We start from the raw sequence: 140956 nt of genomic DNA, 5'->3' as shown, positions 1-140956 counted from the left end.
TCTCTCTCCCACACACAGATCGATCACAACCTCCCAAAACAACACACACCAGATCACGCTTCACGCCACGCCAACCCAACAGATCACGGCCGCCGCGGCGCGCGAACTCACCCGCTCGCTCCGCGACGCCTAGAGAGAGAGAGAAAGAAACAACCAAACACACACACAAACACAGACAGAGAGCTCGCTCGCTCGCTAGAGAGAGAACGAGGGGGTGGGTGGGGTTTTCAGGGTGGGAAGGTTCGCTGACAAGAGCTACAAAACAAGGCGAGCGTGCACTAGTATTATTGAGCTCTGATGGCGATACCACCACTCCTCCTCCTCCTCCTCCTCGCCAAGTAGGGAGAGAGAGAGAGAGAGAGAGAGAGGTAGCTAAGCTACTACTAGCTCGGTAGCGCGCGCCACCACCGCCACACACACGAGATGAACAGGGAGAGGGGAAGACGAAGAGGAGGAAGAGGGCCGGCGCAACGTAGACCTTAAACCTAGTTATATAGCGGCGCCGGGCCGTTCTAGCTCCTCGACTCCTCGTCCTCGTCGTCGTCGTCGTCGTCGTCAAGCTCGAGCTAGCTACACCCGGGCCGCTTCCTTGTGCGTGCTAGCTAGCTTGTCCTGACGACATATGCAAGTGTGGTGGTGGTCCCTGTGGCTCGACCGGGCTCGGGGCCGGTTTCGATCAACTGTTTTAGTTTGTAGCCGGTGATGTGCTACTGATATTATTTTTGTGGTGCGTATGTACGTGGCGTCAAACCGTGTTAATTTATAAAATGTTTGATTTTTTTCTTATAATGTTTGATTATTTGTCTTATTAAAAAAATTATGAAAATATCATTTATTTTGCTTGTGACTTACTTTATTTTCAAAAGAACTTTAAGCACGACTTGTTATTTTTTATATTTGTACTAAATTTTTGAATAAGACGAATGGTAAAAGTTGCAACCAAAAAAGTCAAACATTTTATATTATGAAACGGAGGTAGTACACTTTAGTCTCCACCATCAAAAAATAACGTTATCTTTCAATATCTAGTCTATCTCAAAATAAACTTTATCTTTCAAACAATATTTACATCTTTTAATATTTAAATTAGGACTAGATAAATTAAGGACAAAAGCATTGGAATTTGATAAAGTGGGGAACATATTAGTTTCTTTTTTGTGTTTGTATATATTGGTACATATCAGATGGGGAAAATGTTACTGTGGGATGAATGTTGCACTCTTGTATGGCCGTGTGTTAAGCTGGAGTTTTCTTGTTCTAATAAAGATTTAAGACCGCTTACATATATAGCAGGTAAAGTTTGACATGTAACTACCAAATTTGTAACAAAGTTTGTGGTCTGGGGGATCCCTTAAGATAGCATCATAGTCCAAAACATCTCTTGTTTGTGATGCAAGGGACTCATTTTTGTATTTGTATGAAGTGCAGTTTGTTTCAATGTTAAGCATTGAGTAGGTCTATATTAATTGTATTGATTTCCGTTGTACCTCGAGGTATTTTTTGTTGGATCGGAACAAATCTCTAGAAATTAACTAAGATCATAGGAAAACATTCCTTTTCAGTTACGTACCTCAGTGATCAAATTTTGAATACAAATTTTACGGTTCATGCGAAAGTAGCTGAAGAACCCTAATATTAGAAAATATGATATCTTATACCTTCTCAGGGAGAGTAAAAAGTCCAATTTTGAATTACTTAGGTTATTCTTCCAAGCACTGGATTGGCTAGCAATGTATGGATTTATGTGTATTGAAATCATTGCCCTATAAATACTTATATTGTGGTATACATTCTGAATCATATGAATGGTGATTATATTGTGGAACGATCCAACCTGAAATTCACTCTTATGAAGATTTAAACCCAAAATCTTGGGGTGCTACTTAAGTCACTACAACCACTATGTTACATACCCATTTGCCTAATGTAAAATTCTCTAACAGCATATCCTTAGTTTGGTAAAAATGCAACTTATACATATAAACTTTATACTGCAGTTTTAGTTGGCACACATGGATCAAGGTTAATTAGGCTTTACGTGTGGTTTATATAGAGCAGTGATGATCTTGTAGAATTGTGCCCCCAAAAAATCATTTTTTCACCATAGATTGTACGTGGAAGTAATAAAAAAAACCAGAGAGGAAATTATATATACGCTCTCTCCCACACAGAGATTGGCATTAATTTTGATGTATAATTCTTAACTGCATACACTAATTAAGGTGCCTTCTCATCCCATCTAGTATTTGTTAGTTTATCAAACGTATTCAAAATTTAAATTTTAAAATCTAATATATATTGCAGCAGATTTAGGATATTTTTAGTATCTGTTTTTAAATCGCCAATAACATAATTGTGTATACAAGTTTATTCTTTCCTGGTTATCAACCGTAACTCAAACTTTCAGAGCACATGAGCTCACGGTTTCTAAACTGAATAATATTGGAGCTAGCTCCTACACCACACTGTTAATTTCTTTCATCAACGTAAAACTCGATTACAAAACAGCGCATCTATTGAATCTTAGATGTATGTGCGCAAATTAATGACGTTGTCAGATCGGTGTACAGTTAATCCATGGTACGTAGGACCCGGACACTCCTGATAAACTACAAGTCCCTAAATAGTAAAGCATCAACTCGCACAGTGCACTACACAACACCACCCCTAGATCACTCTCACTCGACCAAATGACCGATCGATCTAGCAACAAACCGAACAAAGATACTGGCTACCTAGCAGCTACAAGTAGCTTCTTAGCTATCCATCTCTCCAGTTCTTATCGGCTGCTTCACCCAATTATTGTTATAGATTATTTACTTCACAAGTCTCTAATACATCTGTAATTAACTTATCATTACTATTAATTTAGATCACTTGCTTAAAGATGTATTTATTAAATTGATTAATAGAAATTATTTAGGGCCCTTTCAAACATAATATTAAAAAAATAGAAAAATACAATATTTTGATAGTATTACTTGTGCAAAACAGCGGATTCTACGAAAAATACATTAATAATCATTTGAATAAGTAGTAGGACAATGAAGGAATCAGGTATGAAGGAGACATATCCTAAGGAAACTTTTCAAGAGGTTAGAGCTCTCGCCGTTTCTTAAAATTTTCTATAGGGTTAAAATCCTTTTAATTTTGTATGTTTTTCTAAGAATCAGTCTTAGTTTACCCGAACAATTAAGGAGAGACAATACTGTAGTACGGCGAATGCTCTGCTTCAAATTAAGAGAGCTTAGCTAGGTAAAATTAAGAAATTTAGTGAGGTGGACAGTGAGAATCCCGAGGCGGCCGAAGTTTTTCGCGTACCCCGCAGTCACTTCTCCTTTTCCTCTCTTTCCTCTTTCTTTTTTTTTTCACTCGTCTGTCCCATCTTGCTCTCGTTTTATACTACGCCGCTGGTGCTTTTGCATAATTACGCTTGGGGTCCCCCGCTAAAGTGGTGTTTAGATTAAGAAAATTTTTGGGAGAAGTGTCACATCAAATGTTTGATCGGATGTCGGAAAAGGGCTTTCGGACACGAATGAAAAAACGAATTTCACAGCTAGCCTGGAGACCGCGAGACGAATCTTTTGAGCCTAATTAATCCGTCATTAGCACATGTTGGTTACTGTAGCACTTATGGCTAATTATGAACTAATTAGGCTCAAAAGATTCGTCTCAAGATTTATTCCATAACTGTTCAATTAGTTTTTAGGTTTATCTATGTTTAATACTTTACTTAAGTGTCTAAAAATTCGATGTGATGTTTTTGGAAAAAAAATTGGAAACTAAACAATGCCTAAATTGGCCCTTGAAGGAAAAAAAAAGGGCACGGAATTAGCGGGCGTTGACAGCTAGAAGTAGGGCGTAAACTATTAGATATTTAAAACTCGTATTACACTGTTCATTATAAAATATAAATATTTATAGTATTTAAATTTATATTAAAATACCATCATTTATAGTACTCTATAGTACAATGAATCTTACCAATAACTTCTAATTTAAAATTCTTCTAAATTAATCTCTAGCCAGCCTTATACCTGATCTATTCCTTATTTATTAAGGATACCAACTAACATAGTTTTTCATCTCAACCTTAATTCATACTAAATAAAATATAAATATTATGTTTTGGGTTGAAATAGAATAGGGTTGCCTTCATTTGCTAGCTTTTCTTAGATCATTCCTCGGATTTTGCACACATATTTTCTAAACTGCTAAATGATTTTTTTTCTGCAAAAAGTTTCTAAAAGTTCATAATCTTACATTTCTAAATTAGATCTTTTTTAGCTTTTCAGTTATTAATTCCATCATTTGTACAATTAAAATGATAAAAAAACTCAAATAATCTTTTATCCTTTAACCATAAAAGAACCCGACCTGCATGCATGGATGAGAAAATAGATAAGAGAGAATTCCCCGGAGGGAAAACGACAAGGGCTCGATCAGCCGTCCACTGCACATCGGTCGGCAGGGCAGATTGACACGTAGGTCCCATCTTGCCTGTGGGCCCCACCCTGGGGACCTGGCTGTGTAGGGTATGGTAGCTGCGAATAGCCCCTGTATGTTTTGCTGTGTGGGTGTGGGTGAGCGCCGCTGATTGGCCAACCGGAGCCGTCCGATCGTTCCGTACGGCGCCGAGCAACCACATGATAGATCTCTGGAGGTAAATCGGAGTTAACTGCGCGTTCCCTCCATTCTAAGACCCGAGACGTTATGATTTTTGCTACTCATGTTATGGTGTTTGTTACTTCCTTTATTTTATACTATAAGAATTTTTTGGATTTACCTTAATTTATATATGTTTTTATATACGTCTAGATTTATTAACATATAAATAAATTTAAATAAGACCAGAAAGTCTTATAATATAAAACGAAAGAAATATATATTGAATTTGTCTTAACATTAACCAAGTTTACGTGAAAAATGCATCAACATGGATGGAATTAACTTGGTTAAAATAACTCCAAAAATTCAAACTCATACGACAAGATAGCGGCGCACCGTCCTCAAGTTATAGTACCAAAGGAGCTCCTAGCTAGTACCAAAAGAGTGCCAAGTGAATATAACGAAACGATTATATCATGAAGGGTATTGTACCAAACGATTAAATTAGTCCTCACGTGACGATAGTCTCTACGCAGATAGAAGTTACTGAGGAGGGAGAGAGAGGGGGGAGCGGCAGTGGCGAACCTATATAAACTCGGACCACAGATAACTTATCCGATTCTTATAAAATTATACCATATTAATTAGTGTATAAGTAAAAAATTAAATAATTAGTATATATTAGACTATATATTAGACCTCAGATAATTTCTGTTCTGGGTTCGTCACTGAGGAGCTGAAACCACGGATGGAGTGGATATATATGATGTACGGCGGGCGGGCGGCAGGGGTGTGTGTGAGGCCGCGGCCGTTGGTGTCGTACGTACGGGGGCGGGGGGCGGTGGTGGTGGTGGCCGCTGGTGGCGGTGCGGTGCATGCAACAGGCGTGGACGCGCGCCGGCCTGTGCTTGTGCGCGAACGACGACGGCGACAGCGCATGTGGACGGACAGCTCACTACTCACCTCTACCGGCCGCACTATGCATGCCACGCATGGATCGATCGATGCCTGCAGCTACCTTGCTAGCTCTCTCTCTCTCACAGCTGATCCATGCATCTGGGTGGTACGTACGCGCCAAGCGCTAGTACGTACTCCTACCTAGGTGGAGTACGTACGTAGCTATCGATCGATCGATCGATCTCTAGCTCTGCAGCCATGCTATAGGCTAGCAAGCCTCGAGCTAGCTAGAGAGAGAGAGTGAAAGTGAAGGAACAGTGAGTTTGGTATCTACCAGTTTTGTCGCTGACAGATTGTAAGAACGCCGGGACCGATCGGTCGGCCCCTCTGATCTCTCTCTCTCTCTGGATTACACACGCCCTGCCTCTCTCTCTCTCTCACCCGTCGTCCTGTTGACGCACCTGGTGCGTGGAAGTCTTGCTGCGTGTATGCATCCATGCATGCATCCATGACCTAGCTAGCTAGCTAGCCCTCGAGGTAGACACTGACCTAGAGAGAGAGAGAGAGAGAGAGAGAGAGAGGGTGTGCGTGTGTGAGTGAGTGTGCAGCTAGGACGGAGTACGCACTGGGGGCGCAGCAGCAGCAGCAGCAGCATGGCAGCAGTGGTACTGCTGCGATGAATCGATCGGGCCACTGTGCGTGTGTGGTTTGGTAGTACGTCGGTGTGTGTATGTGAGCGAGCAAGCACCTTCAGATCTCCGATGACGCTGCTGCAGAACAGTAACATTCGTACGTCGTCATCCGGCCCTCATGATCATAATCTATCTATCTCTCTCTCTCCCGCCGGCAGCGGCGGCTAGCTCGCTCGTTTGTTCTCATCCGTCTTCCTCGCCGCCGGCGACCGGCCAGCCATATGACTATTGGAGTATATAGTTCTAGTTTTCACCGTGACGTACGGCGGTGCATGTACGTAGATTAATTCAGCGTCGATGCCTTCTGAATGCGTACGTGGCCAACTGGCGATTCGAGCGTAGCTAGCTACGACTAGCTTATACTATATGAATTGTACACACTTACATGCATGTGACTTCGTGCATGCATGCAACACACATGTACAGGGACTGTACATAATATATAGTGTAGCCAGTACACTGTCCTCTCCTGCGTGCACGTACGAAACGATGGAACCGGACGCGCGCGCGTGTACTTTCAGGAACCGCACATCAATCGACACCACGACGAGCTTACCACGACCTATTTCAAGCAAGCCCCTTTAATTTAGTCCTGCAGGTGCGGGTGCCGGGCCGGAGCTAACACGAAATTGTGGGTGTGCCACCTGCTTGTTTTACTATATTTTCAACTGAATTTAGGGTATATTAAGTAGCTTCTAGCAGCTGCAAGTTTTCCCCTAAATATCTAACTCCTTCGGAAAAAAAAATCAGGATCCTCTAACAGGTTTTCACAATATGCAGTTGTAGGCCCCGTTTGGTAGAGTTCCGAATTAACCCTCGAAGTGAAGCTGATGAGTGAGGTAAATACCGCCCCAATCTCGTAATGTAGTTTTTGAAGTGATACGGCAGCTTCGGTCCTTATATAGTATCTAAGATATGAAAGTTTGGAATAACTCCGACTCTGCCAAGGATCTTAGAGTAGGAGTTGTGACAAACGATCCCGTAAAATTCAAAAGATGAGCTCGTAGAAGCTAGAATCTGAAAAAAAAATATAGTTTTTTTCAGGTTCTGAGAAGTTGGCCCGTACAATTCAAAAGATGAGCTCGTAGAAGCTAGAAGCCAAAAAATATAGTTTTTCCAGGTTCTTAGAAGTTGGATTCTTGTCGGTTTTTAATTACCAACTGGTTTTTAGAATCTTAAACTCCCAAAAATAGGGTCTTAGACTAATACATGTGTCTGAATTTGGACTAAACGAGTGTAATTGATGAAAATAGATGAACTGTAGGTACATTGGGTTCCTGCTCACCCCCTCCCCATAGGGAGCTCAACTGGGGGTGTACGTAAAATTAAACTCTTTATGTTGCCAACAGTCCGTCACTGAGTATTGTTTGATCTGGTAAACACTCATTTCTGCTTAAAAGACACATCGTTTTAGAAATGGGTATAATAAACACAAGTTAACATTAACTAAAAAATAATTTATAATATAGGTCATGTGTATATGAAAACGATATATTCAAGTTTGTTATAGAAAAAGTTATCACAATATCACATATACATCTATAGTCCCTATGGGTTTTAATCGATCCGTGACATTGTTGAATTTTATACATACATTTGACTATTCATATTATTAAAAAAATATTTTGTTGTGACTTGCTATTTCATGAAAGTTAGTCTAAATATAACCCATATTTTTTTCTTTTTACACATGTCATTCCATAAGACGTATGGTCAAAACATATATATGTTTAAAAGTTAGTGGTGTCCTCTCTAAAAAAACATGAGTATATGTTGAATTTCAGTCGAAAACAATTTATTTATTTGACCAGAGAGAGGGAGTAATGCATGGATTAGAATAGGTTCGTCCCAGGTCTTTAGACAGGATCGAAAAGGACAGGAAGAAAACGAGCTGCAATGCAAGTACCTTATGACTCGAAATTAAATGCGCACGAAAAAGTATTTATGAATTCGTTCATGTACCCTAGCTATCAAATCCGAGCATATCTCAGTTCAGTCCCGGTCCAGCATTACTCTATTTATGTGTATCATCATTCAACAATGCATATCTTAAGACAGAAAGACAGTGGACGCGCACGAGTACTATATACGTTGACCACTGTCTGTCCACCAATCCACACACTCGCTCTCTTAACTCGGTCCCAGTTTCTTTATATAAATCACAGACTAAAGTCTCTAATTACCAAGAGCAAGCTATATATGCGGTAATAATCAAATTAACCTGTCGCCAACACATAATATGCTTCCTCTCTTTAATTAAAAATATAAGACATAACTATTTTTTTCTGCGTCCTATAACATAATGTGTGCATGAAAATATGCATTAACTAGCACATCTTTTTTCTCTAAATTTAATTTATTTTAAATTCTTCATTATCAAAACATACATCCAACCACATTAAAACAGGTATATATCTAAACAAGGAGGTTATAATTTTTTTCTTCGTCTTAATGCCCATAGTAGTTACTTGTTCTTATATTGTAGAAAGGAGAGCTAGTATTACATCGTGAGGTGCAGTGTAAACAGGAAACAAAAGTTAATTAACCAGCGATTAATTGTAGACTAGAGAAACACCAGCAGAGAGAGAGAGAGCTAGTGGACACTGGGCAGACAGAGATGGATGGAGAGAGAGGCCGGGGGAGGCCGAGACGATGCAGGGATGGATGGAGCCAGGAAAGCCATGGAGGCCGATCCTAGCCAGCACATCCCGAGATTGGGGCGGTTTCCCAAGCAAGGCCAACACCTTGCCAAACCAGCAATGATTAGCTCCACTTTGTTTCAAGAAAGAATGATTAGTTCCACTGCGGGGGGGGGGGGGGGGGGGGGGGGGGAGAGCAAGCTCGCCAGAGTGTGTCATGTACTACGCATGTTTGCCGATAGGAGCAGCCGTAACCCGGTCCGAGGAGCTATAGCCCGCCGGCCGTCCATCCGGCCGGAATATGTCCACCGTGGTGGCGGAGAAGCCGCAACCCAACAACCACCCCGCCCACCGGCGACCAGCAGCGACGCTACTGCAGATCGCTCGTTCCGGTGGTGGCGGCCCTGGCCACCAAACTATATAACCGTCAATTACTGCATCGTATAGCTACTGCTACCTCCCTCTTGGAAATTTCTAGGTTATTTGTTACGAGTTAGAATTGAATGAAAGAATATGGTGTTCTTTAAAAAATATGGAATTGATGTTAGTGGGAGAGTACGTGAAGGATAATATAGAAAAGAATAAATGAGATGTGGTTGAAGGGATATAAGTATTACTACGAATAGCACTAGAATTATTTATATTTTGGTATAAAATTTAAATAAAAGAAATGATTGCGCCACGTAAGACCAAAATCACTCTAAATTAACTCGGGAAGTAATTTATATGGCTTGAAAAGTCTAAGGTGTGAAATGTCTAGTATTTGAGTTAGGGGAGTAATTTGGTGTACCAACATAGTTTAGGGGTAAATCGTATTTTTCTCAAGATAGACTTGAAATTTTGCGATACTCTCAAAATGGACCATCCCTATGTGTTGTGTTGGGCTAAACTCTTGCTCGTTTGCTATTTGTCAATTGCTTAAAAAATTTTAATCTATCGATTGAATTTTTTTTACATTAGATTTGCTTGAAGATTTGTACTTGTTGCCTACATGCTAATTTGTTTGGTTCCTTTTGTTAATATTCAATTTCAATCTAACATCTCACAAAATCTATCGATGGATCTAATTAATTTTTTTAAGCAGTTGAGATCATTTTCCCATCGTAATTTTTTTAAGGCGGTTAATTAGTAATTACTCGAACGTGGGGCCCACCTGTCTGGTACATAGAGCCACGCGGCACGTACGTATTCCATACGTACGTACCTGAGTAGTAGTTGTGATGTACGCTGTCTGTCCCGTCCCGTCCCTATCAACCAGGGGTCGTCGGTCGATCGATCGATCAGATCACAGCGCGTGTTTTTACGTTCGTACGTACGCACGCGCACAATGCAACGCACACACACACATACCGACATACGCACCGCTCGCTCGTTACGTCGATCGCCAAATACCTCGCTCGCTGGCTGGCCAGACACGCACATGGCCGTGCGGCTAACCGGCCGGCCGGCGACCGGCGCACAGTGGCAACGTGCCACCTGCACGAAAATGGCGGCGCAGCCTGCAGGCAGGCAGGCACGCTGGCTAGTGTGTCTCGTCGTCGCTGCTTTTCCCCTTGTCACGTTCTGTTCTGTCGTCGACGCACGTACACACACACACACCGCCTGGCCGGCTGCTACTGGCGTGACGGATGATGTTCGAACTGTCGACGAACCGATCGATCCAAGCATGCGGGCGGGCGTCCGTCTACGAGAGAATACACGCATGGAACCGTGCGTGTGGTACGTACGTACTACCTCGGCCGTGGCAAGTCGCGTCCAATAATTAACTAATTACACGCATGTGTGCGGGCACGAGCGTGCACATGGGAGGTAGTACTACGCTCCTACGTGAGCATCTCTGCATCTCTGTCGTGTCGTGTCTCTTTTTTCTCTCTCTCTCTCTGTTGTTCAGTGTGTGCATCTGCCGTGTCTTTGCTGGGAAGAAAAGAATCGATCGATCGATCGATCCCCGTCGACCAGGACCAGGAGTCGTCCGTCGTTATCGAGTAGATCGATCGACCAGCCGGCCGGCTTGGGCGATCGATCGAGGGATCGATCAGCCGGGACGTCGACGTAAGGCGGATGGCCGGGCGGCGCGCGCGTCGTGTATGTGTGTGTCATGTGTGGACGGAAGCGGAAGCGGCAGCGGCCGAAGAAATTGGGCGTGATGGCAACACGCACCCGCCCGCGCGGAGCCGGCCGGGGTGGTCAAACCGTGTGCGGCTCCACCACGCACACGCGCGCACCAACCAAGTACCACGTCCACTCCGCCAGTGAAAGCGCTAGCTTATTAGCTTAGCATAGCTTAATTCCAACTTCCTAAATTGCAAATTGCTAGCTACTAGTGTATCTTATTACTACCGCGGTTGTGTTTTCTTCAGCTCGTAGATGAAAGATTATCTCATTTATGACATAGTTTTTTAATAGTATAAATCATGAGCATTTTTCCCATACTTAAAAGTAGGTACCACGAGAGGTAAAACGGTTTTCTACGTAAAATTTGGTATCTTTTAGTACCTTAGTTACTATAAGATACTAAATTTTATATAAAAAATAAGGGTACCTCCTGATACCTTCTTAAGTATGATAAAATTACTCATAAATCATATAATTAGGTACTATGAAGTTTAGAATCCATTTTTTTTAAAAAATAAGATGATAAATTTTTATATAATTGGTAATAGTTCAGAAAGCAGAAAGCATATGGCAAGAGCCAAAAAATTATCAGAGAAAATTCTCTATTAAACAACGCAGCCTCAGCGCTACTGCACGACAGATGCATGCATATAACGCCGGACGTTTAACTTGCAGGCGTGGCAGGAGAGATTATTCTCGATCTCTTGATTAGCTAGCTAGCGAGAGATCAATTACGGCCAGATCGAATGTATCTGAGTGTGTTTCAGATTAATCAGATTATATTAATTTAACGTACGACGTGCGCGCGTGTGTGCGTATGTGTGCGTGAATGTGACATGGGGAAAAGAATCGTCCGGGCGTGGAGCTCTCGAGGTAAGTTAGTGGGTGTCGCCATCGGCCAAGTGTAGGCGTGAGTGACACGTACGTACGAATATATGGACCGGTGAACAGGAGAAGGATCGGCGACATCGATCAGATCAGCTGAGAAGAGGGACAAAGAGAAGTGGTGGGGGGTTGATCGGAATCGGACGACCGTGTGTCACGTCGATCGGCCCTGCAGGTTGTCCGGCGAAAAACAAATTAATTAAACAAAGAAAAATATATATATATATATGTGTATATATATATATATGTATATATATAAGTATAATATTTACGGTACGTGCAGCACTGTGTATTGTTCCTGTGGGCATACAGGGAAGCGACAACGACGATATATCGTATCCCCAGTCTCTAACTACTAGGGCCAGGAGAGGGACCGGACTAGCATTCTCTAGCGCACTCTTGTTTTAAATGTAGAAAGACATAAGAGATGTTTTATCTGTGATAAATTAATTATCAGTAGACAAATATGCCCGTTCATAATTTAATGCAGAGCTTAAAAAATGAATTTCATTTGATAGTTTTTGTCCTCATAAAAATAATTTTAACGGTATATGATAGGTTTTGAAGGGTTGAATTAAATTTGATATACAACTTAAATTTGTTTACATAAATATGATTGCGTTATCACCTAGATAATTCCGAGCGACCGTATATAATTTTGGAAAATTATGAATTACCCCCTCAAATATTACAATGGTCCGAGTACTCTTCTAAACTACAAACCAGACATTAAACACCTCCAACTCTTTGATCAAGATGAATTACCTCCCCCACACACACGCACCAACTACATGTAAAGTGATGTTACACCTACATGGCACAGACGTGACAGTCCAATCAACCAAAAAAGCAAATAAAGATGGTGGGGCCCAAAGATCCAAATGGGGGATCTTGTTCAACTATTCAGCGAAGCCTAGGCAACCGCAAATCGGAGGAGGATGAGAGGAATCATTCCCAATCCAGACACAATCAAGAAAGGGGTAGATTTGACTTGTCGAGGGACAAACAAATATAAAAGATATCTAAATGATTCTGGTGGAGCGCTACTAGTGTAGTCAACGGTGACGCTAGAGCCTAGATGGCGAGAGCAGCTGATGTTGGTGATTGTTAGTCGGCTCAGCATGCGCGCTAGGAATGGTGAAAGCGTAGCAATGATGCCAAGGGAGATAGTAGCGACGCTGGAGGCAACAACGAATATGGCATGGCAGTAGCGGTTTCGTCGATGAGATTGGGTCACTGGGTGTGATGGCAGCTCAGCAGAGATCATGGCCTATGGTGACAACGGTGTCGCTGCGACGGTTTCCCAACACAATAAGCTACGGAGGCTTCACGAGTATCATGATTTGCAGCAATAGTGACTCTCTGGCGAGATAGGCTTCGGTGTCAAAAGAGGGGTGAGGTTCTACGGTGGTGATGGTAGGATGATGGCAAGCTCATCCCTATTGCAGGTGCAATGTGTCGTGATATGAGATGGTGCTGCATTAGCGTCAAAGACTTTTGTGCATATATAGTGTCATTAGATTAGTATCCAAAAATATTCCATATTATGTTAATTTTATAGATGTTGATAGCATATTATTAAAAGATTAATAGCCTAAGAGTAAGAGTGGTCGCCAGGGTTGGCAAATTCCTCGCTAGGCCCGAGAATAGGAAAAAGAATTCTCATGGGTCCGAAGTGTATCATTTTATTACATTTATGTATTTGAAGCCAGTAACCCAATAGCTCAGTTATTAGAGCATACAAATATAAACACAAAACACTCAAACCCTATTTTCCTCCTCCTCCCAAGCTTTCCCACTGTCGCCGTCGCCCCTCACGCTCACGTTTGTCGGTGCTCGTAGCCGGCAGTCTCCACACATCCCATCACCGTCCTCGGCTCCACCCTGACCATCACCAAGATCCCTTGTCGTCCACCTGTAGGCCTTGGTCGGGGTCCGGGCCGTTATGAGCCAACTTAACAACCCTAGTGGTGGCTATGGAAAAGCTAATACATATTAAGTAATTTTATAGTTCTTGAGAAGGTACCAGTAGGTACCACTTTTTTCTATGTAAATTTTGGTACCTCTTAGTATCTTAGGTATTAGGAGATACCAAATTTTACACTAAAATATAATTTTAGTACTTCTCAGTACATACTAAGGATCGTAAAATTATTCATACATATTATATTTTAAAGGAGTGCCTGTTTTTGATAGACACTTATCTATAGACTCTTGGAATTAGGAACGGTCAAATACTCAAAAGTGGTTAATAGTGTTCCACACGTAATGCATGCGGTACACACGACTACACGTACATCGTCCCGACTCGACGAGAACCACACAAAGCTGGCCAGTCACTTGCTCCCTTATTGGTGGACCGGTGGTGCTGCTGCTGCTGCTACGGAATCAGTTTTTTAGCACTGAATGTTCACCCGTTACTTTTATGTCATCTAAATAGTCATCAAAAAATATTAAAAAATATGACAAGATAGATAAATATAAGTTATATCAATGCACAAACATGTAAGTTTAAATTCAACTTCTACATGTTGTAGTAAAAATAACAAAAACAATTATGAATATGTGTATACTTAGTCTTAGTTTTGTTTTTTCTATAACTTGTAGAAGTTTAATTTAAACTTGCATGTTTGTGGAATGATATAACTCATATTTATCTATATTGTCAAATTTTTTCATATTTTTTCATAACTATTTACATAGCATGCAATCTCACGGGTGGATGTCCACCCGCATGCTAACCACTGTTCCCCTAACTGCTGCTACTACTACCTATAGCTAATTGCAAGCATATAGCTAAGCTCGTACACAAATCAAAACATCATTCGATCTTTGTGTAAACTTGCCGGCGACAATGTTTATCGAGGTGGATCGCTCTATCATCTTCGCTGCCGGCCAAGCCCCTAGTCTCTGCATTCATTCACTCATCGATCAAACTGTTTACGCATACCTGCCACCAGTGGATGTGCGTACGTACACGTACATGCATATATACACTGTGTACGCTACGTACGTATGCGTACAAGGCAGGCATGCATCTCATGCATGCATGTAACATACTCCCTTCGTCCCTAAATATTTGACGCCGTTGACTTTTTTATACGTATTTGACTATTCGTCTTATTCAAAAATTTTATATAATTATTAATTATTTTTATATCATTGTATTCGTTGTTAAATATATTTTTATGTACATATATAGCTTTACATATTTAATAAAATTTTTTGAATAACACGAATAATCAAACGTGTATAAAAATGTTAACGACGTCAAACATTCAGGACGAAGGTGATATTAACATACGACGACTACGTAAAGCTCGTAAGTTGTCGTCGTCGACGACAGCAACAGTCTCAGTATATAGTGACAAGCCAGCCAGCGAGGCAGGACCATTTTGCCATGCATGCACACACCCGGCCGGCCTGCAATGATTTGGCTACATCGATGCATGTAGAGGTGTACAGTGGTATATATATATACGTGCGTACGCTCCTGCTGCATGCTTGCATATATGTGTATCGATCTATCATGTATGCATGCATTGATATATGCACTATACTGTTGTAACTGTACGTACGTACTAGAATTTGTCACCATTCGTGCACGTACGCATCGATGCCTGCGCGTAATAATGAGTAAATTCTGTTCAGGTAATTTCTTGTTTCTACAAGTTTTTTTCGATTACAGTGAATTGAAGCATGCGTAGTAAATTGTAGGATAAAGGCGGGATTGTTTTGCTTTTTTTCATGGAAAAACCAAACATCATATTGACAAATAAAAAATAATTTATATATATAACTTTTATAAACATATTCTTAGCAATCTAAAAAGCCAAGGCTAGAAAATAAACTTTGGTGAAAAAACCCTAAAATAACTCTAAATTTATGATTCAAATTCCAAATTTAGATTATAAGTATAAACAGAAGCGAAAAGATATGCATGCAAGACAATGACTTTAACCCTTAAGAAACACAAGCCCCAGGTAATTTAAAAATAAATTTCAAAATTATAGTAGAAATTTGAGCATAATTCGCAATTTAAAATTATATTTTATTTAATTTTCACCTATGACACAAACATACAATTGGTTCTTTATAAAAATCAATCTAGTTTTTTGTATTCGTGTAATAAATTATTGGATATTTGAGAATCAAACATTAACCTTCCAATAATATTTAGGACCAATTTATGCATGGAATTTGCCTATATATATTTGTGGATTGCGTGCATGCATAATTAATTTAAATAGATTATTATGTTCATAGATACTTTACATTTTCAGCTGTGATGTATTAAATGAAAATGGTAATATGTTGTCATATAAGATAAAGCACAAATAATCAACGGCTATGCCTCACTATGGCTGATCTCTATATATAGAGGTAAAATGGAGCACTTTAAAAGAGCTCATTTGAAAAATAGATATCTAGTTATATATATAAAAAATGCGGTAACTCCTAGTCTCTTCTAAGATCATAAAGTCACATCTGATCAATTATAGCCAATCCAATTCTTAACACAAAAGCAACCGTGTTAACTGCCCGGCCGGAGATTATTTTTTCGTCTGTGCATGTTTAGCAACATCAATCATTTCGGGGCAAGAAAAAAAAAACAAAAGGAGGGTCGGCCGTGCAAGAACAACAATATCCTAGTCCAGTTCTGCACCGGCCGCTGCTTGATCGATCTCGCTCATTGATCGATCAGTGAATAATTGATTAGGTTGATGTGTCAGATTTGCAGGGTCAGCTAGCACAGAGAGAGAGAGAGAGAGAGATGCTAGGTATGCCTAGCTAGCTAATCAGAGGCAAATTAGTCATGCTCTCAACAGTCCTCTGATGACCCATATGCAATGCACGGACGATAGCTCTGCTGCCATATATGCCACCCATGACATGATGCCCCCCCGGCCCTGCATGTGGATTAGTTGCCCCAAAGCCATCATCATGGTCAATGTCATCATAATAATCAGCCTCATTAGCCATGATCATCATGGTGGCACCCCCCCTGATTTAACCAGATTAATTTCAGGGCCCCTCTTAATATTTTTTTGCTCTGTCTATCATTCTCATTCTCTCTCTGGTCCATGGGCAATTGGGCATCCATCCATCCATCCATGCATGCAGCTAGCAAGCAAGCAGGAGCATCCAGCTGATAATCAGTGGTGGTACTGCCACTGTGGTGTGTGTACAGCAAGCACACCGGCCTTCCTTGTTCCTCCACTGGGCACCCACTGAGTGAGGACCAACTCCCTCCCCACCACCCCCAAAGTGCATGCCTGCTTGCTGCTGCCAGAATGTGGACCATGCAGTGCGTGCTAGTGACAGGACCACCTTTGCATTGCATCTCCTCTCCTCCCCCCTCCCCTTCTTCTCCCAACCCCAGCTGCCATGCTTGTCTCCCCTTGGAATCTCTCTCTCTCTCTCTCTCATTGTGCTTGCTTGCTTTCATGGTCCACCTCTAGGTAACAAAGCTAGCTAGGGCAGACACACATGCATGGATGGAACAAGGCCATGGTTTATTGGTTAGCTAGCTAGAGAGAGAGAGTGGCAGCATATGCATGCATGCAGACGTAGAGCCTACGACCTTCGTCTTAAAATAAATGAATTTCTAAGTTTTTTCTAGAATTTTTTTGCTCTTCGTTTTGAATTTTTTAAGATGAATGTTTTTATTGTTATCACATGATAAAACATAACTAGTAATTTACGTGTGACTATTTTTTCAACTTTTTCATTAATTTTTTAAATAAGACGGATGGTCAAATGCTAAACCTAGAAAACTCAGAAATGTTTTTTTTTGGGACGGAGTAGTATATATGTTGCAGTTTCTAACGAAAATATATATGGATCGATCGATGCAAAGTACGTAGAGGATGGCGATGAGTGACAAGCTTGTTTCGTTAAGCTATAGTGCTGCTGTTTCGATCTGCTGGAAAAAAAATTAGTCCCTTCTGGATGATTTGTCGCTGAAATATGTGACACGGTGGCTCCAGCTAGCTAGCTTAATTAGGTCGGTCCGACCACTCTCTTGTAATGTGTTACAAGACATCAGATCGATCGATCGATCAGCATGTGAAAATGCTTGGATGCTGCATGCATGGGCTAACCTACGTTTTGTACTAGGATATATCGATGAATCGATCGATGTGTTGCTTGGTTTTGTCGTCGACGCATATATATTTATATAGTATATATATATAATACAAATGTACAGTAGATGATTGAGCTAGCATGCATGCATGCATTGTTTCTGATGCACGGCCTGCCTTGCAGGCAGCAGCAGGGGCAGATAGGGTGGACAGAAAACTCGTAGCTCGTTAGCTCGTTCGACTCGTGACAAACTCGACTCGGCTCGACTCGACTCGTTTTATTTTTCTAACGAGCCGAGTTATCATTTTAGCTCGTTAGAGATAACGAGCCAGCTCGAGCTAGCTCGTGAGCTGCTCGCAAGTCTAACGAGCTAGACCAAAGACACAAGATTCACCGGTGTTCATTGATTTCACACTGGAATGTATGTGTTCAGTACTTAATAGGTTCACCATGTGATTTGTTGGTTCAAACTTTAATATTTAAATATAATTTTATATGATTTGCATGTTTGAAATGAAAATTTGCTTGTATAACCTATTGAAAAATTATTTATGTTAACTTTTTATGCATGGCTCACGAGCCTAACGAGCCAGCTCGAGCTTTATAACGAGCCGAGCCGAGCTAGGTTTTTAGTTCGTTACGATAACGAGCCGAGCCAAGCTGGCTCGTTATCTAGCCCTAGGGGCAGACAAATAATTCTGATGCATCCTCTAGTGGAATTAGTACTCTGTGTAAAAACAGTAACGACGCAGAGACAGGTGAATATAGTGGTAATTATTCAACCACGCAAATGATTGTGATAGTGATCAGTACGTTGTTGTTGTTGTTTACCGAAGTTAAAAAAGCTAGCTAGGCGCCCAGATAAAAAGTGGCACTTCTGACATATATTGACTTGATGAAAACAGTTGTAGAGATACCCATGATGAGGTAGGTACATTCAGAACTACTATTTTCTTGAAAAATGTGAAATTTGGCTGTGATGAGACAAATTAAACATGTTGGAGGTTGACACATATATACTGATCGATCTCTGATTTGTTTCAATCTAGCTAGAGCACAATGTACATGTTTCCCATATTGGTCCAAAGTCAAAGAACGATGTGTGTGTTCTCAACCTCCTCTTTGTTGAATTAAAACCACACAATGTGTATGGAACAAACAAATTAGAACATGCCATGCTCCAACCGTCTCTGTCATAATTCCACCATCCGTCGTGTTTCAATTGGCGACATGACCACTGACCACAACAAAACTATACACAAATAATTGTATACACATCAAAACTAATTAACCCAAGGATGAAACTGTCAACATGAACCAAGTATTGTAAGGTACGCAGAGCATTTCCAGAGAGGGAGTATAAAAGGGCCATCACTTGATAATCAATGCATTTCCTTGCATAATGGGAGAGTATAATACCTTCGGCCTCTACATCAAGAGTTGCACACAACTGCAGATTAGCTTGACCAACGCATGAAGAGAAGGTGAAAAGGGAGAGAGAGAGCAGCTGGCTCTATGGGACCCGTGGAATGTCAGTGCAGGCCGGCCTAACACATTGGAGTAAACAATGGACTCTCTCTCTCCCTCTCTCTCTCTCATCTCCATCCATGGCAGCCACAGCGCTGCAGAGTAAGAGTGGGTACAATAGCAGGCTATAAGCCAGCTATAATCATATTTTAAAGAGATAAGAGGATATAGAGAAGTGAAGTGGACTACTAATTTGTAGTCAGCTGCACACGAGCTCTAAGACAAAATGTGTGTATAGCATATGAGACCATATATTGATGTTTTATAGGTATTGTATGAATTGCTATTAGATTGGCTATAGATGAATTGGAGCTAGAAGTTGGCTATACTATTAAACTTGCTCTAAAAGAATGGCGTGTAGGTGAAGAACAGGTGTATCTTCCTCGCAACCACCATACATGCACACAAATCCTGCAAAACATTCCATCATCAAACTAAGCACATTTGTTTAATCGATCCCTCTATCATATCTCTAACGTTTCAGTTCAAATCGATGCAAACAATTAAATTAATTATCTCTCTCTCTCTCTTTCTCTGTCATGGCAGAGATTAGATCGATCAGAGCTGGGGCAGTGTGCATATGCGCTGTGAGAAGCAATAAACAAACCCCATGGGGCACTAATCGACAGCCAAAATACTGCAAAAGATTAGGTAGCATCAAGAGATCGATCGAAGAACATGTACGCACAATCACATGAGGGGGCGCCTACGCGTGCTATTAGTTTATGTGGGAATTGCATTGCTACGCGGATTACGTTGTTAATTTAGGCTGTTCCTGGGGTGCAAATTGCATGCACGGATATGTAGTATATAGTTTTGTTACTAGTATATTATTGCGAGATTAATTAATCCGGCACGGAATCCCAGGGGAATGTCGGTCACTTGTTGCTTGTTTTCTTCTTGTTTGATCGGAGGGGAATGTCTGTCTGTTCCTTTTGTTTTTCTAGTGGAATGTTTATTGGAAATCACAATCAGTTTGGGGCCATCCATCCACCTGAGACTGCTGGTTTTGAAATGTTGTGTAAAACAATTGTTTAGTGTTTATCGGTGTTCCCTTCAGCAGAAAATGCTCTGCACACTACCTGCTTGTATGTGTAAATTCCATGCATGCATGGATGCTAACTGCTAGCTGCACTTATTCTTGATCCATATTTGTTTAACCTAATATAATTAACCATGCATAAATAAAAATGTGATTCCTTATTAAAAACAAAAAAAAAACAGAACGGAAAGCATGCAACAATGCTGAAGATTCTACATATTAGAAAAATAAAGGATTTAAAATCTGATCCATTTACGTAGTCTGCTTTGGTTGTGTATATATCCCATTTGAATGTAGAGGCTGGGTTTTGATTCATGCTCTAAAAAAGGACTAGTTGCATGTGTTGTTTAATTAGCTGATATTATGTTTTATATAAATGGAGGGAATGGTATATGCATAGCCATGAAAGTTCTTAGTAACTCACTGCTCACATTAATTAATTTAATTGTGATATAAATATACGAATATTGTCACTTCAGTCGGTGGTCAGTCAAGGTTTACTGCAGACATATTCCAGGACAGTGTTAGGTGTCGTGTTAATAATAATTTAGTTTTTTTACTTTAGAAGAGCTTAGAATATTGTGAAAAGAGAATATAATCGCACAACAATACATAATAGATTGTTTATTATTAAAAGTACACTAATTAGAGGACAGCAGGCAAATCTACTTGACAGGGGATTAGTTTATTCATAGGGCGAGTGATGCGTCATCCTCATCTAGCTTTGCAAGCGAGAATGGATGGCCCAAACAACGGATTGGCTCCTGCCAAGAATCTCACACGCATCCCTAAGCTAGCTATAGCTATGCAATACAACTGCACGCATATATAATTGGATGGTTGCATGCATCACATGGAATGCCAAGTTGCCAACTCCATGACCTGATGATGGAACAAAGATGCCCATAGATAGTAGTAGAAAATTAATATAGACCAGAAATATGATGAAATGAAATGAAATATTATATATTGGGCCAGCTATATGATCATCCATAAGTGGGCACCAGATCTGTAAACAGGATGGGCAAATTCAGTTAGAAATTGGACAGTGAGGGCATATGCATGTGCCTTGATCTTGTTGTTGTCGTAGCAGTGGTGGTTACTGTTCCAAGTAGAATATGATCATCTAGTAGTATTCTAGGAGTCTCTCTAGCTATATTGGGAGAGTAGTAACCTAGTAATTAACCTGACTTTTCTTAAAGGCCTCTGGGATTTTTGATTTTGACTGCTGTCTGATGGCTTTGCTTCTTGGAGAAGGATGCCTTGTCTGCCCAATCATGGGGTAGGGTTACATGGCCGGCCGGCCTTAGCATGCATTGAGCTCTGTGTGTGTGTTTGGTTTAAGCATTCTGTTCTTGTCTCTTTGCACTTTGTATCATTGCTGTGTTATTCTTGGACCTTTTTTCATGAAGAAGGAACTGAGGAAGCAGCTATATAGCCCGAGGGGTTTAGTTTGCCTATCTGTCTAAACTAATTCCTATTTAATTTATGCACAACATGTACCATCTAGAGTATTGAGATTATTAACTAGCTAGAACACACACATAAACATATGTACACACATGTGTGTGAAAGTTGCATTAATTGGGCGTCATCTGTCGACCATTCATCGCCTACATAGCCACATTTGATCATTGCACTAATTAAGAAGGCTGGGGATACATCTACCGGTAGTAGTTAATTAATTAGGTGAGGTTTCAAATTAAGAAAGCTTGGCCTTGTCTTTTAGTTGTCGTCTCATAAGTCATACTCATCGGAAATGTATATTTAACACATCATGACTCGTGAAGGACTTGCATTGGTCGGGTTAGTTGGATATGCAATTTTATTTGGTAAGCATGCGAATGTATCAGGTCAAAATTCTCAACTACTAGCTAGTATTATTATTACTAAGTGCTTTGTTGATAAGCTAGTATACGTACTACTTACAATTCATGTTTGATTGCTGAGCATATGTAGCTAGCTAGCTAGTAGCATGGATGCATGTTCCACTGTATGTGCTGCAGCTATCACCAAAGAACAGTACTACTGGCCGGCTAGCCAGTACTAAGAATCCCATAAGATGATGTGCATGCAACTGAGACCAAGAAAAGTAAACCCTCTGTCCAAATTGGCGTGTCGTTTAGTACAGTACTTGCCCTAGTAACGCGCTGCCTGGGTAAGCACCAGTAGCGTGTGGTTTCATATGCGCGCCACGGACAGACGAACCTCACCCATTGGAATTGAAAATAATCCAGGTGCATGCATGTCTCTGAATTTTGCATGCATCTGGGAGTGTTTTCGGTAGGATTAATTAACTTTAGTGAGGTTAAGGGTTACCATTAGTGAAACGGTAGAATATATTGTTGCTCCGAGATTAGTGATGGATAGATTTGGCAGAAAAGATCGATCGATGGACAGCTTCAGTTACCTGCAGAGTGATAGAGAGTAATCAGTATATATATATATATAGCTCTAGCTAGCTTAATTAATTAGATGAGCACTAGTGCTCCAATGATACTTGGGCACCAGTAGCACGTAAACTAACATCATTATTCCTGGTCCAGGGGAGGACAGCCACAGCCATAGCCATAGCCATAGCCACAGGTAGCTTGGGGAGAGAGGAGAGGGATCGATCATGTCGACCGGTGACGATGATGATGATGGAGACGGAGACGGAGATCGAGTAGGAGTGTGCGTGATGGAGAAAAGAAGGGGAGGGGATGGGGCCGGGCGCCGGCCGGGGAGCATCTGATTCCTGATTCCCCGAGAGATCGATCGATCAATGTATCGTCGACGGATGGATGGATCAATCCGTTGGCTCGGGACTCGAGAAAGGAATGTCGGCACGCGAGCACGCGCCACCCCACTGCGGACTGCGCTGCGCTGGGGCACGGCGGCCCATCATCACGTCCAGATTCCGAGCTCATTTCCATGCAATCGGTCGATCGATATATCCATTGGACTGAGGCCTAGTTTCTAATTTTTTTTTTCAAAAACATCACATCGAATTTTTGGATATCTAATAAAGCATTAAACATAGATGAATCAAAAAACTAATTGCACAGTTATGTAAGAAACCACGAGACGTATCTTTTGAGCCTAATTAGTCCATGATTAGCCATAAGTGCTACAGTAGTCAACATGTGCTAATGACGGATTAATTAGGCTCAAAAGATTCGTCTCGTGGTTTCTAGGCTAGCTGTGAAATTCGTTTTTTCATTCGTGTACGAAAACCCCTTCCGACATCTAGTCAAATATTTGACGTGACAGTTCTTCCAAAAATTTTCTCATTCTAAACGCCACCTGATTCCCCGGACGTTATATTTGCTGCTGTGCTTCTACCCACGGTTGGTAGTTCCCGTCGTTTGAAATTAATTTCATCTTTATCAATTTTGTTTGTTCTATAAATATTTTCAAATTATTCAGCAGATAATAAGGGTATAAGAGTGTAGCAGGAAGGCAAAACAATAAAGCAGCCCCTCATTTCTACGATCACGTTTCCCAAGCCATTAAACGGTGTTTTATAAAAGAAATTATAGAAGAGTTACTTTAAAAATGATATCAATCAATTTTTTACTTTAAAATAATTAATATTCAATTAGTCATGTGCTAAAGACTCGCCTCTTTTTTATACACTCTTCTCCTCCTCCCTCCCAAACTCACCCTAAGTTTAAGAGTAAAACACTAAGGTGTCGCTCGAGATAGGAAGGCATGTTGGGGTAGGATGAAAAGAAATATGAATATAAAGTGATTGATAGGACAAATAGTATTATGAATAGTGGTAAAATTGATATATTTTGAAACAGATTGAGCTAGATGTAGAGAATAATCATCTTATGTGTGTGTATATTCTCCTCTCAAGCTTTCTGGGGTTAACTATTCCTTTTCAAATTCTCAGTTCTTTGTAAATAAGCAAAAAAAAAATCATATTTCAATTCAAAGTTTCAGAACCATTTCCTTCTTTGAATTTAGAAAAATTAAATTCAAACTCCTTGGGCCAAAATATCTCAAAATCTTGGATATTTTTCAAATGCCCGCTCCCTCCCCAACCCAAACAAAAATTTACACGCCGATCAGTATGCTACACCCATCGTAAAGTATAAGAGGGCTTAGATATGCAAATATATAGCCAAAGTTATTTATATTGTGGGCTAACCTGTTGCTTCGCTGTGGTATATATGTGCTTGCTGGGTACTGCATGCTCCAATCTGGTTCTGGTTATTTTTGGTGCTACTCTTCTTGGGTAGCTACACCCTCCAGGCAAATATAAATGAATAATTTTACGGTACTTGAGAAGGTAGCAGGAGGTACTAAAATTTTACACTAAAATTTTCATACCTCTCAGTACGTACTCAATGAATATAAAATTGCTCATTATAAAATCCTGGTTTTCAGCTGTCAGATTATGAGATCAATTCCTGAATTCTCAGTTACACAAGACTGTACGGCCGGCCGGTTATCAACAAAGAAACCCACCGAGAGTACGGACATACGTACGTACGCGCGTGATCGAGTTCAATTCAAAAGTGAACTGGCGGACGACGTCGCGAAAAATCCTACTAATTCGACTCGAGCCGAAGCAAGCAATCGCGCGGTAGCTAGCCGCGCAGGCACTGTACTGTTCGGTTGGTGGTTAACTAGCTCAAAAAAAGTGTCTGTCACTGTTGGCCAGATTTCTTCGTCTCATTTTCTGTGATATTTAGAAACGTAAGCGAAACCGCTTATTAGCAATAAAAATAAACATACATGTTATCTTAACGATTTAAAAGGTAAAGGCAGTAAAATAAAGTATAGTAAAAGAATCTTAAAATCTACTTTAGATTAAGTTTTATATAGATTATAAACATAATATTAAGAAAAAGATAGGGTCTAGCTAGTTTATATGTAATGAAATATGCCAAACAGCTCGGAATAATTTTGTCGCTAGATTGACTGCACTAGTGAACATGTAAGTGCCGTGTACTGGGTAAAAACATCTAAGATAGGCTAGTAGGTGGACTAATAATATATTATGTGTTGTACATTGGATAAAAACATTTGCTAGCTTATGGTTAGTAGGTGGACTAATAATATGTGAGGGAAGGAATGAATGGTGTCTGATGTCTAAAACTAAAACCCTACCAGACTCAGTCTATTTCTCGATATGATAAGGTTTAACCAGGTTAAAATAGCAATGAAGAAATTTCAGTCACCTGGCCCTAGCCATTAGATCACAATTCAAAAGGACAAGCATATCTTTAACCTCTCAACCCAGAAATAGAGGAGAGGAAGGAACATAATGAGGGTAATGTCCTTGGTGACACCTAAATTCTGGTAGGTTTTTCAAAGGATTAATATGTGTTGGTTGTGATATCAACGGTGAAGACATGGAGGTGTCATAAGCGGAAAATCCTTTAAGATGAAATTACTGCTTGCATTGTCAAGATCACTACTCATACTTGAATTCTAGAATGTTTATGTATACAAACTTTTTATATTGTGCCAGCTGTATGTATAAAGTTAGAGGTCAAGTATATAGTTAATAATTTAAAACTAAACCAATCTTTATACATAGAAAGTTTATATATGTAAATCTTATAAAAAATAAATTTTAACATAAAAGGTATCTATTAGAAAAAAATAACAACAATAAGAGTATCATCTTAGGAAAATGTATCTATAAAAAAATACACTAAAAATTGTATATATAAAATTTGTACATAAATGTTTACGGATAAGGTTAGTATACAGAAAATAACGAATGCGCGGACGTTCATACCGTTGGTCATTCCGACAAGTATAACCAATTAAGTGCTAAAACATGGGGACATACGGACGTGACCACGTACGGTTTGGCTATATAGCTCCTCCTGTTAATATCAACTATTCCGCATTATCACCGCGCGTGGTTGGTACATACACATCCGTACTAGCTCCTGCAACAATACGCCCACGGTGACCACAACATAGCTACAGCCTACAGCCAGCAGCCCAACGCACGCCCAGCTAACTCCAACGACTCCGCCCGTACAACCACCACCACCACCACCACCAGGGACCATTCATCCAAATGATAACCATCCCAACGACGGCGCCGACGCGCGCGCGCGAGACGACCGCCGAATCGATCGCCGATCCACGCCACGACGACGGCTAACGTACGTACAGTACATCGCTCGCGCCCGGCCGGTGCGTGACCGCGTTCGTGGTCGCGACTCGCGCAGCACTGCATCCACCCCCACCCCGACCCCGACCCCAACCCCGACCCCGACCCGCCGCGCGCGCGCAGCCGACGGATGCAGAGCAGCAGCCACCCAACAGCCGGCCCCCACTACGCGCGCGCCGGGTCACCATGCATCGCCCACCGATCGATCATTTCGCCCCCCCGTCAACACGCGCGACAAGTGGATGGATGGACGGATGGCGATCGAGAGGGCCGGCCCCCCGGCCCGTGCTGCGGCGGCCATGTGCCTTCCGGCGCGCGCGCGCGGCTGTGACGGGAGGATCGGTGGTGCACGCGGCCGCCGCGCGCCCGGTGTGACCGACTGCGTTGGCGTGCGTGCGTGGGGCGCGGCGACGGATGGGTGGATGGATGGGTTGGTTGGTGGAAGGCTGGTTGGCTCGGTCGGCTGCCCGCGCGCTGTACGTACGTGGGATCAGCGTGACGACGCCTCTATTCTCTGTAGCGTGTCAGTGTTGGTAGGTAGGTCGGTGTTGGAACGAACGATCATGCCCCTGTTACTACGAGTACGACCATGGCCGAGTTTCAGAGGCTCTGGAACAGCTCGACCGATCGATCGATGGGTGGATGGGCCCGAGTCATGTTATGGCAGCGGTGAACAGTTTTCCACGAGCCCAGAAAAGCAAGAGGCCCGCCGGCCGAGCAGACCGAATCCAGCGACCACGCACGTACAGTCCAGCCAGAACAGAACAGGTCAGAAACTTGCCCTTCAGATTGACCTTTCACGGTCCTCACCTGACCCTCCCAGGTCAGTCCCAACTCACGACCACTCACTCCACAGGATTCTCCACATCCGCCGTGACTCGCCACACCGTCGACATGGACTCGAACCACCAAGCGTGTGCCCGTGCACGACCGGCGTACGCCTGTGACTGTCCCTGTACAAAAGATATCACAACCTATGCATAAAGACTTGAATGGACGAATCAAGCCGTGTAACATGTAACACCTATCAGCAACGAAAGCAACGGCCAACGTAGCATCTTAGGTTCTGAGTTAAAATTTCCAGATGAGTGAATTTTAAATTAAATCATGTAAGTATCTAAATTCTTTACTTTAAAAAGGCCCGGTAAAAATTACCAAATTAACACCTCTACTTTTTTTCTGAAACCGTCTCGATCAGCACAGCGTTCGCCAACTGATGCGTACTAACCGGATGGCTGAATTTGGATCCATGGCTCGGCCAGCCCTGGTTCCCCACTGTAATATGTTGTGTTTTCGGTGTTCAACAACATGGCTAATTGTTTACGCATGTATGTACCTAGGATTATGTAATCATGAATCAACGATGAGAGATCGATGCGATGGATCTCGTGTTAACTTAAGGCTAGCGGATAACCTAGAAAACATTGCCGAAACAAAGCTGACGTACAATGTTTCTAAGCGGAATATAGTTTCTAAAAACACGATCAATATGAACAATCTCTATGTCCCATGATGCTGTTCAGAACGTGCTCGCTCTATCGTATAGCCGCAGCACCTGACGCTCCGCTTACGTTGTCATCCTCCGACGACGGATCAGGTCACGATGCCCCCGACCGATCAGACAGCGACGCCCGGCCTCCGCGACCACACAAACAGAACGGCCAGCGACGGTCGGCCGGGCCATGCACGGCTGGAAATCGCCAAATTGGCCTGGTCCTGTGGCCAAGAAGACACCATTACACCATCATCACTGCCTCATCATCTCATCTGATGATCTGATCGCGAACGCCACCCCTTTGACTTACCACGGCAGAGAGAAAAAAAACTATGACGTGACAGATGCATACGCAGCACGGTGGCTGCCATACTGGCATGGCAGTTCCCCGTCCGTGGACCAATAGGCGTGTTTCACAAGTGAACATTTCTTCCTGCTGCTGCACGCAGGAAGAAATGCTGCGAAGTTACGAAAGGAATATATACTTTGTACAGGCAAAAACATCAGGGAATCAGGGAACGATGCGATGAAACGAGGTTGATCAGGATAGGCAGAGGGAGGTCTTCTGCTTGGCCAGCTGCTGGTTCAGCTTGCCGACGAGCTGCCGGCTGCTGCACAGGTACTCCTGGAACGACATCCGCAGGCTCCGGAGGACGGCCGCGTCGTTGCCGTTGGAGGTCGCGTTGAGCAGCGTGGAGAAGAGGTTTCTCCACAGCTCCACGTTCCAGTACCTGTCAAGGGCAAGAACGGGCAGCACCAAACAGCTCCTGTTACATAATGCAATCTACTCTTGCTTTATTATTTATATTTAGCTACACTAGTGTGAATCATGGTAGCACACACGAATGTATTGAGGAGTTGGCAATGGTGGCAGCACAGAGCACAGTACCTCTTGAACGGCGATTTGGGCTGGTACATGTAGCTTCCACCGGGCCTGGGCGCCTTCTCGATGCTCATCTGTGTCCCATGTAGCATCATGTGCGCGATGACGCAGAGGCCGTAAGTGTCAGCCTGCAGGAGAAGAAACCAACCGACCGACCGACCAACAAACAAACTGGCTTCGTCAGGCAAGGGTTTTGCTTTCAGAGATGGCTCAGTGATGATGAGGCCTTTGAGTAACTCGGGTAGCACTAGCACAGACCTGAAACGTCCAGGCTCTCTCTTCCTGCATCTCAACGCAGCTGAACCCCGAGGTTCGGCAGTCACCGTGGAACTCCGTGCCGGCTGGGAAAAGGTTCAGGTCGATGCCACGGCCCCAGTCAACAAGGCAGAGCCCCTGGAATGAGAATTTCATAAGCATCAGGAGAGGGATCAAGAACCTCTAGCCAAGTTTCCAAGCGTGTTGGGATTGAGATGCTGACCTGATTCCGCTCGGTTCTTGTCTCGCCTTTGAAGGTTTCGTCTGTGATATCTCCACTGTACAGACCATCACATGCAAAATAATGACACGGATGAACAAAACATACATGTCGGGACAAGGGCAAAATATTGGACTGATGTAGACCAGGGCTAAAGATTGGAAGGAGCATTAGGTTAGCTTTTTCTTTTTTTTTTTCAGAAATGACATGTACAGGTGGATGTACTAGATAGGTGCTAGTTGAGTTTTGGCAGAAACAGGCCATTTGCATCAAATGCCCCACAAAAATGACAAAGAAATATATATCAAAAGATCTTCATTTCAGTGGAAACATGGAGGATGGAGCCATCAAACAGATTCCAGTAACCACTCATATAAAGTAAAAAAAACAGAAGTAAATCAGCAAGGATCTTTGCACCCACCAAACCCAACATCTGGGGCCAAAAAATTGACCTTTTACTAACATGGTTGTTTTTATGGCCATCCATTACAAATATTTTCATTGAAAACTATGTAATTATATGCAATAATCTAACATTTATAGTCTTTTTTGTAGATAGTTGTGAAGCTTGAAATAAAAATATTTAAAAGATGGACATCATCACCCACAAACATGACAATAAGATCTATCCAAAACAAATAGCAAGAGAATATGGGCATTGAGCAAATGAACAGATTGCACAAATATGGCAACTAGAATAAATCTGTAGATTTTTATTAAATGTAAAATGTCAGTGGTCGCTGGATAAATATTTTTCTTCTGTTGCCCAATTTCAGTTAGAGAATACCAGAGGAAGTGGGAGGACACTCCATCCAGTGTTCTAAGCTGAGTTGGTTATCTACTTACCTTGGGTAGCAAACAAGCATATTGTCAGGCTTGAAATCACCATGGATTATGCCAACGCTGTGCAGTGTTTCCAGCATACGCAGCATCTCTATAGTGTAATATATGCATAGAACTTCATCCATATGGCGTTCAAGTACTATATGGGAATTTATAACATCCTGCAAGAGATTTGTGTCTTATGAAACACAGATTCACTATACTCCAGGCGTAAAATGCTAGTTTTGCATGATCACGTTTTCAAAGACTTTTGATACATAAAGTATTTTACCAGAAGAGTTCCATACGGCAGGTAATCACAAACTAGCACACTGACATCAGCATATACGTGCACATCATGAGTGTAGCCAAAGCTTGGTCTCTGGAAGTACAATTGTTTTGCAGTGTAAATGATAACCTTTCAATTACAATGTTATGATCTTCCTAAAAGATAAAATGATCTGTACCTCAATATCAGATATGCGTATATCAAGCTGGCGATACATGTAAAATTCCCAGGGAAATGGAGGCTTTTGAATCTGCAAACAGGAACTAGAGTTTAATAGAGGAAACAACTGAAAAAGGCAGGCTTCAGTAAGACAAATGGAAGCATGACTCACCTTTAAAGCAACCAGGTCTTCCGTATTACCGTCGACACTGGCTTTGTATACTTTTGCAAAAGCACCAGTACCAGGAGAACCTTTGATCTGGTACTTTCTGCCACCTTGGTTCAACAAAAGGGATTTGTAATTAAACTTCGTTATATCATTGATATAAATGGGCCTTATCTAATTGGAAAGGAGTATATTTCTTCCCTTTTGTGGGGAATATTGTGTAGTCATTCTGACTTACAGAGCATTGATAATGAAGTACCCAAACAACAAAAAGGATTATAGTTTCGGTAAAAGACTGTCAAGCAAGAAATTATAGTTTATACCTAATTCAATAACCTTGTTTCTTAAAACATTCTGAGACGAAGTTAACGGCACCTTTCCTGGATAGACCTTGTTGATCTTATGATATCCCTGTCAAGGATTTGGAAAACCTTCCAAGGTGAGAGCTAAGCTAGACATTATAGAATCATATAGAGTAAAATAGTAGATGCAACTTACAGTGAGCTTCTTTAGGCCAACATTAATTTTCTCCAATAAATTATTCATAGTAGACTCTGACCACGGATCCACCAAAATAGGATCCTTCTTCTGTATTTTTGATGGTTTGGGCTAGCACACAGTAACAAACATGATGGGGCTTAGTACGGTGAATCATACACAAGGAAGCAGGGCATTAGTTGGACGACTGTAATATACGCGTCAAAAGAATAAACTTGGATACAATAATGGCCAGTGATGACAAGTAAAAGAAATAAATAACAATATTTATATAGATTATTTCACAAGTTTTAGGGGGTTTTAGCTATTGTTCTTTAAAGACATATAAAAATCGCATGTCCCACGTTTCTTTATCTAGTAATGATCAGTCTACTCAAGCAGGGGGCAGGGATGTAGCATTCAATGACACATTGTGTGGCTTGAGCCCGACTTCTGCTGTTGTTCTTTACTCTTTGCATTTTTCTCGATTTTCTCTATTTATTCTGACGTATGAATTTAACCGTATAAGGTTATGAAATTTCTGTTTGGTATGGTAGCTTATGCTGATAGGCCCCTATATTTATGTTCTGGCTTCACCACTATATTAAAGCTATGCAAATGCTCTCTGAATTCTACCAATGTACCATATAGCATAAATGTCATATTTCTGAGACAAACTCATAATAGAACACATGAGCAGCAAGAATCAGTGGAAAGTACTTCCTGAAGTTTATTCCCAAATCCCAACTACTCCCTCCATCCTTTTAATATGACGCTGGTCAGTTCAAAATGGAACTAACCAACGTCACATATTAAGAAATGGAGGGAGCATGATTAAACTAAATAAATATCTCTAAACACATAAATAACAAAATAGCCACTCTAAATAACTAAAATCGTGCTATTTTGTAAAAGTAGAGTTGCAGAAGTGACAACAGAAAATATTTCCATGAAATTGTAAAATAAATCATCATGCGTTTTAGTTGAATAGATGTTATGGATTTACGAGTTAGTAAAGATCATCAAGTACAAAGTAGACATTATTGTGGTTAGCCTCAAAGCAATATTCAGTTCACAACAGGAAAACATGCAAATAATTTAATAAATTATGTAAATTAAACTTGGTGAAAGCATGTGTCACAATTCACAAGCACAGAAATGTGAAGACAATTATCCTATTGCTTGCTAACCATTTTTTGGAAAACCAAATTCTTCACCACAGAAAAATATCATATACAAAACAATATTAAAACAGTTATTACTGCCGCAAGTCTGTCAGCCTTGTCGGCATAGGTAAAGTGATACAAATGTACAACAAAGCCTTGTGGCCATTACTAAAAAGTGCAATTGAATATGAAATTTGTGAATTATATGACAGATACACAGAAGCATGAAGCATAATATGTGGACAACTAGAAAAATGTCCATTCCACCACACTATAACCATACCTGTGCATCGGCATCTGCTTCTTCTATAATCTTCTCCATGTGTTTCAAAAATATCGTATACATCTTCTTCAAATGATCAAGTGGCTCAGCTTTTCTGGTACCACGGAAATAATTTGTCATCACATCAACATGGCACATTTGACAACGTCAGGTTGTTGCTCAAAAAATTCACTTCAACTAAACATGTTTTCAAGTCATACTAACCTGGAAATACCAACTTCATATACTTTAACAGCCTCCAGCACGTTCCCCTTACTAAAAAGAAATAGTGCATATGCATCATAGAGCAGTGCATGCTCCAAATACATTCTTTTCTCCTCCAACTTCTTATACACCTTATCAAAATCACCAATTGCATCCGCCTGACATAGAACAAAACAGGGGGGGGGGGGGGCATGAGCAAAAGGATAGATAAAATGGATAAGATAAGAATTGAAACTTCAAAACCAATCAATTACATAGAGGATCCAGATCTTGAGGAGTCGGGGGTCAGTGGAGTACTGGTAATCATCGCCATACTTATCAATGCATTCCATTACATAAGTCTTGAGCCGATCAAGTGCAGCAGCTTCAAATTTTGGGCCTGTCCTGAGCTCATCCATAGCCTTGTTGATAGACCTGAATACCAAGTCAGAAACTAACATAAGCGATTGCATTCACCAGGACTAGGGACCTAATGAGGACAAACAAATCGCACTGATACAGATAAATTATGCATGAATACCAGCATGTCTATGAAAGATTAGATTTATATCTTGTAAAATAGACATAATAGAACGAGGAACAATATATAAATAAGTAGTGGATACAAATTTTAGACCAAAAGGACATATCCGCGGCTTTTATCAAAAGCAGAACATTAGCACAGAAGGAGCAAAGAAAGTGGACATATTACATTACTTGACACAGTTCAAGAACTGATAAAGGAGTAAGAGAACCGTCTCCACATGAACAAGCTAATCCTCCACAAGAAAAATCAGTCTAGTACTCTAGTTGCGGAAAACAAATCAGCTCCAAAACTACATCCTTCCCGACGCTGGACATTACGAGAGATCAATCACAGTATCCCCTCAAAACACAATTCCACTGTCGCCAAACAGCTGTCCGCGAAACCAAGCACCCCAAGCAACTACGGCGGAATCCCACACTCGCGCACCCAAACAGGACCTGAACCAAAGGAACGCGCCGCAGATAGCGAGGCTGATTTTGGGCCCTCACCTGAGGTACGGGAGGATGGGATCGGAGGGCGGGGACGCATCCCCCCGCGGCGGAACCCTCGGCGACGACCTCCGAAGCGGGCTGGAGGAGGCGACGGCCGCCGCGGGAACCGCCGCCGGAGAGCGCTCGAGCAGAACCATCCCCCTTCGGCCGCGGCAGAAGCCCCCCCGGATTCCTCCGGCGATCGCCGGGCGGCGGTGTCGAGAGAGTGGAGAGGGGAGCGGAAGAATGGAGCGTGGAGTGGAAGAGGGGAGGAGTTTGAATTTTGTGCGGTTGGATTGACCGGGGGAGCATGGATGGTTGGGCGGACGGGCTCGATGGGCTGCTGTGGGCTAAAGCCCAATTATAGCCACTTGGTTGTAACCAGTTGACGATAGAATTTTTTATTTTTAATTTTCAAAATATTTATAGAACTACTCCCTCCATTTCATAATGCAAGGTGTTTAACTTTTTTACTTATAATGTTTATAATGTTTCATCATTTTTCTTATTCAAAAAATTATGAAAATATTATTTATTTTGCTTGTGACTTACTTTATTATCAAAAGAACTTTAAGCATGACTTGTCATTTTTTATATTTGTACCAAACTTTTGAATAAGACGAATGTTCAAACGTTGCACCCAAAAAAGTCAAACATCTTACGTTATCAAACGGAGGTAGTAGATTTTTATTCAAAAATATTGCAAATATAACCTCCTCGTGCCCAACCTAAGGGCATGATATATAAAACACCTTTTGGAAGGACGTATTAGCTGATGTGGCAGATGAAGATAGGGTCGCGGCGACGACCATTAGTGGGCCGGTGGTTATTTTTGCAATTTAGACCCCAAGGAGGGAAAACAGAAATGACATTCACTTCTAAGTTTAAGAACCTAAATATACAATTTTCAAGTTTACATACCTAAATGATATTCGCTCCTAAGTTAAATTGACTAGCACATCTCGAACCAAAAGATTTAAGACCTGCACTATAGTTAAGCAGATCTCCCAGGCATACAACGTGAAAAGTACAGATTCTGCATCAATGTAAACCCATTGCAAGAAATTTTAAAAATTAAATCTAAAGTTGAATTAATATCCCGATAGTAACTATGCACTTGGATGAACCGGACTAAAGAACAACCTAGTCCATTATACATTGAACTCAATTGTATAACATATGTAAATGTGTTGTTAATCAAAATGGGCTAGGCCCAATTAAAGTTGATTAAAATTTCACTAGCCCACAATGAATGGTAGAGACAATAATACCACCTTCGAGATTTAAAGTGGAGAAGCTCAACTTAAATAGTGATGTTAGTGAGACTCTCCGTTAACTGGTTGAGACGGTAGGAAGACCGCCACACGCGCGCGCGCCGGCCGGTCCGGGACGCGGCGTCGGCTCGCTCGAATCCCCATAATTGCGTAACGTCCACAGCGATAATTAAGGCCAGTGCATTCTTCTCCATAGCTTTTTCTTCTCTCTAGTTCTGCTCAAGTTCTTGCGCCACCCATCTATCTCTCCGGTTCTGTTTCTCTTGTGCACACGAGAGTTCAGAACGAGCAGGCCTCCGGAACCCCTCTCGCAAGAGTACCTGCTCGGGTAGGCGGGTGCTAAGGTTTTTGGGGAGTGCATTCGCACGACTGCTCACTGCGTCATGTCAACTGACGAGAATGGAAGCGGGAGCGGTGGTGCTCACGACGATGGCAGCGGTGCGCACGATGACGTCAACGTCAACGAGAACAACAACACCAACGAAGGCAGTACTGCCTCAAACACCAGCGGAGGGGCATTTTTAGGGTATATCGCGCTCTCCTCTATTTTGTTTAGTATTTTCGAATGCCTGATAGCAATGGTTTCATTGTTATATCATGATCATATGGATGCTTGTGCTTATCATATATTAAGCATGCTGTCAAATGTTCTGTTCATAATCGTTAGATTATTCACTATGTTTGTCATGCCTATTGTCTTATTATGTTGGATTAAAATATGCCGAAATGTGACCATATTTCCAACAATCCAAAAACGTTATAGGTCCTTTTCGGTAGTTGGTTTTGCTGCTACTTTAAACCGCATGCATTTGATGGTTCAAACTATAAGAGATGGAAAGCACATGCACTGCTGTGGTTGACAGTCATGCAATGCTTCTTTGTCTCACGGGGCAAACCGACCGAAAGCCCTCTCTCACCTGAGGAGGAGGCCAAATTTGAATCGGCAGATTGCCTGTTTCGTGGGGCATTGATCAGTGTATTGACCGACAACATAGTGGACGTGTATATGCACATGCCTTCGGGGAAAGAGATGTTGGATGCACTTGAGGCCAAGTTCGAAGTTTCCGATGCTGGCAGCGAGCTGTATGTCATGGAGCAGTTCTATGACTACAAAATGGTTTATGATCGTTCTGTAGAGGAATAGGCTCATGAGATTCAGATGCTGACAAAAGAACTTGAGAACAACCGCTGTGAATTGCCTGACAAGTTTGTGGCTGGTGGCATTATTACCAAACTGCCACCCTCTTGGTCAGATTTTGCTACTTCTCTAAAACACAAGAGACAGGAGTTCAGTGTTACTGATCTCATTGGCTCCTTGGGTGTTGAGGAGAAGGCAAGGGCAAAGGACAGCAAAGGCAAAAAGGTAGAGGGAAGTTCTAGCGCCAACTTGGTGCAGAAGAAGTACCCTCATGCATCCCTCAACAACAAAAAGAAAGTCAAGCCTGACGTCAAATCAAACGCCACTACTGCCTTTAAGAAGAAAGGCAAGGGAAAGGCCAAGGGCGACTGCTTTGTGTACAGTAAAACTGGGCATTGGGCCAAGAACTGTCCTGATCATAAGGACAAGAAGGCTGCCAACATGGTTATTAGCGAGGGCGGAGGAACATCGGGGTACGGTAATCTTTTACCTACTGTTTTCTCTGTTTTTCATTCACATGATTGGTGGATTGATACTAGTGCTAATATTCATGTGTGTGCTGACATTTCCCTATTTTCTTCTTACCAGGTCGGGAAAGGTTCCTCCTTGTTGATGGGAAACGGGTCACTTGCGGCTGTTCATGGTGTTGGTACGATCGATCTGAAGTTTACTTCGGGAAAGACCGTGCAACTCAAGAACGTGCAGCATGTCACTTCAATAAAGAAGAATCTAGTTAGTGGCTCTCTACTGTGTAGAGATGGTTTTAGACTTGTGTTTGAGTCCAATAAATGTGTTGTTTCTAAGTATGGAACTTTTATTGGTAAAGGCTATGACAGCGGAGGCTTGTTCCGCTTTTCCTTGGATGATATGTGTAATAATAAGGTTGTAAATCATATTTGTGAGAATGATGAGTCTAATGTGTGGCATTCGCGACTCTGTCATGTGAATTTCGGTTATATGATGCGCTTAGCCAACATGAGTTTAATTCCAAAATTCACTTTTGTCACGCCCAGAAATTTACACCAAATTTCTGAACAATAGCCTGTATTAATCTCGGTCCAGGAATCAGCCCGAGTACACACTATGACAAATCAATACACAGTTCCATGACTTAAAAACAAATAAAAACAATTATCTATCGAAATGCAGCGGAAAAAGAAAACCAACTAAACCATCTAATCTTCAGCTTCAGCGGGCGATGACGGCTCCACACCACAGGCATTCTCGACGGCGGACTGAACCTTACTTCAACCTTTGGAACAACCTTCTGACTCAGACTCTGGCACTTGCTCTGGTGGGGGAAAAATTAAGCAAGGCTGAGTACAAACCACTGTACTCAACAAGTAACACCCACAAGAGAGGAGAATAATGAATGCAATAGGGTAACAAGGATAGGCTAAGGTTAAATTGCACAAAGTTGCGGTAATTTAGCAAAACAGTAGATAAAATAGACTGAAATAAAAGTAAAGTAACATTTAAAATAATCATCCACTGTCCAATGTTACACCATGTTGCAACAGACCCAAACCACTGTCCAGCGTTACACCACACTGCAACAGGGTCAACCCTCTGTCCAACGTTAAACCACGTTGCGACAGACCCAAACCACTGCCAACGTTACACCACGTTGCGCAGGGTCAAACCAGTTCCAAGATTAATCAAGTTATTAATGGTTCAACTAATCCCAGTGAATCTGTCTGTTCGCCCAATAACCGCGGACACGGCTATTCGAATAGTTTTACTCTGCAGAGGTGTATAACTTTAGCCACAAGACATGGCTCCCAAGCATGTTACCATGCCCCAACGTATCACCACGATACCTCAGTATGGAAACCATGATAAGACCTTTCACCTAACCCTCCCTAGACAATCGTACCGCACTTCAGATTTCACCCCCTCCTTTACACCAAGTCGGGCAGTCCCCTCTTGTGCCTTGGTGAATCCGGAAGCAGCAGAGACTTTCGTTACACCACGATTACCCGTCCATACTCCATCACGCTCACCCTTGCCTTGGTACGTCGAATAGGGACAAGCTAGATTACGAGTCTCAACGTTGCCCATTCTGGCTTGTGGTTAGTACGTGTAAGACTTCCAGGGTTTCCTGAGAACCGGTCCTTAATTGCCATGGGCAAGACTCTCAAAACCATGCACCCACAGCCCACCATAAGCAATATTTTAGTTATTATTAATCCACATCGAGAGATTAATAATGATTACAACCATTAAATGTCTATCAAAGTTTAATCAATAATCAAATAATAATTGGTGAGCTAGTTGAACTAAGCATGGCTAAACATTGTTTAAGCCTATTTCTAGTCAAATTAACCCTAATAATGACAATAATAATGAGTGGGAATCAACGAATATTAAAGATAATTGCCCAATAGATAAATACAATAAATAGATTTGCATAAAACAATGCATGTTTGAATGTAAAGCAGGGATTTTATAAACATGGGTTCAATATGTTCAAAGAAGGGTGCCACTTGCCTTGCTCAGACCCACGAGGAACTTCGGCGACGACTTCGAGAACGAACGGCGCTTCAACAGGGTCAAAACCTACGACAAACAAGGCAAAACAGGCTAAAACTACTGAAACAGAGAAAGAAACTATTTTTAATGGATTCTTGGCATTTTTTTGGATTTAATGAAACTTGAATGGACCTAAACGGAGACTAGATGAATTACTTATGAATTTTAGAAGTTTTCTAGGTTTTTTAAGTAAAACAGAAAAGTCCTAAATCAATTATTGCGCAATTAAATGGGGCGCTGACATCAGCGGAGGGGAGGTGGCACGCCGACAAGTGGGGAGGCTAGCAAGCGGGCCCAGGGGAGGAGAGAGGGAGAGAGGGGCGGGCGGCTGCCAGGTGGGCCACGGGGCGAGGGAGAGAGGGTGAGGCCGACGAGTGGGGTCCGTCGGTCAGAGAGGAGAGCAGGGGAGCGGGGAGGGGTGCTCGGCCGACGGCGGCAACTGGCGGGCGGCGCGGCGGCGACGGCGTGACGATGACCGACGGCCGGCGACCGACGACGACGCACGGCTGGCGGCGACGAGCGCGGCGTATCACAGCGGCGCGACGAGGATGCTGGCAACGGCACACGGGAGCGGAAGGTGATGACGGGCGTCAACAGCGGCGGCACGGCGATCGCATGGCGACGGCGACGACGGGAATGCGGCGAATTCGCCCGACGACGACGCGGGTGGGAGGAGGCCCGGCGGCGACGGCGAAAAAAGAGACAGAGGAGAGGGGAGGGCTCACCGGCGGCGGCGGAGGTGGCGACGAGTCGGCGAGGAGGAGGGACAGGTGACAGTGAGCGGAACGGAGGCGGCGACGACCGAGGCGCGGACAACGGCACGTGGGCGACGACGTCGAGCGCGGCGGTGAAGAGGGCGAGGAGGCGGTGAGGACGCTCGGGTGCCCACCGGCAGCGACGGAAGCCGGCGAGAGATCGGCGAGGAGACGGTGGTGGCGACGCGGATCCGCGGCGACGTCTGACGGTCGACGGCGAGATCGGCGGCGGACGAGACGACGGTTGGAGCGTGCGAGGGCACAGCGGCGGCACCGGCTCGGCGTCCACGGGTGGAGAGGAAAAGAGAGAGAGAGGAAGGACGACGACGGCTTACCGGTGACGGGGATGAAGCGGCAAGTCAGCGACGCTGGCGAGGCGCGGGCAGCGAGATCGACTACGACGGCGTAGGAGGACGGCGCGGCGGCGGTTCGGGCGGACGGGGAAAGGGCCGCGGCGGCGCTCGTGCGAGGGGGTTTTAAAGGGGGAGAGGCGCCGGCTAGGGTGGCACGGCCGGTGGAGACCGAGTCGGCGACGAGGCGGACTCAGCGGCGGCGCGACGAAGGCGGGACGAAGGCGGACTCGGTTCGGCCGGCGCGGGGAGGGAGGCCGGACTTCGGCGGCGCGGGCGAGCGGGCGCGGAGGCTGGGCCAAGGCGGCCCGGGAGGGAGGGAGGAGACGCGTGCGGCGGGAAAGGCCGGCTCGGCTGGGCCGGCCGAACGGAGGAGATGGGCCGGCTCGGCTGGGCCGGCTCGGCTGAGCCGGCCCAAGAAGGAGGAGAGGAGAAAGAAAAAGGAAGAAGGAGAAGAAGGGAGGAAAATTGGACTTCGGCCCAATTTGAGAAGGAAGGGAAAAAGAAAGGAAAAGGAAGGGAAAAAGGAAAACCCCACTTTTGCCGAATTTTAAATTAATTTGTTTAGTCAAATTTTACACTTCTGCAATTTGAGTTTAAATCCCGTTAATCGATTTGCAAACCTCGATTTAATTAAATTAATTCCTTTAGAGGGATTTTTCCTGAGTTAATTAAGCTAATAATTATTTACGAATTTCTTTTACGAATTTAGGCTTGGGATAAAACTCCGGGCGCGACAACTTTAGCCAAAGGTTCCAAGTGCCATACTTGTGTTCGGTCGAAACAACCTCGCAAGCCTCACAAGGCAGCAGAGGCGAGGAATTTGGTACCTCTAGAACTTGTTCATTCAGATTTGTGTGAAATGAACAGTGTGTTGACTAAAGGTGGAAAGAAATACTTCATGACACTGATAGATGATTGCACTAGATTTTGCTATGTGTATTTGTTAAAATCAAAAGATGAAGCGCTGCATTACTTTAAGATCTATAAGGCTGAGGTAGAAAACCAACTAGAGAGGAAAATCAAACGTTTGAGGTCTGACAGAGGTGGAGAATATTTTTCCAATGAATTTACATCCTTTTGCGAAGAGCTTGGAATTATTCATGAGAGTATGCCTCCCTATTCACCCCAGTCAAACGGGTAGCCGAAAGAAAGAACCGCACTCTAACTGAGATGGTGAACGCCATGTTAGATACCGCGGGACTATCTGAGGAATGGTGGGGTGAGGCAATTTTGACTGCTTGTCATATCCTGAATAAAATTCCAATGAAGCACAAGGAAGTAACACCATTCGAGGAATGGGAAAAGAAGAGGTTAAATATCTCCTACCTACGCACATGGGGTTGTTTGGCAAAGGTGAATGTACCTATAGTCAAAAAGCAAAAACTTGGACCAAAACCATTGACTGTGTGTTCCTTGGTTATGCTATCCACAGCGTGGGTTATAGATTCTTAATAGTAAACTCTGATGTACCAGACATGCGTGTATGTACAATTTTTGAGTCCAGAGACGCTACATTTTTTGAGAATGAATTTCCCATGAAGAGTACACCTAGCACTACTAGTCAAGAACCTATTGCATCCCATGAGCACTTTGAAACGATAGAACACGATGATCAAACTATTGAGGAAAATCCCGAGGAGAATAACATTGTAAATACTCGAAAGAGTAAAAGACAAATGATTGCAAAATCGTTTGGAGATGACTACATTGTATATCTCATAGATGATACTCCAAGAACCATAGAAGAGGCATATTCATCTCCTGACGCTGACTATTGAAAGGAAGCGGTACGCAGTGAGATGGATTCTATTATGTCTAATGGTACTTGGGAAATCGTTGAGCGTCCATATGGGTGCAAGCCTGTTGGATGCAAATGGGTTTTCAAGAAAAAGCTTAGGCCTGATGGTACAATTGAAAAGTACAAGTCAAGGCTTGTGGCCAAGGGTTATACCCAGAAGGAAGGCGAGGACTTCTTTGATACTTACTCACTAGTTGCTCGCTTGACCACTATTAGGGTACTGTTAGCTCTGGCAGCCTCTTATGGTCTTCTCGTCCATCAGATGGATCTTAAGACAGCTTTCCTAAACGAAGAGTTAGAGGAGGAGATCTATATGGATCAACCAGATGGCTATGTACTAGAAGGTCAGGAGGGAATGATGTGTAAATTGTTGAAATCCTTGTATGGCCTCAAGCAAGCACATAAGCAATGGCATGAGAAGTTTGACACAACACTCACATCTGCTGGCTTTGTTGTGAATGAAGCTGACAAATGTGTGTACTATCATTATGGTAGGGGAGGGTGAGTAATCTTGTGTCTATATGTCGATGACATATTGATCTTTGGAACCAGCCTCAATGTGATTGAGGAGATTAAGGACTTTCTGTCCAAAAGCTTTGAAATGAAGGACTTGGGAGTGGCTGATGTTATTCTTAACATTAAGCTACTGAGAGGAGATGAGAGTGGGATTACACTTGTGCACTCTCACTATGTGGACAAGATCTTGAGTCGCTTTGGGTTTAGTGACTGCAAGCCAGCTCCTACTCCTTATGATCCTAGCGTGCTATTAAGAAAAAACCGAAGGATAGCGAGAGATCAGTTGAGATACTCTCAAATCATTGGCTCATTAATGTACTTAGCTAGCGCAACAAGACCTGACATCTCATTTGCTGTTGGCAAACTGAGCCGGTTTGTTTCAAATCCGGGAGATGATCACTGGCGGGCTCTAGAAAGAGTCATGCGCTATCTAAAGGGGACAATGAGTTTTGGAATTCACTATACTGGGTACCCAAAAGTGCTAGAAGGGTATAGTGACTCTAACTGGATATCTGATGCTGATGAGATAAAGGCCACAAGTGGATATGTATTCACACTTGGAGGTGGCGCTGTTTCCTGGAAGTCTTGCAAGCAGACCATCTTAATGAGGTCGACAATGGAAGCAGAACTCACAGCACTAGATACTGCCACAGTTGAGGCCGAGTGGCTCCGTGAACTCCTGATGGATTTGCCGGTGGTTGAAAAACCAGTATCGACAATTCTAATGAACTGTGATAACCAAACAGTGATTATTAAGGTGAACAGTTCAAATGACAACATGAAGTCGTCTAGGCATGTAAAGCGAAGACTAAAGTTTGTCAGGAAACAGAAAAACTCCGGAGTGATAGCACTGGATTATGTCCAGACGGCTAAAAACCTGTCAGATCAGTTCACCAAGGGACTATCACGTAATATGATAGACAATGCATCGAGGGAAATGGGTTTGAGACCCACCTAAAGTTGCACAATAGTGGAAACCTATCCATTGTGATCGGAGATCCCGTGAATTTGGATGGTGAGACAAGCTATTGTATAACTGAGAGAAGAGACCCTTAAAAGGACTCATTTCCATAGTGCATTTCTCTTCTACTCTGTATGGTAGAATGGCTTATGCCTTAATGTGATCCGAGAGGCTTTTCCCAAAGCAGAGATGTTGACCTACAGAACATCTTAGAAGGAACATACCTATATGAGTTCGACTGCTAGTCATAGTCTATGAGATTTGGGTAATCTCTAGATACTCAGGAAAGGGCCTGGAGTTTGACTCATATGCTCTAAACAAGAGGGGATGCAGACGGCAGCCTAGTATCAGTAAAGGTTCTGAGTGAAACCTGACCGCACAAGACTGACAATTCAAGGCATAGTCCATTGTTCAGTTGTGGTCTGATATAGCTCCTTACTTAGGTGAAAGTTCAACTTAACCGTCTTCACCGAAACACTGGTATAATAAACAAGATAAGTCTTGAGAACTTTTCTTGTGTGCTATGAAATTTGGTGGGGATTGTTAATCAAAATGGGCTAGGCCCAATTAAAGTTGATTAAAATTCCACTAGCCCACAATGAATGGTAGAGACAATAATACCACCTTGGAGATTTAAAGTGGAGAAGCTCAACTTAAATAGAGAGTTTAGTGAGACTCTCCGTTGACTAGTTGAGACGATAGGAAGACTGCCATACGCGCGCGCGCGCCGGCCGGCCGATCCGAGACACGGCGCGGCGTCAGCGTCGGCTCGTCCGGCCGCTGCGCCTTCCCGTCCCTTCCTTTTACAACGGCTAGGAATTGAAGGAAAGAATTTTGAATCCCCGTAATTGCGTAACGTCCGCAGCGGTAATCACGCGTTTTGATTGTGCGTAACGTCCGCAGCGATAATTACGTGATTTGACTGCGCGGTAATTCCGTAACGGGATCGGGGGATGCGATTTTGGGGGTTTCCATATTCCTCCTTTTCCTTCTCGAGGACTGTGCATTCTTCTCCATAGCTTTTTCTCCTCTCTGGTTCTGCTCGAGTTCTTGCGCCACCGATCTGTCTCCTCGGTTCTGTTTCTCTTGCGCACACGAGAGTTCAGAACGAGCGGGCCTCCGGAACCCTTCTCGCAAGAGTACCTGCTCGGGTAGGCGGGTGCTAAGGTTTTTGGGGAGTGCATTCGCACGACTGCTCACTGCGCCATGTCAACTGATGGGAATGGAAGCGGGAGCGGTGGTGCTCACGGCGACGGCAGCGGTGCGCATGATGACGTCAACGTCAACGGGAACAACAACACCAACGGAGGCAGTACTGCCTCAAACACCAGCGGAGGGCCATTTCCAGGGTATATCGCGCTCTCCTCTATTCTGATTTGTATTTTCGAATGCCTGATAGCAATGGTTTCATTGCTATATCATGATCATATGGATGCTTGTGCTTATCATATATTAAGCATGCTGTCAAATGTTCTGTTCATAACCGTTAGATTATTCACTATGTTTGTCATGTCTATTGTCTTATTATTTTGGATTAAAATATGCCGAAATGTGACCATATTTCCAACATGTGTGTACTGGTATATAATACTAGAAGAGTGTCAATTTGCTAGTTGAGTAATTAAGAGGTTCATCAACCCACATGTTCTAGCCATAACAACTTCGAGTTAAGTGGAAAATGAGCTCACTCATAAGGATTTTGAAAGCTAATGTGTGCCACCCATCAATAAGGCATCATTAATGTTTTTTATGCTTTTTTTATTTAAAAAGTCCATGGAATGGCATCCCATCTAATGGAATGCCCATATAGTTTCTCCTCGCCCACCATGTGTCCATCGAACCTATTGTTCCCCTCATCTTCCTCACTGAGCTAGTTGCTCCTTCATTCCCCTTACTCCCTCAATCCCTCAGCTTTCATCTCTAACACCAATGTTGTCCCTCATCCTTTTTGTCTCTTCTATGCTAGATATGGAGGCATTAGCAAGGCAGACAAGGTCATCGGGGTGTCAGAATCGATGAGCTCACCAAGGAGGAAGACAATTGCGGTGGTGAGGCTAGTGTTTTAGTGGTTAAGGAGAGACGAGAAGGATTAGGTGAGATCGAGGTCCAAGGCACCAGCAATAAGGTGAAGGTGGTCGGTCTCCTCTATAATGTTAATAGCCTCCATGGACAAAGAGGTATGTAGATGACTCGACATTGCGTTCAACAACAAGGCATCACCGTAGTCTGACCTGATACTTATGGGTAACAAGTTCGATACCTATGGATATCAAGGTTGGTACCAAGTACTAGGTCTGGTACCACCTTGTACAAGGTGTGATACAAATACCCATGTTTAATACCTACGATATCACATTTGGTATTGAGGCATCAGATTTATACTTGAGATGTACCATGTTTGATATCTACTAAATGTTTAGAGGACCTAAGCAAGGTTCAAAGACGTCCCAAAATGCAAGAGGTGAAGAATAAAGTGAAGGGATAAAATACTAAGAGTAAAGTGAAGGTTGAAGACTCTCAAAGGGTCTCATGACATCAACAAGCATTTCAAGAGGATGCTTGGGACCACCCTATGATGTATGTCACGAGTTACGGGTACAGCTCGTTTTTATGATTATGATTTTCAAGGAATGCACGATTTTACCCTTATTTTCCTGTTGTTGGGACATCTTTATAACTTTTTTACGTCCACTTATGCTTATTCCTATTTATGCCTATGTACGGGAACCCAAGTAATAGAAAATGACATGGAGCATTTCACATACATTATCAAGAGGAATTCACTCCTTGAATATATGGTATCGCCCTGATTGAGGGCCTACCCCTATTTTGTTCCTTACGTGTTACAACGACACCTGTTTGTTTTGGGTTTTGGAGAAACTACAAACTCAAATCCAATAAAACCAACATCAAAATACATGAGATCTACATAAAGGTTTTATCTATTAAGCTGCCATAATATCTCTTTAATTAATAGTTTATAGTTTTTTGGTAATAGAAGACATACAAGAAAGTAATCGTAACCAAAACTCTTCTTTCGACAACAATATGGAACACATACATACAAGCACACCATTATGCATGCACACCACACTTATACATATCCAAGTGTGTCCCTTTAACACATGCTTAAAGAGATGGATGCTAGCAATAACTATCTAACCTTATTAAAAATTGTATAGAAGTACACTTGTATTGGAAGATCAGCACCAAGAGCGAAGTCCTTTGTAGGCCCCTTTTTTGCAGTTTGGATCAAGAGTGGAGCTCAAATGCACGCTGAGTAGATAAATCAATGCTCCTCCCTACCCTTCAGTAGAGGGTTGAACACTCTAAGATTTAGACATGTTTGGGTTGCTCGGTGGCATAAAACCCTACTCATGTGTTTTTGCTCCTAGTATGTCCCTTCTTTCTTGGCTTTTCTTCCCCTTCTACACTTCCAAAAGGCAATAGTCTTCTCTCCCAAAGAGAGAAAAGATGAAGAGAAAGCTTCTAGGACTCAAGCTTGGTGGCCCTCCACATACAAAGTTTAGGTATGTTCTATCCAATTCGTTGTAGGGCAACATGCATCCCTACGTGGCCCATACAATTCTATGTTACACTCCTAGGAGTTGAGTCCACCGGGTAGTGACTCCTCACAAGCATGTGGGTGGGGACAACTATGCAGACCCCTCGTGTCACATTGAAGAGTGTCGACGACCCTAACTCTGTAGCGACATCTGCTATCATTCAGGATGAATACATGTCGTGTCCCCCACCATTATGGCTCCGCTGTCACGCCCTAAGTTTTACCCAAGCCAAGAATTAATTAAATAATGCATTAAAAATAATTTGTTAATTAAAGTTTAGGAGAAACCCAGTGTATAAATTAATTTAATTTAATTGGAAGCTTTTCGGAATGTTCTAAAATGTCCCGAAAGCATTTTAAATTATTAACAGGATTTAAATTTGAATTGCAGTCAATAAAATTTGCTCAAATAAACTTAATAAAAATCGGCAAAATTGGAGACAATTTTTTTTCCCTTCTTCCTTTTTCCTTTTTTCCCCTTCTTTCTTTTTTCCCTTTTTTTTCCCTGCTGGTCGAACACCAACTCCACCTTCCACGTGTGTACGATCTCCTCCCCCTCCACAACCGTACTCCACCTCCACCTCCTCTCTGTGCGCCCCCTCCAACTCCTCCTCTCCTGCCGTGAACAGCCCCACCGCCTCCTCCCTCACGGTAACTAATTCCCATCCATTTCTTATCACTTTGAAACATTATCTATTCCTTTTAATAGGAGATGGATAACTAGATTTATCTTTAGTTTTCTCCTATAAATAGACCCCCAAGCCCCCACTCTTTCCCGTCTTTTTTCAGCCGCGTTGCGCCCACACCGTCACTCTGCTTCGCTGGCGCTGCCTCCTGCCAAGCCGCCGCTTCTTGCCCGGCCGTCCCCTCTAGCCGTCAACGGATCCGCACCCCACCGAGAGCCCCTCTGCCATGTGCCGTCCCCGGCCAAACTCCCGTGCACTGGTCGATCGTGCTCCCCGCTGCACGTCCATGCTCTGTCCCTGCCAAACAGCAAGCATCCATCGGCCAATTCCCCCAGAAAAATTTATCGATCCCTGGCTGCCCCTGTTTAGAGCAGTAGTACGTCACCGCCGGTTTTCCTCCACTGAATTTCAGGTTCGCATATGTTTTATTCTTGTGAATCAATCTAAATTAATCTATCGTTTAATTGTTTAGATTTCCTAGCCGAACAGCGAGGAAACGCAACAGTCCGTCGCCAATCTCTCCACCAAATCTCAGGTTCGCATACGTTTTGCTCATGTGAATCAATCTATCTTTGATCTATTGTTTAATTGCTTCGGTTTCTAATCTAATTAGCTAGCGTGAAATTGATCTACAGTATGAAATTCAATTTCGTAAGTGTAGATTAATTTTACGTTAAAGTCGTCTAATTCTAGTTTAGCGAGTCGTTAAATCTCAATTTAACGGGTCGTTAGTCCTATCGTCAATCTGCTAACAATTCATAGGTTCACGTTGCGGTTCTGATTCGTCGTACGAATCTCTGATTCGTGCACATTTCGGTTCTGTCGTGCGAATGCGCGTGCTGTTCGCAATTTTCCAAGCCGCGACCCAACCCGCGCCCGAAGTCCCCATCGCCTACCTCGGCCCACTCCTCCTTTTCCCTCTCCTCCAGGCTAGCAGGCCGCCGGCCCAGCCGTCCAGCCCGCTCCCTCCGCTCGGCCTGCTCTCCTCCCCTCCCTTCCCACACTGGGCAGGCCGAAGGCCATGGCCCAGGCGCCACCTCGCTCGCACCAAGTCTGGGCCGCCTCCCTCTCCTCCTCCCGGGACACTGACAGGTGGTCCCTAGCGGTCAGCCCCATCTTCCTCCTCTAGCCGCCGCCCACGGCTTGCCACAAGCAGCCGTGCCGCTGCTCGCGCTCTCGCCTGTGCCTCGCCGTCGCGCTGTGGCGTCGCGTCGCCACCTCGCCACCGGTCGCGCTGCGGCGTCGCGTCGCCACCTCGCCACCGGTCGCGCCTCGCCATGCGCACGCCTCGTCGCGTCACGCTGTGGATGCCGCAACCACCCTCCGCGCGCATGTCGCCCGTGCCTGTCTTGTCGCCCGCCGCGTCTCGCCATTGCGTCGCGCTCGCGCTGTACATCGCCTCTCTCCTTTGCTCCGCCTCGCCACCCCGCCCATGAGCGCCGTGAACCCGAGCCGTCGCGCGCCGTGCGCTGCGCTGCCACGTCCGCATGCGCATCCCGCTCGCGTCGGTGCAACCACCCCTTCTCTTTCTCCGACACTGCTAACCGCTAGCCGTGATCCACGCGCCGCCGCGCTACTGACCTCCCCGCCCTACGCGCGGTAGCCGCCACCTATAAATCCCCCTCTCCTCGAGCCGCCGCCGCCTTTTTCCACATGTCCCCGAGCTGCCGCTGCGCCCGCGTCGTCGCTTTGCCTCACCACCGCCGGCCGAGCTCGCGCCTCACCACCGGTCACCGTCGCGGAGCTGCGTCATCGCCCATTCCCACTCGACGCCGACTCGCGGCCGCCCTTCGCGCCGCCGGTGAGCATCCCCTTCCCCTCTCGCTCCTTTTTCTTCTCCTTCGGCCACCGTCGCCGGCCCATGTGCCACCGCCATGCGTGTGCGCCGCTATTCACCGTCGACGCGCCATCCTGGCACCGTCTCCCTCGCCTCACCATCGCTGCAGCGGGCCCCCTCGGTCGTTGCCGCCGCGCCGCACGACGCCAAGCCGTCGTCGCGCTGCGTCGCCGCCAGTCCCCGGCCGCCATCGCCACGGTTTCCCCTCCCTCCATCCTCCTCTGCCTCCCCGCGCATGCGCCACGCCGCCAAGCCATCGTCGCGCACCGCTCCTCCCTCCTATACCCGGCCACGTTCGGCACAAAATCATCGTAATCTCCCACCCGGCCGCCACCGCCCCCATCATCCCCCTCGTCGATCCCCTCCCTCCCTCCGCCACCGGTGTCGAGCCACCGCCGCCCCCATCCCCTCGACGATGACGCCGTTGCCAAGGATCCGACGCCGGCCGAGGCCACCATCCCCGTCCCCGCGCAACGCCCGCGCGGCCGCGCCCGACGCCGGCCGAGGCCATCGTCCCCGTCCCCGCCGACGCCGGTGCTCGAATCCGACGACGACGACGCCGCCGCTGCCGAGGATTCGAGGTCGAGGCTGCCACCCCTGTCCCCGCCGACGCCGTCGCCCCCATCCCGGTCTAGTGCCCACATTCGACACCGCCGCCGCTGCCGCCTCATCCATTGTCGTCTCCATATTCTTTGTCCAGTTTTTGTGGATGCGACATTGCCTTGTGATTGGCGGGTAAATGTGTATTTTTCATGGGTGTACGGCGCCCACGGGTATCAGGTATGGGTAGAGGTTGTTGCGCGTGATGTAGTAACGGTTTACCCGTAGGCATGATTTCTCTCACGGGTACGGGTATGGGTAGACAGTGCCCGTACCCGTCGTACCCGATTGCCATTCCTAGTCAAGCGAAGCACACCCAGATCATAATGCTTAATCTTAAGGTGAGTGTTGCCCACATACTCCTCGAGATACACTTCCTTTATGTCCACTGTGTTCAATCGATTCAAACTCCATACAATGGTACGTGGGCCCTCCGCTGCCTCAAGGTCACCGAGGTGGGGATCTCAGTTCCCACTACATTGACAACATGTGTGTGTAATATTCATGCACACCAACTTTTGAGCTCATCAAGTTTAGATAACTTTATGTTGAAATAAAACTCCAAACTCCTACCAAGACCTGTACTAGTGCATCTTCAAATAAATTTTAGAAAATATTTTACTTGTTTTTAATAACTTGCAAATATATGTAAGGGCTTGTTCGGATTACGAGATGTTCATAGGAACTTTGCAGGAATATTGTACACCAGGAATTTTTCCTTTCCTTCCATTCGGATCACACTGACAGACCACAGGAAAATTGAAGGAAAGTTTTCTCCATGATTGATTTCAAAGGAAAAACGTAGGAAAGAAACTATCCAATCAAATCTCATTTTTGTTTTCCTTTGCATCAATGGAGCAATAAGCATCTGACAAGCAAGTGGTTGACTTAGTAACCCAGATCTAATAAACGGCTAATATCGTATATTACTGTACATTTTCTATCTCCTTTCCTATGCACATCCGAACAATCCCATCTCCTCTATTCCTATGCTTCTCAATCCTCAGTTTCCCAAGTGAATTTCTATCATATTTCTATGTTTTCTCTATCCTATGTTTTTCATATTATGTGTTCCGAATGAGCCCTAAATGGTTTTGGGATCAGGATTTGTTTTTTTTTTTCCTCTAAAAGAAAAAAAATTGGTGGCTAACCGGGGCTCCGGCCCAACTGCTCGCTCGGCTCTCCGCTCTCGCCCTCGCGCTCTGCTCTCCCCGACTCGTCGTCGGCTCACTGCTCCCCACTCGCCGCCTCCGCCCGCGGTGTCGCCGGCCACGGGCTAACCTCTTCGGCCCCTCGCGCTCCCGCCTCTTCCTCCCACGTTTGTTATTGGTGCGGTTTAGGGTCAGCCCTACTCCCCCACGCCGCGGAGCCCGTGCCGCATCTCGGGCGCAGCACGAACGTCAGCTTGAGCGCGCCGCGAACGTCGTCGGCGAGGAGGGACGGGGCGAGAAGAAGGATGGAGGCGCTGAGGAAGCAGGCGAGCAAGTTCAAGGAGCAGGTGGCCAAGCAGCAGCAGGTTCGGATCCCAGATCTGGCCCCTTCACTCTTGACGGTTTAGCGTTGGCTGCGGAACGGCTGGGTTTCGCCGTTTTCGTTTGGGTTGTAGCAGGAGATCATGTGGTTATTGCGATTTGATGTTCCGCGTGTGAAAACCACCTAGAAATGGCGACGAGATTGGTCGCGGTTGCAAAAAAATTTCACTTCTTTTGTCCTTGGATATCAGATTAAGCTGTGAATTACTATTTTTGAATGACATGGATCTGTTCTCCGGCATTTGGTTGGAATGTGAAACAAAGAGCTAATTTTTATCTTCTATAGGGCTTAGTTCCCCTTCTGGTCGCCATCTGCTAGATTGTTATTAATTTATTAAACATTTTTCACGAAAGTGTTAGTCAATTAACTCGAGTCAAGCTTTTCTTTCTTACGAGCAAAGATTCTGTGTGCTATCTGTTTCATAAAGACCTCATTTAATAGACTTGGTGCTTAATTTATAAATCTTTGTTCTTTAATCAGGCCTATATTTTTTCTTTCAGCAAAAATCTAAGAAATGTCACTTTCTATAAGATCATTGTGATGTATTGCTAGTTATCTAATTGTGTATTTGTATTTTAAAACAAATGCACTTCGGATTCCATCCACATTCATTGTTTATTTGTTTCAATATATTTTAACTGCTATGCTGTTACTTGCTGGTTATCCGTACGTGTCTATTGTAATAGCATCAAAACAATATCGCAATACCACATCAATGCAATAAAATATATTTTTCTTTCATTGTTTGTTGTAGCCTGCATTGCTTCCATATGACTCCTTACAGCAAGTTATTTCTCAAAAGAAGCAAAAAATAAGTGCATTTATGCTAATTAATGAAGGAAAGAGGATATATTTGAGTTCATAATTTAGGCGAAAAACCATATTGTCTATGAAAATGTTGGTAATAGGTCAGAGATATGATCGTAAGCGTTAGCATTATGTGTAGTGTTAGTGTTTATTATTTATCCAAGTTACTCAATATGCGTAACCCAATTGACACAACTGTCATACTGCAAAAGATGCACACACAGGGCACTTAGATTTGGCTTAGATACCACTTACAGAGCCATGCTGTTCTCATTTAATGACTCCTTTTTTCCTGGAAGTGTCTGCTAGTGCTTCCGGTGCTATCTTTCAGTTAAGTCTTTTTTTCTTACATGTTTATACCTTGCCTTTTCAGGCCGTGATAAAGCAGTTCAGTACTACGGGTTATGAACATTCAGATGCTGTTGTTATTGATGAAGTTGAATTACAGAGGCATCAACAGCTTGAGAAGTTGTACACTTCTACTCGTTCTGGAAGGGTAAGGAAGGGAGAATTATAGATATGCCTGAGATGCATACCAGTGTAATATAATCAGCTAGCAACAAATTTATCTTGTTTTTATGTTATTGATATTGTTGGTGTATTCCATTTTCCATATATCATACATTCAGTTCATCACACCATGTTTTTAAGTCATTGATACAAGAAATTAGATTGCATAATATTCTTGACAAGAGTTTCTTTCAGTTATTAAACTCAATACGTGCATATATGCCAACAGGATTTCCAAAAGGACATTGTTCGAGCAGCTGAAGGCTTGGTTGCTATTGGAAGCAGGCATGTTGAAGTGGGTATGTGGTTCACATCTTCCCTCCTCTGTCAGCTACTATGTCAGTTCTAGATCCGCATGCATACTTCCATTGTTTTATGCTTGAATGGTGGAAACATTAACGATGATCAGAACTCATAAGATAGGACGTCTACCTTACAGAACTTATGAGGTGTTTAATCTGAGGAATGAGCTGGCTGTGAAATAATTTACATTCGAAATCTAAACGTCACCGTCTTGGTCTGAGCCTCTGAGGAATGGGATGTCATGATTTGTCATGAATCACATGGCCAGAAGAGTAAGAACGGAAAAAAATGAGGAATGCCGTCACCCACAAAAATCATGCGATAACCTCATGATTAGGTGTGCCCTGGTGCTATCTTTAGCTATATGTGCTTTGAATGTTATTCTAGAATGGAAACTTACCTATTGATTATCTAGATAGTTCTAACCTGATAATATTTACTACCTTGTTTTGATTGGGCTGCCAGGAAGTGTTATGAAGGGGCTTTTGAGTTCCAAAATCAAAGGATGAATATGTGATCATTTTGATTAAGACTATTGAATAAGAATTCCTTGAGTATGCAACCGTTTTCCTGCAGATAATGCAATGGCTAAAAATTCATGTGACGAATCCTTTTTCCAGGAAAAAAAACAATAGATATTGCACGTTCTGCTTGAATCCCCCAAACTCAACATCTTATGAGGATATTTTCTTTCTTTTGGTCACAGGAACAAAATTTTCAGAGGACTGTTTCAGATATGGAGGTGAAACTAATGCCAGTGATGAAGCCCTTGCAAAAGCAGCATCACTGTATGGAGGTGCTTTGAGAAATGTTGAGAAAGAATATGAAGATTTCAATAGAATTTTATCTTCTCAGGTAACTTTGTTGGATCTTGGATGTTAATTCAAGTAAGATTCTCACAGAAATGAACCTTACTGGCTTGTGCATATCGATGTTTATCTATCTGTACACTGCATGCATATTGCCAATCAGTGTTTTTCTTAGTATGTAAATTAATTATATATGATATTTTTACCATTCCTTTTTAATTATTCTTGTATGCCTGAATAGACAGCTGTATGTCTCTGGTAGATGTAAGAGCTACTACTACCTCCGGTTCCATAATATCTGTCGTTTTGGACAAGGTTGTGGTCAAATTTTATAACTTTGACTATGAATAACTTTTAAAATATTCACCTTAGAAGCATGGAGACTATATATATAGATTAATCTTGAAGATGCTTCAATAAAATTATATATTTAGTAATACTTCTACATATATTTTAATAGAAAATAATGGTCAAAATTGTTTTTTGGAGATCATGTTCTTGTCCAAAATGAGAAGTATTATAGAACTGGAGGGAGTATTGGTCTATTATAAATGCCTTGCTACTACCAGTGCCCCAAAAGTTAGCTGCTGCAATTTGGCATTTGCTGGTGAATTAGGCTGCTGCTGAACCTTGGAGGTTCTAGTTGCGATTTTGTTATATTGATGTTTTATTATCGCTCTCATAAGCAATATGCTTGCTTATTGCTCGGAAGCCACTGGTCAACTTGGTTCCCAGGCGCTGTCTAGGTGGCATCTAGGTGCCCCTAATCTAGCGCCTGGCAACTTCTTGAACCATAGCAGGAAATACTATCCTTTTTGTTACATCACCAACATAATGCAGTACTGAAGCCTAATGGTCAGTCACCTAGGCTGGACCGCTGGAGTAGAGGTTCAATGCAATGGGCTTTGCCATGCAGTGTTAATATACTGAAAGTACACACCCAAGCCTAGGACCTAGGTATTGATATATTGATGGATGTCATCTGGTTCATATATTTTCGTGGGAGTATATCCTGAAATTTTCCATTCAAGCATGTTAACTGAAAGTTAGAGATCTCATTTAGAGCCCATCATTGTATTGAATGTGCTGGAGATCCTTTAGGTTGCTGGTTGTGGCATCTGAAATCTCATGGGGGTTCAGCCTATTCCATAAATGCAAACTTGTTAGTGTTAAAACCACATACTAATAATGATGTCTCACCACCTGGTGCACAACCTTTCGTCTTCTTAGACGTGACTTTCTAATTCTAGGAAACGAGACACCATAGGTCGTTTCCCTTTTCCTTTGGTGCATGTTATATGTAGTTTTGTTATGCAGGTGATTACCAATTCACTATTATTTTGAAGATGTAACTTTCATGTCATTATTTTTCAGTGCAGACCAGAGATCGGTCTTCTGAATTATGTTAACTCTATGATAGAAATTTAAGATCACTAATACTTCATGAGGTCACTGTTTAGTTTACAGATATCCTATATTTGTTTTGCATTTCAGACAATAGATCCATTGAGGGCTATGGCTACAGGTGCTCCCTTGGAAGATGCCCGTGGTCTTGCACAACGTTATAGCCGGATGAGACATGAAGCTGAGATCCTTGTACGTCTTAGCATCTTGTTCTTGTTGCAAGGGAGGAATTTTTTAATATTGTTACTTATATTCTTAATAAAATACTTTGCCCCATATGTTTCGTGTCCTTGTTTGTCATACAGTCTGCTGAAATTGCTAGAAGGAAGCAAAGAGTACGAGAAGCTCCACTTGCTGAGCACACTACGAAGCTTCAACAGTCTGAATCTAAAATGATAGAGCACAAAGCAAGCATGGCTGTGTTAGGAAAGGAAGCTGCTGCTGCACTTGCTGCTGTTGAATCTCAGCAGCAAAGGGTAACTCTTCAACGCCTGGTTGGCATGGTAAGATTGGCTGCCTCTGGCATATAATTCATCTTTCTAAATTGATTTGTTTCATTTCATCCTTATCCTTCGTCTCTTATCCTGTTGAAGGTAGAAGCAGAAAAGTTATTCCATTTGAGGTTGGCTGCTATACTTGATGATGTTGAAGCCGAGGTAGAATTCACTCTGCTTATCATGTAAATTGTCAAAATCTCTTGCGTTTCCAATTTTCTCTTCTGTTGATATTATTCTTATTTCTAGATGTCCTCTGAGAAGCAAAAGAGGGAATCTGCACCACCTACTATTCCTTCTCATAAGCGTGCTGAGAAGGCTCAGTACTTCCTTGCTGAGGTTAGCATGAGTAGCTGACATTACCTAGCAGTATATCATATTCCATACCATGTCTACCAATCCTTCTTGGTGCTGCAGGCGGTGCATAGCTTCAATGGTACCACAGAAAAGGAACTGAGCTTAATTTCTGGTGATTATGTCGTCGTTCGTCAGGTCAGTTCCTAGTAATCCTTTCACCTGCGAAGTAGTGCGCTAATCAATTCCCTCTGCAGAAACAATCTTAAGTTATTTTCAATTTAGTCTCTAGATGGTTGTCCTCTTGTAGCAGTAAGTGGTTCGTCCATATGCCCTGGAATGAATTATCTTGTCCATCAATGTGGGAGTAACCAGATGCTGTATAGGCATAGTTGGGATGAATACATCTATCCGACAAACAGTGTACTTAGTGTCCAGTGCAGGAAAGCTACAATTTGAATTTACTATATCTAATCATCTTTTTCTTTTCTACCTGCTCTAGATTGCTCCTAATGGTTGGGCTGAAGGAGAATGCAGAGGGAAGGCAGGATGGTTTCCGGCCGGCTTTGTGGAGAGGCGCGAAAACATCCCGCCAAACAAAGTCTTCCCACAAGCATAATCTGTCGCTGGAAGTCTGTGGTTTGGGTGTGACTGCCGTGATTTTGGTCCTTTTTGGAGTTGGTTAGCCTGTATGACCGGTATGTTTATTTTGTGTACCTTGTACATCCCCTGGTGGTTTACTGGTTTAGAGAGATGTATATGAAACTTGCATGTGATCAGTATACCATGTTTTCGCGGCAGCAGTAAGAGACATTAGACTAAAGCCTAGTCATTTCGTGACGATGCCTTTCATCAAATGTAAAGTTTTTATCTTTGTGCTGAATTCTTTCGCTAATTATGTGCTCATTGATTGATTGATTGATTCTCTTCCTTGCCATATTTGTGTACTGCCTGTGATATGCATCAGTAGTGTCACTGTCACCCATCCATGTTGGTCTCAGAAGTACGATCACATGATATGATGATACCTCCAAGAAACACGAGAGCTCCAAACTGTTGAAAATAGAATTTTGAGAGAACGAGAGCTATTGCTCATTTGCCTGTTTCATGGGATAATTTTTGACATGTTTTTTTTTGGGTAGAATCTTACGGCGCATATCATAATTCCTGAAGGGTGCCCTATTTCCGAGTTTCTGACATCACATCGGAGCAAAATAACATCCACTAAAGTAACCGCGCTGTTCTCATAGATCGAAAGTAATTACTGCCGCAGAAATGCATGCCTAATTACTAGTGGAAAATGCTGATGACACAAATTTGCAGTTTCCATCAGCACTATGAATTTGTCGTAACATGTACAGTAGTACAACTTACATTCGGCAATGCATCATTCATATTCAGTGTGTTGCATTTGCATAGAAGCCAAAGCCGTTAGGTCGTCCGTGAAACGTATGCTTCTAATTTGCTGACAACTGAAAAGATCATCTCCGTCCAGAAGCTCTTTGCATGTCGTAGGCACCCCACGGAGCGTGCGTTGAACCAGGCCCGTATTGAGAGCCAGAATCAGCAGTGTTTGCCTGAGGATTTGGTTTCAGAAGTAGAGAGAAGTGAGGACAAAAGAATATGCAAATCGGTCTTGCAGAAACAAATCATAAGACACATACTTGATTTGTGCTGTATCCAGCATTATAAGGATTTGCAGCATATGCGGCCTTGGGATTCCCATAGCCTCCAGCGTACACTGCACATCATGTCACGATAAAGTTATAGTCCATATTTGAAACATGGAAAGAGATTAAACTAAATAACCGACCTTACTTACTTTAACATTAAGTTTTCAACCAGGGTGTCCCCTACCCCTAAAACAGTACTAGAGAAAAATAAGCACCCAGAGTTTGTTAAGTACCTTGATTGCCTACAGAAACAGCAGCTCGTGACCTCTTCTCAGCCTCAGCTCGAAGCTTCTCCACTTCAGAAGCCACTGAAATCAATTTCTTCTGCATCTCTTGTCCCTGCTCATAGCTCTCTGCATATCCTTTCTTCTCAACCTCAATGCCAGATCTGCAGGTCAAACAATACAAGCATACACGTTTGAAAAAGGCTATTCTTACAGTTTCACTTTTCTCTTTACTACCAAAGGCATATGGAATTCATTTTGGACCCAAAAAAGGTAAGTTTTCCTTCCATTTCAAATTTTAAAGTATAATAAATAGTATTGGACCAGATAAACCAAAAGAGTTCATAGAACCAAGAGAACGGCAAAACAAAACAGCCAAGAGATTGCTTTCTTGTAAGCGCAAAGGAGATAGTTAAGATGATTCAGTGGAAAATAGATAACACCAACAAATTTGCACATATAGATTATATTTGCACGAAGACAAAAAATATACTACATTCTCTATTCCAGAACTGAAAGTACATATGAAATTAACAAGGATCTACCTCAAATGTTGGGTTTCATGCCTTATCTCCTGGATTTCAGCTTTCAATGCCGCCACTTGCTGCAAGTCCACTGCTGATCGAGCCAAATCCTGGGTGAACCCCTGGACCTGACCCATGAGTTCTTGCCTTGCTAAACCCAACTTTTGGATGTCGAGGCGAACCTGCGCAAGCTCTGCCCTCATTTCATCTACTGCCCGCAGCTCTGCCTCCATCTTGATTGATCTCTCATAGACCTATTAAAATTATTTCTGATGTTACAATTCAAAAAGGCACAAGTCAATTTTACTTGGCATGGGCAGAATTGACCTACTACCTCTGTACCTCACTAAGTCAATACAGCTTTCGACAAAGAGACATAAGTTTAACATGACCACATTTGAAATTATTACCAACCAATGCAGTACCTCAACTAAAATTTTCAATAAACCTTGTCACTCCAGTTATACAGCTTCGAACCTATACCCAATGCAAAATATAAATTTAAGTATGCTGTTGTAATTCAAGGGCAGTGGATTAAGATCATATGTGAAAATGATTGGGAAAAATAAAAGGAAATAAGAGATTAAGAACACATAAGTTATATTTTATTCTTTTTGGGAAAAAACCATTACATATGCAACTGTAAAACCAGAAGTTCCAAATTCATATCAAGCAGTGAATAATACCTGCAAAGCTCCAATAAACAGAGTTTTCACACGAGAAATCTGGATTTATAGGATGGTATGTGCTAACTCACACATTAATAACTATTATGATTATGATATGCAAAATTCAATATATCACTAAGGAAATCTGGACGTTGGTCATGGCAGGCTGCATATTTGTCAAATATTAAAATTAGCCTTTTCCATTTGTGGGCAAATCTTGTGCAAACTTGGCGTCTAAAGGGGATTTGTTTTGCAGTTGGCATCCAGAAGATATACGCATTCTCCACTCTAGCTTGTTGTCACCTTCCCTCTATTCTCACTCATCACTATCTCCCTCCCCACCGTATCCCCATTGTCTTCCAACCTTGGAAGGGGGAGAAGAATTGAGATGATTTTAGGCGCAAAGTGAGATTCAATCAAGTGCACGATTCCCCTTGCATATGAAATTCATGCCCAGGATTCACGGTATGCGGCTATTCACACTTCTTATGGAGTTACTGGGTGCGGACCTCCAGCAATGCACACTATCAACATAGGAGGACATAAGGTAACGAAAGTGGGGTGGATGGAGACTAAGAATACGATGGACTATAGAGGCTCCGTTGACTCCCTTGCCTTTGTAAATAAAGGTAGACTGAAGGTAAATACAAGTATACCAGTACCACTAGCTCCAACTATGATGCGGTTCATTTATCACCATTTGCTACTCTAGAGTATCACATCCAAATTTGCCCTGTAATGGCCATCAATTTCCAATGTTGTTCTGAATTCTGCAGGCACTGTCATGTACCTAGTATTTCCTAAAGAAAAATTCAGAGGGTTCCAAAGTAGACGACATTAGTTATTATGTTTTCATAATCGCTTCATACAGACCCAAACGCAACAAATTTTAGCCCAATTGAGTCCGGAAGTCGAATTCAGAACTAAATTTGCAGGAGGGAGTCACAGCATTTGCACCTCGCGAAGACGGAGGTCACCTTCCTCCTGGGCAGCGGCGAGGCCGCGAGCGGTGCGGCCGAGCTCGTGCCGCACGGCGGAGACCTCCTGCACGAGCGCCACGTGCGTCGCCGCCAGCCGCTGGTTCTGGCCGAGCAGCACGTGCGCCTCCTCGATCTCCGCGCCGAGCCGCTCCTCCAGCGCCGCCACGACGTGCGGCGCAGCGGTCGGGGGCAGGGGGTGGACCCCGCCCCCGCCCCCGTGGTGGCCCGCGAACACGTGGTGCGCTGGGTGGCCGCGCGGCGGCTCGCCGAACTCGTAGAGGTGGCGGTGGTGCGGGGGCGGCAGGTGGGGCGGCTCGCGGAAGTCGTCGAGGTGCTGGTGCGGGTGCGGGGGGAGCCGCGGCGGCGGCTCGCGGAACTCGTCGAGGCGGTGAGGCAGGTGATGGGGGTGGTGGTGGAGCGTGGGAGGAGGCTGGTGGTGTCCTCCGCCGCGAGGGAAGGAGGGCGGCGGCGGGTTGCGGTGGCGGCCGGCCATGGGAGTCGCCGGAACCCTTGGTCAGAGGCGGGGTGACCGACGAGGGGAAATTTTGCGCGAATAACCTTGAGTTACCCGACAATAGCAGGTGTTCCCCTCGTCCTGAGATTCTTTCCATGCTCGATGGCGGCTTTATAACAATTTCGACACTATTTGACATTTTTCTTTAAAAAAAATGTTTAGAAAGCTGAGCATCCCGTACCACGGGATGAATTAATTAGCCGATCATCTTTTTCTAGGGCTTTTTTCTCACGTCAGCGCTGCATACTTCTTCCCCGCCGGCGTGGCTTCCCCTACGCTCGCGCCTCCACGTCACCTGTGTTGCCTTCCCGTGCGCCCGCATCGCTTCTCTCTACATCATCGTTTTCCTCTCCGTGGATTTTGCTGTTCGTGTTGATCCCGGCTATGTTGGAGAGGATTTCACCACCACCATTGATCTCTATCATTGCTCTCCCCTCTGTTGGCTTCATCGCCCTCCACCACGCCTCTGTATTGTTTCATCCTGTGGCATTAATAATATCGAATGATACTAGTTAGTATCATCTAGTACCAATTGATACTAAGTAGTTGGTATCATTTGATTTCATCTATGGTGCCATGTAATACCAACTAGTATCACTTAGTACCACCTGGCATCATGTGGTCATTGTGTTTAGTATCAGTATAGATAACCATATTATACATGGTATTATACATGACATCTATGTATGACGAGGTACTATGGCAGGTAGCGACACAAGTAGCAGCGGAGCGAGAAAGCGTGGTACGTGGCGGCGTGAAGGCATGGAGGTGCAGGGCACGGCGCGGAGGCGCGCGTCTATTTTGTTTCAACCATGCCATAATAGACTATGTAACTTATACCATACGAACGGTACTCCGTCCGCTAATCTAATCGGACTAAAAAAATATTCTCTCTATTCTATATTATAAAGACTATTGTTTAGATTTATTTATGTGCTAATAAATATGGATACATATACAAAAATATATACATTGATATATGGATGAATCTAGATCAACCTAGGAAGTCTTATAATATTGAACGGACGGAGTATTCTTAAAGTGTCAAATAGTGTAAATTCCGGGACTTTCTGAGTGGCGAAGATTTTATCATTGGATTATCTAATTTTCTTCTTTGAGCGTATAAATAATTAAATAAACTCGTAAAAGGTAAAGGTATTATTTGAGAAAGGGTAGATGAGAAAATTTTATATAGATATAGTTTAGACGAAATATAAAGTTTAGGAGTATGAAAATGTGTATGGAAATCTTGATAATTCATAATAACATAAGAACATGATCATAATCTTGTATTGGTTTTTACGTGAATGATACGCGTTTAATTTTCATGGAATTTTCAGAAAATATCTCATTTCAAATATACGGAAGAGTAATATTGTGCTAAACCTACGGTTTAAGTAGAAGTATCAATACATTGCCGAGTAATATTGTGCTAAACCTATGATTTAAGTAGAAGTATCAATACATTGCCGCTTGAGAAGTTGAAGCCACTAAAACATAAAAAAGCTTGACATTATTCTCATTGTTGGATACTTGGGCCGCGTTCGGCCCTTCCTACCAGTTAACTAATCCATCCTCGTTTTCCACGTGCACGCTTCCCGAACTGCTAAACATTGCAAAAAAAATTCTATAGGAAAGTTGTTTTAAAAAATTATATTAATTTATTTTGTATTTTTTTAATAATTAATTAATCGTGTACTAATCTATTACTACGTTTTCCGTGTCAGGGATAAGTTAACTTAGCCATGCCATACCGAACTCGGCCTTGGATGCCTTGTCACTCAGTCTTGAATGCCTTGTCAATCTTGTTCATATTATCACTCTTTGTCAATACACTCCGTTATCATGTCAAGCTCCTACGCTATTTTCTATAGGCCTCTTTATCATTTTATTTATGTATATTTTTAAATAATTGCATCTATAAATTTTAAGTAAACCTTTACGTTCCTTTTCTTCATTGGTTTACTTATCAAACATGCAAAGTCATAACCTCATTGTTATATCTAATCTATCAGCCTAATTAGTTGGGTTAGTTGATAAAGAAGGTAAATATTACTATCTGTTTATTTGATTATATTATATTGTAAGACTTCTTAGCTATCTAGACTTATCTCCATTGATCAATCTATATAGTTTTATCAGCATCGATATGAATATAGATAAAACCAAAAGTCTTATATTATGAAATAAAGAGAGCAAAATATATAACACAACTTTAATATCCATAGATACGAGGGCTCAATATTTTAGCAAAATATGTTATTTTACTTCACAGGTCATGTTATATGGTTATAATCATTGGGCCAGAGGAATAGATTCAATGAGTCAAATATCCTACCGACACAACATAACATGTTATGTTGTATTCTATTATGTTAGCGCATATTGGTTTTATTCTTCTAGTGATGAACAACACAAATTTTTTCTCGGCTTTTGGACGCATATTTTTTGGATGATTAATCGGTGTGTTTTTTATAAATTTTTTTTATAGATGTTCATCATCTCATCTTTTTAGAATAGATTTTTAACTTTATAGTAGTTAATTTCACCGTTTATAAAACAAAGGTACTCCCTTCTCTTACTATATAAGATTTTTCAGTCTCGTCTAAATTCATATGAACGCTAATAAATTTAGACATATATATATATATATATAACTACATATATTTTACCAAACCAAAAAGGTTAGACTTGTAAAAAAAAAATCAAAGAGACCGTGCTTACCTACCGTTACCGCCATTCACTTTGGCAGTAACCAGCTGACGAAATCCAACCGACCTAGTGAGCCGATAGCCTGTAATACTAGCAAAACTAGAGGGGTTCCAACATCCAAGCTGAAATCTCCGTCCGAGATTTTACAGGCGAACCCTTGCCGTTACCGACAAATCCCCCACAGCTCCAGATTCATCCGAATCCCTCTCCCTCTCCCTCTCGCCGCCGCCGCCGCCGGCGGAAGCCCGTCGCGACCCCGAGCCGCGGATCCCGGAGCTCCGCGGCCGCACCCCCCCCCTCCCCAGGCGACCATGGAGGTGAGTAAGCTTGGTTCAAGCGCGTGCGTTGGTTTGGGATTTGCCGTGGGGGGGCCTCTGCGGGCGAGCTTGGTCTCACGCCGAGACGGCGGCCGGCGCTTCTCTCTCTTGCAGGGGGAAATAGACGCGACGATGACTACCCTGGGGCCGGAGGACGACACGGCGCAGGGGCTGATCCTGCCGAACCGGGATAGGGTCATGTACCGGCCTCCGCCGGGGAAGTCCGCCCTAGGTATGGTGCTTGGTATTGGTTTTGCTTCTGCAGTATTTGGTGAGCGCTCCACGAATTTGTGTTTGAGTGGGTATCTAGGGTTGTCTGGCAGTTCAATTTCCAGGATGTTAGTGTGCTTACATACTGGATAAACCGATCCCAGTTTGAATTTAACCCCACACATCCTCGCGACCTGCAAAATCTAGAGTTCGGGTGAGTCTGATTCTGAGTTGTGGTTTGGTTTGGCAGGTTTGGACCTCCTTGCACACAGGAAACGCGAAGCAGGAGGAAACAATGCTTTCAAGCTGCCTCCTCAGAAGGTAGTGGCAGCAGCTACTTCCATCGATGAAGACGAGAAGCCGGGACTGGCGGAGAGTGATGGGAAGAGCCTGGCCAGTGGCAGTGTTTCTCGCCGCTATCGAGGAACTAACTCTGATGAGAGATCATCTTTTAAAGGTCCTATATATCATACTCTTGCATGTTATGGTCGTGTGCTCATGATTGCCCATCGTAACTAAAGTTTGCTTGCTATTTTCAGAACCTACCATCACTGACGAGGATGGAAGGGGTCCTTCACCCAGCCATCGAGATGGATCCTATCGACAAGATGTTAGTGATTACTTATGTACTTTGGAAACTTTATAAATAATTTGGATGTGTTATTTTGTCTTCACTTTACTAACCAAGTCTGTTTCTGTTCATGTCATTGTACAGACCTACAAATCTAGAAGTTCTCAAGGCTCCCATTCACGCAGCACCCCTCGTAGATATGGTGACTATGATGATAGAGGATCCTGTGACAAACGTGGAGAACGGGAGAGATCTGCATCATTTGGCTATAGTAGCAGTGGAAGGCGGGGATACCATGATGATAGAGAATCACATAATAGACATGATGAACGCGAGAGATCTACATCAGTTGACTACATGAACAAGCGAAGTCGGCATGAACATAGCTCAAGAAGCTCGAGAACACCAGGTATCATTTTTTTTTGTTATCTTAGTTCTTCTCATGTGTAGGCTAATTGGCTTAACATTTACTGATAAGGTTATGGTTGTGATTGCAAATTGTTAGCAAGATCTGATTGGGACAATGGCCGATGGGAATGGGAAGATACACCTCGTCGGGAGTACCGCGATGATCGCTCAAATTCCCATAGACAACATCCATCACCATCTCCTTTGCTTGCAGCTGCATCCCCTGATGCACGGTTAGTGTCTCCTTGGCTAGGCGGGAATACGCCACGTTATGCAGGTAAGGAAAGTTCAGCTAGATTCAATTTTGTTTGCACTTCTCTTCTTTGAATCAAATAAATCATGTTTTATTGTTGTTTAAATGTCCAGCATCCCCGTGGGATCATGTATCTCCATCACCTGCACCAATACGCGCTTCTGGTTCCTCAAAAGGGTCTTCTTATCCACGTTCTGGTGGAAGGTCCCACCAGCTTACTTTTTCGTCTACATCTGCATCAAATGTAAGACAGAAATCTCTTTTCACAAAACATGCCTTTATACTGGAAACATCACGTATTTCTATTAGTATTCATCTCACTTATGTTGCAAGCCCGTATGATTCTTTTAAGAAATCCACACACACAGGAGGTGAAGTAGAGTAGAGGAAGATCATAGTAGTCCTATGGGCTATATAAATTGGAGAGAATTGGAAGCCCCATGTCCTACCAGGGGCATACATTCCTAAAAACTATCATATCTAATGCAAAATCAGTCCTCTTTTTAGCACTGTACTCTTTTAATGTTGAATCTCCTGGAATGCCAATTTAGAAGTGGTAACACTACTAATAATTTAATTCAACCATTTAGACCAGCGTTCAAAACAATGAGAAATGTAATAAAGCATGTATTTTGTTAACATTTTTTCTACTATTTGTGTATATCTTTGTTTTTAGGATAATTGCCATTGGATGTTTGGTATTTATTTCTATGGACTAAAAGTGTGGATAGCACTACTTAAAGTATAACTGAAATGATGTCATTTAATTCTTTTGTGTATTTTCAATCAAACCTAGACTGATTTAGTCCGAGTCTATCTGGTATTTACTGACAGGACTAGTGTAATGAACTTTAAATTTCATGTTATTTGTGGATCACTTGTTTATTCACTATATGGTCATTCTGACTATAACCTCTATTCTGTTATCTCAGGGCATGGATGCTGATAGAAGCCCCTCAGCTGCTGATGGGGATCATGAGATTACTGAAGAAATGATGCAGGAGATGGATTATAATGCTGATCGTGCATGGTGCTTTTCCTTCCTCATAAAACTTGCCTAGTTTCTGTATTTAAAAGGAAGATGATGTAGGTCTCTGATACAAAAGTTATATTTTCAAATCAAGTGATCAGCAAAGCCTTTCAATTGCTGTTTTGTTGCATGTATTGGCTTCATTTGTAACTTGTGAATTTCTGAACAAAAAATGGTAATGCCATCTGAAATAAGTTGGCACAGTGATGTTTCTCATACATCTGAAACAAAATCCTGATATTATGCCTTAGCTGTTTCCAGACATCTTTTACTTGAGAGGGACTGTCTCTTCACAGTTCTTCTCATTATGTTGTAGTGTAGAGATATGAAATATAGAGATTTGACATTCTCTTATCATTATACAACAATTATTCAAATTATACATTCTTCTAACCTTTACAAATATACTCCAGGTATGATTGTGAAGAACACAACACCATGTTTGATGGTGATAACTCAATGTATCTTGAAGATGATAGTTCCTACAAAAAGAGGGAAGCACAATTACCAAAGCGGCTGGTAAGTTCCTTGCTTGCTTACATATTCCATGCTTCCATTTACTTTATGTTGGCCTTCATAAGTTCTTGTGTGTTCTGAGTAATTGAGGGAGAGCTTACTACAACTCAGAGAACTAAGAAACAATATCTGGTTAATTAGTACTAACTGATAAGGTTGTGCTGTTGTGGCGCTGGACTGAATGCAGTGATCTGATACTTGTATCTTCTTGCAAGACTACGCCTTTGTAAAATGTCATGCATTTTGTGATGTACTGTAAACATCTGATAGTTTGTATGCGAACATGTAAAATTGTACCATAAGAAGTAAAGTAAGACTTGAGATGCTCGTAAAAAAGAAGAAGCAAGACTTCAGACATACCACCACATTAGATGTATGTACTTTCCAGTTTCCCTTGTTTATTATCTATGAATAGCAATCTTCTTTAGAATCCATCCTGTTCAAGCTCCTTATCATTATGGCTGTATGTTATGAAAATTGCATCATCATTAAGAAAGTGTATTCATTTAAATTTTTGAAGACTGCCAAACCCATGTGCAGCAAGACCTACTTCATAAATTGAATGCTCAAGAGTTATCCATTTACCTTTAGTAAATATAGTTATGATGCAATATTTTTTCATACCTTTAACTTGTAAAGAATGTGTTATGTTCTGTTTTCTAACTATTCCATTTGGTTGCAGACTCGTAAAGATGGCAGCCTGATGACCCTTGCCCAGAGCAAGAAGTTATCACAGATGACTGCTGATAATGCTCAATGGGAGGATAGACAATTGTTGAGATCTGGGGCTGTCAGAGGAACAGAGGTGCAGACAGAGTTTGATGATGAGGAGGAAAGGAAAGTAATACTTCTTGTTCATGGTATGTTCTTCGAATATCGCTGCCTCTTTATCGATGTTATAGTTTTCACTATAACAAGATATGTAAAACCTTTGGAAAGCATCTATTTGTTCCTCATGTAAAGGTGTATATTCAGTGTTACTGATGGAATAACAAAAACACTATTTATGTTGTTAAGGTAAGATCAGAGTTGTGTGAGCTGATTATGTCTTTGCATCTATTTTGTCTTATTATATGTTTACTTGTACATGCACTTGCTAGTAGATGTGGCTGCTTCATGTGATCCTTATTGTCATTTACTCTCGAATTTCTTTCTGGAAGAAAGAATCGAGCAGCCAGAGATTGAATTAATAGTGCTTGTGAGTTGTGAACCTATGTAGGATAGGTGTTACTACCATTTTCAGTGCACATATTTCCACCCTTCCTGTCTATGTCAATCTGAAACTTCTAGACTGCACTGGGAATTATCTCTGTTCTCTGTTTTCTCTGTTATACATGCTATATATAGTATTGAATTTAGAAGAGAATAGAACATTACCTAGCGTCCTGCATGCCCTTGATTTCTTTTACTCATTCACAAAGTTTGTTACTACACTTATTTACACATATTGATATAGTTGAACTGAAAATGTTGATGCTACAATTTTTGGCAGACACAAAACCCCCATTCCTCGATGGACGAGTTGTATTCACAAAGCAAGCAGAACCTGTAATGCCACTGAAGGATCCAACATCCGATATGGCTATTGTTGCACGCAAAGGTTCTGCTTTGGTCAGGGAAATTCGTGAAAAACAGAGCATGAATAAGTCACGCCAACGCTTTTGGGAGCTTGCTGGATCTAAGCTTGGAAATATTTTGGGTGTTGAGAAAACAGCTGAACAGGTAGATTTTTAGTCATACTGGATATATTCCTAATAGTGTTTTGCCGATATGCTTTACATATTTTATTTGAAAAATCAGGTTGATGCAGATACTGCTACTGTTGGTGACCAAGGTGAGATAGATTTTAAAGAGGAAGCGAAGTTCTCACAGCACATGAAAGTAAAAGCAGAAGCTGTTAGTGACTTCGCGAAATCAAAATCTCTTGCTCAACAAAGGCAATATCTTCCAATATTTACTGTACGGGATGACTTGCTGCAGGTTTGTAAGTTAGTTTGTATACTGATTTTAAGTATTTTTGTTACAATTTCCATCTTGTTTTCCTCTAGTTTACAAAATTGTATGTCTGAAGTATGGTTGCTTCTCTATAGCGTATATTATTCAAAAACAAATGTAAGAAATTGGGCATATAGTTTTGATGAATGAGGTGCAGCTACACTTAAGGTGAAAGGTTAAGATAATAATTATTGCCCTTCAGAAAATTGTAATTGATTTGAAAATTAAGCTTCCTTTGGAATATTTTTCATACTTTTAGTTCTTTTCAAAAGGATGCAGCGGTACAAGTTCTTGATCTTGTTGTTTTGATGTCATTGAGCAGGTTGTGCGTGAAAATCAAGTAGTAGTGGTGGTTGGTGAAACTGGCTCTGGGAAGACTACCCAGCTGACTCAGTATCTGCATGAGGATGGATATACCACCACTGGAGTTGTTGGCTGTACTCAACCTAGACGTGTGGCTGCCATGAGTGTTGCTAAAAGAGTTAGTGAAGAAATGGAGACTGAGTTGGGAGATAGAGTTGGATATGCTATTCGATTTGAGGACATGACTAGTGCCAACACTATAATAAAGGTATACTGCTTCTTGTGCTCTAATTCACGGTTGAGCATCTATTTCTTGTGTTTTCACTTGGTTGTAGAAGGTTCCTAAAACTAGAATATGCGTAGGTTAGTAGCCTAGTTTGTGCAGTGTTAGGTTGTTAGCATCATGAGTTTTACATCAAATGAGTAGAACACACTTCATGCCACAATAATGTCATGACATTAGGAAATTATACTTGGTTGATGCTTTGTTGTTACTAATGGAGATCTAACATGGTTTATGTTTCTGTTTGGGATGGGATTTTTTTGGCAGTATATGACAGATGGAGTGCTGCTTCGGGAAACCTTGAAAGACGCTGACCTTGACAAATATCGGTATGATGATAGCTCTCTTATTGTTGATACAGTATCAAAATACTGCTTCCCATATACTAAAGCTCTTTTCCTTCCTATTTTTAGTGTTATTGTCATGGATGAAGCACATGAGAGATCACTCAATACTGATGTTTTGTTCGGTATACTGAAGAAGGTTGTTGCACGTCGACGAGATTTTAAGCTAATTGTCACATCTGCAACCCTAAATGCGGACAAATTCTCAAAATTTTTTGGAGGGTAAGATAACTTGGTCTGTTCATTTTTTCCTAGTAAGATTCCAATCCAATTTCGGTTTAGCAAATCTTGTAACTCCTTTTTTTTATTCACAGTGTGCCTGTCTTCCATATTCCTGGTCGGACATTTCCTGTAAATATCATGTTCAGCAAAACACCATGTGAAGACTATGTGGAAGCGGCAGTGAAGCAGGCTATGACAATCCACATAACCAGTGGCCCTGGGGATATACTTATATTTATGACAGGGCAGGAGGAAATCGAGGCTACATGCTATGCACTTGCTGAGCGCATGGAGCAGCTGATATCATCATCCACCAAGAGTGTACCCAAGCTCTCCATCTTGCCCATCTACTCGCAGTTGCCTGCTGACCTGCAGGCTAAAATCTTCCAGAAGGCAGAAGAGGGAACTCGCAAATGCATTGTTGCTACTAACATTGCTGAGACCTCGCTCACTGTGGATGGTATCTTTTATGTCATTGATACTGGGTATGGAAAGATGAAGGTATACAATCCACGGATGGGTATGGATGCCCTTCAGGTTTTTCCAGTTAGTCGAGCAGCTGCAGATCAGCGTGCAGGACGTGCAGGACGAACTGGTCCTGGCACATGCTACAGACTGTTTACAGAATCAGCTTACCAGAACGAGATGCTGCCTAACCCAGTGCCTGAGATTCAAAGGACCAACCTGGGGAATGTGGTTCTCTTACTGAAATCCCTCAAAGTCGAAAACTTGCTGGATTTTGATTTTATGGACCCACCCCCGCAGGAGAACATCCTTAACTCCATGTACCAGCTCTGGGTGTTGGGTGCCTTGAACAATGTCGGTGCTCTTACAGGAATAGGTTGGAAGATGGTTGAGTTCCCATTGGACCCGACTCTTGCAAAGATGCTTCTGATGGGGGAACAGCTGGAGTGCCTTGATGAAGTACTGACCATTGTGTCCATGCTCTCGGTGCCCTCAGTCTTCTTTCGGCCAAAAGATCGAGTAGAGGAGAGCGATGCAGCAAGGGAGAAATTTTTTGTTCCAGAATCTGATCACTTAACTCTTTTGAATGTCTACCTCCAATGGAAATCAAACCAATACCGTGGGGACTGGTGTAACGACCACTTCCTCCATGTTAAGGGTCTCCGTAAGGCTCGAGAAGTCCGGTCACAGCTGCTGGATATACTGAAAACCCTGAAGATCCCGCTGACATCATGCCACATGGAATGGGATGTGGTGAGGAAGGCCATCTGCTCAGCATACTTCCATAATGCCGCGAGGTTGAAAGGTGTCGGGGAGTATGTCAACTGCCGGAACGGGATGCCATGCCACCTGCACCCCAGCAGCGCCCTCTACGGACTTGGTTACACCCCAGACTATGTTGTCTACCACGAGCTTGTCCTGACGACCAAAGAGTACATGCAGTGCGTCACCGCAGTTGACCCACAGTGGCTGGCAGAGTTGGGCCCCATGTTCTTCTCTGTGAAGGAAACCGACACCTCGCTCCTCGACCATAAGAAGAGGCAGAAGGAGGACAAGACTGCGATGGAGGAGGAGATGGAGAATCTGAGGCAAGAACAAGCCGAGGCTGCGCGTCTCGAGAAGGAGCGGGAGCGAGAGAAGAGGGCTAAGCAGCAGCAGCCAGTCGCTATGCCGGGCTTGAAGAAAGGCTCGACATACTTGAGGCCCAAAAAAATGGGTCTATAGATGAGAAGCTTGATGAAACTTTTCAATGTACTGTAATTCGAGGGCTCGTGTACAAATACAGCTACGCTGACTCCTGAGCTTTTGTAGTCTGTATCATACATGTGTAACGCATATAAATGTGAAAAAAGAGGCATCCTAACTGATTTTGGCCATTTGGCGATTCTAAAACGCTGTAATGATCGTTGCCCTGTGTTAAAACCAACCCCAACAGCTATCATGCTATATGGTTCCCGGGATATCTATTATTCTTTCTGAAGTTTTAGCAATTAGCAGCTGTAATGTATTACTGTTAAAACAGCATTTTCAACCGGAGTTTTCTGAGGTTCACATTGGTAATGTGATACTGTGAAAATAGCATTTAAAACAGCATTTTCAACCGGAGTTTTCTGAGGTTCACATTGGTAATTAGATACTGTGAAAATAACATTTGATCCCTTTCGTGAAGCAGTGAAATAATCTCTCATGATGCAGCAATTCCAAAAGTTACACTAGAGACTGAAAAATAATGAAATAAAAGGAAAAAAAATGACTCAACTGTGGCTGCTGGGATTCGAGCCCAGGTCTCCACGGCCACAACGTGGAATTCTCACCACTAAACTACAGCCACATTTTTTATCATGAGTTATATTCATAACTAAATATCCGTTTCATATTTACCCCTACGGATATCGTGATGACCGCCTCCAGTTCCCTGACCAAACACCCGTATTAGATGCAGCAAAACCCGCCAGTTTAGCGTAGACACCGCAAATAGTTTGAACTGGGACAGGCAATCACAAGTTCACAACAAACGGCAACGAGCAGAAAGCAGAGAGCAGGAGGCAATAGGCAATGACTGCCAACAATAACAAACATCTACGCCATCAGTAACTATAATACTCCTTATATTACTAACAGTCTAAAATCACAATACATTTTTTTTTCCTTTTTACAGAAGGCCAACACGTGGAACACCTACAACATACAGGGGTTGACAGAACGACAAAATCAGGGAGAAGCCCACATAACCGATAACTCCACTCCACTGTCCATCTGATATTTTCTGGTTAGACAGCATAAACTAGATGAACCAACGCTCCATTTACTCAGCTTATGTTATGAGGTTCTCTGGTGGCAGAATAAATAACACAGCACTCGCGCACAACTTATAAGTATGCGAGCATGTTGCTTCACAGTCTGGTGGAAAGAAAAAAAATACAATGGATAGAGCCATGCTATTGACAGAAGCCGATCTCCCCTTCCTCCACGTCGATCTCCATAGAGGGTGACGCACTATCCTCCATTTCATGTTCGACCTCTTCCTCAATATCCTTCTTCATGAAAAGGCCAAGCCTCTCCAGCGGACTCCCTAAGCCAGGTGGTAGCTCGATTCCATCGACAAAATCAACAATAATTTTTCCAGGAGGATTCAGCTCCCATTTTTTGCTTAAGTTCTCCAGGTCCTTAAGGAAGTCACTGTTGTCAATATCAACAGTCTTCTTCATCTACAGAGAAGAGGTTGAATAATCAACATGCAACATTAACCATACAAACTTGTTGGTCAGAAAATGGTAGCAGGTAAAATACCATGTGTAGTGCTAGGCGTGCTGCTCGTCTTTCCTGCTCCCTCTTCATCCTCATTTCTTCGTCTAGCTTTAATTGTGCAGCAGCTTCAGCAGCCTTCACCTGGGCCTCAATTCTTGCTTTCTCTGCATTATGGTAAATTGAAAAGAAAGCCATGCAAGCTGAAATCATGTGTGCCAAAACAACAGAGACGTGCAACATAATAATACACTCTTTGTTCTGCGTATCCATTCCCATTTTAAAGGGGTGCCATCCCCCCCGGTACTAGCTCCAGCAAAAACATGCCACTTATTACGCTTCAGGACCATATAATTCCTCCAGTTCCAAAATAAAGATGCTTCAGACTTTTGGCTTTGTATTTGGAATTGGAGGGAACATCCAAGAAGTGATAATGTGGAATATGCATGGACATGCTTTTCGTAACAAAACTGTTTTGATATATCAAAATAAGATATTTCAGAATATCTTTAGCCAAAATAGATATAGTTCCAATGCACACATTTTAAGGCAGCATGGTTTTGTGACCAGGAGTATTCACAGCGTGAAATTAACTTCTAGAGTAAATGCATAAACACTAAATCTCAAACAAGTATACTTTTTCAAGGATTTCATGTGATGCAAGCATCAGTCACTAGACAGGACCCAACCAGTCGAACAGGCAGGCTGAAATCCACGGTGAAATATTGCTATTAACCAGTGTACGGAATTAGTCAGCCTGTCGCCTATGTGGGGACAACTGGTCTTTATGCTACCCAAATCTTAAGTTTGCTTACTTCAAGAAACAAATATTGGTTGTAAGTATGATCTACTTGTTCAAAAACCAAATGCATCAGCTAAAAATCACCAACGGTGATGCCCCACACTGGAATTTCTTCCTAGTAACAAAATTATCTATGTGGAACACTGTTCGGTACTAACAAACTTATCTGACTCATATTGGACCACTGAAGTCTCTCGACATGAACATGTATTGTTTAGATCCCAAAGTTTCAGGAGCCTGAGATGTCAAAAAAAGTTTCATTGCATGTTTTGGTAAAGCTTCTTTCACAAAGAGCAACCATCCCATTTAAGTCAAGATGAGAACTCTACGCAATTACAAAATATCAAAAATTCTTGTTCAATACGAAAAGAAATTGTACATAAAATTTGCTACAGGAGGATCAGCAAATGCTTACCTTCTTGCTGTCTTTTTTCCAGCCTCTCCTTTTCAAACTGCAATTTTGCCGGGTCTATTTTCTTCCCCTAGGATTAGAACAGCATATCAGCAAGAGCTGCATAGGCATAGAGAAGAACTTGCCCTATACTAGAGAACAGCCTAATTGAAATTTACATATTTCAATACACATTCAGAAATAATACATGATCCAGAAGTGCTTTCTGCTGTGCCTTGACAATTGTACCAGCAAAACGCTTCTTGAGCATTGCTGCACGAAGGGCCTTGCTTGGTGATAAAGGTTCTTCAGGCAAATATTCCTCTTCTAAAATTTGCATCACAGGATGCAATATTAGCAAAGGAACATATATAAATAATATGTAATTCAACAATATACAGATGAATCAAATAGATGATAAATAGATAACATGTCAAGAACCTTGTCTGGAAGAAGCGAGAGGTGAAGTAGAGGCATCATTGGAGGGCCGCAATTCATTTCCTAAGATCACAATGAAGCACTTTAGTAAAACAGACAGTATGAGATGAACTTATGTGCAAATTGTCAACATACCAGTTGATTCAGATCTCTCCTCACTTGATTGTATCTTTGGTGTCTTAACATTGTCCTAAAAATAGAAGATATGACAAGAGGGGGAATTGCAAATCTGTTTAGCTGACGATATCAAGAATCAGATAAGAATAAATCAAGTACAGATAAAGGAATTCATGCCCAAAACCTTGGTGTAAGAGAGAGAGTGGTTAAGAGAGCCTTCTCTTCTACCAACAGCTTGCAAAGGCGTGTCTGAATTGAAAAGCATTGACAATGGCTGTCAAATACAATTGACTATGGGGGAAAAGATTGTATGCATAGATTTTAGAATATCCACACCTTTGAAAGAGGTCAGCTCAGGGCCTCGCACGGAAAATTTAATCTTTACCTGCACAGAGAGCAGTACTTTCATCAAAGTCCCAAGAAGAAAAATCATTGAATGAGTCAAAACGAATGTGGTCATACTTTGGACGATAATGCAGTTGTCAATGTCTTGCTCACAACTGAATTCGTGCCTGCAGCCACACCCTTAGGTAACACAGATTGAGCCTTTAGTCCCTTCAGTGGTGTCTGCTGTTGTACCGGATTTCTGTCTTTCCATTTTCTTTCCAATAATTTCCATTCCAAATCAAATATTTTGTTCAATTGATCGGCTATTGAGTGGACATCATTTCCAGGAGGATTATACTTCATTGCATTAGAGAATGTTAGTCTCACATCTGCTGCAAACTCATCGGGGTTGGAATATTGCTTGCTTGTGAGTTTCTTCTTAACAGTACCCAAGTCCATCGGGTTGCGAATAACATCAAAGTAATCAGGTATTCCATACAGCACTGGATCAACTGGTGTATGAAAAAGCCAGCCACCTTTATGATCCATGAGCTTCTTCAGGATATTTCCACACTGCCTTGACTTGCTAGTATTCATAGTTTCAACCTTATTCTTGGGTGTTGGCCGGTGATCACACATAGGGACTGTTGTGACCCCATTTTTTTTGGAGAGTTTAGTTCCCTCAACCTCAGAATCTGTACCAGAATCTTCTGATTCACTGCTTATATAAACTGCTCTTCTCTTCTTACAAGCTTGTGTGGTCATTTTGTTTGGTTTGAGTACTTGCTTTTTGGTCTTGACAAAGACAAATAGTTTTGGCTTCTTGTCAGGTCCAGATATACCACATTCAGACAGAGGCAAGCTGTTTAACATGCCAAAATATAAGAAAGTAAACCCAAATAGGCACAGAATATGAAAATAATGTGAATTGCTTATCTACAATTTCTGAACAGGACTTATTCAATTATACATAGTTTACAGCACTATTAATCAAACAAAATTGCATAGAAGCTGGCAACAACATTAAACCTCTCGTACATGCAACCAAAGATGATTACATCCTTGTGTTTGAAAAACAAAACAATTAAGAAGCCTTGCAACAGAAAGGACAAGAATGGCGTGCTTGAAATTGAAATGTTGAACTTTTGAAGTCTATAGTAAAACTCTAGTCAATACAAAACATAAAAAACCTGGGCGGAGGCTGCGGGAGGCGGAAGCTGCGGGAGGGAGGGAGGGAGGCGGAAGCTGCGGGAGGGAGGGAGGCGGGGAGGGGAGGCAGGCGGCCGACCTCCCGCTGCTCGACGCTGCCGGCACCGGCGAGGGGGGCGCCGCTCGTCGCCGGCGAGGGGAACGCCGCCGTCGCCTCTCCTCTCTCTGCTGTGCGACCGAGACGGATGGAACGAACTGGAAGAAGCAAAAAGAAAAGAGGAAGAGATAGAACCAATCCCCAACCCCCAATCGATGAAACCGCTTCCAAAATCCCCAAATCATCCCGCCGCCACGGCTCCAGGCGACCGCCCCCTTCGAAACCCTAGCTACCAAATCCGAGCCCCACGAGGCCACCTAGCGGAACACGACAGAGGGAAGGGGGGAACGGATATCCAACCAACCTGGTGTAAGGGCAGCTTCACCGCCCGTATACGGGGCGACGGGGGCCGTGGACGGGGCTCCCCCCGCGAGGCGCAAAATCCCCCCGTCTCGCTTCGGGGGAGGAGGCAGATCGAGGCGGGGTTGGAGAGAGACTCGCTCGGGGCCTCGGACTCGTAGCCCTCCTACGGCGCGAGGATGGATCGAAGATGCGCGCGCCGCCGACGCCGACGCCGCCGCCGCCGCAGCGCGCCCCCTTCCTCTTCTTCGCCGGCGAGAGGAAGAGAGAGAGGCGGTGGTGCGGAAGAGGGGAAAAAAAAGGAGGAGTGCGTGCACGCGGTGGCTAGGGTTTTAACGCGACGGTCGGAGTCGCGGCCTCGCGGGGCTAAACCGGTTCGCCCCCATTGACCCGGTCCGGCTCGAACCGTTGTCTCGTCTGGCTGGGGCTGCGTTATGGGTAGGGGTAAGTTAACTTATCTCTGATAAAAAAAAATATAGTAATATATTAATATATGATTAATTAATTATTGATTATTAAAAAATATAAATAGATTAATATAATTTTTAAAACAATTTTACTATAGAAATTTTTTGTAAAAAATACACTGTTCAGCAGTTCAGAAAGCGTGCGCGCAAAAAACGAGAAGGGATAAGTTAACTAACGGGGTTGGCGAACGCAGCCTGGGTTCGCGAGGTGCTCAGGCAGGAGCTGACGCGTGGGGCCCACCTGGCAGCGGGGGCACAGGGTACACTCCGATAAGCTTTCTCCTCCGCCCTCGAAGATTACTCGCTTTCTCCGCCATCTCTCCGCTTCCGAGGAGGGTTTCCTCCCTAAAACCGCCCGGCGCCGTGAGCGGAGAGGAGGTGATCCCCTTCCCCCCTCCCATTGCTTCTCCCGCTCTTTCTTCATTGCTTTCCGTCGCTGCTGTAGCGGCGTGGGGTGTCCCTACGGCCTCAGATCAACGATGCCATTTGGCTATCTTGGCGAGCGGGTGGGTGGGTGATTCTTGATCCACTAGTTGACTGCCCGTGCGTTCCAGCGGGAAAATTATACCAACAATTCATATTATGTAAATGATAGAAAATAGCTTAAATAACCAATTATAAACACATTTATCACATTATAGCAGCATTGCATATAGGCATAAAAGTTTCACAAACCACAGATAAATTGTGCCAACATAGGGTGGCATTATAGAGTTACAACTGAAATTAGATAGAACAATACAAACATATGCTTAAAGAAATGACACGGTGAATCATAATCTACCAAGCATCCAAGCTCTAACTCTTCTAGACAAAAGATCAACATCTACTTTTTTTCATAGTGAATCACATCTAATTCAATCGTAGTGAATCTTGCACTTCTAATAGTTAAGGATATAGCTAGAAATATCCTCTCCAAAAGATATGCATCCACTTCCCCTTTGAATATCATGGAGAACTTACGTAAGCTCCTTGTTGAGACTACAAAAGTATACATAATAAATAATGTCATTAATAATAATTGACCAAATAAATATATTTCATTAAAATTCTACCTACCAACGCTTAAATTCATGTGCAACTACAACATTGGGATCAAAGTGCACCCTGCTGAAGTATGTAGTGTGCAAACTATGGTCTGAAATAAACAATCACATGCATGTTAGAAGGTTTTTTTACCTCATAATAATAAAGATTAACACAAATTAACAAGGACAGTACAACCAAGGATAGCACAAATTAACAAGGACAATACAAACTCTCAAAAAACATGCCACTAAATGAGGAGAGTACGGCCAAGATTAAGCAATGAGTACCAATCATAGAAAGACACGTGCTAGCTACATTGTAGCAATTGCACTCCAGGCTTACCAATCATGCAACAAAATGCTGCATTTTAAATAAATATGTATTGTTTGATGGTTCATGTATTGACCAACCAAATGGGGTACAAGGCGTGGCGCAGAGATGAGACCTTTCTAATGTATTAGATCCATCAACCACCGCCAAGACAATTTATCACCACCATGATTGGTGTGAGCCATGTTGTATTTAATACTCATACGAAAGTGGTGATACTAAACAATTTTAAGAGGGGAAGGACCTTGTTTTCCTTTGAAATTATCTTTGCCAGGAGGGTTTGACCGCGACATTGGTGAAAGAGCCTTTAATAAATAATAAATCAAAATCAAAATAAAAAATGAATAAGGGTGTAAGAATTCAAAAAAGTTGATACAAGACCATCAGCATCACTAATTGAACAACATCACTAAATAAACATAAATGACCGTGGTTGATGGATAGTTATTAATTCTTACTGGTTTAGTTTTAATTGTAAGGGAAACCGGAAATTCTCATTTGACAGGAAAGCTATAGAGAAATGAGCATTATAGTCAGGCACATGATTGGTGGCACTTTTATAATATATAAGCTGGCCAATACTGATTAGTGATTATTGACTATAAAACTGAATGATAGAAGAGAGATGTAGACAATATAGAAGCATCAAAGCCACAATACATGAGCATCATACATTAGAACAGAACATATTACACTTAGTATGGTTGTATTAAACCATCGGACAAACTTGTGTGTAAGGCCACACCAGATATTTGAAACTATTAACGCACAAATTTAGGTCATGCAAATTTCTAAATATACATCCTCATGAATGAATAGAACAGTCATATGAACTTACTTGTTTTCCACTAAATCAAGTAGCACAAAACTTTCAAAACCATCAACAAGAGCGCCTAATGCTGCCTCTCTTGTGGATCTCCTGGACCAATCACAACAGTTAATTTAATGAGTGTGAAATAAAATAAATAGTACTGATTTTATACCATTGCAAAAGGCAAAAACTGAAAATTACACACCCTGAAAGCAGTGTCTTTAGGACTGGAGCATTCAGCATATAAATTGCATCGTTGTTGCATCTTTGAATGTCCCCTTCTTGGCCATCAGAGTTTCTAGAAAAAATGAAAAGATTTCCATGCACAAGAGGCATCGTAATGGAATGGAGGCAGTTGATGTTTTGTTAACCTGGAGCTTGTGCTTTCATATTATTTTACTTAGGTTACCCAGTGACACTAAGTTCAGATAACCTCATGGGAATTATCCCTGGTGAGACGGAGAAAACAGTGTGTTGTGTTTACCACTGTCAACATGCAATGCATTAACCACCTAGGCCCATAGAAAATAAATATCATTCCAATTGTGTGATGATTGAAGATATTATGTGTAGAATTATGTTTCACAAAAAAAATCTAGAGAAACAAGTTTTTGTCAAAAAAAAACAGATTAATTCAACTAATTAAGGATAATTTTTAAAGTTCAGAATTCAGATTGTACTTTTTAAGCCAACAACCCAATTTTATTTGTTCTGAACCTTTTATTTTTACTTCACAAGATCAAAATTGATTGCTCTATTGGAACTTTGGACACAATTAAAATGTTACATCAGTGGTTTTTGAAATGTATTTTACTGGGTTAACGAAGCCGATGTTGGATTAGCAGTGTGTTATTCACGAGATTTTGACACTACGGCATTCAATCGAACACCTCATGTGCATGAAAAAATAGTTTAGTCATTCATCGCAATCAAAATCAAATGAGCAGGAGAAGTCAAAATAGCTTGCTCGTCCATCACAGTCAAAATCAAACCAGAAGGAAGAAGAGATCGAAAGACAACCAAAGAAAAAAACTTGTCGTATAGCTCTGCTGGCTTGAAACCACCTTGCCGCTCGGTCTCAGCATTGTAGCAGCGCAAATCCCTTCCCTCAGGTGCTCGAGAAGATGATGTCGACGACTGCGGAGGAGTTGGCAGCTGAAGGGATAAGCATCGAAACCATCGAGACGGCCAGTGGGCAACGGAGAGAAGATGGAGGAGGCACGGGAGATCGGCTTTGGGGCAGCGATCACCAAGGTGACTCTAGATCGGTGACGGCGTGGCCGTGGTTGTTCTGGTGGCGCTCTCGGAGGCGGCTGACGAGCAAGAAATTGGAGGTAGTGTGCAAGGAGGCGGTTTTAACCTGTTCAAGGTGCAAATCATGCCCATGTAGTCAAGAAAAGGAAAGAGCGATAGATCTCACCTATGGTCGGGAGGTCGCCAGAGGTCGGAAGGAGTGGTGGGAGGCGGAAGGCTGAAGGTCGCCGGAGCGCAGAAGGAGCGGCGAGCCACGGGCGGCCGGCAGGTCGCCGGGGCGCGCAGCAGCGGCCGGGAGGTCGCAGGGGCGTGGAAGGAGCGGCGAGCCGGGAGGTCGCCGTAGTGCGAGCGGTGGCCGGGGAGCAGCCGGGAGATCACCGGACAGCGGGCGGCGGCGGCGGCGGCCGGGGCACGTGGTAAGGGCGTTGCCGGGGCGCGCGGATGAGCGGCGGTGGAGAAGGAAGGAGTAGAGCGGGGGTTAGACGCACGGCCGCGCGTCGAGTTGAGGCTGGGTTTCACCGACATGGTAATACCCAGGTAGAGCGGGCTGACCCCTGGCCCACACGTCACTGCCACCGGCCACCACCCCTAGCAACTTTTAGGAGTAGAGATCATGCAATTGGTGTGTTCTACATCGTCTCTAGTGATATTTCGTGGTAGGGAGTTTGGCGGGTGAAATGCTGTGGGAGATTAGCGTGCATTTGCTGCATTGAGTACTCGTCACTTGCGTAGTTGCCGCGTATACAGGTTCTGTGGTTGCTGCGGCTCGGAGTTGTCGTCTGTATTTAGTACTATTATATTTCTGTATTGATATAGAGTCATTAGAATACCATGGGAGCATGGAGGACGAAGTCTCGTAGAAGTAGAGTAGTGTTCCTTTTAAAAATATCATGCGACATCTTTACGAGTCTTTTACTCCTACGCCATTAAAAATATGTGTGCCACTAAAATCTTTGTAGACACCTTTAGAGCTAGTAGCAGGCTATAAGTTGGCTAAATGCTTATGTGGAAGAGAGAGTGGATGAGAGAGAGTGTAAACGGGCTGTAAGCTTGTAGCCAGCTCGAGCACTAGAACCAAGAAACTCTATGAGAGTGACATGTGAGTCCTACATTAATGATAAAGAGCTAACTACTATATGGATGAGCTAAGAGAAGATTATAAGAAGTCTTGTTGACTATATTATTAGCCTTGCTCTTATGTCATGGACCAAAATTTCTTTTACCTACGTGCCATCCCGTCCACAATATGTTAGAAAAGAAACTCTTACACGTGGGACCCACCTAGAAAATTGCCACCACTGCCCAGCCACTCCTCCCTCCTCTCCTCGTCCTCCCGTGCGCCCCTCCTCCCGAGCGCGAGTGCCCCTCCCTCCCGGAACCCTAGCGCCGCCGCCGCCGGACCGGCTAGATCCGGCGCTCCCCCGCCTCGCCGGACCCCCGTGCGACCCTCCCTCCCGTGCGCCCCTCCCTCCCGCAACCCTAGCCACCGGCGCCGCCGGACCGCCGCCGCCCCCGGACCGCCGCGCTCCGGCCTCCTCCTCCCTCCCGTGCGCCATCCGGCGGGCAGGCACGGTCGTGCAGGCAGCCGGCGGCCAGGCCCAGCCGGCGCACCGGCCGGCGCGCCCGTGCGGCCACCCGAGGCCCCCCCACCCCCGCCGCCGGCGGCCTCCTCTCCTCTCCTGTGCGGACCAGCCCCCGCAGCCATCCTCCCGTGCGCCAGCCAGCGGGGCGGCGTGGCCGTGCGTCTAACCCCCGCGGTGAGACCCCAAGCCGACTTGCCTCCAAATTTGCCTCTTCTTCCCGTGCAGCGAGGGAAAACTTGATAACTTGTAGGAGAACCGATGGTAACTGGACAGCGTTACAATTCCATTCTTGATAGGAATCTAAAAATTTCAGAAGCCAAAACTTGATAGCTTCTAGGAAAGAGTACTCTCTAGGAAAACAAATGATAAAAATGGCAGGTTTTATGCTCTAACTGTTTGCTGTTACAACTCTGAGCCAGTGAGGCAATTTTGGGTCTCAAATGTTTTTCTATTCAATCACATGACATAACCATGATTGCATATGGTTGCACTTGAATTGTAAATTTCCAGTTGATTAAAATGCATGATAATGTTGATAATGTTAGCCTCTTCTCTTCACGTGCTTAGCATGCTCTGTTGTTTAATCTATATGTGCCACCAAGCCGTCGTGCTTAGGATTAGGGATGAAAGTGGTACGGATAGTTTCCGAGTTCCGGACCTGTTTTCAAATTCGAATAGCTTCGGTTCGGATTTTTTTCGGATATTCTCGGATTCGGATTCGAATTCGTATATTTTTTATCTGATACGGATTCGGATACGGTAGCGCTTTTATCCGGTGGATAGCGGAAACGGTCGGAAACTATCTGGATTTTTTACCGGATATCTGGTTTGTCTCGCTCCTCCTCCGGTTTCTCTTGCTCCAGGCCTGGCACGTATGGTATGGCCGCATGCAGGCGAAGCAGCAGCTGGCCAGCTACCAGCAGGCAGCCAAGGCTGGCAGCGAGCGGCGAGGTCGGGGTCCGGAGGCCGTCTCGGCCAGAGGCAAGGGGCGCACGGTGGTTGGTGACGGGACTAACAGCTGGTTTGTCCTGCGTGGCAAACATGAACTTACGATAAATTTGGGCACTTTTCTTTAATTTTTTAGTTTGGTTGACTTGTGATTATCTATTTGATGTGTGTCAATTTTCTAGGTGCGTGTGATTGAGATGTGGTTATGTACTGATGTGGATGGTTTTTCATAATGTGCTTCATTGGAAGTGAATTGTATAGCTATTGTTTTAGATAAATAATGAGCTATATCTCTTCGTTGATTTTAGAAGCTCGGTTTGAGGGATTTTTATACTTTGGTAATTATTCGTTACCGTATTCGCTCCGTTTCGTATTCGCTCCGTATCTGTATTCGATAATATTCGATTCTGTTTTCGTATCCGGAGTTTCCTATTCCGATTCCGAAAAAAATATGAAAACAAATATGATAGAGCTAGTTTCCGTCCGTATCCGATCCATTTTCATCCCTACTTAGGATGCTCTGTTGTTTAATCTGCATGCTCTGTAGGATGGATACCGACTTGGGTAGTGAGCCTCCTGACATTTTACAGTGGGAAATTGGTACTGGGCAATCAGTTGAACTTAGCATAGACGATTCTAGGCTTCAACCTCATACTAAATCTGCAGATAGTGAATCCCTTGCAAACCCAAACCCATCAAATGAGCATGTGGGTGTTGATGATGAATTCTTGTATATTGACATTGGTCCTGAGCATCGAGCACCTCCATATTTAAAATTAATTCTGTCATTTTCTAATTTTCTACTGATTTTCCATATTTATTTACTGTTAATTTAGACATTTTTATGATTTTTTTAATTATCCTTATTTTTCCGAACTTTGGTTTTATTTACGAATTTTCCTTTATTTTACAATTTTCCGGATTTATGAGCCAATTTCCCTGAATCTTCGTGAATTTCTACACATTTTATAATTTAATTATGAATTTTCTTACTTTAAAAATAATTATGTTATTTTCTGATTTATTTTCTGATTTTTCATATTTATTTACTGTTTTAAATTTATTTCTATCATTTATTTACTAACAAGGGCAAAACAGTCTTTTTATACCTCTATTTGACACCGTTAACTCTCCGTCCATTCAAAATGGCGTGTAGGTAAAAGAAATTTTGGTCGATGGCATAGAGGTGTCTGCAAAGATTTTAGTGGCACACAGGTAACCGCCACCTTTTTTAATGGCATAGGGGTAAAAGACTATCTTTACACGGTGATTTTTCATAAGACCAAAGCTGTAGAGCTGAACTGAGATCCATGCACACTTAATTGCAGGCAGGTTTTGGGTGTCCAAACCGTGAAGAACGCCTGAAACAATTTTTTTTAGTGTACTCTGGAACATTTATTGAAAATAAATAGTCAAAATCTTTTGTTTCTAATTTTGTTTTCTGGAGACCTCAACAGGTATTAGATGAGCCGTCCTTAGGAATTTTCAAGGAATTTGATTTTTTTAGCAGGGACAGGGAGTAGCGTAGATCTTGACTATTGACTACCTAGGGATAAAATTCATAAGCAAAATGACTTGCTCAAGCTTACTGTGTCTGTCACTGTTTAATTTTTTTATATAACAATAAGAATACAAAAGTGAAGAGTGTAAAAAGGAAAAACTAGAAATGCATGATATTTGGTTTTTCCTACTTTCATTTTTTTTTTTACATTTTGCCTTGTGTTAGTTAAGTGATCGACCTTACCATATACTCTTGCATTGTGTCACAATTACATGGAAGTAGCACTGCAATATGATTTAGTGGGTGGCCTCCTCTTTTACTACATGATCTTCATTTATCGACAGCTGTGGTGACATAGAACTGCACTCACATGCTACTTTTCAAGCATCACGACATCCTTAATTCCTTATCCACCAGACTGTCACTGGCATATATTACTACTATTAAAACAAGCTGACATGTTCTCTATCATAGGGATAGTAGTACCATTTTACCAAAGGAGAAATATCTTTGCCATTGATTGTATGAGCTCGGATTATAACGGTGTAGGTTGTTTGTATATATATTAGAGCTGTACTAAAACTGTATGAGAAATGTAATTTTGCTCTTAGAAATAGACCTAATAGTTATGTAGCAAATACATATCCACTTTCAGTAGACTCTAATCTAGCTCTGCAGATTGTGTGCAGAATCTGGCTATCTCTTGATGTATTACAAGCAATACTGCACACTTTTGTGTGGTTAATTATTAGTTAGTTCTGATATCCAATTATTGGATTGCCAGTACTAAAAATAAATAAATCAGAAGACTACTTGGAATCCTGGATTAGTTTGCTCTTGACTCTGTGCTGACACATATCATTATCAAGCAAAATATAGAAAAAAAACTAATTTGTCAAAATATCTGGTCATAAATGATGTGTGTGACTTTACATATCATCAGCTATAAATAGCAAACAAGTGCGAGAAACAAAGTGTTTTTTTATTAGCTTCGTTATTTTTCAACTTCATTGTACTGGTTATGTTGATAGTTCCTTTTTTACACATTGTATTATTAGTTATTAACCACACAAGTTATGGCCTTTTTTTCTCTTCTTTTTGTTCAACAATGGACCTGGCATTCTAGGACAATTGTCTTAATTTCCCTCTTATGTTTTGCAGGAGAAATGGACCTTGCATCACAAAGTGTGGTAGCACAACAACAAAAACCAACTGGACGAAGACCAGTTGGGAGCTCACAAATCTGGACGGTATGTAGCTTTTTTCACTTTGTTTTCACTTTGCTGTCTTGAACAAAAATCACATGCAGAAAAACTCAATTTTCCACAGCGGTATGGTGTTCTGCTTCCCAGCCAGCAGACACGGAAGCTAAAAGAATGGGTTCTAACTGACGAACAGCAACAACTAGTTAATGCTAGTGGTCTTGGACATCTTGCTCTCACCACAGGATTTACTATTGATCGTTCTTTGCTTACAGCCTTTTGTGAGAGATGGAACAATGAGACAAATACTGCACATTTCATGGGATTTGAAATGGCCCCATCACTCCGTGATGTTTCATATATTCTTGGAATTCCAGTGACTGGTCATGTGGTGACCGCTGAGCCAATTGGTGATGAAGCTGTGAGGCGGATGTGTTTGCATTACTTAGGAGAGAGCCCTGGAAATGGAGAGCAACTATGTGGCTTAATCAGATTGACATGGTTGTACAGGAAGTTTCATCAATTGCCAGAAAATCCAACCATCAATGAGATTGCATATAGCACCCGAGCATACCTTCTTTACCTTGTTGGCTCCACCTTATTTCCTGACACAATGAGGGGATTTGTATCACCAAGATATTTACCTCTTCTGGCAGATTTTAGGAAGATACGGGAATATGCCTGGGGGTCTGCGGCCCTTGCTCATTTGTACAGAGGACTATCTGTTGCTGTAACGCCGAATGCTACTACTCAGTTTCTTGGCAGTGCAACTTTGCTCATGGTACTGTTCTTTGTCTGGATAATTTTGAGTGTATCATTGATATATTTGATCATCTTTGTTAACGAGAGATTTCTTTTGTTCTCACAAGGCTTGGATTTATGAATATCTTCCATTAACTCAACCCCAACAAAAGAATCAGAACACCCTGCTGCCCCGGGCCTGTCGATGGAATTTTGGAGGAGCAACACGTGGACAGAGAAAGAAAGTTATGGAATGGAGAAAAGTTTTCGAGCAGCTTCAATTTTCTGATGTAAGTGCAAGTCTACCTACTTTATAGATTTATATCGAATATTTGAACTGCTGTTTGAGTTATTTTATATTAATTATGTTTTCAGGTCAACTGGAATCCTTACAAGGACATGAATCCAGCAATTATTCCAGAATATTGCATCGCAGCAGATAACATCTGCTATTCTCGGACATGGCTAATCAGCTTTAACATAAAAGAGGTGTATGTACCTGACCGGTTTGCTAGGCAGTTTGGCAGGGAACAAGGTCGCCTCCATGGGGTGCCCATGTGGGCAAGAAGAACTTGGAGCAAGTGGAAGGATTGGAGGGTTGAGTATGCTCGTGAAATCGAGGAGTTTCATCAATTGGTTGGCTGTCGTTTCACTCCTGCAGAAACCAATATCAACTCCCTTCCAAATGAGTCTATAACTGGACAAGATGCTACAGAATACAGTCGGAGTACCTCTCAAAACTTCTCTTCAATGGTAAGCTACTAAGTTACCAACAGGAATCTGATCCTTCATACAGGTTGTAATGCATGGTGTTTCTTGTTGTAATTGCTTCTTGTGAGATGCAGGTTGAAGATCTGAAGAATGATCTTCCCGTGATCGATCGTTACCTGGAGGGACAGTTACTCCCTGTGGAAGTCGCAAGCTTTCTAGAAAGGGTGGGTATGATGATCAAGAGTTACTCCCCATCACAGAGTAGTCGAAGGAAAGATCAAGCAGCCCAGGGCCAGAATGGCAATGTCAGGTCGAAGAACCCAAGAAAGCGGGGGAGACCATCATTCTTTCAAGATCCTTCAAGCTCTCCAAGTTCAAGGACGGACCGATTTCCGGGCATCCTGATACCTTATCAAGATAGCAAGTGCGACATGGTGCTGGATGGCACCGTCCCTCCGTTAAGCGGAGCGGAGGAGTTCAAGGAACAAGGTGTCATGAATCTCTGGCAAAACTCCCACCTGACAACGCCATCCTGTTCCTCTCTGGACTCAAGCTCACCAGAATCAAGGAAGCGGAGGCAACAAGACCGCGACGAAATCCGGCTTCCCAGGGACGCGGAGAACCTCCGAAGGAGTGGACGGCTCTGTGTGCAGCTGAAAATGTTCAAGCATAGGGACGGAGTGGGAGCCGAGGCAACCAACCCGATCTTCCTCTGATCTGCCCCCCCTACTCTGATTTGTACAAAGTAGCAGAAAACCTGAGCTGCTGACAGTTAGCTTGCTTATGTAGCGTCGTAGACTTTTGCTGGTAGCTCCTTGCCACTCGCTGGCCAGAGCTTGCAAAGCTTATTAATCTCCCTGTTTATATATCTCCACTTCTCCAGCCTGTAATGCAAATGTAGATGCCCCAAGACCCCAGCTGTGTTGCTGGGTGATGCCCGTTAGTCTGCAGCTTTTGCAACATGGTGATTGATGTATGATGCTAAGCTTGCCTGCGTGTGTCATCAATGCACAATGCATATTGCATCAGTCTAGCGCGCGTGAATTGTTAGTGTGATCAGCTGCTGCTGTTGGTTCTAATCAGCCTCCCCCCTCATTGTAGCCACTGGATTACTACTGCTGGCACGTTTCGCAAGCTCTTAGACTAGACGGTACGCAAAAACTTTCTTCATTAGTATCTTTTGAAGAACACTTTTAAATTGGCTTATCTACTTTCAAATATTTTAAAAACTTTCTTCATTAGTGTCTTTTGGAGTATATTCGTTTGTCCCCTGAAACGATGGTCGTAAACTTAAGTAGTTACATCCATCATCAACCCCTTTCAAACGAGACGGGGACGGGACGAACGGCCGGACAGGTCGCCATTGAGCTTTAGGCTGCGTTCAGTTGGCAAAATATCCAAATTGGCAAAATATTTTGGGAGGGAGGTCACAGCGACGCGTACGGTCACACATTTGAAGTATTAAACATAGTCTAATTACAAAACAAATTTTAGATTCTGCAAGACGAATTTTTTGAGTCTAATTAATCCGTCATTAGCACATGTTAGTTACTGTAGCACATATGGCTAATCATATACTAATTAGGCTCAAAAGATTCGTCTCACGATTTTCTTTATAACTGTGTAATTAGTTTTAAGAGTGAAGTGCACTAGCGGTTTCTAAACTTGTGTGCATGTGTCATCTAGATCCCTTAACTCTCAAAATACATTTTTTGGTCCCTGAACTTGTCTGGGGTGTCATATAGATCCAAACAGGCTCCGACCCGCTCCATCCGCTAACGTGGCATGCCACGGTGACACCTACGTGTTGGAGCCATGTGGGTCCCACATGTCAGTATCTCTCTCCTTATTCTTTTCTCTCCTTTCTCGATTCCTCAACTCCTTTGCTGTGTTATCTCGTGCTCTTCTCACATGTGGAACCCACATGATCCCACCAAAACATAGGCGCCACTGTGCCATGCCACGTCAGTAGATGGAAGCGGGTCAGAGCCTGTTTGGACTTATATGACACCCCAGACAAATTTATGGACCAAAAATGCATTTTGAGAGTTCAAGGACTTTGATGACACATGCACATAAGTTTAAGGACTGCTGGTGCACTTCACTCTAGTTTTATTGTTCATGTATATTTAATGCTTTATTGAGATGTCTAAAGATTCGATGTGATGTTTTTAGAAAAAAAAATTTGAGAACTAAACAATACCTTAGACATCAAGGACATGTACCATGTGATGAGTGATCATGCTACTGTACTGAGGCAAGCTACTACTGGTAGCGTAGTACTCTCTTCGTAGTACTATGGCCACGTTAGTCCCAGGTAAGTTAACTTAACTTCTCGTTTTCTGTGTGTACGTTTTTTGAGCTACTAAACGGTGTATTTTTTAGTAAAAATTTTTTATAGGAAGTTGTTTTAAAACATCATATTAATCTATTTTATATTTTTTTAATAATTAATAATTAATGAATCATGTACTAATCTATTACTACGTTTTTCGTACCGGATAAGTTACCTTATCGACCCCTCTACCGACCGGGGCCTATCTTTGATATATCATCCTTTGAGCAAGTTTAATAGTATAGTCAACTACTAGCTCCAATTTATCTATAATCAATCTAATAGTCAATTCATATAATAACTAGCTACAAAATATATATTACCATATCCCACATGTTATATTCATACCGTGTCTTAAAGTCCGTGCTATAACTGGCTATAAATTTATAGCTCACTTCTCTTTTATCTTCTCTCTTACCTCCTTAAAATATGTTTATAGCCAGCTTATAGCTTGCTATTCTGCTATTGTACCTGCTCTAATACTATAAATCTACATGAATATTACCTCTCTCCCATAACCTTCATTTTTTGATTTTTATGTCCAATATTTGACCATTCGTCTTATTTAAAAAATTTATACAAGAACTTTGAAAAATTGGTTACTTATAAAGTATTATTCATACTTTATCATCAAAAAATTTTAAATACAACGGAGAGTCAAAATATTATATCAAAAACTAAAAAATAAACTTATTTTAAAAACTGAGACAATACTCATCACTGGGGGCACTCGACTCCAGTGGGCAGAGGCCAGAGAGCCGCGTTTCGTCCTCGCGGCGACCCCCACATGTCAGTGGCAGTGGCCGCCAGGTTATGCTTGTACTACTACGCTGCTGCCCTTGCCCTTTCGGCCTCGCCTGCTCCTGTGCTTGCTTCGCGGCCTCTCGCTCTGGTCCGTGGCTGCTGCGCCTCAGCGTGGTCTGGCTCTCTCCCACTTTCCCAAACAGCGTGATTTGCCAGTACTTTAAACCTCTTCCGCTCATGGGTGATCGTGTTTTTAATCGCGTGTGGTTAGCAAGGTTAAGCAAGCAGGGTTCCTGGAGCCCGCCCGGGAGGGTTGCTCTTGCTCCTCCTGCATTTTGGATTTTTCCTTCACATCTTTTCGCCTGGGGTCATCTTCCTGCTAGATCTTTCAAGTTCTATGGATGATCTCTAGCTTCTGTATACGGATTGCATCTCCCCTCTGGAGTCTTCCAAGTTCTACATATCTTGGTGGGGTTTCAGAGGACAGCAGTCATTTTTTTTGCTCTTTCAGATCAATTTAGAAGGAGATGGGCAGTTGTCAGGTATATTTATGACCCTTTTGTTCCCCTCTTCTGGTGGCATCTGCTATGATAAAAGAAAAGTCTGGGATCATCTTCCTGATCAGGCTTGTACTCGTTTAGTTTGGTGTTATTGCTCTGCTCGTTTTGTTTTACAGCGGATTACGTTGAGTAGTGGAGTTCTTGTTGCACAATTGTATCTTTGTGTTCGATTGAATTGTGATGTGTTCGTGGTTTAAGAGCCGAAATTGATTTTTTTTGGCTAATCTTGACATTTTTGCTTTCCCTATATTCTGAAGAAAATACTCGAAAGCAATTTTTCCTAGCTAAAAATGCTTTCGCTCTGTGTGTTCTATTGGCAAAGGTGTTTATGGTTGCAGTTCTGCTTTCTTCTCTGAAATGAACGGGTGGAGTTCATGTCATATGTTCTAAAAGAAACTCCTAGCTATATGCCTTCGAGTCATTGCAATCTTTCTTACTTTGAAGCATTTCAATTTTTTTCTTTTCTTTTCTTTTCTTTTTCTGATTTTTGGTGTTCCTCGATGTACATTTGTGGCAGAAAGTCGCATATCCAACCAATCGATAAGCAAGACCTGCATGTTCTCCCTTACGTAATTTTAACTTTGAAGAAATTATTTTTTAAATACTATACAGAACCCAGCCTGATATATACAGTTTTGCCAACTTTGTATCATCATGATTGATTGATTGATGCCCCATTTATTGTCAAAGTTAAATATGCGCTGGTGTTATGGACCCGGAGCTGACATTGTCTGGTGAACCTGAAGAAGATGGAGCTGTTCGGCAAGAGACGCAAGGAATGGCGGGAAGGAGCAAGCGTGTGCGTAATGTTAATTCCCGTGTGAGTGGGCCAGAATGGGCCGTGTAACCAGTGCGTGTGTATGTGTCGGCTTGCATGTCGGCGGCCCAGCTTCTGGAAGCTCGTGGAAGAGCTCAACTCCTTTAAAACTGTAGCACATACAACTTTGCCAGTTGGCTTGTGGATAATAGGAGAAAGGCGGCGGCGGCGGCGGCGGCGGATTCAGTTGAATCGCCGACGAGAGTTCCGGTGAAATTCGTGTCGTGTTCGATTGATCGTTAGGGTTCTAACAAGTTGGTATCAGAGCGCAACATCCCGCGTATTCTCTCGGTTGGCCGGTAAAAATTCCTAGAGCAAGGTGGGAGTTGATTGTTCTGATCGATTCCGCAAAAGCTTTTGCTCCCTTGCTCGGGTTCGACTGATTTGGAGAGCGAGCATTGAGCGTTCCATCCTGGAGAAGCCAAGGTACTTCACCAAGCAGGCGAAGTCGATCATGGAGCAAGGTGACAAGCTTGATTTGCTGTTGAAGAAGATGGATGAGTCCGAGCACAAGCGGGAGGCCATGGAACAGTGGAGTCGTGCGGATTTTCAAGCTCTGAAGAAGGCGTTGGAGACGCGGGTTCCATTGGTGCAGAAGAAGGTCGATGAACTGGGCGCTTCGGTCGAGGATCTAACCAAGAAGGTAGCCGATATACAGGACAGCTTGGATGCAAATCTGCTCCAACATTCTCCAAATCCGCATCAGCCATCTGGAACGAATCAAAGTACGTATGATTCTCCTCCTTTCGTTTCACCGTCTTCTGGTGCGGTCAGTACCTCGTGCTTTCATCACGGTCAGCTATTTGCATCTCCCATGAATTCTTCGGTTCCACCTATGTCTTGCCCTCAGTTTGATGGAGAGTTTGATGGAGATAATCCTCATATGTGGCGTAGTAATTGTGAGTCATTTTTTGATGTGTATGGTGTGCATCCGGCTAATTGGGTTAAGGTGGCTACGCTGCAATTCGTTGGATTAGCTGCTTTTTGGTTACAGTCGGTTCGTTCTCAGTTGTCTAGTGTGACTTGGGAGGAATTATGTGCAAGGGTGTGCTGTAAGTTTACTAAGGATAGACACCAAAATCTTATTAGACAATGGATTCATCTGATTCAGACTGGCACTGTTTCAGAATATGTGGAAATTTATGATAGTGTGATGCATCAATTGTTGGCCTATGATGAAGCTGCACCTCCTAGTTACTCTGTGACTAGGTTTATTGAAGGTTTGAAGCAGGACATACGGGTTGTGGTTATGGTACAGAAACCTCAGGATTTGGACACTGCTTGTTCACTGGCTTTATTGCAGGAAAAAGCAGTTGAAGGAACCAAACCTACTTCATTCAGAAGAGCTGAGTCAGCTTTGGTCCCTAGGGCAGTGAAATCTGGATTTCATTCCCAGAATTTTAGAGGATCTACTTCTTCCATGGATGATAAGAAAACTGTTGATCCTGTTAGAACTCAGTCTAGAGATGACAAGATCACTGCATTAAAAGCTTATAGGCGAGCTAAGGGTTTATGCTTCACTTGTGGTGAACGTTGGGGCCGTGACCACAAGTGTGCTTCCACTGTTCAGTTACATGTAGTGGAAGAGTTGATGCAGATTGTGCAGGAGGAAACTGAATCACCTAAGAATGTTATCCTGGAAGAGCAGACTGATTGTTTAATGCATCTGTCTCTTAATGCTTGCAATGGTACAGTGTCTGCTCAGTCCTTCAGGGTTAAGGGCTGGCTTCAAGGAATTGAGTTGTTGATGCTAGTGGATTCTGGAAGTACACACTCTTTCTTGGATAAGCAATTGGCAGATCAACTCAAGGGGTTAACATTGTTGCCAGCTGCAGTTATGGTTAAGGTGGCTGATGGAGGTGAAATGAATTGCACTCACTATTTGCCACAGTGTGAATGGTGGTTGCAGGGTCATCAGTTTCAGAATGACTTCAAGGTTTTACCATTGTCTGGTTATGATGCAATACTTGGAATGGATTGGTTACATCAGATGGGACAAATGACAGTTAACTGGGAAGAACAGTGGATGCAATTTCTTTGGCATGAAGGGGTCATTAATATTCGTGGCATTCAAGCTAGAACTGACAAATGTGATCAAATTTCATATTTGCAGTTGAAAGGACTTAACAAAATGGGAGCATTGATGCATATGGTGCAATTGTCGGCTGTATCGGTTCAGGAGAGTACACCAGTTTCGGAATCAATTTCAGTGGTGTTATCTGAATTTCAGAGTGTGTTTGAGGAGCCAAAAGAATTGCCACCTAGGAGGTTATGTGATCACCAGATTCCTTTACTTCCGGGTTCTAAGCCAGTGAGCATTCGGCCATATAGGTACAATCCTGCCTAGAAAGATGAAATCGAACGACAAGTGGCAGAAATGTTATCCTCTGGAATAATTCAGCATAGCACTAGCCCCTTCTCTTCTCCTGCCTTGTTGGTTAAAAAGAAAGATGGGTCTTGGAGGTTATGCATTGATTACCGACAGTTAAATGACATTACTATCAAGAGAAAATATCCTTTACCAGTCATAGATGAATTGCTTGACGAACTTGCGGGTGCTAAATATTTTTCTAAATTGGATTTGAGGGCAGGGTATCATCAGATTAGACTGGTTAAGGGGGAGGAACCTAAAACAGCATTTCAAACACATTTTGGTCAGTTTGAGTACAAGGTGATGTCATTTGGTTTGACAGGAGCTCCAGCAACTTTTCAAGAGGCTATGAATGATACTTTGTCACCTGTTCTCAGAAAATATGCCTTAGTGTTTTTTGATGATATCCTTATTTAAAGTGCTAATTTAGCTAGCCATGTTGTTCATCTGAGGCATGTTTTGCAGTTATTACATGAGCACCAATGGAAGGTTAAGCTTTCTAAGTGTTCGTTTGGCCAACAACAGCTATCTTATTTGGGGTATATCATTGGAGTTCATGGAGTTTCCATTGATTCAGAGAAAGTCAAGGCAGTTGTTGATTGGCCTGTGCCGAAAAATCTGAAACAATTGAGGGGCTTCTTGGGGTTGGCTGGCTATTACAGGAAGTTTGTCAAGAATTTTGGTGTCATTAGTAAACCATTGACCAATCTGTTGCGAAAAAGTAAAGGTTTTCATTGGGATGACAGGGCTACTCAAGCATTTTCCAGTTTAAAAAATGCTTTGGTGACAACACCAATATTGGCTCTTCCTGATTTTTCTAAGCAATTTTCTATTGAAACTGATGCTAGTGAGATAGGAATAGGAGTAGTGTTACTTCAGGATAACCATCCTATTGCCTTCATCAGTCGGTCTCTTGGACCCAGGACAAAAGGGCTTTCTACTTATGAAAAAGAGTGTTTAGCTATTCTGCTTGCAGTTGGCCATTGGCGATCTTATTTATAGCATGCTGAGTTTTTGATATTAACTGATCATAAAAGTTTGATGCATTTTACATCTCAGCGGTTACATACTCCTTGGCAACACAAGGCATACACAAAATTGTTGGGTTTGCAATTTAAAATTTGTTATAAGAAGGGCACTACAAATTTGGCAGCTGATTCCTTATCCAGATGCTGTCATGGTCCTTCAGTGGAGGTTAATTCTCTGTCTGTTTGCACTCCAACATGGTTGACTGAAGTTGCCAAAGGGTATAATGAGGATTCACAAGCTACTAAGTTCCTGACAGCCTTGGCAGTAAATGCTGCAGCCATTCCAAATTTTTCTCTGCACAATGGAATTTTAAAATATAAGAACCGCATTTGGGTGGGTAATAATAGTGAATTGCAGACTAAAATTGTCCATGCCTTACATGACAGCCCAATTGGGGGGCATTGTGGCTTTCCTGTGACTTACAGAAGGGTGAAGGGTCTGTTTGCATGGCCTGGCATGAAAAAAAATGGTTAAAACATTGGTTGATGAATGTGATATTTGCCAGCAAGCTAAACCGGATAGACACAAGTATCCTAGGTTACTTCAACCCCTTCCCATACCTCATGGTGCTTGGCAGACAGTTTCTCTGGATTTTATTGAAGGATTACCCAAATCCAGGTGTTATAACTGCATTTTGGTAGTGGTGGATAAATTTTCAAAGTATGCCCATTTTGTTCCTTTGTCTCGTCCATTTTCAGCTTCTGATGTGGCCCAAGTGTATATGGAAAATGTCTTTAAGCTTCATGGCATTCCTTTGGCTCTAGTTTTTGACCGTGATAGGATATTTACCAGTCAGCTTTGGCAGCAGCTGTTTCTTAAGGCTGGTACTAGTCTCAATATGAGCACAGCATATCATCCCCAGACGGATGGACAAACGGAGAGGGTAAATCAGTGTTTGGAGACTTATCTGCGTTGTTTCATCCATGCTTGTCCATCCAAGTGGTCTTCTTGGTTATATTTAGCAGAATATTGGTATAACACTAGCTATCATTCAACTTTGGATAAAACTCCTTTTGAAGTTCTGTATGCCCATCACCCTACTCAGTTGGGACTATCAGTGGATTCTTGTGTGATGCCTGACCTTCATGATTGGTTATGGGAACGCAAGTTCATGGCTCAGCTCCTGCAACAGCATCTGAATCGGGCTCAACAATTGATGAAATATCACGCTGACAAATCTCGTTCATTCAGGGAGTTTCAAGAAGGAGATCGGGTTTTCTTAAAACTACAACCCTATGTGCAATCATCTGTCGCCCCTCGAGCTAATCATAAATTGTCCTTCAAGTATTTTGGTCCTTTTACTGTGCTGCAACGAATTGGCAAGGTGGCTTATCGGCTGGACCTTCCTGATCATAGTTCCATTCACCCAGTTTTTCATGTTTCTCAGTTGAAGTCGGCCCGTGGAGTTGACAAGATTGTTCCTGCCGTTTTACCGACTTCTTTGGAGACTACTAAAGTTCCGATGGCCATTCTGGATGCTCGGATTCGTAAGTCCTGTAGTTCAGCTGTCTCTCAAGTTCTGGTGCAGTGGTCGCAGGAATCGCCTGAGGATGCTACGTGGGAAGATTTCTTGGATCTTCGTGCTCGTTTTCCACGAGCCTTGGCTTGGGGGCAAGCCAAATTTGAAGGGGAGGCAATTGTTAAGGACCCGGAGCTGACATTGTCTGGTGAACCTGAAGAAGATGGAGTTGTTCGGCAAGAGACGGAAGGAATGGCGGGAAGGAGCAAGCGCGTGCGTAATGTTAATTCCCGTGTGAGTGGGCCAGAATGGGCCATGTAACTAGTGCATGTGTATGTGTCGGCTTGCATGTCGGCGGCCTAGCTTCTGGAAGCTCATGGAAGAGCTCGACTCCTTTAAAACTGTAGCACATACAGCTTTGCCAGTTGGCTTGTGAATAATAGGAGAAAGGCGGCGGCGGCAGCGGATTCAGTTGAATCGCCGACGAGAGTCCCGGTGAAGTTCGTGTCGTGTTCGATTGATCGTTAGGGTTCTAACAGCTGGCTAATTTGTTCATTTCTTTGAGGGGAACAGTGTCTTGCTAACATGATCAGTTGCTCCTGTAAACAATATACCATGTAGTGCTCTGCTTAGATGTTATGGTCATTTCACCAGTGTACTTAATTTGTAAAAACTTATATGATTAAATTTTTGCAGGTTCTTACAAGACTTAACTTGGACACATAAACTAAAATTGCGGTGTAAATGATTCTTATTTTGCATACGCATACCATGTAACATTTCATCTCTTCGTGGAACTAGATGGAATACGCAGAGGCAGAACCAACAGACAAAGATTGCATTAAGGTAGCATTACCGAACTTCTCTTTGGTTCTTGGTGTCTAGTTTGCGCTTGAATTATGACGTTTTGAAGCACAATCAAACAGGGAACCCGTGAACTAACCATATGCCAGACGACGGAGAAACTCGACACATGGAAGCTGAATGAGCAGCAGCAACAATTGGTCGTTGCAAGTGGACTCGGCAACCTGGTACACACAGTAGGCCTGGTCGTCGATCGCGCTGTGCTCACGGCATTCTTCGAGCTGTGGAGCAAAGAAACCAACACCGCACAGTTCTATGGTTTTGAAATGGCACCATCACTCAGGGACACTTGCCTACATATTGGGGGTTCCGGTGACAGGCCGTGTGGTGACAACCGGAGCTGTGCTCAACAAGTCAGTTGAAGAGCTTTGCTTCCAGTATTTGGGGCAGGTGCCTGATTGCAGGGACTGCAGGGGTAGTCATGTGAAGCTCTCTTGGTTGCAATCTAGGTTTAGCCGGCTCTCGAAGCGCCCTTCTGATGATGAGATCATGTATAGTGCCAGAGCATATCTCATGTTCTTGATTGGATCAGCCTTATTTCCAGAGAGGGATAGGGGCTATGTCTCCCCAAAGTATCTACCGCTCTTGTCAAACTTTGAGAAGGTACATGAATATGCTTGGGGTGCCTGCTGCCCTTGCCCATCTCTACAAGGCTCTCTCCCTTGCAGTGGTGTCACCTGTCAGCACTCGTGAAGATACTGAAGAAGCGAGCGAGCAGAAGGCGACGTCTGAAGGAGAGACAAGCGTGCCGGATCCGCTACAAGAAACTCCAAGGGGTGCAGGCCCACCGGTCGGTCGTCCGCGCAAGACGAACCCACGATGCGTTGGGCCCGACTGGGTTAATTAGTTGTAGCCGCTGCTGCGCCAGCTGGCAATGCGTGTGTGGTGGCGTAGATAAATAGCAGTACGATCGGAGAGGAGAACTCGGCTTGGAACTGGACGGCGGCGTAGGCGGCGGAGGGCCGATCCTGTTGGATCCGGCGATCGTGTATCTCGTGCTACCTTAAATTCGTAATACCAAGCTGCTCCTTCTGCTATTGCTGTTCGTTGTTTCCTTCTGTGTTCTTCGTTGTTTCTGTTGGATTCCCGAGCCGTGCTCACAACAGAAACAACGAAGAACACAGAATAAGGTTATTTGGCAGCACAGCTTTGCTCATGGTATGTTGATAATCATTAGCTGACAACTATCACTTCAGTTTCCTACAAGAAATGGTATTTCAGTTCTATGAACTTTCACAAAACCATTTGACTGTTTAGCGGATTTCCGTAGTTCCGGTAGGTTCACATTTGCTGAAAAGGATGAATGAACTTTCGGTTGGAGATTGTAATTCATAAGATCATAGGAAATAACAAAATGCTTCTATTTCTCACAAGTTTTACCTTGCAACTTAACTGTTCTGTCGAGAAAAAAATTCTGATATATGTTGAATCTCTGTTTGAAGGCCTGGACATATGAGTATATTCCGGCAATGCGCCCCGACATGGATGATGCTCCCGCACACATCTTCCCACGAGTACGCCGGTGGACGGGGAGCAAAATCTCCCAACCAACAAGGGAAGCTTCAGACATCACGAAAGCCTTCGGCCTGCTTCGAGTTTCTGATGTGAATCCATCCTTCTGCTATTCATCACCACAGTTTTTCCCCCTTTCATTTGCCTTGCAATTTGACCATGCAAAGCATTGACACATCTTGATTAGGTTGACTGGGAACCTTACAAGGGTGTTGACCCTGCATCCATTCCAAAGCATTGTGTTGCACCGGATCAGATATGCTTCTCCAGGACATGGCTGATCAGCTTCAACCTGAAGGAAATCTATGTCCCGGACCGGTACGCTCGACAGTTTGGGCAGGAACAGCATCATCCACTCAACGACGTTCCTGCATTCCAGCGGCATCAGTGGACCCCGTCAGTGGACTGGAGCCTGATGTACGCTTCGGAAATCGAACGGTTCCAGCAGCTGATCAACGATGCAGATGGTGACCCTATTCATACAGCGATGCCTGCTGCCGCCGCCGACGATGTATTCACGCCGGCGACCATCGCACGGGCCTCCCTTGGGCTCAGCCTGATCACCGTGGTAAAGCGAACCCCCTGTGTTCATGAAGGTGGGCAATTGTGGCACTGGAGGTGATGCGTGGTGCGTTTCTGCCACGAATTGGTTTTGCAGGTGGAGGGCGTCAGGCCGCCGCCGCCTCGTGGCCCGGAGGATGCGGAGATTGCGAGCGGCGACGACGACGACGACGCCGTGCCGCCGGTGCTGTCTGATGAGCAGTGGGAACAGGAGGAGGAGGGGTGGGCGGAGCGCAAGCGGCGGCGGCGGCGGCGGGAGGGGGAGGAGACGGAGGGACCAAGGCGCGGGTGCGAGCTGCGGTAGCCCATCATCTGACTAATTAGCGTGTCGTTCATTCCATATTATAAAATATTTTACTTCTAAATTTATCCATAAATTAAACAAATATTTGTCTAGATTTGTCCGTATATACCATTTAAACATAACGAAATACTATCTCCGTTCCTAAATATTTAACACCGCTGAATTTTTTAGATATGCTTCACTGTTTATCTTATTCAAAAAATTTACATAATCATTAATTATTTTTTATCATTTTATTTATTGTCAAATATACTTATATATATAACTTTATATATTTAATAAAAAAATTAGACGAATAGTCAAGTCAACGCCAAATATTTTGTGATGAACGGAATAACACGAAACGGCGACATCTAGGCGCCGAACGCAAATTCACAGCTCGACGGGGTCAGACACCGCGGAGCCCTTCCCTACCACGCGCTTGAACCTCTTCGCCTGCACGCAGCTCCGGCTGCGGATGCATTCGATTTGCCCAGTACAATCGTCATAACTAGTAGAATTATCATATTGCCTATGAGTGAGAGTGGTCACAAAATTTTCAATCTATTGTCTATCATTTCTTAAAAATTACCGACCAAAGAAAATGGAAATGGTTTAGCGAAAATGATAAAAAAATATGGAAATGGTTTCACTATTTACCACATGTTTTGTTGTTAAACAGTATTATTTTGGTAATTATTATTTATGAATATGGAAAAATATTTTTTGCAAGACCCATGCATAACCCCAAAACCAAGATGTTCAACTATGATTCCTTCTTCCACAAGATGATAAGGAAAATGACTAGTATTACTGTCTCTTATGTATTGTCATATGTTACGTTTTTAATTTGTGTGTCTCGTTTTTATCGTGGTTTATCAATCTACCTACCTATCGTTTAAATATCGTTGAATTCTTGAACTTATTATCAATTTAATATGCATGTAGTTCATTTTTTCTAAATGAATTACCAGTTTGTTATGTTTCCGATAGAATATTTCTGATACTATTTTTATTCTCGGCTTATCTTTTTTGATTTGTTTCCGAGAAATAATACAGATGTTTTCGACTTGTTCCCGAGAAATAATACAGATGTAAAAATAGTTTGCCTATTTACCAACCATTTTCATCCCTGGTTATGTTGTGGCTAATCAACTTATAGCATAGACTTTAAGTTGTGCGGGAGAATAATAGTAACACGAATGATAATAAGATGTCTGTGAGAGAGATAAAGAGTAGTATAGTTCACTAACTATTATATATGGATGTATGGATGACTTACTATAATCTTGACGCGATGATTTTTATGCCCAATAGTTAGCAATACTATTTATCTTATTCTTGTGTTTATATTCAAAATCAACTTATAGATTGGGCTTTAATAAGGTGTGTGGGAGAAAGAGGTAGCATAGACTATACTAAGGTGTGTGTGGGAGAGAAGAAGGGTAGGATAGTTCACTGACTATTATATTGATGACCTAACGTGACGATTTTTATGTCCGTCGCTAACAATAGTATCAATCTTATTCTTGTGTCTATATTCAAAATAGGTAACTAGCCTAAATTTCCGAGTCATAACTAATATATAAACATTTGATTTTTAATACAAGATTTGATATAACTTTTAAAAGGTTCACTATAAATAATTTCTTGAATGCTTAGTTAAAAAATAAAAACAACAAAAAATGCAATGCACCCAAAAAATAATATCGTAGTTTTATAGAGTAATTACCATAAAATTAATTATTTTTGAAAGTTTGACCGATGAATTGTTCTTGTTATCACTTATTTAATTTCCAACTACTTTATCAGTCATAACTCAAATGAATGAATCCATAGCTCATTAGAGAAGCATCTTGAAGGTGGTGTTGATAGACGGTGGAACATACTAGTTGGGGGACATCGGCAAGCGAAGCAACATGGATTATGGCTGGTAATAGGTCAAGGTCGATGGATTCTTTCGTAACCTCAGTCAACCCTAAAATGGTTTTTTTCTAAAATTATACAAAATTTTAGTCTATCTACTTATAAACTCACCCTTTAAATTTTGTATGTCAAGAATTAGGCCCATTACCACCCCTAGCATAGATTAGTGACTCATAAATCTAGATGTGCCTTGCACTCTTCCATATACTAGACAAAACCCCGCACGTTACCACAGGACATCTAAGTGCTAAAGTAGAACTGAACCATAGAAAGATATGTGAAAGTCTTTCTAGATCTGAACTGTAAAAAATAAACTAATTTGTATTATTATATTATAGTACATAATAGTAAATATTCAAACACGTATATATTGAGTATAACACGCAGGACATCTAAGTAAAAAATAGAATTTAACCGTAGGAAAATTATGTGAAAGTCTTGTTGGATCTGAACTCTAAAAAATGTAAGCTAATTTATATTATAATATTCTAGTACATAAGAGTAAATATCTAAACACATATTGAGTAAATAGGTATTACTAACCAGGTACGCCATGCATGATACTTAAGTTTGCAGAAGATGATCATGCTTGACTCCTTAATATCCTTTATATCCAACTGTCAGCGATAAGGCTGAATAAATAGAAATGGGATGAGTGTTAAATGATAAAGAAAACACAAAACACTTTGCAGATGGAGGTCAGCAGAATTAAAGACTAATTCAATCTAAACAACAGTTCAGGAAGAAGGAAAAACGTCAACTCTCATTATTTGAACATATATTATATACTAATGGACAAATTTGTAAAACATCAAAAAATGATTAATGGGTTACTTAATTGGCAAGGGGGGAAATGGAATTTCTAGAGCAAATTGCATGTCAATCTCTCTAGGAAAAAAGGTTCGCGGCTGTCACATAAATAAAGAAATTCAACTGATAAATGTGTCTTAATCGGCAACCTGAAAAACTAAACAAAATAGATGATCTATTTTAAATATGACTTAAAAATAAGGAGGTTGACAGACTATGATGATTACAATGCTAAAGGTATTGTCAATTTAATAAACAAATAGAATTAGGGGATTGACTGATCTATGATGATTAGAACGCTCAAGGTACTGTCAATTTAATAAACAAATAGTACGCTGCTAAACAAATAGTATGCTGCTAACAAATAGATCCATACAGATACCAGAGATCTCATACCATGAAACTGTCTCCTTTAATAATAATAATCACACACTATATATACGTAGGTATGTATGAGTTATTGCTGCAAACATTTAGATTACATCCAAAAATAATATTTATATATACATGTTACCTCAAAAATTTCTTTTGACGTTTCTGCCTAGCCTCGCCTCACTGGGTCTCAAGTCTTCTGTTTGGAATCTGGTTAGAATTGAAGAAGTGAAATCTTCTGTCTGTAATCTGTCTTCTTGCCTCGCAGGCTTGAAGAAAACTGAAGAAGAAAATATAATTGAAGATTGAAGAAGATGATTGAAAAAAGAAGGCACGAGAAATAGCACATAATATATCAATGCCCGTGAGCAAATCTTAAAGAACTGAAGATAAAAAATATAACTTGAAGAAGATTGAATATCATAATATATCAAGTTATCAACTTAATTGGCTAGTTACCTATCACACCGCACCTTCTGCAGTATGGTACAGTTCAATCAGTTTCTATTGTAAAAGGAACAATACACATGAGCAAATCTTAATGAAGGCATGAAAAACAACATAGCCAACCATATGGTCTAGTTCTGCTGTTTCCTTGCATCTGGGCGGTTGCCGGCTGGACATGGGCCGCCTGGCCGGTCGCCGTTGGCTTCGGTCACGGTCAGTACCCGCGGACGCATGGCCGACAGGACGCAGGAGCCAAGTCGCTGCCGCTGCCGATGACGATGACGATCGATGAGGAGGACTGGAGCCTGGAGGAGCCGTGGACTGCCGAGGAGGCGAGGAGGAGGCGAAGAGGAGATGAGGCGGCTGAGATTTGCGATCGGCGGAGCAGGAGATGAGGAGTCGGCCTCGATGCGTGACGCACGTCGCTAACCGTTGCCCTGCCTGGGGTGCGCGTTGGCAAAGGCCGAATCGCTAGTTCGCCAGCCCATGAGCCCAACAGGAAGCATATGAGGCCGGAAGAGGAGGGGGTCGGCCCTTCTACACGTGTCAACCCATTGCAGCTTGATCGGTCAGATCAAACGGCTACAATTAAGCGATGACGTGGCCTCCTAAAAACTTAGCTTTGTGGGTGAACTATATAGGATTCGGGATCACTGATTTCTCTTGGACCATTGCTTTTTCTTCCAAGGCACTTGTGTGTTCACGATCTATTCTAACATGTTTGAATCACTTTCTTTTTATCTCTCTCCAACGCAGCACCTTGTCATCTACGTGAAAACGTGAGGCCATGTGTCACTCTAGAGCATTGCAAATTATTTTTCACTAGTAAGGTTAATTGGACACATGCAATTATCATCTCTTTGGTTTTGAAGTATACCATTACAATTGGCATAATTCAAGTCATGCAATTAGAATTTATATGTATTTGAGATATGTCACTGCTTACCTTTTCAATACATTTTCTAAAACATATGGACCAAATTACCATGTCTTCTTCATCTCCTTTCTCTCATGTTTTCCTCATCCTTTATCAAGGGGTGATCACTTTGGCTACAATTCATAAATCATTCCCCCTAAAAAATACTCGCTTGCCCCAGTCCCAAGAACTTCATCACAACCGATGGTGTCATCGACCCAATAGACCACCATGGTTCAAAAGAGGAGAAGGAACAATTTTTGCTGAAATGCTAAATAATGATGAAGCATGGGGAGAAGTATGGCTCTACCTTACTCTGAATGTTATGACCTCGTCAATGCTAAGCACCATCGATATGAGATTCTCCACGAGATCTAATTCGACAACAAGGTCATATGCAAGGGCATATGTTGGCTTGGCCAATTAGGCATTTGATCTAAGCCGTGACACCACATATGCTTTTTGGTGTCAAATGGCTTATAGAACAACCTCAATGTGAGAGTGATGAGCTCATAAGCAACAAGATATTTGGTATAGAGCGGATACTGGCATCACTGCTATGTTCCAACATTATAATGGTCCTGTCGCTTAATGCTTCGAGCTATAGCTCCATGACAACAACTGGTTGGATCCAGCTCCATTGGCATACAAGATGAACATGAGAAAGAAATATATGAGAAGAAAACACGGTCAATTTGTTCTAAAACTTTTCTAGGGTGTTAAAGGGGTAAGTAATAAGTAGCAACGTATCTCACTTGCATCTTACAAATTACATTATCGTACCTTGAATTTCTTGAATTATAAATTTATAATAACATATTTTAAAAGCAAAGTTGTAAAGACACACACCACCCTTGTCATTTTAGTGAGAAAACCACCCGAGACAGTAAAGCAAAAAAACCGTTAACGCACAGTGGTACTATGGTCCTGTTTCTTTCAGTTTAAGATTATTATAATCTAGATTATTGAGTCAGATTATTATAAGCTAGATTATTATAATCTGTAGCGGAATAAGCTGTGAGTTGTTTCTTTTCTAGATTATTAGAGCATAGATTATTGGGTTTATAAGTCTAAAGAGGGAGTGGGGTGGCATAAAGAGGGAGTGGGGTGGCATGGTGGGTAATTTTTCAGCCAATAAGCTAAAAAAAGCTCACCTAAATGAGCTTATTAGATTATAATAAGCTAGACTCCAGATTATAATAAGTTACTTCCATAAATCGTCTGTTTCTTTCAGCTTTCTTCGAATAATCTGGATTATAATAATACCAACCTAAACTAAAAGAAACAGGGCACGTATATACCACGAATCCCAGGTATCATTGGACCGTCCCCACTCCCCAGTGCCCGCCTCGCTGCCCCCTGATCCCGGGGCCCCCACCCTTCCAGATCTCCCACGCGGCCCCCACCACCTTCACCCGCTCTCCCAGCTCCCCCTGCCCAAGACGAGCAACACCCAAACAAAGCGCCGGCACCAAATCTCGCGAGACAGACGGGCGAGGGAATGGGCGAGGCGCTGAGGAGGAGGTGGTGGAGGAGGAGACAGTAGCCGCGAAACCAGCGAGCGCCTCCCCCCCCGCCCCGACCAATCCATCCCGAGCCCTAACGCCCCGCACCCGCTGCCGACGACGAGGAGGAGTCCCACGATCTCCTCCGCCTCGCCGCCCCCAAAACCCTAGCCCCGGCGGCTGCCAGATCTTCGGATGTCGGACTCGGCGTCCATGGCCGCCGCCATCGAGGCGCGGTTCAGCAGCCGCGACCTCATCGGGCGCGGCTCCTTCGGCGACGTCTACAAAGGGTTGGTGGATTTACCTTCCTGAACTACCTTCCTTTTTTTTCCCTCTCTCTCTCTCTCTTCTCGTTCGCGGATTTCGGCATGATGCCAGGCGGCGATGGTGGCGTATCGGGACTGCTCGTTTCGCTACCGGTCGAGCGGCATTGGGCATTGCGAGTGTCGGTGCTCGAGATGGTGTAGCATTCATGTGGGAATGGTGTAGCATTCATGGGGGAATCTGGTGTCGCGCTAGTTAGGTGCCATGCTGCTGCCATGGGTGGTTTGATCAGGATCTGGGAGGAAAGAAGGCTGTTCGAGTGTATGGCATGTAAATAAATAAATTGCTAATTTAGTGCCCAAATGAGATAACACGTCACAAAATCTATAATAATTTCTGTGTTATTTGATTGGCAGGATACGTGCCTTGAGTTCTGTACCCTGATTTTCTGTTTTATACCTGCTCTGAAAAGATGTCCGGCTCTGGAACATGCTATGGCAGTTGCGTTTCGACCGCATCCTTATGGAAATTGTGCACTCTCTGGTGGTAAAACTGGTCAGAGTATTTGTAGTAACAAGGAACTAGATAGCTTATGCGTTGCCAGTGTATAAAAGTTGGTTGGGGTGGTCGTATAGTCGGCCATTTATATGGCGCTAGGTGCTAGTTGGCGGCTGCCTGTCACCTAGCTATCCCTTTGCAGGAGGGGAAAACCATGTATTTGAGCAGAGGAGAGGGTTGCAATCAGGGGAGAGGAGACAGAGCAAGAGAAGCACTCAAGCAAAGCTACATAGGAGCAAGGTACTAGGAGCACTTGCTTGTCACATCACATTGTTGGCCATGGAGGGAGGGAGATGGAGGAAAATAAGAGAGAGAGAGAGAGAGAGAGAGAGGCCAACTTGAAGGAGGGGGAAACACTACTTACCATGCTTGCAGCCTCGCTGTCATTGATGTCCGCTGCAGCGTTGCTGCATTGCCATGGTCGAAGTGGGACAGAGAGAAAGATGAGGACGGCGGCTGTGGGAAGGGCATGAGTATAGGAAAGCCTAGTGCACTTCCTGATTGGCCAAATGGGCCTTGAACTATCACAGCCATTGGATGTGAGTCATATAACTCAACCTCCCTTCCTCTTCGCCTCCCCCTGCTGTGTGATGCCCACACTGTCGCCCGAAACAGAGCAGCATTGACCTGGCGAGCAGCGTCATGCCCTGCGCTCGTCCGAGCAGCACCAATACCTGCCGCCTCCACGTACACCTCCGCCTGCCCTCACCTAGCAGCGCCACACCTCATCGAGAAGCGCTGAGCCCCGCAAACCCTGCCGAGGTGGGTAGTCTGCCTAGCATTCTGACTAGCGCAAATCACCTCGTCTAGAACACTTGTCATGTACATGTAATCTGGTATGGGTTTTGGCTCTGCAAATGCCAATACTGCTGGCTTGAGTGATTATGGTACATTAATGTTTAATCGTCTGATCGAGCCGCTCACTCATCATGATAAGACCTACATTCTTCTCTAGTTTGTATGGGCCCATAGCGTGCAGCCGGCCCAATTAAGTCCAAGATAGCAGTTATGTTGTTTCCATGGCTACCTTCCACTTTGTTTCGGGTATATGGTGCTGCATTCCAGTTTCCATTTTGTTTACTAGTATGTGACTATAGCATAATGTGTAGCAGAAAGTAGTTTATGAATTTTGCAGTTGAGAAAGTTGCAAGCTAATGTATGCTCTCATTATTTACAAATTAATGATGATATGCCCTTATTTGATTTGTCGCTGTTGACTGTACAAATGGCCATTTCAAGCTAATGAATTTAAATATATCCAAAAGTGAACAGCTGAGCAGAGATGTTTATATTTATTTGTATGAACATTACATTTCCATATAATTCTGAAGAATCATCCATATTACGACTAATCACTTGGTGATATCCGTCTAGCACACATATTATGCAAATATCATATGGATTATTATGGGCAATGAATTATTAGCATGATGCTTAGGCTAAGATAGGTATGTGGCTAAACTTTATATGCAATTCTGATTGGATTTTATTTCATTATACAAATCTGGTAAGAGACGAACTAAAAATGTATTGAAGGGAATCCTTCTTCTTGAGATGTAAGCTTTCGAAGATAGTTGCCACACTGGTAGCCTGGTACCACAGTGAACACATAGAGGACAACATGTGAGATGCGCTTAAATCTTTATTTCATCTTGTAATGCCTTACTAATGTGATTTGTTTGTGCAATTTAGTGTAGAAAGTTTCAATCACAGAGTATGCTTGGAACTTTAGTTTTCTTGTTTTTACTGAAAATACTAGCTTATAGGATGTTTGATTTATTGGCATATCTTATAGTATGTTATATTGTTATAGGATTTATCGTTTATATTCTACAGTCCCAATTGCTGTGTTGGAGTTCAATTGATGATGCCTTTCTTATGCCTCATTTTTTTTTTGTTCTCAGCCTTTGCAAAGATTAAAGATTTATGTTGCTTATTTTCTCCATTACCTGTTCTTCTAATCTTACCTCCTTTTCTGTAACAGTAAAGTTCAGTACTTATAAAATGTTCTCTTGCTGTTTATTCTATAGGTTTGACAAGGAACTGAATAAGGAAGTTGCAATAAAAGTTATTGATCTAGAGGAAGCGTGAGTCTCTTCACTGAAGCTCCCTCTGACTCCTTATTTAGCATACTATGGGCCTGTTTGGGGAAGCTTCTCCCAGCTGCAGCTTCTGCCAGAAGCTGCCCCAAACGGTCCACAGCTTCTGAGAATCTATAGTTACAGATTCTGGAAAATGAACTAAGAATCCAGAATCTGGAGAAGCTGGGTTTAGGAGCTTTCCAGATTCTCAGAAGCTGGCTACCAAGCAGCTGCTTCTCAGAATCTAAAACTCCCCCAAACAGGCCCTATATCAGGTTTTACGACACAATTCATCATGTTTCTAACTGCATCTTTCTTGCTATTTGCAACCATGGTATCCATTTTTTTGTTATTGCTAAAAGAAAATGTGTATTGTGTACCGATACTATGTATTTCTTTTACTAGTAACAAAGTGGTGCATTCTTTTCCCCCTTTTATATGCGTGTGGGTTTTTTATATTGTTTTCTACACTACCAGAATTTCATCTTAATTACTCACATGTCCTTTGAACCCATTCCATGCAGTGAGGATGATATTGAAGACATCCAGAAGGTTGTTCTTTCACCTTACACTGTATCAAATTCTAGGTTATGATGGCATCAACCGTGACGTGGATAATTTATTTCCTAATTCCTAATAAGCTTTATTTCATGTGGCAGGAGATATCTGTTTTGTCACAATGCCGCTGTCCATATATAACTGACTATTATGGCTCGTATCTTCATCAAACCAAACTGTGGATAGTAATGGAATATATGGCTGGTGGTTCTGTTGCTGACCTAGTACGTGTTTTTTCTTTTACATTTTACTTGATGCAAAAATCTTATACTGTCTACATACAAGTGAAGTTAATAACCATTTCAGTGCCAAGAACCATTTATTGTTCAAATTATAAAATTGGTCTGATTTCTGTTTCCATCTTTAGCTCCAAACTGGCCCTCCTCTAGATGAATTGTCTATTGCGTGCATTCTGAAGGACCTGTTACATGCAATTGAATACCTGCATTCAGAAGGAAAGATTCACCGTGACATTAAAGGTCCTAGTTATTTCTCTCCCTTTCCCTTAGTTTTACCTTTTTTTTCCTTGAGAATGCCTTTCCATTTTTATTGTTGGATTTTATATTGAGTATGGGCATTCAAAGCATTTGGTCATCAAGTTGGAAAAAATAGTGCCATGTAACATGTCCTGAAGAGCTCTACAGTCTGTGCCTCACTTTGTACTGCATTTCTTTTCATATTGGTATATTTTTACTTCAGTACCTCAATCTTTGGTTTGTTGTGCTGTGTTCCTAGTAGCTATGGACCAGATAACCACACATCTAATGTCCTGTCCACCAAGCACGATACTGACAAAACCACTATGCAGGAGGCTTTCTTGATAGGGATATCACTCCTTTCTTTGTGAACTAACGGGCTAATACCAATTGTATTTTTGTCTTGTTCAGAACTCAAGATGTTATCACTAATAAATGTCAAGTATATCCTATTACTTGTTTGTAGCCATTTGGTTTGTCTCTTCTGTTACTAGTATTTTTCTTGATTTATCCACTCTTAAGTTTGATGGAGCAGTTAGGATGTCATTCAAAAGGCGACATATGTTTTTCTCATCCCATCCACTATTGTTATGTTACATACAGCGTTTATTGTCTATCAAGTCGACCCTTGCCAATTTTCTTGTTAAACTGAAGTTTCTTTCTTCACTACCTTGATAATATTCATATACTCATAATAATTTGCTATTTGCTGTTAAGATCCCAGAGCTGGTGAAAACATTCATTCACCATTGGAGTAGTATGGGTATTACATGAATTGAAAAGTTCAGAGGTGCTGGTAGATACGGAGGGAAAACAAAACTCAAGCAAACCTTGTGTATCTGAAACATAAGATTTAGTGCTGGAAAGTCTGCAACACTCCCACAGGCACAATGATGTGGAGGATCATGGTCAAATAGGGTCAAGTTGGTCTATAGAGTTCTTGTGAAAAGTAATGGAGAGTTAGCAGACAGTTGTATGGTTGCAAATCTAGATTGTTCTTCACTACACATAGCATACCAATACATTTGATGCTAGTTGAATGTAGCATTTGATTGTATATAAATGAATGATCCCACTGTTATGCGACTAATGGTTAACTAAATATGTTGATGATTTTGAGTTTTTGACTCATTTGTTTTCTTTCCTATATTACTAATGGGATCTTGTGAAGTATACTGCATATTCTAATATACACATCCTGTGATATTTTGCAGCGGCAAATATCCTCCTGACTGAAAGCGGAGATGTGAAGGTATAACCTTTCTAGGATTTCTGGATGATTTTACGTTCCTTGTCAGGATGATTTTACTATGATCTGTTATTAATTCTTAGCCTACATTAATGCTGACATTAATATTTTTATATAGGTTGCAGATTTTGGTGTTTCTGCACAACTGACTAAAACAATGTCAAGGAGAAAGGTGCAATCTTAACCATGATTCTTCAATGTCAAGTTACTTGATATTTCTGCATACGTGCATCAGAAACCTAGTGGCTCTCATCTACATTGTATTTTAGCTGGCGTATATGGCTGTATGCATACATTCTTGTATTCAAATGGAAAACTTTTGGAAGGTGACAAGTCTAACCAGGCACATCGTAGGATTATCATGACTTCATGAGTGCGTTAGTGTTATCCAAGTTTTGAATTATATAACCACAAGGCCTGTCAGTATTAATTGAGATGGAAGCCCCCTGTTCTGCTGATATTGTTTGGTAGTTTTTTTTTAGCTCAAGGACAAACCTGGTCCCCTTCTGTCGGAATTATGTACAGATGCAGTGAAATATCTTCTCTATTGCAAATTCACAAACATTAAGTCATTAACTCAGAATAAGCCTGGTAATATTGCTAATGGCTTTTAATTTTTAATTGCTCAGACATTTGTTGGAACTCCCTTTTGGATGGCACCTGAGGTTATTCAACAAAACTCTGACGGGTACAATGAAAAGGTAGCTGTTCTACTTTCTTCAACACTTTACTACTTATCGAACTTTTTACCCAAGTCTGTGTTCTGATGCAGGCAGATATCTGGTCATTAGGTATAACTGCTATTGAAATGGCAAAAGGTGAACCCCCTTTGGCAGATATTCATCCCATGAGAGTTCTTTTCATGATACCTCGTGAAAATCCTCCCCAGGTCACTTGACTAGTCTTCAATCCCTGTTCTTCAGTGCTTACTTGCAATTTACTCAAGCATTTTCTATGGTCCGGAACAAATGCAGCTTGATGAGCATTTCTCTAAACCGATGAAAGAGTTTGTATCACTATGTTTAAAGAAGAATCCAGCAGAGGTAATATTCTTATTATATGCTTCTGCCTGTTCCATTAATCACATCATTTGCTCTTGTTTAACAAAGATATTTTGAGATCCATAAAACAATGTTGATGCCAACTGTCATCCAATTTGCTTTGCTCTTTTGAACATACCATGGTTGTTAAGTTGTATAGTTGAGTCGAGATACCCTCTTCCGACTTGGAGACTAGTGGCGAGTAGTGACTAGTCGAGAACTAGTTGACTTGACTTCTCCATCAGGATGTTACTACATTTATCAACTGCTTCTACTGCTAGTATGTTACTACTCGCTTGTGCCTGATGTACCCAGTGGAGCTCTCCTCTCATCTCTCATTCACTCAATAGGGCCTGACAGACCAGGCCTTTCAAGTGATTTAGTGCTGCTGCCTTTGCTCCACTCCATTGCGTCTTCTGCTGCAAGTCTAGTCATGCCCTATTGAGTAAATGGGAGATGAAAGGAGAGCTCCATTGGGTACATCAGGTGCAAGCGAGTAGTAACATACTTTAGGACACGTTGTAGGACTTGATGACAGTGAAACATACACAGTGTCGATGTTTTCCTTTTGATACTAATTATTTTGGGAGTCCCTCCTGTCATAATTGAGATCATGATTTGTAACTACAAGGGAAAAAAAAAATCTGTGATACAGAATGAGTATCAGGGACAACACAGCAGATTTGGATATTTAGTTATCATACTGTAAGCTGTGGACAAAAGATCATATGCATGTTTTTATCAATGAATTTATATACTACATTCTAAGTTTTTTGGGGGGAAGTTGATGCTGTATGCTTTTATCAGTCTTTGTTGATAATTATCGTTGTCTAACCTTCAAAATTTTGTGTTTCAATAGTCCTTGCCCTCTTAAGTCTTAACACTTTTCCTTTATCTCTTTTTCACAGAGGCAAAGTGCCAAGGAGCTTCTTAAGCATCGCTTTGTTAGAAATGCTAGAAAATCTCCAAAGCTTCTGGAGAGAATAAGGTATTTTTTATACTTATGTTCATAACAGAAAGAAGATTGAAAAATAGTCTTTTGCTGATAATTGAGACATCTCAAAACCTATCTAATTCCCTTGTTCCTCTATTGCTGTTATTGGCAGAGAGCGACCGAAGTTTCCAGTAAAAAGCAGTATGGATGCAACACAAAATGGTCGAACACATGTTGAAGAAGATGATGGTACAGGTACTATCAAGGTTGAGAGGGCTACAAGGGATGTAGTTTCTCCTTCGAGGTGAATTTAATAAAATAGTTTCTAAGATTATTGTGTTTTTCTTCCCACGTCTTATTGTTTTTTTGTTCTATTATAGTCAAGGAACTGTTAGGAAAGCTGCTGGCTGGGATTTTCCAGACAGATCAGAGGGCACAGGAACTGTTCGAGGTGGTATAAGGGCATCACAAAGCACATCCACCAAGGATAGTAGATTTGATATTCCTCATAGTCCAAATACACCAAAACGTACAGCTGATCGAGAAAATCAATGGAGAACGTCATCGACTGGGTCTGAAGAGTCGATCTCAACAAATGTGTCACAGAGAGAAGCGCAAAGTGAATACGGGAGACGAGAAAGTTCTGTGGAAGATGTAAGATCCTTTTTAGACATGTTATCTGGCTAATCGTTATTGCCATTTCTAACTAATGGTTATTTTCCAGAATGACCAATCAAGTGGGTCAAGAACTGTTGTGCTACGCTCGCCAAGAGCATCTCAGGTGTACCCTGCAGCTACTAATCACACTTCCAAGGTGACAAACTGCACCAATTTAGATTTTTAATATTAGCACTGTAGTTTCCTCCAAAAAACAAGGCACAAAAGACCTTTGATTCAAAATGTAGTTCATTTTAGCCTTCCTAGATGTCTTCTAAATGTACGATGTTTTGGAATTATTAGGCACTTCTTATCTTTTATTCCCTATTTACCCATACTGAAAAAGTATGAACATTTGCATTGGACCTGGAGCTTGAAAAAGTAAAGGGCATTTTAGTCTTTGTAGATTTGTATTGGTATGCATGAGGTAGGCTAAAAATGGAATCTTTTTGGGACGGATGTGGTATAAATGAAGGGCAATGAAGTCATTTGTGTTGTTCCCTTAATTCGTGTGCATTAGCCTAAAACTTGATATTTGGAATCAAAGGGAGTAAGCAACAACATCTGATACATCTTATTTATTAGCCTCCCAGTAGATTTTCTTCGTATGAAGACACGTCTATCAGCGGGACAGTTGTTCTGAATCAAACTGAAGAACCAGAAACTCCACGATCTTCAAGGTCAAGGTTGGGAATCCAAGACAAGGCACCAAACACTTCACTTGAGGATAGTGCTACTAACCTTGCAGAGGTAATGCACATGAATAAAGTTCTTGGCAATTTTTCAAACTGTTAATGGTTGATACTTACTACGTAGTTATTCATATATTTGGGTAATACATACAGGCAAAGGCTGCTCTCCAGGCTGCGTTAAAAAAGGGTAATGCTCGTGAAAGACATGTTATCAGCAGACATGAAAAGGAATCACCTGAACCTAGAATATCTGTAGTAAATAATCATGATGCAGGAAGGTATTGCAAGTTTGGTTTTTAGCTTTATTTGTACTAAGAAAACTTTTCTGTCCATTACTTGTTATGTTTCTTAACATTTTTTTTACCATAGTGAGAATGCTGACATGGAAAAGGGACGCAAACCACGCCAGATACATGATGGACAATCAACTCATCAAGCTTCTGGTTCTGTATCTTCACCTGCATTCTCATCATTGATAATTCCTTCTCTAAAAGAGGTACAACATAATTAGCTTATACCCTTTTCATTCTAATATATTTGCTAGTTGCTACATTGACACTACTCATTTTACATTTGTATCTTAAAAATTCTTTATTATAACAAAGCACTTAAACCAAATATCTGATAATCCAATCTTGAATTTTATTATGTTATCCGTACATTTTATCAATTTGATCTTTGTATAACTCCGGACATGCCAACAAACTCTTCACTGTATTGATGACATGCTGCAGGCTACTGGTGACAAGTTTAATGGGCCAGTTGTTCATGCGTTCCTTGATTCCTTGACGAACCTTGAAAATGAGCTACCTGGATCTTGCGAGGTGCTGATTGACAGAATGCTCCATCGGCTAGGGAGGTCTGAGTTTCACTTATGTTCTCATGCACTCTCCTGTGCTTTGGTCTGCTCAGCTCGTAGCTCATGGTACTTGGCTTGCAGCTCGAAGGACTCCTCTCTGCAAAGTCTTCAAGAGACGGCGATATCAATTTTCACAAAGAAATCTGAACCTCCCTCTGAGCCTCCAAGTCACAAGAAACTGGCTAATACACCTTCTTTGGCTGCCCCTACCGTAAGCCCTTTGGCAAGGTTCCTTCTTACAAGGTTTGTTTAGAGAATTGTTTTTCTTTAGTTGTCTTGCTAATGCATTCCCATGACCAAGGATTGAGTTGATGTTTTTGGTGCAGGTGGCAAAACCAAGTTTCCCAAGATCTCAACTCCGTTTGAAGAGAATACAAAAAAAATTATATTTCATCTTGATTCAATGTATAATTAATTTTGAGTGTACATAAAACGCTATGGTTAGAAATTTCTTTGTTGCTAGATGTTCTAAGCAGCTTGTGCTGCTACCGGTTGTTTGATTGTTTGTGCCCGCGGTGAATAACACATTTTCTGCCCATTTTCTAATGTAACTTGATCCCACTGTACTTGTATATCATCTGAGGTACATTAATAACACATCAAATCTTTTAATTTTCTAATGTAACTTGCTCCCACTGTACCTGGTATATCCATGAATTAATCTGGCCTCCTATAACAGTTGGCTCCTGTTCGGTTTGGCTGATCATGAACCGGTTTATCAATGGATTATTTGCGTCACGATTTTGAAAGTATGATTTCTCTAATATTTTTTAATATTTTTGTTGGCTTTATAATGTATAATATTGGATTCATCCTTATAAGTAATACGTCATCCATCAACTATAATCTATTTCATCTAACAAATAGCGTTTACTTCATCATTTAAACAGAATAGCCATTACCTATTGATATGGATTATCTACTCCATTACAAGGATGAATTAAATGTTTTAAGAAACAAACTTGACAAATACTATGTGGCTTGGAATAATTGATCTAAAAAATACAATAGCTTAAATATGTTTGGAAATGTGTAACAAATAATCTATGATGATAATCCAATAAATAAGCTAAAAGGATAAATGTAGAACCCTTTTTAACCTTAGAATGATGGTAACTCAAGATGTTCCTTCTAGCTACTCTATTGGTCTGAAAATAAGCCAACCTCTATCGTTAAAATTTTATTCTATAATACTTGCCATCAGTTCATAAACCGAAAATAACCATTAGCTATTTCAATATTTTCTTCTCTCCAATAATGCTGTATTAGGAATCAAGAAATCTATTTTCTTCAACAACGTAGGAATTATGTAATAATACCAATACTTCATCTGTCTTAAAAAATGAGTTTCCGAGGATAATCTAACTGATTGATTGATTCTGAATATTGGTTTTCTTTCTAACGGAGATAGTACTATTTTATTTGACCGGGAGTGTTTTGTGCCGAAATGAGAATGTGAGCAGCTAATATACTCAATAAAAAAAATACTGCAGCTAATCTACTTGATTTGTGCCGAAATGAGACTAATCTACTTGATTTATGCCGAAATGAGATACTACCGTCCCTCTGTTTCACAGGGTAAGTCTTTATAGCATTATCTAGATTTATATAGATACTAATAAATCTAGATACATATATAATATATATATATTTATCCATCGATGAATTTAGGCAAGAATTAGAAAGACTTAGGCCTTGTTTAGTTCCTAAAATTTTTTTCCAAAAACATCACATTGAATTTTTGGACACCTAAATAAAACATTAAATATAGATGAATCAAAAAACTAATTGCACAGTTATGAAAAAAATCTTGAGATGAATCTTTTGAGGCTAATTAGTCTATGATTAGCCATAAGTGCTACAGTAACCAACATTTGCTAATGACGGATTAATTAGGCTCAAAAGATTCGTCTCGCGGTTCCTAGGCTAGCCGTGAAATTCGTTTTGTCATTTATGTCCAAAAACCCCTTCCGACATCCGATCAAACATTTGACATGACATTTCTTTAAAAATTTTTCTGAATCTAAACACTTATTAGTGGAATTGGAAACGGAGATAGTATTTGATTTGACCGGGAATGTTTTGTGCCGAAATGAGAATGTGAACAGCTATTCCCCGCCCAACGTGGCTCTCTCCCCACAGGCCTCGCCTCTCCACCCCACTATTCAATGAGAATGGTTGGTTAAACTATCTTCTCCGCTGGGTCCCACCGTCCAGCGACTCTCTCCCCACAGGCCTCGCCTCTCCACCCCACTATTCCCCCTGGGCCCAACGTGGCAGCCACCCCCGCAAAAATAGCCGTTGCGACGCACCCCCCGCGCCGCCGCCGAGCCGCCCCTTTGTTAAACAGTTTAAAAATCTCCCGACCGTTAGAGGCTCCCCCCCAACGTTCGCCTCCTCCTCCTCCCCGATCCAACGACCAACGCTACACCTTCTTCTCCTCCTCCTCCACCTCCGCCCGCTCGACGCAATCCGCGGAGAGGAGAGAGACAGAGGGAGAGAAACCCTAGGGGAGCCTTCCAGGTCTCAGCGCGAGCCCAGGGATCTCCGATGGCGCCGGACGCGAACGCGGAGGCGGCGGGGGACACGCGGCCACAGGTGGACGAGGGCTACGAGTTCTGCGCGCCCAAGTTCTTCGACTTCGTCAGCGGCGAGACGGAGGAGGAGGTCCGCGCCGCCGAGAGGTGGTTCGAGGCCGCCACCAGCCACGCCCCCTCGCGTACGCCCTTCGCCCCCTTCCCGCCGCTAGTTTTTTTTCTCTCTCTCTCCCCCGCTGAAACATGCTCTGATAATCTGATTAGGGTTCTCCTGCTTGCAGCGTTCGCTCCGAGGATCAAGGAATCGAGGGCGGAGGTCAAGATCGACAGCCTCTGCGACTTCGCCGATGCGGAGCCGGATCACAAGGTATGGAGTAAAAGCCGCGGAGTAAACCCAATTTTGCCCTAGTTTTTGGTAATTTTCCCTGTTCTTATGGTTCGATGGACTTCGCGGTTGCTACTATAGGAGGTAGAAGTGGAGGATTCAGCGGGAGGCGCCACCAATCCCTCACAGCCTTCTGATCAAGAGGATAATGACGGCTCGTTCCGACTTGTATGTGAACTGTTGATTGATGCTTTCCTTTCAGTTATATTGACTACTACTAGTGTTGTGTTTCTCGCAGCTCACATTCTGAATTCTTCAGGTGCATGAAGCAAATGCCAGTGAAAACAGTGTCACCGACGGTGATCATAAGCAGCAAGAAAGGTGCATTTTAGGACCTCGATTTGTTTGCCTCATTCTATTTCTTGCTGGTTTTGGCATCTGAATCAGATGGTTGTTTTGAGCAGTGATTCGTGTCCTGATGCTATGTCGGAGTCGCCACCAGCCGAGGAGGAGAAGAAAGAATCGCCAAAATCTTTCGAGTTCCTCCCCTCGAAACAATTGGGTGCAAAATGTAGGTTACTAGCTATCGATGCCGTCAAGACGTTAATATTTTCTATGAGCAACGCCGGTGGAGAAGAACTCTGATCCCTGAATTCTGATATCAATTTCTCTATGTTATTAGCAGCAGACGGTGGTTCTAGTACCCCTAAGATTCAGAGGCCTCCTGCCGTCAAATCTGTCACTGCGGTGCCTACATGTGCCAAGCCGATAATGAAGACGGACGCGTGCACTCCGAAGGTGCAGGCGACGAACTCCTCCAGAGGTCTTGCACCACTGACGGGCTCCAAGGCTCATCCATCTGCTTTGAAGCAGTCCTCGTCGATGGGCGTCAAGAGGAGTGTGGTCAGGTAAGAGTCATGGTCACTCGTAAATATTGATTAATCTGGAGGCTGTTTTCTTACAAGTGTCTGAAATTGATGGGTTTTAGATGCCCACGTGAGTTGCTGGCGGGGAAGGCGGCCACTGCTGCTAATGACATCGCGCAAGAAAACCAAGCCGTCAAAAGACAGAAGCTTGATGATGGGAGGACAAGACAGGTACTCGGATGAGATCAAAGATGGAACTTTAAAACTGATGGGTTTGTCTTGTGCAAGATTGCTGAGAAACATTGTGTTTGCTATCGTGGTTAGATACTGAACGTGAAGGCACGGACCCTGCCTCACAAGGGGAGAGGTGGTTTGGCAGGAAGCACCGAGATGAGCCTATCTGCCATGAGAAAACACCGTGACGATTCATACTCTCTGAAGGTAGCTCCCAAGTTCTTCTTTCTTACCCTTCTGACTCTTAAACGATAGGCTTAATTTATGATAGGTGTTTCATGTGAGAATACAAGTGTAATGTGATTTTGTTATTGTGAGCTTTTGGCACTTAAGCATTTTTGTTTATGACATGTCTTAGGAAGTGGCTCCCTATGTATCAGCAGCAGAAATGGTCAAGAAGTTTGAATCTGGGACTCGGGATTTGAGTATCCCTCACAACAGATCGGTCTCTCATGTTAGTACTTAGTACTCAGCATTCCCCTCCTCCTGTTCATTTCATCATTTCTTTTAATGGACAGTGTTTTCTCAGTCATATGTGGACATGTGGGCATTGTGGTTCCATATAAAAGCTAATGTTGCTACACTTGACGATGAAAGCAATTTTCAGTTAGAGTTTTGACAACTGACATATTGCAATCTTTGCACAATGCAGGACGATGCAGCAACTGCATTACATAGAAGACCTAAGCTTATGCTGACAAGGCCAAAGGAACCTGAGTTTCAGACCTCCCACAGGGTCCGGGCTGTCAGAGTTAAAAGCTCCGCGGAGCTAGAAGAAGAGATGCTGGCCAAGATTCCAAAGTTCAGAGCAAGGCCGTTCAACAAAAAGGTGAGAATTTGTGTACGTTGGTTTGATTGCAGTAACTGCTTAATCGGTCAATCCAGGATCTGAAGATTGTTTGTGTGGTCATGCTTTTAGATTGCTGAGGCCCCTTCATTCCCTCCTCTTCCAAGGAAAGCTCCACAGCTTCCTGAATTCAATGTACGTATTTTATCATCTTTATAAATTTATGTGTGACAACCTTGTTTGGTGGACAACCTTGTTTGGCTAATTCAGTTATGCCTTTCCAATGAGTATAGGAGTTCCGTCTTAAAACGATGGAGAGAGCCACTCGTCACGCTGACACCTGTTCAGAAGCTTCTTCCGTAGGGACAATCAGGGTAAGCTCACTTAACCTGGTTTCCAATGTTAGGATGTCAATTCTTATTATTAGCCTGCTAAAATTTTTTTTTGTAATTACTTAAATCAATTCTTGCAGAGTCAGAGCAGTAGGCCACTGACCTTGACAGAGCCAAAACCACCCCAACTTGAGACGGCATTACGAGCTAGACCACCAAGGTTTCCTTTTTGCCACCTTCATTCAAAAACTATTTATTACCTTATTGATTATTTTCAACTAGCATCGTGGTCCGCACAGAATGCGCGGATAACTTCATTATGAAATTTCTTATGTAATATTAACTATAGTTTTATATTATATTATAAAATATAAATATTAAAGTGGCAATATAATTTTAAACTCAGACCTAATTTTAATCAAACTTTTATATTTGATGCTCCACGTAAATTAAAACCATGACTTCTTTTATATTATATTAATAATATAACAGATCCAAGAATAATATTACAATAGATCAAAATTGTATAAAATTTATGGCATAATACCTCTTCTTCCCCGCCTTCTCCACACATATCTTTCATATATATTAATTATTTCTGATTGTTCGTAACCTGTTTCAAATAACATAGCGTTCACTTATAAAATAAATTAAATATTTTTAGGCATATGAGAAACTTTAAATTTAATCTTGCACAATATCCTCGTAGGATCGGAGTCGATAAAAAAAATTCCATCCTTCCAAAAAAACAATCCATGTTCGTTTTCTATAAAAAAAATCACATTGTTTTTTCTCCTAAAGATCATGTTTTTTTCTCAGTGTCCGTTCCATTCCTTCCAAAAAAAAACTCCTTTTTTTCTTATTTTTTCTCGATTAATATGTGATTTTCTAGCCCGTGAGAGCGAACATGGGATTTTCTCCACATATATCTTTCAAATATATTAATTATTTCTGATTGTTCATAACATGTTTCAAATAACATAGCGTTCACTTATAAAATAAATTAAATATTTTTAGGCATGTGAGAAAACTTTTTTAGTTTAATCTTGCACAATATACTCGTAGGGATCGGAATCGATCAAAAAAAAAATTCATCCTTCCAGAAAACAATTCACGTTCGTTTTCTATAAAAAAATCACATTGTTTTTTCTCCTAAAGATCACGTTTTTCTCAGTGTCCAATCCAGTCCTTCCAAAAAAAAAACTCCTTTTTTTCTCCGTGTCCGATCCAATCCTTCCAAAAAAACTGCTTCTTTTTTTTTTATATTTTCTCTCGATTAATGTGATAACCCGTGAGAGCGAACATGGTGGCTCTTTTTCCTGTTACTTTATATATATAATAGATTACTCTAACCATCTTTCTGCAGGGTGAAAAGCTCTCGGGAATTGGAACTGGAAGAATTGGAAAAGGCTCCCAAGTTCAAGGCCAAGCCACTAGACAAAAAGGTCTCCTTATCTTTTATTGAAGCGTGTACATTTTGATCATTCATTGCATTTTGCTTTAGAACATCCAATCTAAATATCATTTCTTGCAGATTCTCGAGAGCAAGGGCGATATTGGTGTGTTTGCACATCCAAAGGCTCAAGCAACAGCCCCCAAAGAATTCCATTTCTCTACTGACAGTCGCTTAGGTCCTCCTGCAGTGGCGGATCTATTTGATAAGGTGAGGGTTCCAAGTCATGCTAGTAAGCTCATTATTCTTTCCTATAAGTTTTTCTTCTTCTTAAGTCCTTTTGTATTTTGTAGCTTTCTCTTTGTTCAGAATCTTCTTCATGTCATTTCAAGAAGGATGTGCCCAGACTCACCATACCGAACCCCTTCAATCTCTATACAGATGTAAGTACGATGGAAGTTGTTTGATTTCGAAGCATTCATTAAATTTACCATAGTATATGTTGCAAGAAAATAACATTGTTATCCATATTTACAGGAAAGAGGACATGAGAAAGAGAGGCAACTAGCTGCACAACTACTGCAAAAGCAATTACAGGAAGAGAAAGCTAGGATTCCGAAGGCTAATCCTTACCCATACACAACAGATTACCCTGTGGTACGTGCCTAATATATGTCCCAAGTTTTTGATCATCTCCTATTTTGCTTGGCTAACATTTTCCTTCTCTTCAGGTGCCTCCGAAGCCCGAACCAAAACCATGCACGAGGCCTGAAGGCTTTCAGTTAGAGAGTTTGGTGAGGCATGAAATGGAGCAACAGAGGATAATGGAAGAAAGAGAGAGGATGGAGAGGGAAGAGGCTCAAAGGAGACTCGTGAAGGCACAGCCCATACTGAAGGAGTAAGCCTGCACATTGCCAAAGCCACTTCTCTTCTCCCAAGAGTTCGTGATTTCCCTTGTAAGATGCATATTGATCCTTTTAATTTTGTTGCAGGGATCCTATTCCTCTTCCAGAGAAAGAACGGAAGCCTCTCACTGTGGTTCAACCAATTAAGTTGCATGTGGATGAAAGGGCGGTTCAGAGATCAGAATTTGATAACATGGTCAGCAAAAAAACAAGCCTGTTCTGTTCTTTCTATTGCCGTTGGTTGAAGATTGTCATTAGCTGGATCTAATGAGCAATTCGTTGTGATGCAGGTGAAAGAAAAAGAAATCACTTACAAGAGGTTGCGAGAGGAGAACGAGTTCGCACAAAAGGTTGTTATCTCTGTTCCTGAATTGTGCCGATAAGTAGATGTGTTTTCATTTGTCCTGGCAATTAACCGCTGTAATCTTCATCTGAAGATTGAGGAAGAGAAGGCGTTGAAGCAGCTTAGGAGGACCTTGGTTCCACAAGCGCGGCCTCTACCAAAGTTTGATAGACCATTTCGTCCCCAGAGGTAAGAGCTGAAACGATCTACATTTTGCCTGTTGTCTCCAATGTTCATCTTATTGAACCTGTGTTCTTCCATCATCCCACAAGACTGAACTCTGCTGTTCCGCACACAGATCAACGAAGCAGGTGACAAGGCCCAAGTCCCCGCAGCTTCAGGTCGATCAAAGAGGGGCGAGAAGGCACGCCTTCATCAGATAACCAATCTCTCCGGCTCACCTTGTTGTACTACTATTAGTGTTACCACTGGCTGCTGGTGCTGCTGCTATTTTTTTCTCTTGTTCTTGACGTCAAGATCATCACCAATTCATGCAGTGATTCTTTCTGACCAATATATATATATAGGCCAATCTCAATCCTGTTATATAGTCAGTCAACACAGCTGACAGCGTTGTCTGTATTCTCCTCTAGGGTTTGCTGATGCTTTGACTGCTTTCTGTATATTCGGTTTGTGTGTTTTGTGTGTGTGTACGCGTGCTGTTTGATGAACGACAATAGGATGACACCCTGTCGGTGCCGTCCTCGTCTCTTTGGAGTAATGGAAGTTGTCATTCCATTTTGTTTTATCATCTCTGACCTACCCTGGAGTTCTCTCGATGTTGTTGAAACAATATGTTTGATCTTGCTGCCCTTTGTAGATGACAAATGGAATCGCAGCAATCTGGTTCCGTATCTGGGCAACCATAAATCCGATTCATATCAACATAGCACATACAACTATACTCATTTTTCACATCCTCTTAAGAGTGAATTGTCAAACTCAGATGATGCGATATTGGTCTCATGCATGTGTTTCATTCTAACTAATCTTTTGTCAGAATGCCCCATTGGTAGTTAGCAAGTACGTCTGTGACATTGTCACATGTCTTGCCACCTAACCTACTGCTGACGGGCGACGACGACTCGCAAGGTCATCTATCGGCCTTTAAATAAATAAAAAAGCGAAGCAATGATTTATAAATAGTAAATATTATATACATATATTTCCTTACTGATTAAAGGATTAATATAAAAAATAAACTACGATAAAAAAACTTAAAATTAATTTTATATTTAAGGTTAAAACTTTGGCTTAAGCGAAAAAACGAGTGCGCTGACTTTGCACAAAACCAATGGGATTTTGCCTACAAAATCCACTCGGCGAAGACTCGTTCCAAGATACGATTTGGACAGGCCGGTGGTCTGGATCTGGACACACACGCCTCCAGCATTGTAATTCTCCGCCATTTTGGATGGAAGGATCGATGCGTGTGTAGCCAAAAGAAATCAACGGCATTTTGACGTGTTCTTTGGATTGAAAAGAAGAGCGGTGAAAATCCGTCATGCGCTCGAGCTTTTCTGTGCGAAAAGTCGGGTTGTTTTTGTCAAACTTTTTTTTTTCCCGAAAAGACGCATGCTTTCGGATAAAATGTTTACGATGTATACGTTGGTGCCAACCATCATTTGTGTCCTTTTACTATCAGATGGAGATGATAGCGCTTCAGCCAAACGGCGTTTTGGTTCAACCTTAAGCCTTTCTAGATAGTCTGCGTGATTTAGTATTTATCTTGTTTTTTTTGGCATAATGCCTTTGATCATTCTCTTGCAAGGATGGTTAAACCTAACATTTCCTGAAGTTGGTTATAGATTCGGCATGATTCAATAAATTTTAAAATTGTAACTAATATATAGCAACTCAGTTTGGGTCATGATTAATAATTTCATTAAATTAATGATTATTGACTTGTAATCGGTATAGTCTCAATAGATCAATTTGTAGTGTAGATCAACTGCCACAATAATATAATTTATTTAATTAATGATGAGATATTTATAGTCAATGTGGCAATGAGTGAGTGGTAAGAATCCGCGAATTTGGTTGAGTTCGTTTGTTTGGATTATTCTTAGTTTTTTCTTGGCTTTTACTCGTACAAATCTCATGCTGCTAAACGGTGTATTTTTTTTCTAAAAGTTTCTATACAGAATTTTATCAACATATATTTCTAACGTAGATTTTAAACTTTATAGTTGTTAATTTTATCGTTTATAATATTGGGTAGTTATAAAAACAAATAATCTTCATCTGCGAAAGGAACACAACCTTAGTATAGACTAGTAACGTGTCTATGCTTTAAATACGGAATATTAAGTTATGATAGGTTATTGACTGATTTATTGGTCCATTGAGAATGACCGATGTTAAGGTCTCAAGTTTCTCAAGTAGAAACAGTAAGCCATCGATTTTTTTCTAGTTTTTTTTTACGACTAGGCGCATCGCCTATGAGGAGCCGAGGAGGGAGGAAAGGGATTGCATTACATTGTGTGTTTTTTTAAGGAAGGCTCTATTTATTTGGGGAAAATTTTTAAGTTTGGTTGTCACATCGGATATACGGACGTACATTTGAAGTAATAAACGTAATCTAATAACAAATTTCGATATGAAACCACGAGACAAATTTATTAAGCCTAATTAACCCGACATTAACAAATGTTTACCGTAGGACCGCATTGTCAAATCATGGCGTGATTAGGCTTAAAAGATTCGTCTCGTAATTTACACGTAATTTGTGTAATGGATTTTTTTCTATATTTAATACTCCATGTATGTGTCAAACATTTGACGTGATAGGAAGAAAATTTTTGTCTGGGGAAATAAACGTGGCCTAATTAACATATCGATAGGTAAGTGAGCAGTGATGTGTGGGTATGCATCTTCCATTAATAAAAGTAGGTTGATTAGAATCTTGTGTGTGCCAACTATCCTAGCTACCATGGTCGTCGTTGGCTTTGGCTACATCAAGATGCTAGCTTCCAGTGGATTAAGTTAGCATATCATGAAGTTGTGGATGTTATGTCAAGACGTTTTTGGGTGGATTAAGTTAGCATTAGTGCTGAAAACGGAGCGAATACGGATGGATAATATACGTATCTTATTTGTTTCCATATTTTTAGGCGGATACGGAAATAAATACGAATTATCACGAATACAAATAAGGATCGGATGTAGTCGAACACGAATACGAAAATAAATATTTCTCGGAACATACCAACCAGTCAAACCGTTCGTAAAGACAAATAGCACCACATATATATAGCTAACTTAATCGAGATAGTGGTCATTTTAGGCCTCATCATAGATTAAACACATTACATTTAGTTTCTTGGGTAACAGATAAGTGACATAAGTCCACCTCATAGCATATAATGAGTTCAATAAATACTGATAGTCTAATAGCACAAAAGCAATTTGTAGTAAATTGATTGATGCCTTGATGGGCCAGACCTGGAATCAAACGGACATAACTGATTTTAGGTGTTCGCGAATATCCGCTTATTATAATCTGCGGATATCCGTCGGAATATCCGTATCCGTTGAAAACTGTCATACCATATTCATATTTGTATTCGAAGAAAATTATCCGTATTCGAATCCGTTTTTTCCGGAGCGGACGGAAACTATCCGCTCCGTTTTCAGCCTTAGTTAGCATTAAGTTATGCTTGGAGTGGGTTTAAGTCAGTCCACAAAATTGGTTTACCGAGGATTGGCGTTCAATATGTGATGATCGAGCATTCGCGCTTTCACACACGGATTTAAGTGAATCTAAGATTCAAGTCTAGTCTCTTATTTTTTTTTCTTTTATATAATGAGACAAATGGGTTATAAGGAGATGCTTGGTGCATATGTTTCACTCTTTAAAACCTACTAAACAGTATATTTATGTGGACAAAATATAGTCAAACACATAGAAAATGGTTTTAATACACAATGATATTTTCTGGAGTAATTAAATCACACTTTAGACCACGCTCCATCAATTTCATAGTGTAAGTCTTTTAGCTATGTATAGATTCATCTATTAATCAAATCAATATATAATGGTTATATATATGTCTATATTCATTAGCATACATATAAATCTAGCAATTATAAAAAAGATATTGTGAAATGTTGGTAGTACTTTATTGCCTACGTTTCGCGTTAGATCATCCTTAAACCTATTTTTCACTTTGGATTTGATAAATTTACCACTTTGGTTCGGATCACCCGAATGATTTTTGCGGTACATATTAACAAACTTAAACACACAGGTTCTGGTACACCAGCGAGCAGGGGTGGGCAGAAAATACCGAACCGAAATCGGAACTAACTAAAATCAAAATTTTTAACACCAGTTAGGACTAATCGAAATATTTTCGGATATTCAGTTGTAGTTATTGGTTAACCGAAATGACCGAACTAATGTAAACAACAGTACATAGGCCTAGTAGTCACAAAAATCATCAAATTATGCAACTATAATGCTATGTTTAAAGATATATTTTTGATTTATTGTCATCTTCAGTTATTGATCTATCAAAAAAGTCATAAAAGAGAGGAGGTGTTGTCAATTTTTTTCAATTTCTATCATTTTTTTATTACAACCTCAATCCTTCAAATTTAGGGGGTGTTTGTTTCCAGGGGCTAAACTTTAGCTACTAGTCATATCGGATATTTGAACATTTATTATAAATAGCAAATATAGTCTATAAATAAAACCCATGCATAATCTTGGACTAATTTGCGAGACGAATCTAATGAGCCTAATTAATCCATAATTAGCCTATGTGATGCTACAGTAAACATTTGCTAATTATGGATTAATTAGGCTAAAAAAATTTATGTTGCGGATTAGCTCTCATTTATGACATTAGTTTTTTTATTAGTCTATATTTAATACTTCAAATTGGTGTCCAAACATCCGATGTGACATGAGGCTAAAAAGTTTAGCCCCATCTAAACAACCGCTTAGTCATAACCGAAACTAAAACTGAATTGTTCGGTCCACACTTTTTCCAAACTATTTTCAGTCTTGATTTTCTGATAGCTAGCTGAATTTCCTCTATGACCGAACCAACTAAACTGATACAACCGACCGAATGCCCACCACTACCGGCAAACTCTCATCCACGTATAGTATATATTTTAAGAGGTTAGACATGATGATTCAAACTGTAATAATAAAAAAAATATCTAGCTAAAAGTATAAAATATGTTAATGTGGTACAGAGTAAAACATCGATAATAAAGTATGGTTCAAACTACAATGGATGTGTTTTTTAGCCGGATTATTCCTCATCTTTTGTGTCCATTTTTCTCGAACTATTAAACAATGCATTTTTAAAAAGGGCTTCTATATAAAATTTCATAATCATATTTTTGTAAAGTATATTTTTTTATTTTATATTAGTTAATTTAATCGTTTATACTATCAAAAAATCATAAAAAAATCTTTCAACTTTCTGCAGAAAAAGAACAAAATCAATTTACTTTATTTTCTACCTACTACCTATTACTTAGGCAGTTGGTATATGAATATTACCTAATTCAGTTGTTGTTTGGATTCAATTATATTATTACCATCTACTTCACCAAATTATTGTTACCGATTATTTTACCCGAACCTTTTAAAAAACACGGTTTCTATAAAACCTCTCCTCCCTACAACGTTTATACCACATGTCATCGACTATTTATTTATTAACTTCATTTCTTTAAAAAAATTCTAATTTATCTTCATAATGAAAATAGATAATCCGTGGCATCAATCCGGTCAACCTTAGATATTCTCGTAAACTCCAAATTTCAGACGGAAAACTTCACACGGCCTCGTGTAAGTTCTGTGCCATCTCTGTCGACGGCTGATAATCTTGTCTTCCGGAGGAAAAAAAGAAAAGAAAAAAACCCTCTTGAACACGAGCAAAACCTGGGAAAAAAAAAACACTTTCGCATTTCATCTTTCTTTTTTTTCTCACTTGTCCCTACAGTACTTGGCATGTCCGTGTCCCAATCTCCCCTGCGTCAGGTCAACCGATTCTATCCAAAGATCCAGTCCCCCTTCCCTCCTCGATCCTCATTTGCTTCCCCCGCACAGCACAGCGCCTTCTTCCCAAAAGCAGCTCCATCCAAACCCAATCAGCCCCACCCCCACCAACCCCTCCCCCTCAATTATAAGCCCAAAGAAGAAGCAGGCTGCGTGATCCAAACAAGGGAAGTTGGGAGGTTCTGGATTTCAAGAAAGAGACCATCTTTCTGCTTCTGCTGCTGCTGCTGCTGTCCGGGGTGTTGGTGGTGGTTGAGTTTCAGGCGAGAGCATCGGAATCGGAAGAGCTTTCTGAGGAGGAGCCAATAATGGCCGGCAAGGAAATCTACCACAAGATGAAGGATAAGGTACCGATTATGGAGGAGGAGGGTGGGGGATTCTTTGTCTGTGTGCCTCTGCACCTCCATTTCCCCCCTTCCATGTCTGCTGCTCTTTTTTTTTTATTTACTTCTCTTGCTTGTGCTATTGGTTCGGTGATATTTAGGCGGATCGTTGTGTTAAAAAGGCTTTCCCTTTGGTGTCTATACGCTCGAGGGATCTTGAAATGGCGAAGGCTAGAAGTCTGAACATGTCAATTTTGGAACATGTCGATAGGCGATGGTCTGTATATTCATTTGTTTTTGGTCAAGTTTGTTGCTTTATGCACTGGGGCACACATGTTTTTGTGGTCCTGTAAGCATGGTGAGGCCCGGTACAATGGAACTCCGTATGGATGTTAGGCTCGTGGAGTTATTAGCAGTAGAGAAAACTACTGAGCTCGTTTGGAGCAACAGACAGGCATGCATTTCAATAAGTTGGCTAGGGGAATCTGGTCCATTTCACCGCATGAAGAAGCTTAGATTTGAGTTAGCACTTTGAAGAACACAGTCTCATGATTGCCTGTTAAGTTCGTTATCCAAAAAAGATCTTTTGTGTCAGCGGGTTAAGTATGAATTTTACTTTATGTTCTGATTATGGATCCTTTTTTTCTATGTAAAAAGCTTTAGGAACTTGGGAAGAACTCATTTGGTTGATGTTCGTTGTGAGTTTTAGAGCTTGCAGTCTACAAGCTACTCCCTCTGTCCCAATATAATTGTATTTTTACCACTGCTAATCAAATTAGTTGCAAGAAAAAAAATTAAATGCCCTTCATTAAATAAGAAGATTGTATGGAGTGAGAGATAGGTAGGGGTAAAATGGATAGAGATTTAAATATGAGATTATTGATGGGACAACTAGTACTCCACAAATGCATTCTTTGTGGGACAAATTTGAATTCCAGAAATGCACTTATCATGGAACAGAGGTAATAGAAATTACCTTGAAATATTATAATCAACTCAATTAGAATGTACACATCTTTACATCCAAACTATCTATTCGTGTTCATTTTGGTAGATTATCTTCACCTTTTATTTTGTCATCATGCTTGCTGTGATGTAATCAGTGACAAAAAAATAAGCATGTTTTTTTTTTCTCCATTGTGCTGGATGTTTTCAGAAAGCTCATATATATTTGCTTCGCTTAGTGTTGTGCTTATTATCAACATCGCATGCCTGACAATTGATTATGTTTTGTCTAACAGGTGAAAGATGCTTTTAGTTCGTCAGGACCAGAAACAGGGAAAGGAAAAACAAAATTGTCAGGCAGACGTGTCAAGCATGGTTACCATCTTGTGAAGGGAAAATCAAATCATCCGATGGAGGACTATCTAGTGGCAGAGTACAGGCAAGTTGGAGAACATGATTTGGGATTGTTTGCAATATTTGATGGCCATTTGGGTCACACTGTTCCAGACTTCCTGCGCTCACATCTCTTTGATAATATCTTGAAGCAGGTAATATTTCAAATTCAATGTCCTGTTAATAGGCTCAATCAAAGAATGTTTTGTCATTATGTCAAGTGTTCAAATATTGTTTTTAATAGCTAAATGCCCTTTGATTTACTAGAGATAAACATGAACCATAGAAGTTCTAATGCTGTTCAAAATAAATAGCTCCATCCTTCATATTTTTGTTGTTGTAAGGAGCATCTGACTGTCTGTACACTGTACATAGTTATTGCAAAAATAACCTATACGCTATGGACCTTTATGTGTTAAATTCTTATTTCAGAAGGTAAATAAAAGAAATTAGAACATACGGAACGAACATTGCGTAATACTCCCTCCGACCTCCCTAAATCTTAATGAATTCTCCCGGTCTAGTTGGGCTGACCTGGCAAAATAATAATAATAATAATAATAATAATATGCCCTCCGTTCCAAAATATAAGCATTTGTAGAATTCGAATTTTGTACCACAATATAGGTATTTCTGCACTGATTCCCATGATTTTCATCATTCTGATGATTTCAAGTCAATCAAAATGCTTAGAAAGGGAACCTAATCTATTCAAAATTTGACAAAAGACCACTGAAGTGACTACATGGGAGTCTTTTAACATCTTTTTAGTATATGCTACTAAACAACCTAGAAATGCTTATATTTTGCAACAGAGGTAGTATTAAACAAATTTAGGAAGCAATTTGAGAAAAAAAACATAGGTGGAGCTAGTGGGTGGGTCTAACGGGTGAACGTCCGTGCAACCCCACGCGAACAGATCTCTATACAAGAAAGTTTATATATACTTTTTTTTTATAATTTGGTGTTTGTATGCATAAATTTTCATCTCTATACTAGAAATTTTATGTACAGAAAATTATACATAGAAACAAATTTGTAGCATATAAAGTATCTAGTCGAAAAAAAATATCTACATAGATAATATCATCTTAAAGATGTATCTACAAATATTATACACTAAAAAGTTGTATGTATAAAGTTTTTATATAGAAAGTTTATATATGCAAAGTTTGTAACTATGAAGTGTTCACGCGGTTCGCGAACGTTCGCCTGTTAGCCTTTTCGGGAGTTAGTGTGGGTGGCAGACTTATCACCACTTTGTTTTTGAAGTAGTTTACTCATCCTTATGAACATAGAAGGAGCAAGCCAATCCACAATGCATACGATAGACTATAACAGGGCAAAAGGAATTGTGCTTTTCTTACAATAAAGTTCTGTGCTTGTTCTACAATCTACTTACAAAAACCATGCTAGGAGTAACAATGGAGTGGCCTAAAAATATAGATATATGTCTATGCAATTCAAGATAGGTGACTGAATACACAACTGTGCTGATTATTTATTGACTCCTTCAACCTCAGCCAGAATTCTTGAGCAATCCAAGAGCTGCAATCCGAAATGCATATCAACTTACGGATGCAAAAATATTGGAAAATGCTGCTGAGTTGGGCAGAGGAGGCTCCACTGCTGTTACTGCCATCTTAATAAGTAGCGAAAATTCTGTGAATCTAGTAGTTGCAAATGTTGGAGATTCACGAGCAGTTGTTAGCAAGAATGGTGTGGCAAAACAACTTTCGGTTGATCATGAGCCAAACAAGGAGCGGCGTTCAATCGAGAAAAAAGGTGGATTCGTTTCAAACCTACCAGGTAAATGGTCATTTCTGGTCAACTCTCAGTAGATACATGGAATATTCATTGTTATGTAACAGTCTAAAGTCATCGATGTTTTTAACTTATTTTTCTATGCTAGTGTATCTAATGTTTTAGTTCCATACTGCTTTCTTATTGTGACTTGTGTGCTTATATGACTATATGTTAGCCATGTGACCCTCAATGCTGCCCATTCATTTGAACCCCTAACATTGACGTGGCATCAGATACACCCGAACACTAAGCATTACTAATACCACTAGTGAATTAGTAGTTTTCAGCACTGGCGCTTACGCAGACCCTACTCATAATAGCTACTACTTTATTGTTAAGGTCACAGCATATGACAAGCAATCTATTGAGCTTCAAGTTCCAAAATTATTTTACTTGCAGGAGATGTACCACGTGTTGATGGGCAGCTTGCGGTTGCAAGGGCATTTGGAGACCGGAGCCTGAAGAAGCACCTCAGCTCAGAGCCAGATGTGGTGGAGGAACCAATAGATGAGAACACTGAATTTCTAATTCTTGCAAGTGATGGATTATGGAAGGTGATCACTATAAAGCTCATAGTCCTCATACCAACCATTCATGATATTTTACACCGAAATCATTGTTTTGCATTCTACGTGCATACCTGAGCTCAACAAACTGGACCATGTACTACCTTATTTGAATCTATATACATACCTTAGCTCAGAATATGCATAAGTGCATGCACTATATTCCTATTTAATTTTGAACATGAAGTACTGGATGTTAAGTAGTGCAATAGTGCTTATTCCTACATTCAGGTATGAAATTCGGCATTCATGAGCACATCCTGAGTTGTAAACCTTGATCCTTTTCTTTTTTGTTCCTTTGGTTGACTCCTTTAGCTAGTTGCTAAGTTGCATCAACGATGCAATGATTATAATTTCAAGATTATACAATATTCAGGTGATGTCGAATCAAGAGGCAGTGGAGGAAATCAAGGACTTGAAGGATGCTCAGGCAGCTGCGAAGCATCTGACGGAGCAGGCCGTGAACAGGAAGAGCAAAGATGACATCTCCTGCATCGTTGTAAAATTCGAGAGTTAGATCCACAAGTGTACAATTGGTGCCATGGGGTGTGGTTTTAGTGTTTCGTGTTAACTCCTGTTGTCGGATATTCTGCTTAATCTTTTCTTACCGGGAATAAAAATCCGCAAAGGGGATTCGAAGGCTTGTCGAACACTGCTGATTGTTCAATTAAACATGTCCATATGTTATTATTCATACAATTTCAGTGGCTGGTTCATTCATCTTGTTGCCCAATCACTTTCAAATATCGAATTTCACTCAAAAGTTAGGAGCAATTCGCTGAAATTTCATCGGATCCTCCATCGGCCATGAGGGCATGAACGATGCAGCTTACCCACTCAATAAAAGTGGTTTTAGTTGCCACCTAGGATGAAACTGCTTTAAGACTACTCTTCACAATGTAGGCCATTCTTAGTAACTCATAAATATTTCACATTTCAGTTTCTTTCAGTAGTCCTTGTTTCATTTTAATTAGTACCCATATCCAAAACTATGCACTACCGACCTTTTGCTGAAAAGTAATTACATATAACCCCGACCCATTTAGGAAACCACCAAAACTTCCCTCTTTGCTGGATGCAAGACGACAATGGCCTTATCCAGTGACCGTGACCCTGTTGACAAAGGGCATCAAGTTTAGGGCTGTCCACGAGCTGAGCTCGAGCAAGCTGGCCTGTCCAGGCTCGAGCTCGACACAGGCTTGAGCCAAGCTCGAATCGAGCCTAGCAAACCTTCAAGCTCTTAGACAGGTTCGGTTCGAGCTTGGTTAGGCTCGCGAGTTCGGTTTGAGTATATGATATATATATTTTGATGATATTTGTAAATAAAAATAATAATTTTAAGTCAACTATATTAAATAAATTATTAATAACATTTAAAATTAATATATGATACTAAAACAAATTAATTTATCATTTAAATATTATAATAATTTATTATTAATATACTATTTTATCAAATAAAAAATAAAAATAACATGTATATGTAAGCTCGTGAGAAGCTCGAGCTCGGTTCGAGAATGCTCGCGAGCTTCCGATTAGGCTCGGGCTCGGCTCGTTAGGAGCTCGAACCGAGCCTGAAACGAGCCGAGCTCGAGCAGCTCTTGAGCTTCGAGCTTTTTTGACAGCCCTAATCAAGGTGACCGCGGCGAGAGCAAAGAGGTCAATGCTCATTCCCCTCCTACCCACCGCCGATTTGGATCTAGTGGTAGTGCAGGAAGCCGTAACTGACGGAATGAGCTTGGCAGTGGTGGTGGGGGAAGCTGTAGTCGACGACAACGTGGAATGTGTGACAGAGGGAAATGATCTCAATGATGAAATAGACATGGATCCACACAACTGGTAGCTTTGGTGTCTCTCGCTTCTCTAGCAGGTAGGTCTGATTGAGTCACCGCCCCTTCTTGCTCTGAGTGGCAGTGGCGACCCTCGTGACCTCATTGTAGTGCACCAATAGATTGCTCTTCTCCCCCTATCATGTGTGTTCCCTTTTCATGGCTCCATTCCATCGCTTTCTTTGATATTGGTTGCTGTGGTTCGCCGGGCAAAGGCCCGCGGTGGTCGACGCTAGCGATAAGGGGCCTTTAGATCAGCCTAGCGAGACACGTGGCTCTATGTGGACAACATAGACTAATGTCATGTGGCATAGTGAGACCACTTGTCATGTCCTTGCATAATGAGTTGGCGAATGGCAGTGCCGTAACGTTTGCTATTGGTAGTGGGAATAAGTTCACATGATGTCTCTCAATTTTATGTCGAGTCTGTTTGAGGTCTCACATCCCCAATACCGGTAATATCTGCCCCTCAACTATTAGAAGCCATGTAGAATAGGTCCCTAGTCACTAATGACCAAATTTTCCCTAGTCTCGTCGGCGTGGCATACGACAGACCCCATGTCAGTGTGTCATTGAGGTGTTATTATATGAAGTTAAAATAGATGCCCGCATGTACCCTCCATCTCTCCCCCCCCCCCCCTCATTCTAGCTCCGTCGAAACCCTAGAGCAGAGGTGACACAGGGGTAACTCAGAGGGAGGTCTTGAAGTCAGCAACGAGATATATATGCACGTTGGCAATGATGGGCCTTGTGCTCGTTGATTCCCGGGGCGGGTTCAACCCTAGTAAGTTCTTGTGTGCTTGGCATTTCGTTCAAAGATATCACCCATGGTTTCGATTTGGAAAGAGGTTTAAAATGTGGTAGATTTGTTTCTTTTTTGGAATTCAGTGTGGATGCAGACTAGTTTATTGTCGTTATGCATATGAATGTAGTTTGTTTGTTGATCTAGGTGGTCCTTTTTTATTAGGTGTTAGGTGACAAGGTGGTTTTAAGGATATAGATATATTGTATTTTAATAGTTTAGTAAGCAAGTGCTTAATTTTCAATTGTTAATATGCATGTAGGCTAGTTGAGAAGTGGAATTATAGATACCTTAAGGACTCTTACAGTAAGGTTTCATTTCAACGGGGAATTTTTCAATAGATGGAGAGAAGCAGTACTTTGGGTGGAGGGAAGCAATGCCATACATAGACAGAGAAAATGTGTCACTTCCTGAAATATTTGGACACCTGCATGACCATTACAAAGTTGTTGAGTGAACATTACAACATTGGGTGTTCCCAAGGGAAGATTTGGGCTTAGGACTACGTTTGTTGGTGGATGATAAAATTTGTGAGTTCATGTCCAATTGTATCAGTGAGGGTGGTGTGGATGAGGTGTAAGGAGCCTATTGTTATCGATATGTATAAGGGTTCAGATGAATACAATGATTATGATACTGAAATGAAATTGGATGTGGACAAAGAATATGAGTATAAGCATGTCTAGTTGGCCAGAGAATGGTAGGGAGCCACTGAATGTTCGAAGGTATATTAAGATGCCATGTAGGCCTAGGACAAAGGAGAAGGGAGCCTAATGAACCAGCTAAACCAATAAAGATGTCTAAGGTTGGAACAATTATTATGTGCGGGACCCATAAGTAGCTTGGGCACAACAAATCAAGCTGTCACAAGTACACTAGTGCAAGTACTGGCACAACCGCTTGTCAGCAAATTGCTAATGCATTTAACAACTTAGGCCGCGTTCTCCCCCAGCCCTTAGTTAACTTAACCCTCTCGTTTTCTGTGTGCACGCTTCCTGAACAACTAAACGGTGTATTTTTTGCAAAAATTTTCTATAGGAAAGTTATTTAAAAAATCGTATTAATCTATTATATATTTTTTGATAATTAATAATTAATTATTTATATACTAATCTATTACTATGTTTTCACGCCGGGTAAGTTAACTTACCAACCCTCTTACCGAACGCGGCCTTAGTGGTTCCAAACATAGCTAGCATCATTGGCCAAAGAGGAAAAAGAAAGGCAATTGGACTTAGTACTAGCACCTCTGCTTGCTAGGCTAGAAGGAGATCATCTTCTGTTAACATGGTTTGTCTCATTTCCTAGACTAACATATTACTTTCATTCACGTGGTCTCTAGCTGTATTTTCTACTTGTTGGCACTGAACAAATCTGATAAATGGTGAAGGTAGCAGCTAGTGCAAGGGTCTCAACCCAGCAAGGTGGTTCAACCAATATGAATCTTCAGGCCATAGTGCCACATTCTTAGAGCTCTACAAGTGCTTTAGTGAGGATCACTTTTGGAAAAGCAAGTGTATTTGTTCAAGCTCAAGAACTAGCTAGTGCTAAGCCAAAGAAATCAACACCTCGTCCACTCATGTTTCTTTCCCCATGCACCATGGGAATCTGACAAGCTATGATATGTTCCAGTATACCATTAGACTACCTACGACTATATGATGTATTACTGCACACTTGGGTAGCTATTTTCTGATGTATTGCCAGATTCTTGGGCATGTCATGTGTTGTATATGTAATGGCTAACTTGATGGTATTTCAACTTATGTCAAATATTTCTGCACATGATATAAGATCAGCAATATGCCTCAAAAGTCATTCCAATTTTTCAGCATTTACTTAATTGGATGTCTACATTGATGAAATTTAGGCTCATCTCTTATCAAACATATTGTCGCATTCACTCAAATTTCACAACACACAATTGAACATATTGTTGCACTCACTGAAATTTTAGACAATAGATCAACCACCATACATCTTTCCATGTCAGGGACCACCATACAATATTTCATAAGCATACCATCGGTTGTTGCTAATATAATAGCACTCAGTTCTTCAGAAACACCAAAACAAATAATATAAAAACACACCCTGACAATAACATTACAAGCACGTATCTTTGTTTCTCTAGCCTACTATTCCCTGCCTCATCCTTAGATGCTAGAAACCTCAAAGCTGCCAGTTCATGCCTTGTTGCAGTAATCTCTGTGCACTGCTCTTCTTCCTTCGACCTCAATTCTTCAACAACACACCCAAACTCAGCCTTCTATCTTCTTAACGACAACACTATATTTCAAAGAGACCAACACAAGGCGGATGGGAGCATGATTCGTGGGATGGGCGAAAGCCGAAGAGCATTCACTAAACAAACTCGCCATCACCCCACATGCACTCCTCTTGTCACCGTTGTTGATGCCCTGATACCAATCCATTGCCGCTGGCTACCACCTAACTTAGGGTTTTCAGAGAGAGGAAGTGTTGGGAATATGGTCATGAATCAACATATTTTAATCCAGAAGAATAAGACACTAAACATGACATGTATATAATTAAATGATCTTGCGATGGTGATAAACATGATTATACTTGTAACAATATAAGTATATGCATCAACAATATTCATATAGGATACTAATCCTAAGGATAGTGATGCTAGCATGGTGGTAAACATGATAATACTAACATAGACTAAAACTATGTTTAATAATGAGATAAGAGTAGTATAATACCCGGAGAACACTCTAGTGCTAGATGAGACATTGCTGGTACGATTGCCTCTATTGATGTTGATGTTCTCGCCTTCTCCAGTGTTGTTGATGGTGTCGACATTGTCAGATGACATGGTGCGTCGTCGAGGTGGAAGATGTTACCGAAGGGGATGTCATGTCGATGTACCAGATCAGGAGCAATCGTGCCTGAAAGCACTCCTTAAAAACTTGACTGGGAAGCATTAGCAACTCAAGAACCAGAAGCAGAGATGAACCACCGTTGGAAGAGGAAGACATGGAAAAGAGGTTTGTCCCTTTGTCTAGATGGTTTTATATAGTGCGTAGAGGTAACGTCCGAGAGGAATCAATGATCTGGTCATTAAGAGGATTAAAATCTAAATTAATATGATTCATCAAATTGATATTGAAACTTTACATCAATACGATTCATCAAATCAATATTACAGGATTAAAATATGAATCAATATGATTTAGCAAATCGGTATTGAAACGTCTTAATAGTCAAATCAACACATTCTTATCCGTTGCAAAACGATAGGGAGGATGAGCAAGCAAGCCAACCAACCATGCCATGCGTGTGGTAGTCCTACCCCCACCTCATCTGGTCAACATGTGCTCTCGCATAGCTCCATATTTAAGTTTAGATCTCTCCACTTAACTTTCCAAGGTAGTAATACTCGTAACACTAATTGTGGGCCAATTGAAATTTATTGAGAATTATTGGGCCTAGACCATTTATTCTAATAGGAAGAGGCGGTAAAACTCGCGCTAGCCTAATGAGAGAGATTGTCTAATAATGCCTTAATGACACATTAACATGTAGGGTCTGCCATATGCCATGCCAATGAAATCGGGGAAATTTTAGTCCGTACTGTCTTGGAGCCTATTGTACATGTTTTTAATAGCTGAGAGATATAGATTTCTAGTATTATGGATCAAGCATCTCAGACATAAAGCTAGGTGAACTTATTCCTGGATGATTGATGATAGTGCCATCACGATTTTTTTTAGAATAAGTTCACCAGAGGTCCCTTAACTTACCATTGAGTTTTCAAATCATCCCTAAACCGCAATACCAGAAATGTTAGACCTTAAACTTATAAATCCCATTTAAAATAGGTCCTAAAGCAGTATGAAAGAATGATTTTGCTGATGTGGCATTTTAACCCAGATCTACTTGTATTGACTAAGCGCTTACATGGCAAAAATAAATATGGGCCCATGTGTCACCCTCACTCTCACTCTCTCATATCCTCCATCTCTTTACTGGAGAAAAGAGGACGGCGCCACCTACAACTCGGCTTGGGGAAGACAGGACGACGACGGCGAGGCATCGCATGAGGTCGTCGTCGGCCGGCGACCGGGAGAGGCGAGACAACGGTGGCGACTGAGAGTAGTGTGCTTGCCGCGGCTACGAGGGCGCGCCTGGCTCCGGCGTTGGTGAGAGGGATGGCGGCGTGACTAGGCAATCGCGGCGGCGACCCGGGGAGACAGCGGCGAAGGCTGAGGGCGACGTGCTTGCCACGGCCATTGTGCTTCATGGCGAACGAGGGCCTGCCCGACTCCGGCTCTGGCGTCAGTGAGAGGGACCGGGAGCTGGCGTGGACCGGGAGCTGGCGTCAACACCTTGCGCCTGTGAGCAACCGGGAGCTGGTGACCATGGCTAGGAAGATGCTTAGCGAGCAGGAGTTCGAGCTCCACCTATGCCTCTACTACAGCGACGCCAACGCCGAGGCGCCATTCCTATGGCCGAGACGCCGAGCCAGTCATTTTGGTGCTTTGATTTGTGTTCGATAGAGGTAGATTGACCAAGAAAATGACTAAAAAAGAATTTAAAGTAAGCTTTTACTCTTATTATTCAATGTCACAAAAAGCTCATATTGCAAATATGTATACCATCAAGGCATCAAGCTGAAGGACGCATGTTTATTGATTCTTGTGTTGATCAATATATCATCAGTTCAGCATTTGTCAGTAGCTATTCTGCTCGATCGATCAACGGCTTACGGCAAGAGGTCGTGGCAGCAAGCTGATGAGGCGACGTTCAGCCTGTTCGACATCAGTGACATGGCGCGCATCCTCGTGCTCTTCTTCGGTGGCCGTGGCTCGGCGTCGACAACAGACATGTCGTTAGCACCGGAGCGGATGTTTGAGTGCAAGAGACCTGCAACAGGAAGTTCCCATCCTTCCAGGTGCTCGGCAACACGACCACCGAGCCGGCCAAGCCCAGGGTGCACGGGTGCTCCATCTGCGGGCTTGAGCTCGCCGTCGGCCAGGTGCTCGGTGGGCACATGCGGCGCCACCGCGCTGTTATAGCTGACGATATCGGGCTTGGCCTCAGCCTCGGCGTCGGCTTCATCGAGCAGAACGATGACGACGACAGAAGGAAGAAGTTGCGTGCCCGCTGCCGAGCTGGTGTTTGACCCGAATGGCGTACGACACGTCGAGCGAGAACCGCATGAACACGTCCTCGAGCTCGATGACTCGTCGCAGCGCCACCCTCCTCCGCTGCTGCTCAG

The 140956-nt window shown here is 42.0% G+C and overlaps 12 protein-coding genes, 2 long non-coding RNA genes and 1 other non-coding gene across 21 annotated transcripts in view; 8 read left to right on the top strand and 7 right to left on the bottom strand.

Moving 5' to 3' along the window:
* LOC102708635 (dof zinc finger protein DOF5.4-like) overlaps positions 1-657 on the bottom strand; it is a 2800-nt gene extending 2143 nt beyond the window's left edge. Inside the window, exon 1 of the mRNA XM_006658536.3 lies at positions 1-657. This exon is cut by the window's left edge and continues 1534 nt beyond it. Within this exon, the coding sequence (XP_006658599.3) occupies position 1 (1 nt within the window). The 5' untranslated portion in view covers positions 2-657.
* Positions 658-27953: 27296 nt separating this feature from the next.
* On the bottom strand, positions 27954-34242 carry LOC102722691 (mitotic checkpoint serine/threonine-protein kinase BUB1). 2 transcript variants are annotated; one of them, XR_005812193.1, is made up of 15 exons: positions 34053-34242; positions 33293-33452; positions 33039-33196; positions 32835-32928; positions 31407-31517; positions 31232-31319; positions 30915-31018; positions 30762-30833; positions 30587-30676; positions 30319-30476; positions 29476-29530; positions 29256-29390; positions 29004-29125; positions 28425-28845; positions 27954-28335 (listed from the first exon to the last, which is right to left on the bottom strand). XR_005812193.1 is itself a non-coding variant. In XM_006657683.3 (14 exons), exons 1-14 carry the CDS (start codon positions 34190-34192, stop codon positions 28656-28658), a joined length of 1677 nt encoding a protein of 558 aa, XP_006657746.1. In that variant the 5' UTR covers positions 34193-34242; the 3' UTR covers positions 27954-28655. The 2 variants fall into 2 exon arrangements, 1 of the variants encoding a protein (XP_006657746.1); XM_006657683.3 differs by having other exon boundaries at positions 27954-28845.
* A 16989-nt stretch (positions 34243-51231) lies between these two features.
* On the top strand, positions 51232-57117 carry LOC102722410 (SH3 domain-containing protein 3). The gene is made up of 10 exons (XM_006657682.3): positions 51232-51565; positions 52763-52885; positions 53129-53198; positions 53909-54057; positions 55506-55607; positions 55721-55918; positions 56009-56071; positions 56159-56248; positions 56327-56401; positions 56706-57117. The coding sequence occupies exons 1-10, from the start codon at positions 51506-51508 to the stop codon at positions 56820-56822; spliced, it is 1047 nt and encodes a 348-aa protein (XP_006657745.1). The 5' UTR covers positions 51232-51505; the 3' UTR covers positions 56823-57117.
* A 333-nt stretch (positions 57118-57450) lies between these two features.
* On the bottom strand, positions 57451-60855 carry LOC102722134 (protein FLX-like 1). The gene is made up of 5 exons (XM_006657681.3): positions 60250-60855; positions 58646-58878; positions 58110-58264; positions 57868-57944; positions 57451-57780 (listed from the first exon to the last, which is right to left on the bottom strand). Exons 1-5 carry the CDS (start codon positions 60763-60765, stop codon positions 57685-57687), a joined length of 1077 nt encoding a protein of 358 aa, XP_006657744.3. The 5' UTR covers positions 60766-60855; the 3' UTR covers positions 57451-57684.
* Positions 60856-63649: 2794 nt separating this feature from the next.
* LOC102708076 (pre-mRNA-splicing factor ATP-dependent RNA helicase DEAH7) lies at positions 63650-71859 on the top strand. Its single transcript, XM_015839755.2, has 16 exons — positions 63650-63815; positions 63930-64047; positions 64276-64482; positions 64565-64635; positions 64741-65005; positions 65102-65281; positions 65371-65501; positions 66190-66287; positions 66701-66806; positions 67486-67663; positions 68296-68525; positions 68604-68783; positions 69121-69369; positions 69652-69713; positions 69798-69950; positions 70043-71859. Exons 1-16 carry the CDS (start codon positions 63810-63812, stop codon positions 71637-71639), a joined length of 3831 nt encoding a protein of 1276 aa, XP_015695241.2. The 5' UTR covers positions 63650-63809; the 3' UTR covers positions 71640-71859.
* A 315-nt stretch (positions 71860-72174) lies between these two features.
* On the bottom strand, positions 72175-72246 carry TRNAH-GUG. The gene has a single exon. It is a non-coding gene; the product is annotated as a tRNA-His (tRNA).
* A 399-nt stretch (positions 72247-72645) lies between these two features.
* On the bottom strand, positions 72646-77110 carry LOC102721659 (transcription factor GTE9-like). Of its 2 annotated transcripts, none has more exons than XM_006657679.3 (10): positions 76846-77110; positions 75371-76097; positions 75245-75293; positions 75093-75157; positions 74927-74981; positions 74795-74854; positions 74562-74680; positions 74378-74444; positions 73206-73327; positions 72646-73123 (listed from the first exon to the last, which is right to left on the bottom strand). In XM_006657679.3, the coding sequence occupies exons 2-10, from the start codon at positions 75998-76000 to the stop codon at positions 72854-72856; spliced, it is 1437 nt and encodes a 478-aa protein (XP_006657742.1). In that variant the 5' UTR covers positions 76001-76097; positions 76846-77110; the 3' UTR covers positions 72646-72853. The 2 variants fall into 2 exon arrangements, with proteins under 2 accessions (XP_006657742.1, XP_006657743.1); XM_006657680.3 differs by lacking the exon at positions 76846-77110 and adding an exon at positions 76426-76462.
* Positions 77111-77944: 834 nt separating this feature from the next.
* LOC102721462 lies at positions 77945-81229 on the bottom strand. 2 transcript variants are annotated; one of them, XR_005812137.1, is made up of 5 exons: positions 80899-81229; positions 79684-80838; positions 79506-79586; positions 78368-78446; positions 77945-78289 (listed from the first exon to the last, which is right to left on the bottom strand). It is a non-coding gene; the product is annotated as an uncharacterized LOC102721462 (long non-coding RNA). The 2 variants fall into 2 exon arrangements; XR_001550687.2 differs by having other exon boundaries at positions 79684-80791.
* Positions 81230-82406: 1177 nt separating this feature from the next.
* Positions 82407-88401, top strand: LOC102721001 (protein MAIN-LIKE 1-like). Its single transcript, XM_006657678.3, has 6 exons — positions 82407-82489; positions 85926-86014; positions 86094-86747; positions 86836-86997; positions 87083-87460; positions 87553-88401. Exons 2-6 carry the CDS (start codon positions 85931-85933, stop codon positions 88132-88134), a joined length of 1860 nt encoding a protein of 619 aa, XP_006657741.1. The 5' UTR covers positions 82407-82489; positions 85926-85930; the 3' UTR covers positions 88135-88401.
* A 2206-nt stretch (positions 88402-90607) lies between these two features.
* LOC121054888 lies at positions 90608-94241 on the top strand. Of its 2 annotated transcripts, none has more exons than XM_040525768.1 (2): positions 90608-90671; positions 91748-94241. In XM_040525768.1, the coding sequence occupies exon 2, from the start codon at positions 92329-92331 to the stop codon at positions 94219-94221; it is 1893 nt and encodes a 630-aa protein (XP_040381702.1). In that variant the 5' UTR covers positions 90608-90671; positions 91748-92328; the 3' UTR covers positions 94222-94241. The 2 variants fall into 2 exon arrangements, with proteins under 2 accessions (XP_040381702.1, XP_040381703.1); XM_040525769.1 differs by lacking the exon at positions 90608-90671 and adding an exon at positions 90961-91039.
* Positions 94242-97488: 3247 nt separating this feature from the next.
* LOC102707230 (protein MAIN-LIKE 1-like) lies at positions 97489-100122 on the top strand. Its single transcript, XM_040525770.1, is given in 8 exon segments — positions 97489-97579; positions 97660-97887; positions 97889-98224; positions 98226-98269; positions 98704-98755; positions 99040-99201; positions 99297-99677; positions 99768-100122. Coding segments are annotated over 8 exon segments (1455 nt in total). The 5' UTR covers positions 97489-97534; the 3' UTR covers positions 99975-100122.
* Positions 99427-103886, bottom strand: LOC107304668. 2 transcript variants are annotated; one of them, XR_005812151.1, is made up of 4 exons: positions 103632-103886; positions 103204-103341; positions 102423-102511; positions 99427-99477 (listed from the first exon to the last, which is right to left on the bottom strand). It is a non-coding gene; the product is annotated as an uncharacterized LOC107304668 (long non-coding RNA). The 2 variants fall into 2 exon arrangements; XR_005812150.1 differs by lacking the exon at positions 99427-99477 and adding an exon at positions 99572-99965.
* A 1994-nt stretch (positions 103887-105880) lies between these two features.
* On the top strand, positions 105881-115972 carry LOC102720721 (serine/threonine-protein kinase svkA-like). Its single transcript, XM_006657676.3, has 20 exons — positions 105881-106219; positions 108782-108838; positions 109357-109384; positions 109492-109614; positions 109758-109869; positions 111081-111118; positions 111234-111287; positions 111745-111816; positions 111888-112004; positions 112090-112158; positions 113064-113143; positions 113262-113393; positions 113470-113743; positions 113814-113903; positions 114332-114496; positions 114592-114716; positions 114808-114934; positions 115173-115297; positions 115379-115540; positions 115624-115972. Exons 1-20 carry the CDS (start codon positions 106125-106127, stop codon positions 115661-115663), a joined length of 2085 nt encoding a protein of 694 aa, XP_006657739.1. The 5' UTR covers positions 105881-106124; the 3' UTR covers positions 115664-115972.
* A 1782-nt stretch (positions 115973-117754) lies between these two features.
* Positions 117755-123899, top strand: LOC102720441 (protein TPX2). Of its 2 annotated transcripts, none has more exons than XM_015839406.2 (22): positions 117755-118016; positions 118116-118201; positions 118301-118387; positions 118479-118540; positions 118624-118730; positions 118845-119067; positions 119148-119256; positions 119350-119466; positions 119618-119713; positions 119912-120088; positions 120179-120241; positions 120340-120420; positions 120519-120598; positions 121745-121823; positions 121913-122041; positions 122125-122214; positions 122309-122428; positions 122503-122669; positions 122764-122872; positions 122967-123026; positions 123114-123208; positions 123318-123899. In XM_015839406.2, exons 1-22 carry the CDS (start codon positions 117848-117850, stop codon positions 123400-123402), a joined length of 2391 nt encoding a protein of 796 aa, XP_015694892.2. In that variant the 5' UTR covers positions 117755-117847; the 3' UTR covers positions 123403-123899. The 2 variants fall into 2 exon arrangements, with proteins under 2 accessions (XP_015694892.2, XP_006657738.3); XM_006657675.3 differs by having other exon boundaries at positions 118842-119067.
* A 5170-nt stretch (positions 123900-129069) lies between these two features.
* On the top strand, positions 129070-133768 carry LOC102720160 (probable protein phosphatase 2C 62). Its single transcript, XM_006657674.3, has 5 exons — positions 129070-129388; positions 130606-130857; positions 132226-132511; positions 132908-133062; positions 133451-133768. Exons 1-5 carry the CDS (start codon positions 129350-129352, stop codon positions 133589-133591), a joined length of 873 nt encoding a protein of 290 aa, XP_006657737.1. The 5' UTR covers positions 129070-129349; the 3' UTR covers positions 133592-133768.
* Positions 133769-140956: the final 7188 nt, after the last annotated feature.

This window comes from Oryza brachyantha, chromosome 7 (genome assembly GCF_000231095.2).
Source record: "Oryza brachyantha chromosome 7, ObraRS2, whole genome shotgun sequence".
Lineage (NCBI taxonomy): Eukaryota > Viridiplantae > Streptophyta > Magnoliopsida > Poales > Poaceae > Oryza > Oryza brachyantha.
Note: the sequence above shows the minus strand (reverse complement) of the source record. Positions and strands in the feature narration are given on the sequence as shown.

Bases quoted from the DNA above. Each gene is read 5' to 3' on its own strand.
- LOC102722691 (XM_006657683.3), bottom strand. From the start codon at position 34,192: ATGGTTCTGCTCGAGCGCTCTCCGGCGGCGGTTCCCGCGGCGGCCGTC. The intron at 29,126-29,255 runs GTCTGTGCTAGT...CTTCTCCTGCAG, and splicing joins AGAGAGCCTGGACGTTTCAG to GCTGACACTTACGGCCTCTG. The intron at 28,846-29,003 runs GTACTGTGCTCT...TGCCCTTGACAG, and splicing joins CCCAAATCGCCGTTCAAGAG to GTACTGGAACGTGGAGCTGT.
- LOC102722410 (XM_006657682.3), top strand. From the start codon at position 51,506: ATGGAGGCGCTGAGGAAGCAGGCGAGCAAGTTCAAGGAGCAGGTGGCC. The intron at 52,886-53,128 runs GTAAGGAAGGGA...ATATGCCAACAG, and splicing joins CTTCTACTCGTTCTGGAAGG to GATTTCCAAAAGGACATTGT. The intron at 55,608-55,720 runs GTACGTCTTAGC...TTTGTCATACAG, and splicing joins GACATGAAGCTGAGATCCTT to TCTGCTGAAATTGCTAGAAG.
- LOC102722134 (XM_006657681.3), bottom strand. From the start codon at position 60,765: ATGGCCGGCCGCCACCGCAACCCGCCGCCGCCCTCCTTCCCTCGCGGC. The intron at 58,265-58,645 runs GTAGATCCTTGT...TTTGACCTGCAG, and splicing joins CATGAAACCCAACATTTGAG to ATCTGGCATTGAGGTTGAGA. The intron at 57,945-58,109 runs GTACTTAACAAA...CATGATGTGCAG, and splicing joins TGTTTCTGTAGGCAATCAAG to TGTACGCTGGAGGCTATGGG.
- LOC102708076 (XM_015839755.2), top strand. The intron at 64,483-64,564 runs GTCCTATATATC...TGCTATTTTCAG, and splicing joins TGAGAGATCATCTTTTAAAG to AACCTACCATCACTGACGAG. The intron at 66,807-67,485 runs GTAAGTTCCTTG...ATTTGGTTGCAG, and splicing joins CACAATTACCAAAGCGGCTG to ACTCGTAAAGATGGCAGCCT.
- LOC102721659 (XM_006657679.3), bottom strand. From the start codon at position 76,000: ATGACCACACAAGCTTGTAAGAAGAGAAGAGCAGTTTATATAAGCAGT. The intron at 74,445-74,561 runs GTATTATTTCTG...TTCTAATCCTAG, and splicing joins AGAAAGCACTTCTGGATCAT to GGGAAGAAAATAGACCCGGC. The intron at 73,328-74,377 runs GTAAGCATTTGC...ACCATAATGCAG, and splicing joins GGAAAAAAGACAGCAAGAAG to AGAAAGCAAGAATTGAGGCC.
- LOC102721001 (XM_006657678.3), top strand. From the start codon at position 85,931: ATGGACCTTGCATCACAAAGTGTGGTAGCACAACAACAAAAACCAACT. The intron at 86,015-86,093 runs GTATGTAGCTTT...AATTTTCCACAG, and splicing joins GGAGCTCACAAATCTGGACG to CGGTATGGTGTTCTGCTTCC. The intron at 86,998-87,082 runs GTAAGTGCAAGT...TTATGTTTTCAG, and splicing joins AGCAGCTTCAATTTTCTGAT to GTCAACTGGAATCCTTACAA.
- LOC121054888 (XM_040525768.1), top strand. From the start codon at position 92,329: ATGGAGCAAGGTGACAAGCTTGATTTGCTGTTGAAGAAGATGGATGAG.
- LOC102720721 (XM_006657676.3), top strand. From the start codon at position 106,125: ATGTCGGACTCGGCGTCCATGGCCGCCGCCATCGAGGCGCGGTTCAGC. The intron at 111,119-111,233 runs GTATAACCTTTC...ATTTTTATATAG, and splicing joins CTGAAAGCGGAGATGTGAAG to GTTGCAGATTTTGGTGTTTC. The intron at 114,717-114,807 runs GTATTGCAAGTT...TTTTTACCATAG, and splicing joins AATAATCATGATGCAGGAAG to TGAGAATGCTGACATGGAAA.
- LOC102720441 (XM_006657675.3), top strand. From the start codon at position 117,848: ATGGCGCCGGACGCGAACGCGGAGGCGGCGGGGGACACGCGGCCACAG. The intron at 120,599-121,744 runs GTTTCCTTTTTG...ATCTTTCTGCAG, and splicing joins TTACGAGCTAGACCACCAAG to GGTGAAAAGCTCTCGGGAAT. The intron at 122,429-122,502 runs GTACGTGCCTAA...CCTTCTCTTCAG, and splicing joins ACACAACAGATTACCCTGTG to GTGCCTCCGAAGCCCGAACC.
- LOC102720160 (XM_006657674.3), top strand. From the start codon at position 129,350: ATGGCCGGCAAGGAAATCTACCACAAGATGAAGGATAAG. The intron at 132,512-132,907 runs GTAAATGGTCAT...TTTTACTTGCAG, and splicing joins ATTCGTTTCAAACCTACCAG to GAGATGTACCACGTGTTGAT. The intron at 133,063-133,450 runs GTGATCACTATA...TACAATATTCAG, and splicing joins CAAGTGATGGATTATGGAAG to GTGATGTCGAATCAAGAGGC.